The 144,179-nt window shown below is 50.8% G+C and overlaps 2 protein-coding genes across 2 annotated transcripts; both read left to right on the top strand.

The window, feature by feature from the left end:
- Positions 1-39,011: 39,011 nt before the first annotated feature.
- On the top strand, positions 39,012-86,214 carry LOC119956178 (S-adenosylmethionine synthase-like). The gene is made up of 9 exons (XM_038783105.1): positions 39,012-39,436; positions 52,583-52,660; positions 59,152-59,274; positions 61,312-61,424; positions 70,586-70,729; positions 71,890-72,108; positions 74,076-74,258; positions 76,814-76,947; positions 86,049-86,214. Exons 1-9 carry the CDS (start codon positions 39,343-39,345, stop codon positions 86,149-86,151), a joined length of 1,191 nt encoding a protein of 396 aa, XP_038639033.1. The 5' UTR covers positions 39,012-39,342; the 3' UTR covers positions 86,152-86,214.
- Positions 86,215-106,881: 20,667 nt separating this feature from the next.
- On the top strand, positions 106,882-130,614 carry si:ch1073-126c3.2 (uncharacterized protein LOC555816 homolog). Its single transcript, XM_038783223.1, has 6 exons — positions 106,882-107,037; positions 112,240-112,316; positions 114,924-115,038; positions 123,333-123,445; positions 127,202-127,316; positions 130,348-130,614. The coding sequence occupies exons 1-6, from the start codon at positions 106,977-106,979 to the stop codon at positions 130,521-130,523; spliced, it is 657 nt and encodes a 218-aa protein (XP_038639151.1). The 5' UTR covers positions 106,882-106,976; the 3' UTR covers positions 130,524-130,614.
- The last annotated feature ends 13,565 nt before the right edge of the window (positions 130,615-144,179 follow it).

Here is a 144,179-nt window from a genome sequence, read left to right as displayed (position 1 = left end):
CTATCCACCACACTCATCACCGGCTGAAACCCTTACCTGATATTGTTTTGTGCCCATTTCACAGCCACTACTTATTCAGTCGCTGGTTCAGATGGAGTGTCTTCAGGAGTAGCGTGACCTGTATCCAATCCAGTGCCCAACAAATATGCGTTCCTACTCAAAGACACGTCCTTCTAGATTACCCATACCGTGTACACAGCAATTCATGTCCGTGCAATCAAATTCTTGACTTGAAGGAACGGTCATTGTTCTCGATACTCATTTGAAAGAAAGAACATAGAACACAGAACATAGAAAAATACAGCACAGAACAAGCCCTTCAGCCCACGATGTTGTGTCGAACTTTTGTCCTAGATTAAGAACAAATTAATCTACATTCCATCATTCTTCCGTAATCCATGTACCTATCCAATAGCCGCTTGAAGGTCCCTAATGTTTCCGACTCAACTACTTCCACAGGCAGTGCATTCCATACTCCCACTACTCTCTGGGTAAAGAACCTACCTCTGACATCCCCTCTATATCTTCCACCATTCACCTTAAATTTATGTCCCCTTGTCATGGTTTGTTCCACCCGGGGAAAAAGTCTCTGACTGTCTACTCTATCCATTCCCCTGATCATCTTATAAACTTCTATCAAGTCGCCCCTCATCCTTCTCCGTTCTAATGAGGAAAGGCCGAGCCCCCTCAACCTATCCTCGTAAGACCTACTCTCCATTCCAGGCAACATTCTGGTAAATCTCCTTTGCACCTTTTCCAAAGCTGCCACACTCTTAATAAAATGAAGTGACCAGAACTGCACACAGTACTCCAAATGTGGCCTTACCAAGGTTTTGTACAGCTGCATCGTCACCTCACGGCTCTTAAATTCAATCCCTCTGCTAATGACAAACTGGTTTTCTCCTTCCCTTTAAATCTAATGGACTTTGGATTCTGCACACCACAGGCCTTCTTCACAGCTCTATCCACTTGAGTGGCAACTTTCAAAGATCTATGAACATAGACCCCAAGATCTCTCTGCTCCTCCACATTGCCAAGAACCCTACCGTTAACCCTGTATTCCGCATTCATATTTGTCCTTGATGAAGCTGAAGAATTGAAGCTCTAGCAGTTAGATTGCAAGAACTTGGAGCAGAAGCGGCAATTCAGCCCCTCGAGCCCACTTCACCATTCATTACATGGCTGACCCCATCTCGGCCTCAACTCCACTTTCCTGCCCATTCTCCGAAACCCTTCAACCCGTTACTAATTCAAAATCTGCCTAACTCCTCCTGAGAATTCAGGGCTTTAGAATATCTGGTCGGGAACATAGAAAAACCCAGCATCCACCCGGTCTGAATAACTTGTTTCTGTGCTACGAGTCCATTGTAATTCAACGTGAAAGTGATAATCCTCAAGGGACAGAATGGCCTCATTCGGCACTGGAAAGGTTATGTGATTCTGTCATCAATTCCCCAACCTCCAAAGTCCCAATGCCTGTGAGATGTTCGTGATCGATGAACAATACATTGCTACATTACATTCAATATATTGGAAATATATGATCCAAATTTCCAACGTTTTCTGTTGAAGAATCTACAAACTAGTTTTCTCCTTCCCTTTAAATCTAATGGACTTTGGACATCAGGAATGGTACTTCCCAAACGTGTCGCAGATTCATAAGGTACCTGTCTTCAGCCCAAATCTTACTCGTCCTCCTGCAGATACCAGGCCCTTAGAGGGTGTTGCCGATCATGGACTTCTGCACAAGAACTCGGAATCAGAGCGATGCAGGGAATTGGAGGGTTGGAGCAGGTTACATACATAGGGGGAGCAAGGCCAATGGAGGGATATGAACACAAGGCTACACAATGGAGGCTAGAATACAAGACCAGGGATGTACTTCTGAGGCTGTATAAGGCTTTGGTCAGACCTCATTTGGAGTGTTGTGAGCAGTTCTGGGCCCCGTATCTAAGGAAAGATGTGCTGGCCTTCGAAAGGGTCCAGAGGAAGTTCACAAGAATGATCACTGAAATTAAGAACTTGTCGTATAAGGAACGGTTGAGGACTCTGGGTCTGTACTCGTTGGAGTTCAGAAGGATGAGAGGGATTGAAACTTACAGGATACTGCGAGGCCTGGATAGAGTGGACGTTGAGAGGATGTTTCAACTTGTAGGAAAAACTAGAACCAGAGGACACCATCTCAGACTAAAGGGACGATCCTTAAAAACAGAGATGAGGAGGAATTTCTTCAGCCAGAGGGTGGTGAATCTGTGGAACTCTTTGCCGCAGAAGGCTGTGGAGGCCAATTCACTGAGTGTCTTTAAGACAGAGTTGGATAGGTTCTTGGTTAATAAGGGGTTCAGGGGTTATGGGGAGAAGGCAGGTGAATGGGGATGAGAAAATATCAGCCATGATTGAATGGCGGAGCAGACTCGATGGGCCAAGTGGCTTAATTCTGCTCTTATATCTTACGGTCTTATGGTCTTAGGGTGAGAATTTTAAAATGGAGGAGACAGCTTAAGTCAACAAAGAAGATCTGTAATTGAACGTTAAACTCAGCCGCAGTTTGTGGACAAGGAGGGGTGTAATGTCTCAAATTGAGGATTTGTAATAAAAACCTCTACGTTCAAAATGCTAGCAAGCAAAAGTCAATTATTGGAGTGCACATGATGAATGGGAACACATTGTCATAGAATTTACAGTGCAGAAGAAGGCCATTCGGCCCATCGAGTCTGCAACAGCCCTTGGAAAGAGCTCCCTACCCCAGCCCACACCTCCACCCTATCCCGACACCTCCACCCTACCCTCGTAACCCCACCTGAGTTTTCTGGACACTAAGGGAAATTTAGCATGGCCAATCCACCCAACCTGCACGCCTGTGGACTGTGGGAGGAAACCGGAGCACCCAGAGGAAACCAACGCAGATACGGGGAGAACATGCAGACTCCGCACAGACAGTGACTCAAGCCAGGAATCGAACCTGGGACCCTGGAGCTGCGAAGCAACTGTGCTAACCAGTGTGCTACCATGCTGCCTGTGATGTACCAGAACATTGTGTACCAGAACATTATAAGTGCACTGTACCGTCTGGGAGCATTCAGAAGTCCTATTTCATAGAATTTACAGTGCAGAAGGAGGCCACTCGGCCCATCGCGTCCGTACCGGCTCCTGGAAAGAGCACCCAGTAACCCCACCCAACACTAAGGGCAATTTTGGACACTAAGGGCAATTTAGCGTGGCCAATCCACCTAACCTGCACATCTTTGGACTGTGGGAGGAAACCGGAGCACCCGGAGGAAACCCACGCACACACGGGGAGGATGTGCAGACTCCGCACAGACAGTGACCCAAGCCGGAATCGAACCTGGGACCCTGGATCTGTGAAGCAGTTGTGCTATCCACAATGCTACCGTGCTGTCGATGGGAAAACCGTGGAGTCGAACACTAGGCGGAAAAGATCAGCACAAGTTAAGAATCAAGATGCCATGTTTGGACGGATGACCTAACGAGGGTCAAACAGCTTTCTTCATGTGTGTCTACACTGTGATCCTTTTCCATGTCCTTAATGCTCCTTAAACCTCCAAGCCCTCAAAGTTTGGAAGTGTATCAATGTGTCACTAACAGATTGAAGGTGTATCGTGAGCTGTAAAAAGCAGAGTTCTGATTCCCTTCTAGTGAAAATCAACAAGTGTGAGTTATCTACTGAAGCCTTTACCCTTGAGCTTGGAAGTTGAATGTACGCCAACAGTCTGTTTACCCATCTGCAGTATTGGGTAACAAGTACATTTGCTGCACGTTGTGTACTGTGGAGGAAAAATAAGTTGATCAACTTGTTATGGTTCAGGCTTCGTAAGTAGTTTCCCTAAATAGCAGAATAGTAAGTAGACCTTTAAACGTCAGGGGTGCAAGCTCCATTGATCATGAGTAGTATTTACGTCTTTATGTTCCCCACACCATTCCAAATGAAGTAGCATTCTTCTAATTGCTCCTACCTATCAAAAGATAGAAAAACATCTCACGTGAGACCAACGTTCTACAGGCTAAGATCACGAATTAGGTTTATTTGGAATTAAGTGCTTACAAAAATAAGAGAATGAGACAAATAATGCAGCACAGTGCATAAACGATGGAGAAAGAGTCAACAATGGGCGGGGGTCGCTTGTCCCACCAGCAGTGCGCCCCTGCCTGTTTGGTTCCCGTTGGTGCGGGGTGGTTTCAATGGCAGGTTGATGGAAAAAGTGAAGTCGTATGGGATTCAGGGTGTACTAGCTAGATGGATAAAGAACTGGCTGGGCAACAGGAGACAGAGAGTAGTGGTGGAAGGGGGTGTCTCAAAATGGAGAAGGGTGACTAGTGGTGTTCCACAGGGATCCGTGCTCGGACCACTGTTGTTTGTGATCTACATAAATGACCTGGAGGAAGGTATAGGTGGTCTGATTAGCAAGTGTGCAGATGATACTAAGATTGGTGGAGTTGCAGATAGCGAGGAGGACTGTCAGAGAATACAGCAAAATATAGATAGATTGGAGAGTTGGGCAGAGAAATGGCAGATGGAGTTCAATCCAGGCAAATGCGAGGTGATGCATTTTGGAAGCTCAAATTCAAGAGCGGACTATATGGTCAATGGAAGTGTCTTGGGGAAAATTGATGTGCAGAGAGATCTGGGAGTTCAGGTCCATTGTACCCTGAAGGTGGCAACGCAGGTTGATAGAGTGGTCAAGAAGGCATACAGCATGCTTGCCTTCATCGGAAGGGGTATTGAGTACAAGAGTAGGCAGGTCATATTACAGTTGTATAGGACTTTGGTTCGGCCACATTTGGAATACTGCGTGCAGTTCTGGTCGCCACATTACCAGAAGGATGTGGATGCCTTGGAGAGGGTGCAGAGGAGGTTCACCAGGATGTTGCCTGGTATGGAAGGTGCTAGCTATGAAGAAAGGTTGAGTAGATTAGGATTGTTTTCGTTGGAAAGAGAGGTTGAGGGGAGACCTGATTGAGGTCCACAAAATTATGAGAGGTATGGACAGGGTGGATAGCAACAAGCTTTTCCCAAGAGTGGGGGTGTCAGTTACAAGGGGTCACGATTTTAAAGTGAGAGGGGGAAAGTTTAAGGGAGATGTGCGTGGAAAGCTTTTTACGCAGAGGATGGTGGGTGCCTGGAACGCTTTGCCAGCGGAGGTGGTAGAGGCGGGCACGATAGCATCATTTAAGATGCGTCTGGACAGGTATATGAATGGGCGAGAACAGAGGGAAGTAGACCTTGGAAAATAAGCAACAGATTTAGATAAAGGATCTGGATCGGCGCAGGCTGGGAGGGCCGAAGGGTCTGTTCCTGTGCTGTAATTTTCTTTGTTCTTTGTTTGAAATTCAATGCAAACGGAGCCCAGAAATCCTCCGTCCTCACGAGCAGCAGTAGCGGGGCGGACTCGCAACAGAGAATCCCGGCCACTTCTTAATTTACCTTTCCCCAAGCTTCAGGATAGAATTAGCTCGTCATGGTCAGACATTTCACACTGGGCAGCATAATCCTAACTTTCAGAGTGTGCATCTCTGCGTTGAGCCAGTTCCTCTTGCTACTCCTTCATTATTTTCCCTAACGTTAAGAGCAAAGAGGTATGGCCGCTTTGTACCTCAACACCATTTAACCTTGTTTTGGGCCCCGTAGCTAAGGAAGGATCTAAGGAAGGCCTTGGAAAGGGTCCAGAGGAGGTTCACGAGAATGATCCCTGGAATGAAGAGCTTTTCGTATGAGGAATGGTTGCGGACTCTGGGTCTGTACTGGTTGGAGTTTAGAAGGATGAGGGGGGATCTTAGAACATAGAACATAGAACAGTACAGCACAGAACAGGCCCTTCGGCCCTCGATGTTGTGCCGAGCCATGATCACCCTACTCAAACCCACGCTATACCCGTAACCCAACAACCCCCCCCCCCCCCCCCCCCAACCTTACTTTTAAGGACACTACGGGCAATTTAGCATGGCCAATCCACCTAACCCGCACATCTTTGGACTGTGGGAGGAAACCGGAGCGCACACGGGGAGGACGTGCAGACTCCGCACAGACAGTGACCCAGCCGGGAACCGAACCTGGGACCCTGGAGCTGTGAAGCATTTATGCTAACCACCATGCTACCGTGCTGCCCCTTATTGAAACTTACAGGATACTGTGAGGCCTGGATAGAGTGGATGTGGAGAGGATGTTTCCACTTGTAGCAAAAACTAAAACCAGAGGGCACCATCTCAGACTAAAGGGATGATCCTTTAAAACAGAGATGAGGAGGAATTTCTTCAACCAGAGGGCGGTGAATCTGTGGAACTCTTTACCGCAGAAGGCTGTGGAGGCCAAATCACTGAGTGTCTTCAAGACAGAGATAGATGGGTTCTTGATTAATCAGGGGATCAGGGATTATGGGGAGAAGGCAGGAGAATGGGGATGAGAAAAATATCAGCCATGATTGAATGGCGGAGCAGACTCGATGGGCCGAGTGGCCTAATTCTGCTCCTATGGCCTTAGCTCCATTTAAAACCCTGATCAATTAAAAGTCTATCCACCTCAGCCACAGAAACAGAAAATGCTGGATAAACACAGCAGGCTGTGCAGCATCTGTGGAGAGAGAAAGAGGGTTGATGCTCAGAGCTCTGAAGAAGAGGCTGGAAACGTTAACTCTGTCTCTCTCTCACCACCGATCCTGCCAGACCTGCTGGGTTTGTCCAGCATTTTCAGTTTCTGTTGCAGGTTGCCGGCATCTGCAATATTTTGCTTTTCTCCATCTCGGTTTTGTACTATCCCAGTTCTTTGGGGAGACCGTTTGAGGTTTCTTCTACCATCTTGGTAGAATCAACCTGAGTACATATTCTTGCAACTCACCACCGTCACCGTGCTTCCTCCTGATCAAACCTCAGCGCTTCTAGACTCTCCAATTGACTCCTGAGATATCCAATCCATGAGGGAATAAGAAATTTGTTTCTTGAATATGCTGAACAAAGCCTCCAAAATGTCCATCACTTGCATGTGGCACGTTTACCAATGTGGCTATACTTTCTGTCATGTGAGAGTACCTTTAAGAAATGGGTCTTTATAAATGGGTGTGTATATAAATATCTGTAGTGAGAGTACCTTTAAGAAATGGGTGTTTACTACTGCAGTGATGTCAGAGAGTGGGTGGAGCTGGGCTGTCTGTCAGCTTTTTACTTTCGCTTTAGGCGTTTTGCTGCAGGGTGGGTTTGGTTTCATTTTAGTTTTGGAATAGCTGCAATCACCAGCAGGATGTGTGTGAATCTCTGCAAGCTTATGAATGTCCATTTGCTGATTTCAACGTGGTAACTGTTCTCAGTAGTGAAGTTAAACCTGAGGTGCTCCTGTTAAAGATTTTGTTTTAAGCCTTGAAATGAAACGAAAATCGCTTATTGTAGGCTTCAAATGAAGTTAGTGTGAAAAGCCCCTAGTCACCACATTCCGGCGCCTGTTCGGGGAGGCTGTTACGGGAATTGAACCGTGCTGCTGGCCTGCCTTAGTCTGCTTTCAAAGCCAGCGATTTAGCCCTGTGCTAAACAGCCCCTTATATTATGGATGTTAAAAGGAAAGCTTAAAGGATTACTTAGTGTTGTATTCTTTGGGGGTTGTATTTGAATTAATGGTTGCTAAGATGTTCACTGTATGTTTTAAAAAGGGTAACTTGAGTTCATTTGCTGTACCGCACCTGTAGAGTGGGCCGTGTGCGCCCCATACCACAATCTATTAAAGGTAGTGGGTCATGGGGAACTCGATGATACAATTTGGTGTTCTCTAAACTCTGGCCCATAACATTTCTGACATCACTAAGACAAGGAGAATGTGTGGATAAGACATTGGTTTACAATGGAGTGTATATAATCCCCAGCTGCCAACCACCTTGATGTCAGAGCTATCAAAATGATAGGAAATCATCATCCTAGATGCTGAAGAGTATGAGGAGGAACTTCCTTCGCCCGAGGTTGGTCCCATGTGCATGATGCCAGCTCACAAAAGTCTGAGATTCCTTGATCTAGATGCCCACTCAGTGTGATTGTAGCATCATGACTCCTGAAGCTAGATTCAGTGAAATGGAATCACTTCGCGTCTACTGCACTGCAACAGGCCATTGGCCCAACAGTGCTTGCGCTTCACATGTCACGGTAGCACAGTGTTTAGCACTGCTGCCTCGCCGCACTCGGTATCTGGGTTCGAGTCCAGTCTTGGGTGACTGTCTGTGTGGAGTTTGCACGCTCTCCCCGTGTGTGCGTGGGTTTCCTCCGGGTGCTCCGGTTTCCTCCCACAGTCCAAAGATGTGCAGGTTAGGTGGATTGACCGTGCTAAATTGTCCCTTTATGTCCAGGGATGTGCAGGTTAGGTTATGGGGATAGGGTGGGGTGGCTGAGGAGGCAAAGCTAGTTAGACTGCTCTTTTGCGCTATGATGCCAACCCTCTCTGTTACCACTTCAAAACAGTCCAGCAAATTCGTTTCACACAATTTTCCCTTCAGTGATCTGAATGTAGGAGGGTTGATCAATAAGTCTGCGGATGGGCAGCACGGTGGCAGTGGTTAGCACAACCGCCTCACGGCGCTGAGGTCCCAGGTTCGATCCCGGCTCTGGGTCACTGTCCGTGTGGAGTTTGCACATTCTCCCCGTGTCTGCGTGGGTTTCGCCCCCACGACCAAAAAATGTGCAGGGTAGGTGGATTGGCCACGCTAAATTACCCCTTAATTGGAAAAAATAATTGGGTAATCTAAATTTTTTTTTAAAAGTAAGTCTGCGGATGATACGAAAATTGGTGGGGAGGGAAATAGTGAGGAGGATGGCCTTCGATTACAGGAGGATATAAATGAGCTGGTCAGATGGGCGGATTAGCAGCAAATGGAATGAAATCTGGGAAAGTGCAAGTGATGTACTTGGGCAGGACAAACAAGGCAAGGGAATATATGATAAACGGCAGGAACCCGGGAAGCACCGAGGATCAGAGGGATTTTGGTGTGCATGTACACCCGTCCCTTAAGATAGCAGAGCCAGTGGATAAAGTGGTTAAGAAGGCATATGATATACTTGCCTTGACTAGTTGAAGCCTAGAGTTTAAGAGCAGGTACAAAACGTTGATTAGGCCACAGCTAGAGTATTGTGTGCAGTTCTGGAATCCACATTATCGGAGGGATGTAATAGCACTGGAAAGGAGATTTACCAGGATGTTGCCTGGGCTGGAGATTGATGCACAATCAATGGACACGAAACGTAGCTGAAGTCCGAAACAAAAAGCTTTAATCAGCAAGAAGTGAGCCCGGCAGCAAACGTACAGAAAATGGCTTGGCTGCAGGGGCACACGGGTTCTTATACCCCGCCTCGTAGGCGGAGCTACCTTCCTCTTAGCCAATAGGAATACAGAGAGCACGATACTTGGGCCAATGGGCAGCAAGCCCAACATCTCTCCTGAACAGCCTGGTCCTAATTTTTAAGTCTACGCCCCTTAGTTTTAGAATCTCCAACCAGTTGGATTGGGTTGGATTTGTTTATTGACACATGTACCGAGGTACAGTGAACAGTATTTTTCTGCGAGCAGCTCAACAGATCATTAAGTACATGGAAAGAAAAGGAAATAAAAGAAAATACATAATAGGGCAACACAAACACAAGCAACAATGTAACTGCATAAACACCGGCATCAAATGAAGCGTACAGGGGTGTAGCGTTAATGAGGTCAGTCCATAAGAGGGTCCTTTAGGAGGCTGGTGACAGTGGGGAAGAAGCTGTTTTTGAGTCTGTCTGTGCGTGTTCTCAGACTTCTGTATCTCCTGCCCGATGGAACAAGTTGGAAGGGTGAGTAAGCCGGGCGGGAGGGGTCTTTGATTATGCTGCCCGCTTTCCCCAGGCAGCGGGAGGTGTAGATGGAGTCCATGGATGGGAGGCAGGTTCGTGTGATGGACTGGGCTGTGTTCACGACTCTCTGAAGTTCCTTGCGGTCCTGGGCCGAGCAGTTGCCATACCAGGCTGTGATGCAGCCCGATAGGATGCTTTCTATGGTGCATCTTTAAAAGTTGGTAAAGGTTGGAAATAGTTTATCTTTATATGCCCTGTCTTTCCCTGTTAATATCTTGAAAACTTCGATCAGATCGTCCCTTAACCTTCCAAATTCTAGAGAAAACAGGCCTAATTTGTACAATCTCTCCTCATAACTTAACCCCTGAAGTTCAGGTATCATTATTGTAAACCTATTATGTATCCCTTCTAAGGCCAAAGGTGTCCTAAAGTGTGGTGCTCAGAACTGCTAGAGACTCCAAATGGAGTCTAACCAGGGTTTTGCATAGCTGCAGCATAACTTTTGCATCCTTATGCTCCAGATATAAAGGCCAGATTCAATGATCCTTCTTGATTACTGTCTGCACTTGGTTTGTGGCATTTTAAAGATCTATGCACTTGAACCTGTAACATTCCAAAGATGTGCGGGTTAGGTGGATTGGCCATGCTAAATTGCCCGTAGTGTAAGGTTAATGGGGGGATTGCTAAATTGCCCGTAGTGTCCTAAAAAAAGTAAGGTTAAGGGGGAGTTGTTGGGTTACGGGTATAGGATGGATACGTGAGTTTGAGTAGGGTGATCATTGCTCGGCACAACATCGAGGGCCGAAGGGCCTGTTCTGTGCTGTACTGTTCTAAATTAAGCAGCACGGTAGCATAGTGGTTAGCACTGTGGCTTCACAGCGCCAGGGTCCCAGGTTCGATTTCTGACTGGGTCACTGTCTGTGCGGAGTCTGCACGTTCTCCCTGTGCCTGCGTGGGTTTCCTCCGGGTGCTCCGGTTTCCTCCCACAGTCCAAAGATGTGCAGGTTAGGTGGATTGGCCATGCTAAATTTCCCTTAGTGTCCAAAATATGTTGTGCGGGGGTTGCTGGGTTGCGGGGATAGGGTGGATACCTGGGCTTTAGTGGGGTGCTCTTTGTAAGAGCCGGTGCGGACTCAATGGGCCGAACGGCCTCTTTCTGCACTGTAAATTCTATGATTATCATAAGTGTCAGCACTGCAAGGGTTAATGAAATGTCTAACTCAACCACTAGAGGGAGCTAGATGTACAGGTATATAAGACATTGATGGGGGAGAGGTTGAGGAGAAGGCTAGAGAACAGACTGAAGGAAAGATAGTGTGAGTGAGAGCAGATCATAGTTAACGTTATAGTGTAGAGATTAGCAGTACATGAATGCAGATTATATGTTTATTACCAACTGAGTATTATCTAAGTATCAAATCCAAATTAGTAGTGTTAATAAATTGATAGCTTTGTTCAAATTAAAGCTATTTTGTGATTTTTGTGAACGCTACGCCAACCATCTCAAATTTAGCAACACAAAGGACAGAACAGGACCCCCCTACTATTTTTATTCGTTCATGGGATGTGGGTGTCGTTGGCTGGGCCAGCAGTTATAACCCATCCCTGGGGGTATTTTAAGAGTCAACAACATTGCTGTGGATCTGGAGTCATATGTCGGCCATAGAATTTACAGTGCAGAAGGAGGCCATTCGGCCCATCGCGTCTGCACCGGCCCTTGGAAACAGCCCCCCCCCCCCCCGCCCCCACCCGCAAAATAGAACATAGAACATAGAACACTACAGCGCGTACGGGCCCTTCGCCCCTCGATGTTGCGCCGACCTGTGAAACCATCTGACGCCTATCTGACCTACACTATTCCATTTTCATCCATATGTCTATCCAGTGACCACTTAAATGCCCTTAAAGTTGGCGAGTCTACTACTGTTGCAGGCAGGGCGTTCCACACCCCTACTACTCTCTGAGTAAAGAAACTGCCTCTGACATCTGTCCTATATCTATCACCCCTCAATTTAAAGCTATGTCCCCTCGTGTTGGTCATCACCATCCGAGGAAAAAGACTCTCACTGTCCACCCTATCTAACCCTCTGACTATCTTATTTGTCTCTATTAAGTCACCTCTCAGCCTTCTCCTCTCTAACGAAAACAACCTCAAGTCCCTGAGCCTTTCCTCGTAAGACCTTCCCTCCATACCAGGCAACATCCTAGTAAATCTCCTCTGAACCCTTTCCAAAGCTTCCACATCCTTCCTATAATGTGGTGACCAGAACTGCACGCAGTACTCCAGGTGCGGCCGCACCAGAGTTATGTACAGCTGCAGCATGACCTTGTGGCTCCGAAACTCAATCCCCCTGCTGATAAAGGCTAGCACACCATATGCCTTCTTAACAGCCCTATTAACCTGGGTGGCAACTTTCAGGGATTTATGTACCTGGATGCCGAGATCTCTCTGTTCATCTACACTACCAAGAATCTTGCCATTAGCCCAGTACTCTGCATTCCTGTTACTCCTTCCAAAGTGAACCACCTCACACTTTTCCGCATTAAACTCCATCTGCCACCTCTCAGCCCAGCTCTGCAGCTTATCTATGTCCCTCTGTAACCTATAACATCCTTCAGCACTATCCACAACTCCACCGACCTTCGTGTCATCTGCAAATTTACTAACCCATCCTTCTACACCCGCTTCCAGGTCATTTATAAAAATGACAAACAGCAGTGGCCTCAAAACAGATCCTTGCGGTACACCACTAGTAACTGAACTCCAGGATGAACATTTGCCATCAACCACCACCCTCTGTCTTCTTTCAGCTAGCCAATTACTGATCCAAACTGCTAAATCACCTTCAATCCCATACTTCCTTATTTTCTGCAATAGCCTACCGTGGGGAACCTTATCAAACACCTTACTGAAATCCATATACACCACATCAACCGCTTTACCCTGATCCACCTGTTTGGTCACCTTCTCAAAAAACTCAATAAGGTTTGTGCAGCATGACCTACCCTTCACAAAACCGTGTTGACTATCGCTAATCAACTTGTTCTTTTCAAGATGATTATAAACCCTATTTCTTATAACCTTTTCCAACATTTTACCCACAACCGAAGTAAGGCTCACAGGTCTATAATTACCAGGGTTGTCTCTACTCCCCTTCTTGAACAAGGGGACATTTGCTATCCTCCAGTCTACCGGCACTATTCCTGTCGACAAAGACGACATAAAGATCAAGGACAAAGGCTCTGCAATCTCCTCCCTGGCTTCCCTGAGAATCCTAGGATAAATCCCATCTGGCCCAGGGGACTTATCTATTTTGACATTTTCCAAAATTGCTAACACCTCCTCCTTTTGAACCTCAATTCCATCTAGCTTGGTCGACTGAACCTGAGTGTTCTCCTCGACAACATTGTCTTTCTCCAGTGTAAACACTGACAAAAAATATCCATTTAACGCTTCCCCTATCTCCTCTGATTCCACACACAACTTTCCACTACTATCCTTGATTGGCCCTAATCTTACTCTAGTCATTCTTTTGTTCCTGATATACCTATAGAAAGCCTTAGGGTTTTCCTTGATCCTATCCGCCAACGACTTTTCGTGTCCTCTCCTCGCTCTTTTTAACTCTCCCTTTAGGTCCTTCCTGGCTAACTTGTAACTCTCAAGTGCCCTAACTGAGCCTTCATGTCTCATCCTAACATAAGCCTTCTTCTTCCTCTTGGCAAGTGCTTCAACTTCCTTAGTAAACCACGGTTCCCTTGCTCGACAACTTCCTCCCTGCCTGACAGGTACATACTTATCAAGGACATGCAGTAGCTGTTCCTTGAAAAAGCTCCACATTTCAATTGTACCCATCCCCTGCAGTTTCCTTCCCCATCCTATACATCTTAAATCTTGCCGAATAGCATCATAATTGCCTTTCCCCCAGCTATAATTCTTGCCTTGCAGTATATACCTATCCCTGCCTGGAGAGAGGGGCAAAGACAAATTGCACAGTTTCCTGTCGGTGGATTGGGCAGCCGATGTTGCTGATGGCTGCTTTCCCATAAAGCCTTTCCAAGCCAAAGCAAACACGACACTCTGTTCCTCCGCATATTCATGCAAAGCAAGGTCAAGGGTATTGGCCCCAATACAAGACTGCCCGAAAGTCAGCTGTGAGTGAGGGCCTGCAGAGGGCAGGTGACTGACTTTGCCATGGCGCCCATTTATCCGTCAGTGTCTCCATTCGCGAACAGCGAACTCCCCCAGTTAGAAACATAGAAACCAGGAGCAGGAGTAGGACATTCCACCCTTCGAGCCCGCTCCACCAGTCACAGAATCACAGCGGTTAGCACTGCTGCCTGACCGCGCCAAGGCCCCGGGTTCGATTCCGGACTCGGGCGACTGTCTGTGTGGAGTTTGCACTTTCTCCCCGTGTCTGCGTGGGTTTCCTCCGGGTGCTCCGGTTTCCCCCCACGATAAATTGACCCTTAGTGTCCAAAGTGAGGTTGCGGGGTTAAGGGGATAGGGTGGGGGGAGTGGGTCTAGGTAGGGTGCTCCTTCAGAGGGTTGGTGCAGACCCGATGGGCAGAATGGCCTCCTGCACTGTCAGGATTCTATGAATTTGTTCCGGTGCAGAAGGAGGGCAGCACGGTAGCATTGTGGATAGCACAATCGCTTCACAGCTCCAGGGTCCCAGGTTCGATTCCGGCTTGGGTCACTGTCTGTGCGGAGTCTGCATATCCTCCCCGTGTGTGCGTGGGTTTCCTCCGGGTGCTCCGGTTTCCTCCCACAGTCCAAAGATGTGCAGGTTACGTGGATTGGCCATGATAAATTGCCCTTCGTATTGGGTGGGGTTACTGGGTTATGGGGATAGGGTGGAGGTGTTGACCTTGGGTAGGGTGCTCTTTCCAGGAGCCGGTGCAGACTCGATGGGCCGAATGGCCTCCTTCTGCATTGTAAATTCTATGATCTATGAGGCATTCGGCCCATCGTGTCGTGACCGGTTCTCCAGGTGAGCGCCATGACTTAGTTCCTTGCCCTTCCCCCGAACCCCTGAACATTGTTTCTATTCAGATATTAATCTAAAGCCCTCTTCAATGCCTCGATTGAACCTAAGACCATAAGACATAGGAGCAGAATTAGGCCACTCAGCCCATCGAGCCTGCTCCGCCACTCAATCACGGCTGATATTTTTCTCATCCCCATTCTCCCCATAACCCCTGATCCCCGTATTGAACAGCACGGTGGCATAGTGGTTAGCATAAATGCTTCACAGCTCCAGGGTCCCAGGTTCGATTCCGGCTTGGGTCACTGTCTGTGCGGAGTCTGCACGTCCTCCCCGTGTGTGCGTGGGTTTCCTCCGGGTGCTCCGGTTTCCTCCCACAGTCCAAAGATGTGCGGGTTAGGTGGATTGGCCATGCTAAATTGCCCGTAGTGTCCTAAAAAGTAAGGTTAAGGGGGGGTTGTTGGGTTACGGGTATAGGGTGGATACGTGGGTTTGAGTAGGGTGATCATTGCTCGGCACAACATCGAGGGCCGAAGGGCCTGTTCTGTGCTGTACTGTTCTATGAACCTGCCTCCACCACACTTCCAGGCAGCACACTCAAGACCCCAACCACTCGCTGCGTGAAAAAAAACCCCTCATGGTTTTGAACATCTCTCTCAAATCTTCTCTTCGCTTTCTCCTCTCCAAAGAGAATACACCCGCCCTCTCCAATATATCCCCACAATTTCTCATCCCTGGAACCATTCTTCTGAACCTCCTCCGCCATGAAGGCCAGTTCATCCTCAATCTCAACGCCATACTGCTGCACTCCCCCCCACGGAAGGTAAAATGCAGGTGCAGCAGGCAGCACAGAAGGCAAAAGCTGGCCGTCATTGCGAGAGGATTTGAGTACAGGAGCAGTGAGTACAGGAGCAGGGTTTACATATAGAATTTACAGTGCAGAAGGAGGCCATTCGGCCCATCGAGTCTGCACCGGCTCCTGGAAAGAGCACCCTACCCAAGGTTAACATCTCCACCCTATCCCCATAACCCAGTAACCCCACCCAACACTAAGGGCAATTTTGGACACTAAGGGCAATTTATCACGGCCAGTCCACCTAACCCGCACATCTTTGGACTGTGGGAGGAAACCGGAGCACCCGGAGGAAACCCACGCACACACGGGGAGGATGTGCAGACTCCGCACAGACAGTGACCCAAGCCGGAATCGAACCTGGGACCCTGGAGCTGTGAAGCCATTGTGCTATCCACAATGCTACCGTGCTGCCCCTTGCCTTGCTGCAATTATACAACGCCTCCGTGAGGTCACACCTGCAATATTGTGTATAGTTTTGGTCTCCTTCTCTGAGGAAGGCTGTTCTTACTCAAGATGGAGTGCAGAGAAGGCTTATCAGACTGATTCCAGGGATGGCGGGACTGACGTATGAGGTGAGATTGAATCGGTTCGGATTGTATTCACTCGAGTTCAGAAGAATGAGGCAGGAATCTCAGAGAAATCTATAAAATTCTAACAGGACTGGACAGGGTAGATACAGGAAGGATGTTCCCTGATGGTGGGGGTGTCCAGAACCAGGGGTCACAGTCTGAGGATACGGGGTAGACCAGTTAGGACAGAGGTGAGGAGAAATGTCTTCACCCACAGAGTGGTCGGCCTGTGGAATTCGTTACCGCAGGAAGTAGTTGAGGTCACAACATTGCATATGTTCAAGAAGCAGTTAGATATAGCACTTTGGGTTAAGGGGTTCAAAGGATATTTACATAGAATTTACAGTGCAGAAGGAGGCCATTCGGCCCACCGAGTCTGCACCGGCTCCTGGAAAGAGCACCCTACCCAAGGTTAACACCTCCACCCTATCCCCATAACTCAGTAATCCTACCCAACACTAAGGGCAATTTTGGACACTAAGGGCAATTTATCATGTCCAATCCACATAACCTGCACATCTTTGGACTGTGGGAGGAAACCGGGGCACCCGGAGGAAACCCACGCAGACACGGGGAGGATGTGCAGACTCCGCACAGACAGTGACCCAAGCCGGAATCGAACCTGGGATTCTGGAACTGTGAAGCGATTGTGCTGTCCACAATGCTACAATGGGGGAAAGCAGGATGAGGGTATTGAACATGATGATCAGCCATGATCATAATGAATGGCGGAACAGGCTTGAAGGGCCAAATGGCCTTCTCCTGCTCCTATTTTCTATATTTCTATGCCCTGAGACACCTTTAGCGTCTAGAAATTTCCTCCATAAATATATTCAGTGTCCCCGCAACCTTCTGCAGTAGAGAATTCCACAGGTTCGCCATCACCTGAGTGAGGCAATTTCTCCTCATCTCAGTCCTAAATGACCTACCCCACATCCTGAGACTGTGACCCCCTTGTCCAAGACACCCCGCTGTGCTGGAAACATGACGGAAGACACAATGATTAGCAAATTAATGGTGGCGGAACAGGAGCGTCTCCAAAGAATTACTGAAAAGTTGTTCAGTAAAAATCTGATCAAGTTGGCCCAGAGTTTTGACATCTTTACATCCAGAGATACCCACTATTCAGCCACAGACCAATCACGCGGCTTAAAATGGCACAGAATTGTGGGTGTAGTTGAGTTGCCTGCAAAAACAAAATACATCCAGTTCTCCTCAACCTTGAACATCAAAACCTTCCATCTAAACGAATCTCTGACAGAAAACTAGTCACGCACTTAGAATATTGCGTACAATTCTGGTCACCACACTACCAGAAGGTTGTGGAGGTTTTGGAGAGGGTGCAGAAGAGATTTACCAGGATGTTGCCTGGTGTGGAGGGTATTAGCTATGAGGAGAGGTTGAATAAACTCGGTTTGTTCTCACTGGAATGACGGAGGTTGAGGGGCGACCTGATAGAAGTCTACAAAATTATGAGTGGCATAGACAGGGTTGATAGTCAGAGGCTTTTTCCCAGGGTGGAAGAGGAAATTAATGGGGTCTTAAGGTGCGAGGGCCAAAGTTTAGAGGAGATGTGCGAGGGAAGTTTTTAACACAGAGGGTAGTGGGTGCCTGGAACTCGCTGCCGGAGGAGGTGGTAGAAGCAGGGATGATAGTGACAATTAAGGGGCATCTTGACAAATACATGAATAGGATGGGAATAGAGGGATGCGGACCCAGGAAGTGTAGAAATGAAATGAAAAATGAAATGAAAATCGCTTATTGTCACAAGTAGGCTTCAATGAAGTTCCTGTGAAAAGCTCCTAGTCGCCACATTCTGGCACCTGTTCGGAAGGCTGGTATGGGAAGGTTTTGGGTTAGATGCTCAGCATGGTCGGCGCAGGCTTGGAGGGCCTAAGGGCCTGTTCCTGTGCGGTACTGTTCTTTGTTCTTTTGTTTTGAATCAAATTCTCCTCCCTCTACCCTGCGCTGTGCCCTGTTTGTTTGAAGCCACTTCCACGTCGAAGAAGAAGCCACGTTAAAAATTAAACATCTCTCATCCAACACTGTCTCATTGCTGTTCCTGTGGGATCTTGCAGTGCGCAAATTGGCTTCTGCAATTCCTGCATTACAACAATGACCACACTCTAACTAAAGCACTCGGTCGCTGTAAGCCGTTCGAGACATCCTGAGATTGTGAAAGGTGCTCGAGAAAAAGTAAGATAGTGAACGGATGTCTCGTCCGTAATTAAGAGGGAGGATAGTCATTAACATTGGTGACGGAAAAATGATGGAATCCCTCCAAAAGAAGAGGATAGAAGAGCATCCAGAAATGAAAACTATAGGCCCGAATTCTCCGATCCGAGTTGGAATTTGGCAGTCAGGTGAAGCTCCATTCGCTGCAACAGAATCCCGCTGGCGTGAACAGATGGAGAAATCCGGCCATAATAATGAATAGTCGGCATGGGTTTTGAATGGAAAAGCCTGGCTTGACCAAGCCTATTTAATTTTATGGGACAGTAAATAAGAGGGTAGACAAGGGTAACCGAGTGGATGTAAATTATCTGGATTTACAAAAGGCTTTTGATAAGGTGCCCCATGACAGACTAATGGAAAAGGTCAATAATGAGGAGTCAGGGGGCAAGAGGCAGAATGGATTGTGAGCCAGCTGCAAGGCAGAAAGCAGGGAATGGGAATAAAGGGTAATTGTTCGGAGTGGATAAAGGTGGGAACTGATGTTCCGCAAGGATCGGTGCTGGGACCACTGTTGTTCACAATTCACACTATTGATATTGGAATCAAAAACATGGGGCTGGATTCTCTGATTTTGAGCGGAGGATCTGTGGCGTTTTACGTAGAAAAAAAATTGATGAAGCCCCCTCTCCGATCCTGCAACCCGTGAGGAGCTAGCAGCTCAGCTCCAACGATACAAATGGCCAGATAATGGCCTTGCATGCGGACACGACGACCTGCAGTGGTCGCGCCATAAAACGTCCCTCCAGATAGTGCCCCCCCTGGCCACCACCTGGCCACACCCCCCCCCCCCCCCCCCTCACCAGTCCCCTCAGCCCTCCCGGAAGCCCCCTCCCCACTCCCCCCCGCCCCACCGGCCAGCAGCAGGGCTACCGCCCAACTGTGGCAACGCTGGACGCAGTCCGCAGCCATCACGCCGGGTTCCCGACCGCTGAGACCGCACGTCAACCGCGTGAGCGGGCACGTGGCCCGTCGGGGGCGGAGCACCGGGGGGAGGGCCTTCAGGTGACGCGCTAAAGCCGTCCCAACGCCGCGCGACGCGATGATGCCATTTCGGAGGGGGGGGGGGCGGAGCATACAAAACCTGCGTCAAACAAGCGGCGCCCCCGAATTCAGCGTCAAACGGGATTCCCCGCCCAATCGCCGATTGCGGAATCGGGGAACGGAGAATCTCGCCCACTATTTCTAAATTTGCAGGTGGACTGACATCAATAAATCTGCAGAACAGGCAAATAATTGGCAAATGAAGTTCAGCGGAGATCAACGTGAGATGGTAAAGTTTGGCAGGAAGATCAGGGAGGCCATTTATCACACGGAAGCCTCAAGTCCAGGTGAGGTAGAGGAACTACGGCGTCTTGGAGTTCGAATGCACCAACCACTAAAGGTTGAGCCGCAGGACATTAAAAAAGCAAACCGAGCTCTATTTCTAGAGGGACAGAATTGTAAAGCAGGGAAATAATGCTAAAGCTGTATCAAAATTTAACTCGACCACCCTTGGGTTTGAATTTTACAGCGAGTCCCCACCGCGGATCATTAAAGTTGGGGGCGTACTTGCTTCCTCTTGGTGGGCTCGCCCCCACGACCATTAAATGCTCGCCCTTCATTCGCCCCAGAGATCCGCCAGCCAATCTGCGGGCTGGCAACCTCCATGCCTCAGCAGCGCCCCCAGGAGAGGTGGCCGCTGTTGGGATTGCGGTGATGCCGAATGGGAGGGGCAGAGCGATGGAGTCAGGATGCAAGGTGGGCTTGGGACTTTGCCAGGATCTGACTGGCAGGTTCCACCAAGGAGGATTAAGATGTGCCATAAAGGATATCCCCACCACACTATCCCATCCTGGTAGCCAGGCTTCACCTGCCAGGCGTGGGACCAGACGTAAACAGCAGTGGTGTCCAGGCGTGGACTGCTCGTGCTGTGAGTAACATCTCAGTGACAGCACAAGGTGACACTTAAGTGGCCTCACCCACCCCTGGGATGAGTAGGTGCCAGGAACAACAGGCATCGTGCTCAATTATTGATGGTTCTAATTCACCGCTCCTGCCCCAACATCAGCTCTAACTCTTGATTAATAAGGGATCAGGGGTTATGGGGAGAAGGCAGGAGAATGGGGATGAGAAAAATATCAGCCATGATTGAATGGCGGAGCAGACTCGATGGGCTGAGCGGCCTAATTCTGCTCCTATGTCTTTTGGTCTTATGATTCTACCTGTACTTATTGGAGTTTAGAAGAATGAGAGGTGACTTTATTGAGACATACAGGATGCTCAGGGGGCTTAACAGGGTAGATGCTGAGAGACTGGGCCGGATTCTCTCATCCTGAGGTCAAGTGTTGGCGTCGTCGTAAACGCCGTCGCATTTTACGCCGGCGTCAACAGGCCCCCAGGAGCAGCGATTCTGACCCCTACAGGAGGCCAGTACTGGCAGCTGGAGCGGCCCACGCCTCAAATGGGCGCCGCGGGCCTGCGCATGCGCGCAGTGGGACCGGCGCGATTGCGCGCATGCGCGGTGGCTTCCTTCTCCACGCCGGCCCCCCGACGCAACATGGCGTAGGGCTACAGGGGCCGGCGCGGAGCAGAACAGGCCCCCAGCCCGAGAGGCCGGCCCGCTGATCGGTAGGCCCCGATCGTGGGCCAGGCCACAGCGGAATCTCCCCCCGGGGTGGGACCCCCGCCCCCGAAAGGACACACGCCGAGGGTCCCAGCGGGTAAGACCACACATAGACGGCGCCGGCGAGTCTCAGATTTTTCTTGTGGCCACTCGGCCCATCCCAGGCATAGAATCGGCGGGGGGGGGGGGCGGGTAGAGTGGCCGCCGACTGGCGCCGTGCCGACGCCAATCCCGCAGATTCTCTGTTCACCGGAGAATCGGCGGACCGGCGTTGCGCGATTCGCGCCCGGTCCGCCGTGGGCTGAGAGAATCCCGCCCACTGTCTCCTCTTGTGGGAGAGTCCAGGACCAGAGGGCATCATCTCAGAGTAAGGACCCATTGAAGACAGAGAGGAGGAGGAATTTCTTCTCTCAGAGGGGAGTGAATCTGTGGAATTCTTTCCCGCAGAGAGCTGTAGAGGCCGGGTCGTTAAGCTCAAGGCTGAGGTCGACAGATGTGGCAGCGTGGCCTGTTCAGAAACACTCGTGGACCACGTGACGGGCCCTGAACCAATGGGAATAGAGCTTGTTAGCCGATCAGCTGTTTATCTGGCTGGTGCGGTTTAGTCAGAGTTAGTCTGGGAATCATCCAAACAAAACATGAATGGAGTTCTCAGCTAAATAAACCACTGTTATGATTAAACATTGCCTCATCAATTGCCTTATAAATTAATATTGGCGACGAGAATAAATCAAGGCTGTTGAAGGGAAAATCAAGGAAAAGGGGGAGGGGGGTGGAATAGTCTCTTAGAGTCCTGAAAATGTAAAAGATAATCAGCAGTTGATGCCACTACTCATTGAGCAAGTCCCTGGCAACAGAGATGGGAGATGGGTGTCAGAATTTTGGGATTCCGGAACTGAGGGATAATCCTTCCTCTGGTAGGAGCGAGTGTGCACTCCCTCACTCCCAGTGGGAAACAACCTATGCAGCCCTCGAGGGAAAACAGAGACTCCCTCCCCCCCCCCCCCCCCACCCCCCACCATCGAATGACGCGCGTCCGAAAAGCACGCAGCTGGGGGGGAGGGGATGGGAGAATCACGCCCGATTTGATCCCTTTGCAGGTAAACTGCTGTGCCCTTTATTCATTACACGGTGCGGTGGAGAGTTTCAGAGGCAGTGAGCAGCTGTCCCTTGACTGTGTGCGTGACCCCTGTTCCTTAACCGAGTGTTCAAGGTCACCAGAACCATGTGGGGACAATTACAGATAAGAAAAATCTACACAACACATCTGCGCAGAACATACTGGCACCATGACAAAAAAAAAGGAACGAGTTGGAGATATGAAGTTCCGTGGCATCTGAAATGTCCCAAAACATTGTGTGCTCAAATATCTCTGAGGTGCAACTGTGGAGGTAAACATGGCAGCCATTTAGTACACAGTGAAATTTCACTCAGACCCATTCAGACGGGCCCCTAAACCAGAATTAATTCTCTTCAACCCCATGCATCTCCCTCTCCAATTTAAGGTGTTAGTGAGGCCACACCTGGAGTATTGTGTTCAGTTTTGGGCTCCTTACTTGAGAAAGGACGTACCGGCGCTGGAGGGTGTGCAGAGGAGATTCACTAGGTTAATCCCAGAGCTGAAGGGGTTGGATTACGAGGAGAGGTTGAGTAGACTGGGACTGTACTCGTTGGAATTTAGAAGGATGAGGGGGGATCTTATAGAAACATTTAAAATTATGAAGGGAATAGATAGGATAGATGCGGGCAGGTTGTTTCCACTGGCGGGTGACATCAGAACTAGGGGACATAGCCTCAAAATAAGGGGAAGTAGATTTAGGACTGAGTTTAGGAGGAACTTCTTCACCCAAAGGGTTGTGAATCTATGGAATTCCTTGCCCAGTAAAGCAGTTGAGGCTCCTTCATTAAATGTTTTTAAGGTAAAGATAGATAGTTTTTTGATGAATAAAGGGATTAAGGGTTATGGTGTTCGGGGCGGAAAGTGGAGCTGAGTCCACAAAAGATCAGCCATGATCTCATTGAATGGCGGAGCAGGCTCGAGGGGCCAGATGGCCTACTCCTGCTCCTAGTTCTTATGTTCTTATGTTCTAAAATCAGGCTCCTAGTTTTGGGTCATCCTTCCTGATATCTCTTGCTTTGTCCCGACATTGATTATTATTTGACAACCTCTTGCCTCTTCAGATAACTTTCAATCTGAAAGAAAGTTCCCGTCGCCTGGTCAACATTTTGCCTGTTGTGGCCAAGACGCTGGGAAATCTTCCTGTTCCTCCTTTAAGCCAGAATCCCGATATCATTCCCATCAAAACAGAACATTGGGCGGGGTGGGGAGGGGGGGGGGTTTAATGTTTCCTCCAAAGGGCGGCACCTCAGACCGTGCAGCCCTCCCTCAGTGACTCCCAACACTTTCTCACTCCAAACGAACTCAGGCAGGCTAACAGGATTTGGCTGAAAGTTCGAATACCTCAGCCAATTAATCATGCCAAAGGCTGATTCCTAAAGATCAGAAGGAAACATAGACGACAGGAGCAGGAGTCGGCCACTCGGCCCTTTGAGACAGCTCCAGGGTATTGACAGTACCAAGGCGGTATCGAGAATGCTCTGATTGCTGGATTTCAACTTTTTACAATTTATATAAATGGCTTGGATGAAGGAACCAAAGATATTGGCCGGAATTCTCCGGTATCCGGCGGGCGGCATACAGGGTGTAGTGTTAATGAGGTCAGTCAATAAGAGGGTCGTTTAGGAGTCTGGTAACAGCGGGGAAGAAGCTGTTTTTGAGTCTGTTCGTCCGTGTTCTCAGACTTCTGTATCTCCTGCCCGATGGAAGAAGTTGGAAGAGTGAGTAAGCCGGGTGGGAGGGATCCTTGATTATGCTGCCCGCTTTCCCCAGGCAGCGGGAGGTGTAGATGGAGTCCATGGATGGGAGGCAGGCCCGTGTGATGGACTGGGCTGTGTTCACGACTCTCTGAAGTTCTCTCTGAAGTACGGCCCGTACCGGCGCCAAAGAGCGGCGTGAACCACTCCGGTGTCGAGCCGCCCGGAAGGCGCGGAATCCGCCGCACCCTCGGGGGCTAAGGCGGCGCTGGAGTGATTGGCGCCGCCCCAACCGCCGCCGAAGGGCCTCCGCCGGCCGGCGCTAGTTGCCACATGCGCAGGAGCGCCAGCTTATTCCCAGAACCGCTGGGCGTGTTTCCTACCCATGCACAGGAGGTTTCTTCTCCAGGGAGTTTTACAGAGGCCGAAGTGGTGGAAAAGAGTGCAGATCGGTGGGCCCCAATCGCGGGCCGGGCCACCATGGGCCCCCCCCCCCAGGGGCCAGATCCCCCCCCCCCCCCCGAGGACTCCGCGGGCCGCCCGCAGAGCCAGGCCGCCGGCGGGACCAGCTGAAAACGGGCGGCCCATCGCGGAATGGTGAATCGCCGGGGGTAGGGGAGGCCGCTGCCAACGTCCCCCGACCGGTGCGATTCCCGCCCCCGCCGTAAAACCAGCGCCGGAGAATTCGGCAGCTGGCGGCGGGGCGGGATTCACGGCGCGCCCCGGCAATTCTCCGGCCTGGCGGGGGTCGGAGAATCCCGCCCATTGTTGCTAGGTTTGCTGATGGCACAGAGGTGGACAGGAAAGTAAGTTGTGAAGAGGACATAGAACATAGAACAGTACAGCACAGAACAGGCCCTTCGGCCCTCAATGTTGTGCCGAGCCATGATCACCCTACTCAAACCCACGTATCCACCCTATAACCATAACCCAACAACCCCCCCTAACCTTACTTTTTTATTAGGACACTACGGGCAATTTAGCATGGCCAATCCACCTAACCCGCACATCTCTGGACTGTGGGAGGAAACCGGAGCACCCGGAGGAAACCCACGCACACAGGGGGAGGACGTGCAGACTCCACACAGACAGTGACCCAGCAGGGAATCGAACCTGGGACCCTGGAGCTGTGAAGTATGTATGCTAACCACCATGCTACCCTGCTGCCCCAAACATAAGGGATACAGATAAGTTAAGTGAGTGGAAAAAACTCTAGCGAATGGAGTAGCGTGGGAAAGTGGGAAATTGTCCGTCTTGGAAGTGTGGTAGCTCATCCCCTTTCAGGGGGGTGGGGCTGGTGAACCATGTGTCCGGCTCGGGGCCAATCCCATGGGAGTGTACGAACCCCAGCCAATAGCGAGGAAACGCGGGCCTGGGCCGTGTGGACCCCAGAGCTGGAGAGCGAAGACCAATCTTTAATTGCTTTGTGTCTGTATATATACCAGCCCCTCCCTTTCGCTGATACACCCCTTTGTTACTTCTGGAAGCCTCCAGTGTTGTCTCAAACCACGACAGGCAGGAAGAATTAAAAATAAGCTTATTATCTAAATGGTGGGAGATTGCTGAGCTCTCAGATGCGGAGGGATCTGGGTGCCTGAGGGAATGACTCACAAAAGTCTACTGTGTAGGTACAGCGAGTAATTAGGAAAGCCAATGAAATGCTATCGTTTATTGTCAGATGTACTGAGTACAAAAGTAGCGAGGTTAAGCTTTGGGCATTGGTAAGACCACATCTCGAGTATTGTGCACAATATTGGTCTCCTTATTTAAGGAAAGATGTGGCGACACAGTGTTTGGTTCGGTTGGCTGGAGAGCTGATTTGTGTTCCCAACAGGGCGGGTTCGATTCCCGTCCCAGCTGAGATTTTTCATGAAGGCCCCACTTTCTCAACCTCGACCCTCGCCTGAGGTGTGGTGACCCTCCGGTTAAATCTCCCCCTCAAAGGGGAAAGAAGCCTATGGTCATCTGGGACGATGGGCACTTTGCTTTTCTTGATTTCACAATCAAATTCCTCTTCATTACCACCCCATCAACTGCCTTAAATATATATTCCCTCCATCACCAACACACAGCGGAAGCCGTGTGTACCATCTACAAGATCTCTCCAAGGTTCCTCAAGCAGCTCCTTCCAAACCCCGGCCACTACCATCTAAAGGGACAAGGGGAGCAGAGACCTGGGAACCCCACCCAAGTTCCCCTACAAGCCACACTCTATAATAATAATAATCTTTATTAGTGTCACAAGTAGGCTTACATTAACACTGCAATGACGTTACTGTGAAAATCCCCTAGTCGCCTGAGGGAGAATTCAGAATGTCCAATTGACCCAACAAGCACGTCTTTCGGGCTTGCGGGTGGAAACCGGAGCACCCGGAGGAAACCCGCGCAGACACGGAGAGAACGTGCAGACTCCACACAGACAGTGACCCAAGCTGGGAATCGAACCTGGCGCTGTGAAGCAACAGTGCTATCCATTCTGCCACCATGCCACCATCCTGACTTGGCAATTATCACCTTTCCTTCACTATCACAGGGTCAAAATCCTGGCTCTCCCTCCCTAACAACACTGTGGGTGCACCGGGCAGCACAGTAGCACAGTGGTCAGCACTGCTGCCTCACAGCGCCAGGGGCCCGGGTTCAATTGCGGCCTCGGGTCACTGTCTGTGAGGAGCCTGCACGTTCTCCCCGTGTTTGTGTGGGTTTCCTCCGGGTGCTCCGGTTTCCTCCCACAGTCCAAAGATGTGCAAGTTAGGTGGATTGGCCGCGATAAATTGTCCCTCAGTGTCCAAAAAGGTTAGGTGGGGTATGGGGATAGGGCGGGGGCATGGACCTTGGTAGGGTGCTCCTTCGGAGGGTCAGTGCAGACTCGATGGGCCAAAATGGGATTCCACGATACACCACATGGACGGTATCGATTCAAGAACGGAGCTCAGCACCATCCTCTCAAGAACAATTAGGGATGGGCAATGAATGCTAACCTAGCCAGCAACGCCCACATCCTGGGAAAGAACGAGACAAAATAAGACGGCTGTTCCATATTGATTCACTTGTGATACTGAAGCCGGCATCTGACATTTATAGCTCACTCTGGGGACTTGGACAATGTGGGACTGGCTGTATTTATCATCTCGTTCTAATGGCACCGAAAAAGATGATGGTGAACACTCTTCCTGGCACACTGTCATCCCTGTGATGATGTGACTAGTGCAATGGAATTAGGGAGGGAATTGCACAATAAGGACCTCTTAATAGATCCATTCATTGCTATGTATTGTGACAGGTCTGTTCACACGGATGCCCCGGGAAGCAAATATTTCCCTGACTTTGAAGGCAGGTAAGAACCCGGAGGAGTGCGTCCCCTATTGACCAATCACGCTTTTGAATGTTGATTTGAAATTGTTGTCAACGGTGTCGACAGGTCGGTTAGAGGGAATTCTCCTGTTGATCAGTGGGGAGGACCAGACTGTGTTCATAAGGAGACTGTTTTCTAGTAATGTCAGGAAGTTACTGAATGTGAAAGTATTCCAGAAGCAGGCGTTGGATGGATTCATGGTCCCCTTGGTGCCAAGAAAGCTTTTGACGGCGTGGAGTGGAATTACTTAATCTATGCGTTGCGGAGATGTGGCCTGGGTGAGGGCTATGTTAAGTGGAGTCAGGTGTCGTCCCATGAGCCTCATGAACGAAATTAAGAACTAGGAGCAGGATTGGCCATCTGACCCTTCGAGCCTGCTCCGCCATTCAATGAGATCATGGCTGATCTTTTGTGGACTCAGCTCCACTTTCCGGCCCGAACACCCATAACCCTTAATCCCTTTATTCTTCAAAAAACTATCTACCTTTATCTTAATAACATTTAATGAAGGAGCCTCAACTGCTTCACTGGGCAAGGAATTCCATAGATTCACAACCCTTTGGGTGAAGAAGTTTCTCCTAAGCTCAGTCCTAAATCTACTTCCCCTTATTTTGAGGCGATAGAACATAGAACATTACAGCGCAGTACGGGCCCTTCGGCCCTCGATGTTGCGCCGACCCGTGAAACCATCTGAAGCCTATCTAACCTACACTATTCCATTTTCATCCATATGTCTATCCAATGACCACTTAAATGCCCTTAAATTTGGCGAGTCTACTACTGTTGCAGGCAGGGCGTTCCACACCCCTACTACTCTCTGAGTAAAGAAACTGCCTCTGACATCTGTCCTATATCTACCACCCCTCAATTTAAAGCTATGTCCCCTCGTGTTGGTCATCACTATCCGAGGAAAAAGACTCTCACTGTCCACCCTATCTAACCCTCTGACAATCTTATATGTCTCTATTAAGCCACCTCTCAGCCTTCTCTCTAACGAAAACAACCTCAAGTCCCTGAGCCTTTCCTCGTAAGACCTTCCCTCCATACCAGGCAACATCCTAGTAAATCTCCTCTGAACCCTTTCCAAAGCTTCCACATCCTTCCTATAATGTGGTGACCAGAACTGCACGCAATACTCCAGGTGCGGCCGCACCAGAGTTTTGTACAGCTGCAGCATGACCTTGTGGCTCCGAAACTCAATCCCCCTGCTGATAAAGGCTAGCACACCATATGCCTTCTTAACAGCCCTATTAACCTGGGTGGCAACTTTCAGGGATTTATGTACCTGGATGCCGAGATCTCTCTGTTCATCTACACTACCAAGAATCTTGCCATTAGCCCAGTACTCTGCATTCCTGTTACTCCTTCCAAAGTGAACCACCTCACACTTTCCCGCATTAAACTCCATCTGCCACCTCTCAGCCCAGCTCTGCAGCTTATCTATGCCCCCTAGTTCTGCTTTCACCCGCCAGTGGAAACAATGCATCTATCCTATCTATTCCCTTCATAATTTTATATGTTTCTATAAGATCCCCCCCCCCCCCCCCCCCCCCCCCCCGCATCCTTCTAAATTCCAACGAGTACAGTCCCAGTCTACTCAACCTCTCCTCGTAATCCAACCCCTTCAGCTCTGGGATTAACCTAGTGAATCTCCTCTGCACACCCTCCAGCGCTAGTACGTCCTTTCTCAGGTAAGGAGACCAAAACTGAACACAATACCCCACCTTATACAATTGCAGCATTACCTCCCTAACCTTAAACTCCAATTCTCTAGCAATAAAGGACAAAATTCCATTTGCCTTCTTAATCACCTGTTGCACCTGTAAACCAACCTTTTGTGACTCATGCACCAGCACACCAAGTGGCATCTGCAAACTTGGACACATTGCCCTTGGTCCCCAACTCCAAATCATCTATGTAAATTGTGAACAATTGTGGGCCCAACACGGATCCCTGAGGGACACCACTAGCTATTGATTGCCAACCAGAGAAACACCCATTAATCCCCACTCTTTGCTTTCTATTAATTAACCAATCCTCTATCCATGCTACTACTTTACCCTTAATGCCATGCATCTTTATCTTATTCAGCAACCTTTTGTGTGGCATCTTGTCCAAAGCTTTCTGGAAATCCAGATATACCACATCCATTGGTTATCTACCGCACTGGTAATGTCCTCAAAAAATTCCACTAAATTAGTTAGGCACGACCTGCCCTTTATGAACCCATGCTGCGTCTGCCCAATGGGACAATTTCTATCCAGATGCCTCGCTATTTCTTCCTTGATGATAGATTCCAGCATCTTCCCTATTACCGAAGTTAAGCTAACTGGCCTATAATTACCCGCTTTCTGCCTACCTCCTTTTTTAAACAGTGGTGTCACGTCTGCTAATTTCCAATCCGCTGGGACCACCCCAGAGTCTAGTGAATTTTAATAAATTAATTCTGGTGCATTTGCAATTTCCCTAGCCATCTCTTTTAGCACTCTGGGATGCATTCCATCAGGGCCAGGAGACTTGTCTACCTTTAGCCCCATTAGCTTGTCCATCACTACCTCCTTAGTGATAACAATCATCTCAAGGTCCTCACCTGTCATAGCCTCATTTCTATCAGTCACTGGCATGTTATTTGTGTCTTCCACTGTGAAGACCAACCCAAAAAACCTGTTCAGTTCCTCAGCCATTTCCTCATCTCCCATTATTAAAACTCCCTTCTCATCCTCTAAAGGGCCAATATTTACCTTAACCACTCTTTTTTGTTTTATATATTTGTAGAAACTTTTACTGTCTGTGTAAGTTTACTCTCATAATCTATCTTACTCTTCTTTATAGCTTTTTTAGTAGCTTTCTGTTGCCCCCTAAAGATTTCCCAGTCCTCTAGTCTCCCACTAATCTTTGCCACTTTGTATGCTTTTTCCTTCAATTTGATACTCTCCCTTATTTCCTTAAATATCCACGATCGATTTTCCCTCTTTCTACTGTCATTCCTTTTTGTTGGTATAAACCTTTGCTGAGCACTGTGAAAATAGCTCTAAAGGTACTCTACTGTTCCTCAACTGTTTCACCATAAAGTCTTTGCTCCCAGTCTACCTTAGCTAGTTCTTCTCTCATCCCATTGTAATCTCCTTTGTTTAAGCACAAAACACGAGTGTTTGATTTTACCTTGTCACCCTCCATCTGTATTTTAAATTCCACCATATTGTGGTCGCTCCTTCCGAGAGGATCCCTAACTATGAGATCATTAATCAATACTGACTCATTACACAGGACTAGATCTAGGACCGCTTGTTCCCTTGTAGGTTCCATTACATACTGTTCTAGGAAACTATCGCGGACACATTCTATAAACTCCTCCTCACGGTTGCCTTGACCGACCTGGTTAAACCAATCGACATGTAGATTAAAATCCCCCATGATAACTGCTGTACCATTTCTACATGCATCAGTTATTTCTTTGTTTATTGCCTGCCCCACAATATCGTTACTATTTGGTGGCCGATAGACTATTCCTGTCAGTGACTATTTCGCCTTACCTATTCCTGATTGCCACCCAAATGGATTCAACCTTATCCTCCATAGCACCGATGTCATCCCTTACTATTACCCGGATGTCATCCTTAAATAACAGAGCTACACCACCTCCCTTATCATCCACTCCGTCCTTCCGAATAGTTTGATACCCTCGGATATTTAACTCCCAGTCATGACCATCCTTTAACCATGTTTCAGTAATGGCCCCTAAATCATAGTCATTCACGATGATTTTCTCCATCAACTCATTTACCTTATTCCGAATACTACGAGCATTCAGGTAAAATACACTTATGTTGGCTTCTATACCTCTGTTTTGAATCTTAACACTTCGATCAGTACCCTCTCCGAAGTTATTTTTCTCTTAACTTTTCTCCTAATTTTCCTTGTCGTTGAACCCATATCTTCATGTAACAACCCGCCGCGTCGCTTTCCATTTATGTTTTTACTTCCTGTTTTGTTCCTTTTAGTATTACTGGGCCTATTCAGTGAGCTCCCCTCAGTCACTGTACCTTGTACTGTCGCCCTTTTAGATTTTTGACTGTGGCTTCTCTGCCTTACACTTTCCCCCTTACTGCGTTTTGTTTCTGTCCCTGTTTTACTACCTCCCAACTTCCTGCATCGGTTCCCATCCCCCTGCCACATTAGTTTAAACCCTCCCCAACAGCTCTAGCAAATAGACATCAGTCCCAGTCCTGCCCAGGTGTAACCCTTCCAGTTTGTATAGGTCCCACCTCCCCCAGAACCGGTCCCAATGACCCAGGAATCTGAAACCCTCCCCGACACCATCCCTTCAGCCACGTATTCATCCTATATATCCTGTCATTTCTACTCTGACTAGCACGTGGCACCGGTATTAATCCTGAGATCACTACCTTCGAGGTCCGATTTCTTAACTTCCTTCCCAGCTCCCTGTATTCTGCTTTTAGGACCTCATCCCTTTTTTTACCTATGTCGTTTGTACCGATGTGCACCACAACCACTGACTGTTCACCCTCCACCTCCAGAATGTCTTGTACCCGCTCCGAGACATCCTTGACCCTAGCACCAGGAAGGCAACATACCATCCTGGAGTCTCGTTTTCAGCCACAGAAACGGCTGTCTATTCCCTTACAATTGAATCCCCTCTAACTATTGCACTATCACACTTATCACCCCTCCCCTCTGCAGCAGAACCAACCATGGTGCCACGAGTTTGACTGTTGCTGTTTTTCCCTGAGAGGCCATTCTCCTCAACAGTATCCAAAGCGGAATATCTGTTCTGCAGGGGGATGGCAACAGGAGATTCCTGCACTGCCTGCCTCGCTCTCTTGCTCTGCCTGGTGGTCACCCATTCCCTTCCTGCCTGCGGAGTCTGAGCCTGCGGTGTGTCCAATTCTTTATATGTGCTATCCACAATACTCTCCGCCTCGCGGATGCTCTACAGTGTCTCCAGCCGCCGCTCCAGCTCGGGCTTCCAGGAGCTGTAACTGGAGACACTTCCTGCACACAGGCTGAATGGTTATAGATCTGAGAATTCTGATCTTCAGAGGGAGACGGGGCAGGACTGTCCCCTGTCCCCCTCGCTGCACTGGATGTAGAGCTTCTGTCGGAGGCTATGAGGCCACATGAAAATGAAAACGAAAAATCGCTTATTGTCACAAGTAGGCTTCAAATGAAGTCACTGTGAAAGCCCCTAGTCGCCACATTCCGGCGCCTGTTCGGGGAGGCTGCTACGGGAATTGAACAGTGCTGCTGGCCTGCCTTGGTCTGCTGTCAAAGCCAGCGATTTAGCCCTGTGCTAAACAGCCCCTTGAGCCCAACATCCCGTGATATCTGGCTGTGCTGTGGGGGGAAGCAGGATAAGATCACGCTTTTTGCTCAAGATGTGCTGCTATTTGTGTTGAACCCAGAGGTTACAATTGCCGCTACCATTGACGGGGTAGATAGATTTAGCGCCTTTTCCAGTTATAAGGTTAATTTTACAAAGTCGGAAGCTCTGTTGGTGGGAGAGCTGAGGTGTAAGCCAGCGCCACCCCCCCCCCCCCCCCTTTGCTAATTTTCTTTTTAGGTGGCCTCCATGAGGATTCACTCATCTGGGTGTTGCAATTACCCCCTTGATGCGACCATCAATTCACACGAGATGGAGAGTTGAAGTGAACAGTGGCTTTAATCAACTAGAACAGTGCCAGCCTGCGACTGCTCTGCACTGAGAGCCGCCTACAGGGCGTCCCTCCCCTCAAGGGGGCGGAGCAATCGGTGTAATACAGTACAATGGTCCATAGGTGGAGCCCACATGGGCAACAGTGTGGTACAATGTAGTACAGTGGTGAATGGTTACCATAATATGTTTACCACATTCACCCCCTGTTAAAAAATTGAAGTCTGGCGTGGGTGAAGGGCTCACAGGTTGAGTCTGTCCAGCGCCCTAATCGTGCGCTGTGATCACCTGAGCTCTGGTTTTGCAGCGGGTACGGGTGTCGAACTCGTCGGTGCGGGCACATGTGTGGACTCCGGGAGCATGTCTTCTGGAGCTTCATCCCTGTAGGTCGCCGATGGAGGGAGGGGGTATAGGAGGGGGTGTGGAGGCCATGCAGGGGTGGGGGCGCTGTTCGGTGTAGATTGGGGGAGGAAGGTGATGGTAGGGGATGGTTGCGAATAGCGGGGGAGGGTCGACCTTCAGGGTCGCGAGGCTACAAACAGTGAGGGGGGGGTAGGGGCCCGCCGACGTTTAGGGTCAGGCTCCTGAGGTTGCACTGGAAGTCCAGTCCCAACCGAAGAGGAGCGTAGAGATCGGGGAGTACATATAGTTTAAAGTTAGCGTATTTGGTACCCTGTATCACGAGGTTCATGACAGTGTACCCCCAGATCTGCACTGATTCCGATCCGGAAGCGGGGGAGATTGTTTGAAGTACGGGGGAGATTTGGAGCAAACAGCGCCTTACCGTGTCTGGGTGAACTAAGCTCTCCGTGCTCCCGGAGTCAAACAGGAAGGGCGTTTCATGCCCATTGACCCGGACAGTCATCATGGAGTTCCTGAGGTGCTTTGGGCGTGACTGGTCTAGGATAACCGCGCGGTAGTGAGTTGCAGGGAGCTGGCGTGGTCAGAGGTGCTGGGGTGGTCCCAAGATGGCTGCCCCCACGTGTCGGGTGGCGATGAAGATGAGGCCAACATGGTGTGTAGAGTGGAAGATGGCTGCCCCCACGGACAACACGAGGTGGGTGACGCGTCCGAAGGGGACGGAGCCGGCAGGCAAGCAGCCACGCTGCGGGATCTGCGGGCCTGTGAGTCTGAGAGTTGGGCCTGTGGTTTGGAGGACCTGGGCCTGGCCAGGCAAGCTTTGGCAAAGAGTCCTTTCTTTCCGCAGTCGCTACAGTTTGTGTTCCGAGCCAGGCAATGCTGCCTCGGGTGCTGGCTCTGGCAGCAAAAGTAGCAGGGCAGCTCCCCGGGATGGGCGGGCAGCCATGCGGCACAGGCCTGGGGAACTCTCTGGTCGGGAGTCCACGAGGGGGTCGCGTGATCGGAGGGGAAAGCGTGGGGCTCTGGAATGCTACTTCTAAGGAGGTGGCTGGTTTAACCGTCTCTTCTAGGTCGAAGGCGCCGTTCTCGAGCAGGCGCTGTCTGACATTGTTGGACTGGACTCCCACCATGTAGGTGTCCTGGATGGCGAGTTCCAGGTGTTTTGAGGTGACGGCCTTGTAGTTGCTGCTTCGCGCGAGGACTTTGAGGGCGCGTAGGTACTCCTCCAGCGATTCCCTGGGGCATTGGCGGCGAGTAGTGAGTAGATGCCGCATGGACACTTCGTTCAGCGGCCTCACGTATTGCCGCTTCTGCACCGCGAGCGCGTCTGCGTATGTGGTCGCTTCCTCGACTTGCACGGAGATTCAATGGCTCACCCGGGCGTGGAGGAGGCTCAGCTTCTGATCGTCGGTGACAGAGGGCGAGGAGGAGGCGGCGAGGTAGGCCTCGAAACATCAGAGCCAGTGTGACAAAATCCCTTTGGCTTCCGCGGCCTGTGGCTCAAGTTCCATTCGGTCAGGTTTGAGGGCTGCTTCCATCGCGATGTTGTAGTTGATTAAATTGATGCGACCATCAATTCACACGAGACAGAGAGCTGAAGTGAACAGTGGCTTTAATCAACTAGAACAGTGCCTGCCTGCAACTGCTCTGCACTGAGAGCCGCCTACAGGGCAGCTGCTCTATATGCCTCCCCTGAGGGGGCGGAGCCTGGGCGGAGCCCACAAGGGCACCAACATGATACAATCGGTGTAGTACAGTACAATGGTCCATAGGTGGAGCCCACATGGGCAGCAACACAGTACAATGTAGTACAGTGGTGAATGGTTACCATAATCCGTTCACCACACCCCTTTTCCAAACAACTCTATGGGCCAATTGCCCTCAGTTAATTGCATCTATTCAATGGAACTTGACTTGTTGGTCCTCCCTATCAGTATCATGGCGTGGTAGGATAGCTTTGATTAAGATAAATGTGTTGCCCAGATTGCTGTACCTCTGGCAGATGTTGCCAAACCTGCTGTTTGCTTGAGTTTTGAAGGGAATTAATGGAATGATCAGCGCATTTATCTGGAATAAAAATAGGTCTTGTCTAAAGTTCACCAAGCTAGAGCTCCCCAAAATGAGGTTTGGGGGTAACGAATATTAGACTGTACCAATTAGCCCTTTGATCTTAGTTTTCTAAGGGACTGGTTTAGGAAGGTGCCCTGCTTCATTTAGCTCCAGATTGAAGCAATCCAGTCCAATCAGCTTTCTTTTTGCAGGTCTTGGTATTTCATGGGGACATTAGACCGGGTTCTTCTCCGTGCACAAATCCTCCTGTTATTAATACTCTGAGAGTGTGGAGGATGACCCACCAACTGGAAGGGAGGTCTACACTGACTTTCGCTCTTTCTCCCATTCAGGGTAGCCTGGACTTCCTACCAGGTCTCACGGACCATGGATTCGATACTCGGAGAGATAGCGGCATTTGTAGGGTAGGAGATATGGTGGCACAGCAGCACAGTGGGTAGCACTGTTGCTTCACAGCGCCAGGTTCGATTCCCAGCTTGGGTCACTGTCTGTGTAAAGTCCGCACGTTCTCCCTGTGTCTGCGTGGGTTTCCTCCGGGTGCTCCAGTTTCCTCCCACAAGTCCTGAAAGATATGCTGTTAGATAATTTGGACATTCTGAATTCTCCCACGGTGTACCCGAACAGGCGCCGGAGTGTGGCGACTTGGAGCTTTTCACAGTAACTTCATTGCAGCGTTAATGTAAGCCTACTTGTGACAATAAAGATTATTATTATGGTCAGCGGTGCCTCCTTTCCATACTTTGAGCAGCTATGCCGATAATGTGTCATCCCACAACACTCCATATTTAAGTGTCTGCTACTTAAAGACTTGATCGTTAACAAAACAACTTTGCGACTTAACTCTTCTATTTCCCTGGTGGAAAAAGACCCTGATTTCTGAGGAGCCTAGACAGTTAATTAGCAGGGTTTATGATTCCTTGTGTTCTAGATCCTGTGTTCGCACATTGGGTACCTTGCAGTCCTGAGAAGATCCTTGGTAAGTAATACTGATGAGGGGACACTGGGTAGAATATGGGATTATGCCAATAACATTTTGGTATGCAATAGACTGAAGGAGATTCAATTTAAGACACTGCTCCGTTTGCATATCACACGGAGTGTGAGACACAGACTCGATCCTGCTATATCCCTGATGTGCCCAAAGGGGCTGGTTTAGCTCAATGGGCTAAATCGCTGGCTTTTAAAGCAGACCAAGCAGGCCAGCAGCACGGTTCGATTCCCGTACCAGCCTCCCTGGACATGTGGCGACTAGGGGCTTTTCACAGTAACTTCATTGAAGCCTACTTGTGACAATAAGCGATTTTCATTTTTTTTTCTCATTTTTCAAGTGTCGAGGTTGATTGTATACATTGCGTATGATTATGATTCAATCTTATTGGTCCGGTGTGGTTAAGGAGAATGAGAGGATATTTGACAGCTTAGAAATTGATCCTTTGTTCCTAATTCTGGGTCTTCCAGATAGGATATTGGTGCTGATGAAAAAAGGCTGTGTAGCAGCCTAACTTATGCAGCTCGTAAAGATATCCTCTGCTGCTGGATCAATGTCAAGTGTCCCTCAATTCAAAACTGGCAGAAAATAGTCATGGAATGTATCCCTATGGAATTCCAGACGTCTGTGATCCATTCTAAGTCTGAGACATTCCATGAAGTGTAGGGCGGGGGGGGGGGCCCTATCTCAAATTCATACGCCCCGCCTGGTCTGACCCGCTCCTGCAAGGTTTCCCACGAGTCTTATTACGAGTCGCGATCTTGTGATACGTGAAGGTGCTCATCTCGATGTGTTATCTTACCTTGTTCATCTGGCCATATCCTCTTTCTCCCCCCCCCCCCACTTCCCGATTGGTCCGATGTTAAAATTGGAGGCACCGGTTGTCAAGGATTGTTGTTATTCTGTCGCGCCTGTTCTCGCATTTCCAGAAGTAAGTGTTCTGGACTTGACCAGCTGTGCTTTGAAAAAGATGTTCTGTTACTTGTTAAAAAGTGATAAAACTCAAATAAAAATCTATATTAAAAAAACTGAAGTAAGAGTATGCTCCCTTTTTGAACCACTAATCCACTGTGTAAATACTTAGGATTTTTAATTTATTTTCCTTGAAACCACGGGAAATTAAAACTGATGTTCACGAAATTAACCCTGTTTTTTTTAAACGTATTTTCTCTTTTGATTAATAATAATAATCTTTGTTAGTGTCTCAAGTAGGCTTACATTATCACTGCAATGAAGTTACTGTGAAAAGCCCCCAGTCGCCACATTCCGGTGCCTATTCGGGTACACAGAGGGAGAATTCACAATGTCCAATTCACCTAACAAGCACAGGCTGGATTCTCCATTATTGGGACTATGTCTCCACGCTGGCGTCAAAACGGTGTTTTACACCGAAAAACTTTGATCAAAGGGACACGAATTCCAAGCCCTGCAGGGGGTCAGCAGGCACCCGGAGTAGATCTCGCAATTTTTTGCTGCAGATGCGGGCCCCCGCACCGCATGGTCAGAGGCCGTCCATGCGCACAGCGGCAGCCTCCAGCGGCCGTGCGGTGCTTCATGGCGGACTCGGAGAGCGGAGATAGATCCACAAAAGAGACCCGCCCAATTGGCCACGCGCCTGACCTTTAACCCCTGCACAAGCACTCCCTGGCCATCTATAAGGCCTCCCTGGCCATCTATAAGGCCCCCCCCCCCCCCCCCCCCCGGACTGAGGCCGCAGTCGCCACCCGAGTGTCCCGGCCGGCTGGAGCACATTAGTTCCACGCCGTCAGGGCTTCGGCCGGCCGGGGGCGGGGAATGGGTGAGCGAGCCTCTGGCAATGGCCACAGGTAGGGCCCAGGTGGCGCAGAATCGATGAACCGGCCGCGATTTCGGCACGAGGGTGCAGAGAATCCCGTCCCACGTCTTTCGGGACTTGTGGGAGGAAACCGCAGCAGCCGGAGGAAACCCACCCAGGCACGGGGGAGAACGTGCAGACTCCGCACAGACAGTGACCCAGCGGGGAATCGAACCTGGGACCCTGGAGCTGTGAAGCAACAGTGCTAACCACCGTGCCACCGGATTTCCCCTTCAGTTTTGAAGCTAAAAGCTGGAATGCACCCTCACAATTTACGTTTCTTACATCGGGAAAAAGGAAAATTGACATTTCTCAATGCTGGAAGCCGAAACCGAGCTGAATGAGCGACAGGAATAGCTCAGAAGGAAGGGACAGGAAAGCTGAAGATCCTTTCGTTACATTGATGAGTTCATGTTCGGTGGTGGGGCGGGGGGTGGGGGGGGGGGGATAAAAGAGAGTTAAAGGGTGCGACAGGTGTATGGTTAAATTTACACCCGCATTTTGGAGGAGATCGTGGCTCCAACCCGGAAAAAAAAGAGACGCTGCCACAGAGAAAGTGTTACGTCGACATTCTTGTCCATTTGTGATCTGAAGGGAGCCATCATGTGGAAAGTGGCTTTGCAGTCCAAACACGCTTTGCACAATCACTATTTGTCCATTGCATCATCTTGCCAAGCCTGCTCGCAAAAAAAAAACACCTCTCTGGCTGGGCCCTCCCCTTGCACCCTCCCCTCTGTGTCCATCAATCAGATCCAGTTCTCCGACCGGACATTCCAAATGCCAAATAGTGAGGGGGGAGGTTCAGCCTGAAATATTGCAAACAATTAGCAATAATTAAGAACACGCACTGCTTGTTAAGTAGTGTTGGATCGGGTATAGCCGGGTAGATACTAGGGGACGCGTGCTGCCTGTTTCGACGACAGTAATTGGTTCTCCTGTCATGTTGTGGATCTCCCTCTGCCCCCCTCCATGATACCTCCCCGCTCAATTAGAATCTCACATGATTTAAGTAACATTCCCTTCGCCTTATATAGCAGCATAAGGAATCCATCCAGCTATAGCTCTGGATTCAGGAGGTCAGGGAATTCTCATACACCATCACAACACCCCCCCACCCCCCAACCCAACCGCCCACCTCCTGACTGAAGGAATAAGTACCAGGGGATCCTACTGAACTTGGAACACCTACTACACTAAATATGAATCGTCCGGCGAATGGTAACCTTGGCAACATCGACCACGGTGAAGATACCTTCATGTTCACATCCGAATCGGTGGGAGAGGGACATCCTGGTATGTAAAAAAAAGAAGGCTTGCATTTCTGTAGCACGACTTTAGGACGTCCCAAAGTGCTTTCCACGTTGTCAGGTAGGAAGCGTGGCGGCCAATTTGTGCACAGCAAGACTCCACTATGACTAAATCATCTGGTTTTTTTTTTGCGAAGCTGGTTGTTGGGTGGATAGTGACCCAGAGTTAACGTTTCGTGTCTGACAATATTCAAATCATTCTTAGTGGGGTAGAGTGTTTCTTTGACAGCGTTTGTCAGTTTAATGGACAGGGCATGAACGGTGCAGTCCAGTGACTGCACAGTGTCTTTACGGACGGCACGGTGGCACAGCGGGTTAGCACTGCTGCCTCACAGTGTCAGGGACCCAGGTTCAATCCCGGATTCAGGTGACTGTCTGTGTCTGCGTGGGTTTCCTCCGGTTTCCTCCCACATTCCAAAGATGAGCAGGTTAGGTGGATTGGCCATGGTAAATGTGCGGGGGTACGGCGATAGGACAGAGGTGTTGGCCAAGGTGGGGTGCTCTTTCGGAGGGTCGATGCAGACACGATGGGCCGAACGGCCTCCTTCTGCACTGCAGGGATTCTATGGAGAAATATCTGGCATAGGTGTGGAACCATCAGCATTCTGCTTGCAGTGGGCCGATAAAGAAAGCAAGTATCAATATTTAACTCTCAGAATGTGACCACAATAGATAGGGTGGACAGTGAGAACCTTTTTCCTCGGATGGTGATGACGAGGGGACATAGCTTTAAATTGAGGGGAGATAGATAGAGGACAGATGTCAGAGGTAGATTCTTTACTCAGAGAGTAGTAAGGGCGTGGAATGCCCTGCCTGCAACAGTAGTGGACTCGCCAACATTAAGGGCATTTAAATGGTCATTCGATAAACATATGGACGATAAGGGAATAGTGTAGATGGGCTTTAGAGGGGTTTCACAGGTCGGCGCAACATCGAGGGCCGAAGGGCCTGTACTGCGCTGTAATGTTCTATGTTCTAAAACAACTGGAGGTTTGTCAGCGTGGATTTGTAAGAAAATATGACAAACAATTTGTACAATGCAGGGAGCCAGAAACCACGGGTCAAATGATAGAAGTAGTTTGTCCACTCCGATGGTGCAGTTTCAACGCGGTCGAAGAGAACTCTTCCTCACAACGTATGGTTCTTACAGACACCTGAATGAGCAGGTGGGACTTCAGCCTATCAGCAGCCCTCCAGCAACTGCACACGTCTTGTCAACTCTGGGTGGTATCATCCCTGGAGGTTTTTGGGCAGCACGGTAGCACCATGGCTAGCACTGTGGCTTTGCAGCACCAGGGTCCCAGGTTCGATTCCCGGCTTGGGTCGCTGTCTGCATGAGTTTCCTCTGGGTGTTCCAGTTTCCTCCTGTCATATGAGAGTACCTTTAAGAAATGAGTGTTTAGAAATGGGTGTGTATATAAATATCTGTAGTGAGAGTACCTTTAAGAAATAGGTGTTTATTACTGCAGTGATGTCAGAGAGTGGGTGAAGCTGGGCTGTCTGTCAGCTTTTTACTTTCGTTTTAGGCTGTTTGCTGCAGGGTGTGTTTTAGTTTCGTTTTCAGAGCTGGATAGCTGCAGTCACCGCCAGAAGGTGTATTAGAGTCTCTCTCTGTAATCTAAAGACTGTAAATCGATCCTGGTGATTTAAAACTAATAAAAGTAGTGACTTTAACCTGATGTGCTTCTGGTAAAAGGTGTTTTAAGTCTTATGGATGTTAAAAGGAAAGCTTAAAGGTTTACTTAGTGTTGTAGTCTTTGAGAGTTGTATTTGAATTGATGGTTGCTAAAATGTTCACTGTATGTTTTAAAAAGATTAACTTGAGTTCATAGAATAAACATTGTTTTGCTTTAAACAATACTTTTCCATTTCTGCTGTACCACACCTGTAGAGTGGGCCGTGTGCTCCCCATACCACAATCTATTAAAAGTTGTGGGTCAGGTGAACTCCATGGTACACTTTGGGGTTCTCTAAATTCTGGCCCATAACAACCACCCACAGTCCAAAGACGTGGAGGTTAGGTGGATTGACCACAATAACTTGCCTTTCGTGTCCAAAAAAAAGATTCGGAGGGGTTATTGGGTTACGGGGATAGGGAGGAAGTGAAGGCTTAAGTGGGTCGGTGCAGACTCGATGGGCCGAACGGCCTCCTTCTGTACTGTATTTCTATGTTATGTTATGTTTAATCACCTGACATTCTGAGCATGTGTCATTCGAGCCCACAGCTGTCCTATTAGAAGTTCTAAAATTCAGGACGGCCATCCCAAACTCCATACCTCCAAACGGCTGTGACTTTGCAGCTGATGTCATTCAACTGGATGTAAAAGGAACTAAACTTGCTGATCGCCCAGGCAGGAGGCAGAACTGGGCAGGTGGGGGGAGGGGGGGGTGGGGGGAATCTCCCTGTCTCCAGGACAGTTTAGACTGCACTGTAGTCCCAGCTGAAATGAATGAAAATCGCTTATTGTCACGAGTAGGCTTCAATGAAGTTACTGTGAAAAGCCCCTAGTCGCCACATTCCAGCGCCTGTTCGGGGAGGCTGAGAGTGCATGCTGTGATTCTGGAGCAGGACTTGTACCCAAGGTCTTGTAACCAGAAGTATGCGATATAGAAGCACAGGAATTAGGAGCAGAAGGCACAGGTTAGCACTGTTGCTTCACAGCGCCAGTGACCCAGGTCCAATTCCTACATCGGGTGACTGTGTGGCGTCTGCACGTTGTCCCTGTGCCAGTGTGGGTTTCCTCCGGGTGCTTTGGGTTTCCTCCCAAGATCCAAAGACATGCAGTGTAGGTGGATTCACCATAATAAATTGTCCCTTAGAGTACAGATTTGGGTGGGTTTGCGGGGATTGGGCGGATGATCTTTCAAAGGGTCAGTGCTTGATGGACCGAATGGTCTCCTTCTGCATTGTAAGGATTCTATGATAAGAGACCGGAAGTGAAGCCATCTACATAGGGGACAGGAAGTGACAACATCTATATAGGGGACAGGAAGTGACAACATCTATATAGGGGACAGGAAGTGACAACATCTATATAGGGGACAGGAAGTGACAACATCTATATAGGGGACAGGAAGTGACAACATCTATATAGGGACAGTGATAGGCCATCAATTGTACGAGAGACGAGTTGCTTTACAAAAGTCAGGCTTTAATAAACTAGAACATAGCCCTGTGGTCGTCTACAATAAAATGGACGACCGCCGGGCGTTTGACTATTTATACCTCGGCAATGGAGGCGTGGTTAACTCAGCCTCTCGACCAATCGGTCGAGAGGCACATGACCGACCAGGGCCAATGGTAAGCCGGTGTTCTGCCCCAATGGTAGACAGGTATGCAAATCATATTACCACATTCACCCCTTGCGGAGAAGGAAGCCGGGGGGGGGGGGGGGGGGGGTTGGGGGGGGGGAGAGAACTGGTGATATGAGTTGCAGCCGAGAGGATAACATTTTTCTCTCCTTTCTTTTATCGAATTTGGGGGCTTCCCACTGGCCCAGACAAGAAGCGGTATGTACACAAAAGTCCATGGAGCTGTCGAAATTTAGAACGATTCGATCAGTCTTTTTGTGGCCCGTGACGTTCTGGCAGACCACCGCAGTGGAGGAGTTGACGTCAGATCGGCCGGTGGTGGTGGTTCCGCTGACGTCCTGGAGTCCGGGAGCGATGGTCCTTGAACAGTCTCCGTCACCCGAGCTGGCTGTGGAGACGCCATGGATGGGGAAGTGGGAACCTGAGTGTGGCGCTGGGGGGAAAAACAGGGGGGGTCTCTGGTGAAGGGGGGGAAGGCCGCACGCCGGTGGGTGCCAGGTCCCGGAGGGAGACCGTGTCCTGTCGACCGTCGGGGTACTCCACATACGCGTACTGCGGGTTAGCGTGGAGTAACTGGACTTGTTCCACTAACGGGTCGGACTTGTGCACCCGCACATGCTTCCGGAGCAAGATGGGTCCGGGGTTGACCAGCCACGTCGGGAGAGGGGATCCGGAGGATGACTTCCTGGGGAAAACAAGAAGACGTTCATGAGGTGTCTGATTAGTTGCGGTACAGAGGAGTGAGCGGATAGAATGTAGGGCATCGGGGATTACCTCTTGCCATCGGGAAATAGGGAGATCTCTGGACCGGAGGGCCAGTAGTATGGTCTTCCAGATGGTACCATTCTCCCGCTCGACCTGTCCGTTACCCCGGGGGTTATAGCTGGTCGTCCTGCTAGAGGCAATGCCCCTGTTGAGCAGGAATTGACGCAGCTCGTCGCTCATAAAGGAGGACCCCCAATCGCTGTGAATGTACGTGGGGTAGCCGAACAGGGAGAAGACGGAGAGGAGTGCCTTAATGACGGTCGATGTGGTCATGTCGGGGCAGGGAATGGCGAAGGGGAAGCGGGAGAATTCGTCAATTACCGCCAGGAAGTAAATGTTGCGGTTGTTAGAGGGAAGGGGCCCCTTGAAGTCAATGCTGAGACGTTCGAAGGGGCGGGATGCTTTGATCAGGTGTGCGCGCTCGGGGCGGTAGAAGTGCGGTTTGCACTCTGCGCAGATGTGGCAGTCATGGGTTACTGTCCTGACTTCCTCGATGGAGAAAGGCAGGTTGCGGGCCTTAATGAAATGGTAGAGGCGGGTCACCCCTGGATGGCAGAGGTCCACGTGGAGGGAGCGGAGGCGGTCTATCTGCGCGCTGGCACAGGTACCGCGGGACAGGGCATCAGGAGGCTCATTGAGCTTCCCAGGCCGATACAAGATATCATAGTTGTACGTGGACAACTCGATCTGCCACCGTAAGATCTTGTCATTCTTGATCTTGCCCCTTTGTGCATTATCAAACATGAAGGCTACTGACCGTTGGTCTGTGAGGAGGGTAAACCTTCTGCCGGCCAAATAGTGCCTCCAATGTCGCACCACTTCGACTATGGCCTGGGCTTCCTTTTCCACAGAGGGGTTGCGGAGTTCGGAAGCCTGGAGAGTTCTGGAGAAGAAGGCCACGGGTCTGCCCGCTTGGTTCAGGGTGGCCGCCAGAGCAACTTCTGATGCGTCGCTCTCGACCTGGAAGGGGAGGGACTCGTCGATGGCGCGCATCGTGGCCTTTGCGATGACCGCTTTGATGCGGCTAAAGGCCTGGCAGGCCTCTGACGACGGCGGGAAGGTCGTGGTTTGAATGAGGGGACGGGCCTTGGCAGCGTAGTTGGGAACCCATTGGGCGTAGTATGCGAAAAACCCCAGGCAGCGTTTGAGGGATTTGGGGGTATTGGGGAGAGGGAGTTCCATCAGGGGGCGCATGCGTTCGGGTCGGGGCCTATCACTCCGTTACGCACTACGTAGCCGAGGATGGCTAGACAGTCGGTGCTGAACACGCATTTATCCTTATTGTACGTGAGGTTAAGGAGTTTTGCGGTTTGGAGGAATTGCTGGAGGTTGGCGTCATGGTCCTGCTGGTCGTGGCCGCAGATGGTGACATTATCAAGATACGGGAAGGTAGCCCGTAATCCGTACTTGTCGACCATTCGGTTCATCTCCCGTTGGAAGACCGAGACCCCATTTGTGACACCAAATGGAACCCTAAGGAAGTGGTAGAGGTGCCCATCTGCCTCAAACGCGGTGTATCTGCGGTCACTCGCGCGGATGGGGAGCTGGTGATAAGCGGACTTAAGGTCCACCGTGGAGAAGACCTTGTATTTCGCGATTCCGTTTACCATGGTGGAAATACGGGGGAGAGGATACGCGTCCAGTTGCGTAAACCGGTTGATGGTCTGGCTATAGTCGATGACCATCCGGTTTTTCTCCCCAGTCCGGACCACCAGCACTTGGGCTCGCCAGGGACTGTTGTTGGCCTCGATGACAGGTTTGCAATCGGGGGTGAGATTAGCAAACAAGGAGGGGGGGTCCACTTTGAGGGACGCGAGGCTGCAGGCAGTGAGGGGGGTATAGGGCCGCCGAATTGAAAGGTCAAGCTCTGCAGGTTGCACTGGAAGTCCAGTCCTAGGTGTGCCGGTGCGCAAAGGTCAGGGAGGATAAAGAATTTATAATTTTTAAAAACCTTCCCTTGGACCGTGAGGTCCGCGATGCAGCACCCGGTGATGTGGACGGAGTGCGAACCTGAGGCTAACCCGATTTTGTGTTCTACCGGATGGACAGGGAGCGCGCAGCGTCTTACCGTGTCAGGGTGAACGAAGCTTTCCGTGCTCCCGGAGTCCAGCAGGCAGCCCGTTTAGTGGCCGTTGAAGTGGATCAGCGTTGTTGTTTTGGCGAGCGTGCATGGACGTGACTGGTCGAGCTGAATGGCCGCGAGCCGGTGAGAAAAACCGTATCCGTCGTCACCGTCCGAGTCGATGCTGGAAGAACCTTGCGTGCCAGTCCCGGAAGGCGGTGGCCAGGATCCGCACATCGAGTCAGGATCCCAAGATGGCAGCGCCCAGGACCTGCACGTGGAGTCGGCGTCCCAAGATGGCAGCGCCCGTGGGGCCCTCGTGGTCGCTGGGGGCAGGGCTAGCGGTGCCGGCGAGCCGAGTGGAGCGGATGCGAGCGGGGGCGGTGAGGCGCGCAGGCCAGGCGCGAGGGCCCGGGGTCGGTGGGAGAAGATTCGCGCGGCGGGTAGGAAGGGACCGGGAGGGCCCGGAGAGACGTGCAGGTCGGGTGCCGGGGCCCGGGGGAGTTCCGCGGTACAGGCCTGAGGGAAGTCGGGAGCAGCGGATGGTGGTTGGGAAGCGTGCCAGGAGGCCTGGCTGGGGAAATAGGCGCGGGCATTTTGATCGGCGACCTCCAGGGAGGAGGAGAGTGTCAGTGTCTCAGTTAAGCTGAGGTCGTCTCTCTCTAGCATCCGCTGGCGGATAGCGGGGGACTGCATCACAGCCACGTAAGCGTCTCTGATCAGTAGTTCCATGTGCTCCGTAGATGAGACTGCAACGCAGGAGCAATTCCTCCCCAGGGTAGCGAGGGCCTGGTAAAATTGGTTCAGTGACTCACCGGGGAGCTGCCGTCTGGTGGCCAGCAGATGTCGGGCGGATACCTTGTTGACAGGTTTAATGAATTGTCCCTTTAGCTTTAGTATAGCTTCATCATAATCTTTTTCTTCTTTGATTATTGCGTAGGCGTCGATACCCACGCTGGAGTGGAGGAGTGGGGGGGGGGGTGGTTGTAGATGCTAGGAACCCTTCGAGGCAAGTCAGCCAGAGTTGGAAAAGTTCTGCAGAGTTCGGAGTTTGCGAGCTGATGCGGAGGCATTCGGGCTTGAACCGGAACTCCATCTTCAAAGTTGTAGTTTATTAAATTGATGGGCCATCAATTGTACAAGAGACGAGTTGCTTTACAAAAGTCAGGCTTTAATAAACTAGAACATAGCCCTGTGGTCGTCTACAATAAAATGGACGACCGCCGGGCGTTTGACTATTTATACCTCGGCAATGGAGGCGTGGTTAACTCAGCCTCTCGACCAATCGGTCGAGAGGCACATGACCGACCAGGGCCAATGGTAAGCCGGTGTTCTGCCCCAATGGCAGACAGGTATGCAAATCATATTACCACAGACAGGATGTGACAACATCTCTATAGAGACAGGAAGTGAAAGCATTTATCTAGGGACAGGAAGCGGCAACAGCTATACACGGACAGGAAGTAACAACATCTATATAGGGACAGGAAGTAGCAACATCTATACATGGACAGGAAGTGACAACATCCATCTAAGTTACAGGAAGTGGCAATATCTATATAGGGACAGGAAGTAGCAACATCTTTTTAGGGACAGGAAGTGACAACATCTATATAGGGACAGGAAGTGGCAACATCTGTATGGGGACAGGAAGTGGCAACATCTGTATGGGGACAGGAAATAGCAACATCTATATAGGGACAGGAAGTGGCAACATCTACATAGGGACAGAAAGTGGCAACATCTGTGTTGGGACAGGAAATGACAACATCTATACAGTGGACAGGAAGTGGCAGCATATATGTAGGGACAGGAAGTGGCAACATCTATATAGGCACAGGAAGTGGCAACATTTATATAGGGTCAAGAAGTGGCAACATCTATACAGGGACAGGAAGTGGCAATATTTATATAGGGACAGGAAGTGGCAACATTTATATAGGGACAGGAAGTGGCAACATCTATACAGGGGACAGGAAGTGGCAATATTTATATAGGGACAGGAAGTAGCAACATTTATATAGGGACAGGAAGTGGCAACATCTATATAAGGACAGGAAGTGGCAACATCTATGGGACAAGAAGTGGCAACATCTGTACTGGGGACAGGAAGTGGCAACATCTATATAAGGACAGGAAGTGGCAACATCTATGGGACAAGAAGTGGCAACATCTGTACTGGGGACAGGAAGTGACAACATCTATATAAGGGAAAGGAAGTGGCAACATTTATATAGGGACAGGAAGTGGCAACATTTATATAGGGACAGGAAGTGGCAACATTTATATAGGGGCAGGAAGTGGCAACATTTATATAGGGGACAGGAATGACAGCATCAGAATGTCTGTGCAGACTTGATGGGCCGAGTGGCCTCCTTCCGCACTGTAGGGATTCTGTGGTCCTATGATACTCAGCCTCTCTTCAGAAGAGAAACCCTCCACCCCGGGGATCAACCCAGTAAACAGTCCCTGGACTGCCTAATCTTCCTGATGAGTATTCTCATACAGATAGCTTATGTCTGAGAATAATAGGGAACATGTCCTTTAGGGCGGCACAGTGGTCAGCACTGCTGTCTCACGGCTCCAGGGACCCGGGTTCGATTCCGGCATCAGGTGACAGTGAGGAGTCTGCACGTTCCTCCCGGGTCTGCGTGGATTTCCTCTGGGAGCTTTGGTTTCCTCCTACAATCCAAAGATATGCAGCGTAGGTGGATTGGCCACACTAAATTGTCCCTTAGGGTCCACATATTGGGTGGGGTTGCGGGGATAGGTCAGGAGATTTGCCTAGGTAGGGTGTTCTTTCAAAGGGTCAGTGCAGATGCGATGGGCTGAATGGTATCATTCTGCATTGTAAGGATTCTCTGATAATGGACAGGAAGTGGAGACATCTATGTAGGGACATGAAGAAGCAACATCTAAATCGGGACAGGAAAGGACAACTTCTACATAGGGACAGGAAGAAGCAACATCTGTACAGGGACAGGAAGTGGCAACATATATATATAGACAGGAAATGGCAATATCTATACAGGGACAGGAGGTTAACATCTCATTCCCGTAACAGCCTCCCCGAACAGGTGCCAGAATGTGGCGACTAGGGGCTTTTCACAGTAACTTCACTGAAGCCCTACTCGTGACAATAAGCGATTTTCATTTCATTTTTTCATATAGGGACAGGAAGTAGCAACATCTGTATAGGGACAGGAAGTAGCAACATCTATATACAGACAGGAAATTGCAATATCTATATAGAGACAGGAAGTAGCAATATTATTATAGGGACAGTAAGTAGCAATATTATTATAGGAACAGGAAGTGACAACATCCATATAGGGACAGGAAGTGACAATATCCATATAGGGACAGGAAGTGACAACATCCATATAGGGACAGGAAGTAGCAACATTTATATAAGGACGGGAAGTGGTAACATCTATATAGGGACAGGAAGTGGTAACATTAAAAAGGAACAGGAGGTAGCAACGTCTACGTAGGGACAGGAAGTGACAGTCATGGAATCATAGAATTTACAGAGCAGAAGGAGACCATTCAGCCCATCAAGACTGCCCGGCCCTTGGAAAGAGCGTGCTACCTAAGCCCACACCTCCACCCTATCCACGTAACCCACTAACCCCACCCAACCTTTTTTGTACACTAAGGGCCATTTTATCATGGCCAATCAACCTAACCTGCACATCTTGGACGGTGGGAGGAAACCGGAGCACCCGGAGGAAACCCACGTAGGCACGGGGGGATCATGCAGACTCCGCACAGACAGTCACCCAAGCCAGGAATTGAACCTGGGACTCTGACACTGTGAGGCAACTGTGCTAACCACTGTGCTACCCTATACAAACAACATCTGTATAGGAACTGGAAGTGACAACATCTATATAGGGACAGGAAGTAGCAACATCTGTATAGGAACAGGATGCAGCAACATCTATACAGGAACAGGAAGTGGCAAAACCTATTTGGAGACAGGAGTTAGCAATACCAAGTAACAACATCTATATAGGGACAGGAAGTGGCAACATCTATATAGGGGCAGGAAATTACAACATCTATATAGCGACAGGAAGTGGCAACATCTATATAGGGGCAGGAAATTACAACATCTATATAGCGACAGGAAGTGGCAATATCCATATAGAGACCGGAAGTGACAACATTTCTATAAGTCCAGGAAGTGGCAACATCTCGCTATGGTCTTGCTGAAGGCCTCACCCCCTCCCCCAATCAGGTCATACCCCACTTCCTCAGTTCCCCCCATTCAGGCCGATACCCACCATGCTGCCTATTCTGGCCGCCGCCCCCCCAAGCCCCTCATTCAGAGGGATGCCATTGACACAAAGAGAGTTATGTCATTGAGTTAAAGGGTGTTATGTAATTGAAACAAAGGGAGGTATGTCATTGAAACAAGGGGAGTTATTGCATTGAAACAAGGGGAGTTATGTCATTGAAACAAGGGGAGTTATGTCATTGAAACAAGGGGAGTTATGTCATTGAAACAAGGGGAGTTATGTCATTGGACAAGGAGAGTTATGTCATTGGACAAGGAGAGTTATCGCATTGAAACAAGGGGAGTTATGTCATTGAAACAAGGGGAGTTATGTCATTGAAACAAGGGGAGTTATGTCATTGAAACAAGGGGAGTTATGTCATTGAAACAAGGGGAGTTATGTCATTGAAACAAGGGGAATTATGTCATTGGACAAGGAGAGTTATGTCATTGAAACAAGGGGAGTTATGTCATTGAGACAAGGGGAATTATGTCATTGGACAAGGGGAGTTGTGTCATTGAAACGAACATAGAACATAGAACAGTACAGCACAGAACAGGCCCTTCGGCCCTCAATGTTGTGCCGAGCCATGATCACCCTACTCAAACCCACGTATCCACCCTATACCCGTAACCCAACAACCCCCCCTTAACCTTACTTTTATTAGGACACTACGGGCAATTTAGCATGGCCAATCCACCTAACCCGCACATCTTTGGACTGTGGGAGGAAACCGGAGCACCCGGAGGAAACCCACGCACACAGGGGGAGGACATGCAGACTCCACACAGACAGTGACCCAGCCAGGAATCGAACCTGGGACCCTGGAGCTGTGAAGCATTTATGCTAACCACCATGCTACCCTGCTGCCCCAAAGGGGGTTATGTCATTGAAACAAGGGGAGTTATGTCATTGAAACAAGGGGAGTTATGTCATTGGACAGGGGGAGTTATGTCATTGGACAGGGAGAGTTATGTCATTGGACAGGGAGAGTTATGTCATTGGACAGGGAGAGTTATGTCATTGGACAGGGAGAGTTATGTCATTGGACAAGGGGAGTTATGTCATTGAAACAAGGAGAGTTATGTCATCGAAACAAGTGGAATTATGTCATTCAGCAACACTTTTGTCCACATTGGAATCCTAACAGAACCACCAGTGTAGATATCTCAAGTCTTCAAAAGTAACTTTCCCAGCCTTACTGCGTTATCTCATCCAGTCAGGCAGCAGTTTTGGCCCTAAGGTCATTTTTGTGCACACATCTCGGCAAGGGGAAACCTTTCCAGTTGCTGCTCCATCCCTAACATTACCCACTCCACCCAGGTACAGAACAGGCTTGGGTTGAATTTGGTAGACATTTGAACAGTGTCTACTTGGGGAGGTAATTGGATCTGTGTGGCAGGCAATATATGCAGCTCGGGAAGGGGGAAGCTAAGAGCAATACGTCCATATGAGGGGACAAACCATATGGATCTGTCTTTGCCTCTTAGTGTTTCTATATCTAACATTGACAGCAAAATGTGCTCATTCATCCTGTAAAGTACCCCATTGCTTTCATCAAGCTTTTATCCACCCAGCTCCACTCAGTCCTATCAGACAATGGATGTCCTCCTCCCTTTACCCAATAGGAAAAAACAGTTCAGACCAGTGTTCTTCTTTCTAGTTTTTACTGGTGTTCTATTTTGAAGTATGCAAGACCAGTTCGGGCTTGTATTCTTATTTTCCTCTTACTGTTTTTTTCCTTCTGGGTAGGTCGGTTTGATCGTTCAGTGATCATGTGGCCACAGGAAACTGGCGTGTACCCTGGCTTCTGTCAGATAGGGTCATGCCTACCTCCCCCCGGCAAAATATGTTGATGTTGTACAGCTAGAGAGCGATGATGTTAGTGTTTGCTGGGTCGAATAATGTTTCTCCCATTTCTCTGAGGGATCTTTTAAAGTGATCCCTTTAACCTGCTGATGGAAAGTTCCTCAATACTCCCTGATTCACTTGAGTCTTTGTCATGTTAAACACCCCGTTGTCAGTACGTTTCCCCCCAATTACCTCCACTCCCTACAGCCATCAGCCCCTTCATTGATGCATGAACTGAGCGTCCGGCAACTGCCTACACTAGGTACACGGGGCCTGAGATGTTCAGATGTGCCGGTTCACCGGGCTACGGTTACGCCGGGTGTGATATTGTTCTGCAGACCCACCCCAGCCTACCTCTTTTCCTCTCATTTCTAAATCGGTCACTCTCACCGTGAGCCTCTACCCCCTGCCTCCGTGTCTGTCCGTGTTCCAGACCGTCAGGACATTCCGTTGTTGAAGCCACTTCGACAAATGGGCAGCACGGCAGCGCAGTGGTTAGCACTGCTGCTTCACAGCGCCAGGGACCCGGGTGCGATTCCCGGCCTTGAGTGATTCTCTGTGCGGAGTTTGCACGTTCTCCCCATGCCTGCGTGGGTTTCCTCCGAGTGCTCCTGTTTCCTCCCACAGTCCAAACGTGAACAGGTTAGGTGGACTGGCCATGAGAAATTGCACCTTGGTTTCCAAAAGATTAGGTGAGCTTTCTAAATTTCGGGAATGGTGTGAGGGCTTGTGTCTAGATAGGGTGCTCTTTCTGAGTCTTCGGTACAGTCTCAATGGGCCGAATGGCTTCCTTCCGCACTGTAAGAATTCGATGAAATTCAGGTTGCCACTGATGTCAATATCTTCTTCTTCGCCTTAGATAAAATCTGTGATCAGATCAGTGATGCTGTGTTGGATGCCCATCTCAAGCAGGACCCTGATGCCAAGGTTGCATGTGGTGAGTGAACTGTGTCATTATCAGGTGAGCGGAACCTCATGACGTCAGACACTTGGCTGTTTGACCCAGGAAGGTATTGGGATGAATTCCAAATTAGAGCGAGGGTATGAAACTACAATTCCGCAAAAAAAGAGGTTAAATATTCTATTCTCGACAGAAGACAAGGCTGGGGGAGCTGGGGCCCGGCGTGGTGGGGAGGGGGGTGACTGAATAGAAGTCCTTCAAATTCTGAAGGATGTTGATGGGGTTCAACATAGAAGAGATACTACCACTTGTTTGGCAGCCCAAAGCTCAGGGCGGTGAATATATGAGAGCCACATATAAATCCAGTCAGGAACTCAGGAGAAATGTCTTTTCCCAGAGAGCGAAGACTATGGGGAACTCACGAACACAAGAGGTGGCTGATGGAGGGGCTGATGGAGGGGCTGATGGGGGGTAGCTAATGGAGGGGCTGATGGGGAAGCTGATGGAGGGGTGGCTGATGGAGGGGCGGATGGACAGGCTGATGGGGGTGGCTGGTGAAGGGGCTGATGAAGGGGCTGATGGAGGGGCTGATGGAGGGGCTGATGGGGAAGCTGATGGGGGGTGGCTAAGGGAGGGGCTGATGGAGAAGCTGATGGGGGTGGCTGATGGACGGGCTGATGGAGGAGCTGATGGAGGGGCTGATGAAGGGGCTGATGGAGGGGCTGATGGGGAAGCTGATGGGGGGTGGCTAAGGGAGGGGCTGATGGGGAAGCTGATGGAGGGGTGGCTGATGAAGGGGCTGATGAAGGGGCTGATGGAGGAGCTGATGAAGGGGCTGATGGGGAAGCTAATGGGGGCGACTGATGGAGGGGCTGATGGAGGGGCTGATGAAGTAAATAGCGGCGATGTGTTGAAGTAGAAGCCCATGCGGAAGACAAGAGCAGATAGACATGTTGATAGATGGGATGAAGTATTGTCGGAAGAGGCTCGCTTGCAGCATAGACTCAGCATAGGCCTTTTGGGCTGAATGGACTTTCTCTGGCTACTTTGTGTATTTCTGGGAATGAGGATTTGGATGTTTCATGTCGGGAAGGCACATGGAACATTGGCCTTTATTACCGGGGAATGGAGTATAAAAATAAGGAAATCTTGTGACAGGTTCGGCGAGTGGGCAAACACTTGGCAGATGGGATGGAATGTAAATGTGAAGTTGTGCACTTTGGTAGGAAGAATAAAGGAGCTGAATAATATTTAAATGGAGAAAGACTGCAGAAAGCTGCAGTACTGAGAGAGTTGGGGGTCGATGTGCATAAATCACAAACCGTTAGCTTGCAAGTTCAGCCAGACAAGGCCCTTATTTCAATGAGAATGGAGTATAAAAATAGGGATGTCCTGCAAAAACAATACAAGGCACTAGTTAAATGACACCTGGAATATGAACTGTTTTAGTCCCGTTATCTAAGGAAAGATAGACTGGCACTGGAGGCCGTCCAGAGAAGGTTCACTAGGTCGATCCCGGGTATGGAGGGATTTTCTTAAGAGAAGAGGTTGAGTAGGTTGGGCCTGTGCTCATTGGAGTTTAGAAGAATGAGAGGCGACCTTATTGAGACAGACAGGATTCACAGGGGGTTTGACATGGTAAATACTGAGAGGTTGTATCCAATTGGGGGAGAGTCTAGGACCAGAGGGCATCATCTCAGAGTGAGGGAGTCGCCAATTTAAGACAGAGATAAGGAGGAATTTCTTCTCTCAGAGGGGAGTGAATCTGTGGAATTCTTTACCGCAGAGAGCTGTAGAGGCCGGGGCGTTAAGAATATTCAAGGATGAGACTGGAGGCTGTACCTCAACAGTACATGACAAAGGCATTGGGTGAGAGGCCAGGCATCTTTCTGGCCTCTTAGATACGCAATACTTTCCCGGGCACCCGGTTTCCCACACTCGCCATCTTTGCCTGACATTATTTAGCTTCTCTCATCTATGGGTCGGTTTAACTCAGTGGGCTAGACAGCTGGTTTATATTGCAGAACAAGGCCAGCAGCGCGGGTTCAATTCCCGTATTGGCCTCCCCGAACAGGCGCCGGAATGTGGCGACTAGGGGCTTTTCATGGTAAGGTCATACTTGTGACAATAAAAGATTATTATTATTAGATTCAAATCAGTTTCCTTCAGTCGAGATGATCTGTAACCGTTAGCGTCTTCTAAACTTTAACAAAGCCATCACGAAGCCTGCCCTGGATCTGAGAGAATGGCAGAGGTAGGATCCTGGGGTTAGGGAATGGGATTGGTCATTGTTAATAGAATGTAGGGGATTCGGGAATGCAATTACCATTGAGCAACGTGATTGGTGACGTAACAAATTCGAAAGTAGCGAAACAAAGATGCTGCGGAATTTCACCAATCAGAACAACTTGCATTTGTATCGCACCTTTATTGTGAAAAAGCACCCCATGGGGACCAGGGGGGATTTCCCTCCAATGTTTTCACCAGAGTGGGTGAAGAATGTACAGGTCGGATTTCCCACGGCATTGTCCGCACGCCCCTGCCAACGATGTAATGCGGTTCCCACCAGGAAAGGTTGGAACCCTATTCGTATACATTTGCATTATCATTAGCCCCCCCCTCCCCCTACTGTATCACTCCCCCCACGTGGAGATTTTCCCTCCACCCCACTCCCCCAGCTCGGCGTCAGGTCAGCAGGGTTTAAAACAGGTCTTGACAAACGGCGACCCCCATCGAATGGATTGTGCTGGGGGGGGGGGCCCGCACGGGTAAGGGGGCCGTCCCAGGGGTTGGCCTTCCATCAATGAGGGTCGGGGTGGGGGCTAGTTTACCTGCCGGGGGCAGGGGGGGGGGGGGGGGGGGGGCGGGGGGGGGGAGAAATGGACGTGTCCATGGGTGGTACCCGGAGAGGGGGGGTGGTCCCATGTCTGTGGAGGGGGGGGGGGGTTTCCTGGGGAACTGGTGTGTTCCCGAGGGTGGGATTCACACGGGGGAGGGGGGGATCCATCTCTGTGGGGGAGGGGGAGGATTTTCCCTGGGGGTGGAGGGGGGAGACTCGGGGAAGGTGGGGGATCTGTCTATGGTGGGGGATTCCTTGTCTATGGGGGTTGGTTCCCTGGAGGGGGTCCGATTCCATCGGGGAGCCCCCCTCATACTTGTGAGAATAAAAGATTATCATTATTATATTTCCTGGGGAGGGGTAAGTCCCGGGGAAGGTGGGAGATCCTGTCCCCATGGGGAGGGGGTTCCATGTCTGTGGTGGGTGGGGTAGAGGGATTACCTGGGGGGGGGCTGGGGTCCTGTGTCCATGCTGTGGGGTGCGGGGGGTGTGGTGGGCGTTGTTCCATTTTCAGATCGTTGTGCCAGGATCCAGGTTGCTGGTGGGTGGGTTCGTTCAGACTCCGCCCCGTCGCCACGTTGCCGTGCGGCCCACGGCTTCCTTATTTTTCTCTCGAAGCGTTCCAAACCCGCCAGGGCAGCTGGTGGGCTGTCCTCTGCTTTTCCCACCGGAGACAACACTTCGGAACAAAATTCCACCACAAAGGAAGGGGGTAGCCAGCCCAATGATCGGGTGCTGAAGCTAGATTATACAGAATGTCTCAAAAGGAAGAGTGGCGAGCGGGGTGGGAAAGCCGGGCCATTCCAGAACTTCGGGTCTTTGGCAACTGAAGGCACTGCCCCTTTGGTGAAGCGATTAAAATCCAGGATGCACGAGAGGCCAGAATTAAGGGAGCACTGAGATCTCGGAGGGTTGGAGGAGATTACGGAGAGAGGGAGATTTTGAGACACTGAGGGATACGGGCGATAGGGCAGGAAGGGAGCTGTCGTTGAAGATCAGTCGTCCTCTCATTGAATGGGCCTACTCTTCCGTTCTTATGTATGACGTCAAGTGGATGTGGTGAGGATGTTTCCACTGGTGGGAGAAACTGGAACCCGAGGGCACAGACTCAGCCTGAAGGGACGATCCTTTAAAACTGTGATTAGGAGGAATTTCTTCAGCCAGAGGGTGGTGAATCTGTGGAACTCTTTGCCGCAGAAGGCTGTGGAGGCCAAATCACTGAGTGTCTTTAAGACAGAGATGGATAGGTTCTTGATTAATAAGGGGATCAGAGGTTACGGGGAGAAGGCAGGAGAATGGAGATGAGAGTGGGCGGCCGGGTAGCACAGTGGTTAGCACCGTTGCTTCACAGCTCCAGGGTCCCAGGTTCAATTCCTGGCTTGGGCTTGGGTCACTGTCTGCGCAGAGTCTGCACTTTCTCCCCGGGTCTGCGTGGGTTTACTCTGGGTGCTCCAGCTTCCTCCCACTGTCCAAAGATGTCAGGTTTGGTGGATCGGCCATGCTAAATTGCCCTTAGTGTCCAAAACAAGGATTAGGTGAGGTTACTGGGTCAATGGGATAGGGTGGGGGAGGGGCTTAGGTAGGGTGCCCTTCACCAAAGCCGGTGCAGACTTGATGGGCCGAATGGCCTCCTTATGCACTGTAAATTCTATGACCAGAAACATATCAGCCGTAATTGAATAGTGGAGCACACTCGATGGGCCAAATGGCCCAATTCTATTCCTATTTCTTATGGTCATACAGCTAAATAAATACTTTGCAGTGTCATGTGCCTGTTTTCTGCAAGTTCAAGGCTTTCGACAATGCATTGGACAGACTCTGCTCAATCCCGGAGAATAACCCACAATTTCACATATACTTATGGTCATCTTTCTCCGACTGAGCAGAATACTGAGTGTTTACTGAGCTGATGGATCAAAACAGCAAGAGGTTTTGGAGCATATTGTAAGGAGTGTAGGAGCTTCATAGATTTCATAGATTTTACAGTGCAGAAAGATCACTCTATATATAACCCTATATAACTCCATATATAACCTTCATTCTGTCTATAACCCTATATAACTCCATATATAACCTTCACTCTATATATAACCCTTTTTTACTCCATATATAACTTTCATTGTATATAAGAACATAAGAACATAAGAACTAGGAGCAGGAGTAGGCCATCTGGCCCCTCGAGCCTGCTCCGCCATTCAATGAGATCATGGCTGATCTTTTGTGGACTCAGCTCCACTTTCCGGCCCGAACACTATAACCCTTAATCCCTTTATTCTTCAAAAAACTATCTATCTTTACCTTAAAAACATGTAATGAAGGAGCCTCAACTGCTTCACTGGGCAAGGAATTCCATAGATTCACAACCCTTTGGATGAAGAAGTTCCTCCTAAACTCAGTCCTAAATCTACTTCCCCTTATTTTGAGGCTATGTCCCCTAGTTCTGCTTTCACCCGCCAGTGGAAACAACCTGCCCGCATCTATCCTATCTATTCCCTAAAACCCTATATAACTCCATATATAACCTTCATTCTGTCTATAACCCTATATAACTCCATATATAACCTTCATTCTGTATATGGTAGCATGGTGGTTAGCATCAATGCTTCACAGCTCCAGGGTCCCAGGTTCGATTCCCGGCTGGGTCACTGTCTGTGTGGAGTCTGCACGTCCTCCCCCTGTGTGCGTGGGTTTCCTCCGGGTGCTCCGGTTTCCTCCCACAGTCCAAAGATGTGCGGGTTAGGTGGATTGGCCATGCTAAATTGCCCGTAGTGTAAGGTTAATTGTTGGGTTATGGGTATACGGGTTACGTGGGTTTAAGTAGGGTGATCATTGTTCGGCACAACATCGAGGGCCGAAGGGCCTGTTCTGTGCTGTACTGTTCTATGTTCTATGTTCCATAACCTTTTTTAACTCCATATATTACTTTCACTGTATATAACCCTTTATAACTCCTTATATAACCTTCACTCTGTATATATCTCCATGTATAACCTTCACTCTGTATATAACCATATATAACCTTCACTCTGTATATAACTCCGTATATATCCTTCACTGTATATAACATTATATAAATCCATATATAACCTTCACTGCATATAACCCTATATAACTGTGTATAACCTTCACTCTGTATATAACTCCATGTCTAACCTTCACTCAGTATATAACCTATCTAAATTCATATATAACCTTCACTCTGTATATAACCCGATATAACTCCGTATATAACCTTCACTCTGTATATAACCCGATATAACTCCGTATATAACCTTCACTCTGTATATAATCCTATGTAACTCCGTGTATAACCTTCACTTTATATATAATCCTATATAACTCCGCGTATAACCTTCACTCTATATATAATGCTATATAACTATATATAACCTTCACTCTGTATCTAACGCTATATAACTACATATAACGTTCACTCTGTATATAACTGTCTATATCTCTGTATGTAATCTTCACGCTGTATATAACCATATATCTCTCTGTGTATAATCTACAACCTGTATATAACCATATTCTACCTGACGTGACTGTAATTAATACTGACTCCAGTTAAAGTGTTTAAATCCCCAGAGCTGACACCTTTCCACATCACGCTCAGCAAATCAAAATGTCTCAGCGTCTGCGATGTCAGCCTCCGAGCTCATTGCCTTGTGCCTCTTTCATCCCACAGAGACTGTCTGCAAGACCGGGATGGTGCTGTTATGTGGGGAGATCACCTCCCGTGCGGTTGTTGATTACCAGAAGGTGGTGAGGGACACAATACAGTACATTGGATATGACAATTCCACTAAAGGTCAGTGAAACAACACCTCATGCCAACTTGACTTCGACTAGGAGACCAATCTGCCCAAGGAAGGAACCTTCATTGAAGAGTCTCAAATTCAATTCTCATGACTCAATATTTTTCCAAAATAATTCCACACTGAATTTCTTCAATGATTAAGCACAGTGCAAACTACCTCAAGGCATCTTCAGTTTACTGGGTCACTCTTACTGAGGCAGCACGGTAGCACGGCGGTTAGCACAGTTGCTTCACAGCTCCAGGGTCGCAGGTTTGATTCCCGTGTCTGCGTGGGTTTCCTCCGGGTGCTCCGGTTTCCACCCACAGTCCAAAGATGTGCAGGCTGGGTGGATTGGCCATGATAAATTGCCCTTAGTGTCCAAAAAGTTTGGGTGAGGTTACTGGGTTACGGTGATAGGGTGGAGGTGTGAGCTTGTATAGGGTGCCCTTTCCAAGGGCCGGTGCAGACTTGATGGGCTGAATGGCCTCCTCTGCACTGTAAATACTGTGATTCTATGATACAGATTCGGGCTGGGGGTGTTCCCCAGGTGTGATCTCAGATGAGGTCCAATAATTCACCTCACAGTTCCTAGTCTGTGTAGCTCAGTTCCACCGTGTTACTGTCAATGTCCATGGCCCAACTGTAGCACTCACCCACAGAACGTCAGCCCTTCCCAACGCTCATGGCACTCACTGATGCCAGCATACCCTCACTCCAATCACACCACTTCCCTCCCCAACAATTTATACCAGTCAGCAGCCTGCTCACACTCAATGATACCGGGGGGGGAGAGGTGACCCCAAAAAATCTTCCTGGTTCAATAATCCGTGGCAAATAATCTGACATTTGTGCCACGTAAACATTGGAATGGAAAAATGTGTCCATTATTCTGTCCATTCATGAAAGGAGGTATCGGCTTCAATTTCAATAGTTTAACATCTTGGGATTTCACAAGGACCCGTTCGAGTCTTGTTCGTTCATTTCTATTCCCAGTTTATGAACATTCCGAGATGGAACCGTTCTCAACAAAGCATCAGCGGGTTAACCATTGATGAGGTTTCCATTGCTGTAGTATTCTGGAATGCTAGGCACCATTCTGGTCACTAGACCAGCGAGTGGGAAAGCTACAATTTCATCCTTTAACTTCCAAAATTTTGGAGGGTGCGAGTTTCCAGCCACGTTGTGCCGGAGTAGATCCCGTTATTTCGGGAGAGTCCGAAAACGTGCATTGTGGCGATCATGGCGCTCCTGACCAGCGGATGCTGACACGAACTCAGGGGCCGTTTGAGCCCCCGGGCGGTCAGGGACAGCGGGCACTGGGCAGTGCCGGGGTGCCAGGGGCATTGTCAGGGTGCCAAGGGGTACTGCCAAGGGGCGGGGCCTGAGAAGGCCATAGCTGGGGGCGTGAAAGGTGGCACTAAGGGGGTGCAAAAATGGGGGGCTTGAGGGGGACAGCTTGAAGGGGAGGCACGAAGGGTGGGGGTTGAAAGCTGGGGGGGGGGTATGAATGGTGGGCTGGCAGAAGCGCATGGTTGGGGGAGGCTCAATTGGGGGAGGCTGAAAGGGTGATGGGGGTGGAGCTGGGTCACCCCCATGCCTGGGCGGTATGGTATGGAGGGGGAGGGGAGGTCACCCAGATATTTACTGATGTGAGGGGGAGGAGGGGGGGGTGGGCGGCTGCCCAACCAGGGTCAAGTTTTGGGGTGTTGCTCGTGTCTGCAGGGAGGTGAGGGTCGCAAAGTCTGTGGGTGGGTGTGGTGGGGGGGGGGGATTCAACTTGACACTGAGGTCTGGGCACCCCTTTGAAATGACGCTGCAATCTCGGAGGAACCGGTCTGGCCGCATCTTTAATTCCCCATTCCAGAAAAAGGGAGAATCTCCCCCAAGCTCCAAAAAGACTGGCTAAGTGTGGGTGAATTGCAATACACCCATGCACCGCTGGAACCACCCCGCAAAACTCATTTTCTGGGGAATTATGCCGAAGACTTCACTGTGGAACGTGTGTATGTGAAACTGGGCTCTGACTGATTCCATTTTGCTGTGTGCAGGTTTTGACTACAAGACCTGCAACGTTCTGGTTGCCTTGGAGCAGCAATCTCCAGACATCGCACAGGGAGTCCATCTAGACAGGCACGAGGACGACATTGGGGCTGGAGACCAGGTGCATTCATAGGCTTTGCCACTCAGTGGCTGCTAGACTGAGGTCACTGGCCATCTCAATCCAGTGGGCATTCTCAATCCAGTGGGCATTCCCAATCCAGTGGTCATTCCCAATCCAGTGGGCATTCCCAATCCAGCAGGCATTCCCAATCCAGCGGGCATTCTCAATCCAATGGGCATTCCCAATCCAGTGGGCATTCCCAATCCAGTGGGCATTCCCAATCCAATGGGCATTCCCAATTCAGCGGGCATTCCCAATACAACGGGCATTCCTAATCCAGTTGGCATTCCCAATCCAGCAGGCATCCCCAATCTAGCAGGCATTCCCAATCCAACAGGAATTCCCAATCCAGTGGGCATTCCCAATCCAGCGGGCATCCCCAATCCAGTGGGCATTCCCAATCCAATGAGAATTCCCAATCAGGTGGGCATTCCCAATCCAGCGGGCATTCCCAATCCAGCGGGAATTCCCAATCCAGTTGGCATTCCCAATCCAGCGAGAATTCCCAATCCAATGGGTATTCCCAATCCAGTGGGCATCCCCAACCTAGTTGGCATCCCCAATCCAGTTGGCATTCCAAATCCAGTTGGCATTCCAAATCGAGCGGGCATCCCCAATCCAGTGGGAAATCCCAATCCAGCTGGCATTCCCAATCCAGTTGGCATTCCCAATCCAATGGGCATTCCCAATCCAGCGGGAATTCCAAATCCAGTGGGCATCCCCAATCCAGCGGGAATTCCCAATCCAGTTGGCATTCCCAATCCAGCGGGAATTCCCAATCCAGTGGGCATTCCCAACCCAGTTGGCATCGCCAATCTAGTTCGCATTCCAAATCCAGCGGGCATTCCCAACCGAGCGGGAATTCCCAATCCAGTGGGCATTCCCAATCCAGTTGGCATTCCAAATCCAGCGGGCATTCCCAATCCAGCGGGAATTCCCAATCCAGTTGGCATTCCCAATCCAGTGGGCATTCCCAATCCAGCGGGAATTCCCAATCCAGTGGACGCCCTCAAACTAGGGCCCATCAATATTGGGTAATTCCTCATAAATCCAATGGAGAATCCTGAAGGAGCACCCAAGCCCAGGGAATACTGAGGGATTGGAGTGGTGGGAGGTAAATGGCTTGGATATATTTGAGGGAAAGTTAGATGAGGGTGAAAGGAATGAGAGGATGTGTTAGTAGGCTGGAGGTGAAGGCTGTTGTGGAGACTTCATGGGCTGAAAGCAAATTCTGTGTAATAGCTGGTGACCCCTGAACTAGGAATCTGGGCAAGGGCCGTGTGGACATAGGAACTGGATCTGGCCATTCAGCCCCTCAACCCTGTGTCACCAGTCAAGTATATCATGGCTGATAAGTGCCTGTACTCCACCTAAAGTAAGTCCTCACTTAACATTGAGTGATGTGACATCGTTTCACATCGTTTGGGGCAACACGGTAGCATAGTGGTTAGCACAATTGCTTCACAGCTCCAGAGTCCCAGGTTCGATTCCCAGCTTGGGTCACTGTCTGTGCGGAGTCTGCACGTTCTCCCCGTGTGTGCGTGGGTTTCCTCCGGGTGCTCCGGTTTCTTCCCACAGTCCAAAGATGTGCAGGTTAGGTGGATTGGCCATGTTAAATTGCTCCTTAGAGTCCAAAATTGCCCTTCGTGTTGGGTGGGGTTAATGGGTTGTGGGGATAGGATGGAGGTGTGTGCTTGAGTGGGGTGCTCTTTCCAAGAGCCGGTGCAGACTCGATGGGCCGAATGGCCTCCTTCTGCACTGTAAATTCTATGTAAATATCATCAGCATATCCATCGGTGATGCCGTTTCATTTCCCGTTGTTTGCCATGGACGTCCTCTTCTGTGCCCTGCCTACTCACTGCGCCTTTCCCCCGGCACTTCCCGCCGTCACTGTCAGTCGCTCTTCCTCCCGCTGCCGGCTTCACCTCTGCAGGAATGTTTGCCTTCATTGGACGGGATGCGGAGATGCCGGTGTTGGACTGGGGTGGGCACAGTAAGAAGTCTTACAACACCAGGTTAAAGTCCAACAGGTTTGTTTCTAATCACTAGCTTTCGGAGCACTGCTCCTTCCTCAGGTGAGTGAAGAGGTGGGTTCATTGGACGGGGCATCGAGTATAATAACTGGCAAATCATGCTACATGAACCTTGGTCAGGCTGCACTTGGAATATTGCGCACAATCCTGGTCTCCACACTACCCAGAAGGATGTGGAGGCTTTGGAGAGGGTGCAGGAGAGATTGACCAGGATGTTGCCTGGTCTGGAGGGTGTTATCTATGCAGATTGGCTGAATAGACTCGCACTGTTTTCATTAGAACGACGGAGGTTGAGGGGGTGACCTGATAGAGGTCTACAAGATTATGAGGGGCATGGATAGAGTGGATGGGCAGGAACTCTTTCCCAGAGTGAGGGGGTCAGTCACCAGGGGGCATAGGTTTAAGGTCCATGGGGCAAAGTTTAGAGGAGATGTGCGAGGCAGGGTTTTTACGCAGCGGGTGGTGAGTGCCTGGAACACGTTGCCAGGGGAGGTTGTGGAAGGAGATACATTAACGGCGTTCAAAAGGCATCTGGACAAACACATGGATAGGATGGGTATAGAGGGATACGGCACTAGGAAGTGCTGAGGGTTTTGGCCAAGGGTGATATCATGACCGGTACAGGCTTGGAGGGCCGAAGGGCCTGTTCCTGTGCTGTACTATTTTTGTTCTTTGCTGTGGTGTTGGTCACTGCATTGTTTTCCTTCCTTGCCTACCCGCTTCTGTTCTTACCTTAGTCCCCGGGGGAAGGAATTGGTGGATGTTGAGTCTGGAGAAGGGTGTGTAGATAGCCTGGGTCACATTGAGATCCTAAAAGACGAGGTGTTTGGAGTTTTGAAGAATATTGAGGTAGATAAGTCCCTAGGGCCTGATGGGATCAACCCCAGAATACTGAAGGAGGCTGGAGAGGAAATTGCTGAGGCCTTGACAGAAATCTTTGGATCCTCGCTGTCTTCAGGTGATGTCCCGGAGGACTAGAGAATAGCCAATGTTGTTCCTTTGTTTAAGAAGGATAGCAAGGATAATCCAGGGAACGACAGGCCAGTGAGCCTTACGTCAGTGGTAGGGAAATTACTGGAGAGAATTCTTCGAGACAGGATCTACTCCCATTTGGAAGCAAATGGACGTATTAGCGAGAGGCAGCACGGTTTTGTGAAGGGGAGGTCGTGTCTCACTAACTTGATAGAGTTTTTCGAGGAGATCAAAAAGATGATTGATGGATCATCAGGGCAGTGAATGTTGTCTATATGGACTTCAGTAAGGCCTTTGATAAGGTCCCTCATGGCAGACTGGTACAAAAGGTGAAGTCACACGGGATCAGGGGTGAGCTGGCAAGGTTGATACAGAACTGGCTAGGTCATAGAAGGCAGAGAGTAGCAATGGAAGGGTGCTTTTCTGATTGGAGGGCTTTGACTACTGGTGTTCCGCAGGGATCAGTGTTGGGACCTTTGCTGTTCGTAGTATATATAAATGATTTGGAGGAAAATGTAACTGGTCTGATTAGTAAGTTTGCAGACGACACAAAGGTAGGTGGAATTGTGGATAGCGATGAGGACTGTCAGAGGATACAGCAGGATTTAGATCATTTACAGACTTGGGCGGAGAGATGGCAGATGGAGTTTAATCCAGACAAATGTGAGGTAATGCATTTTGGAAGGTCTAATGCAGGTAGGGAATATACAGTGAATGATAGAACCCTCAAGAGTATTGACAGTCAGAGAGATCTAGGTGTACAGGTCCACAGATCACTGAAAGGGGCAACACAGGTGGAGAAGGTAGTCAAAAAGGCATGCGGCATGTTTGCCTTCATTGGCCGGGGCACTAAGTATAAATATTGGCAGGTCATGTTGTGGCTTAGTTAGGCCACACTTGGAATATAATGTTCAATTCTGGTCGCCACACTACCAGCAGGATGTGGAGGCTTTAGAGAGGGTGCAGAAGAGATTTACCAGGATGTTGCCTGGTATGGAGGGCATTAGCTATGAGGAGAAGTTGAATAAACTTGGTTTGTTCTCACTGGAACAACGGAGGTTGAGGGGCGACCTGATAGAGGTCGACAAAATTATGAGGGGCATAGACAGAGTGGATAGTCAGAGGCTTTTTCCCAGGGTAGAGGGGTCAATTACTAGGGGGCATAAGTTTAAGGTGCGAGGGGAAAGCTTTAGAGGAGATGTGCGAGGGATGTTTTTTACACAGAGGGTAGTGGGTGCCTGGAACTCGCTGCCGGAGGTGATGGTGGAAGCAGGGACGATAGTGACGTTTAAGGGGCATCTTGACAAATACATGAATAGGATGGGAATAGAGGGATACGGACCACGGGAGTGTAGAAGATTTTAGTTCAGACGGACAGCATGGTGGGCCCAGGCTTGGAGGGCCGAAGGGCCTGTTGCTGTGCTGTACTTTTCTTTGTTCTTTTTCCTCCAGCCACGGCTGCTGGCTTCGCCCCTGGCTCCACTCTGAACTGACACTGATGTCCTGGGCTCCATGACATGGCAGACGTTGGTCACTGTAGCAGCTGGTCAGGACTTCAGCTGCTACTTGTCCCTTCCAGCGTCTGCCACTAGATGGAGCCCGGCCAATGTAAAAGTACTGATATGTAAGTGGGTGTCCTGTGATCCTTTTAAACATTTCAAATTGTGCGATTCTGTATAATGCATTTCTCATAGAATTTACAGTGCAGAAGGAGGCCATTCGGCCCATCGAGTCTGCACTGGCTCTTGGAAAGAGCACCCTACCCAAGGTCAACACCTCCACCCCATCCCCATAACCCAGTAACCCCACCCAACACTAAGGATAATTTTGGACACTAAGGGCAATTTAGCATGGCCAATCCACCTAACCTGCACATCTTTGGACTGTGGGAGGAAACCAGAGCACCCGGAGGAAACCCACGCACACACAGACAGTGACCCAAGCCGGAATCGAACCTGGGTCCCTGGAGCTGTGAAACAGTTGCGCTTTCCACAATGCTATATCCATGCTGCCCATTGAAGTAGTTCTTTTGGTTGTTCCTTGCTCCTCTCCATTACTAATCCAAACCTTGATATCATGCTGGTCTCCCACAGACATTAGGTCCACTTAGTCTACGAGCAGCACGGTAGCACAGTGGCCAGCACTGTTGCTTCACAGCACCAGGATCCCGACCCCGAGTCCCATCTGGGTCACCTCCTGTGCCATGTCGACGTGGGTTTCCTCGGGGCGCTCCGGCCTCCCCCCACAAATCCCAAAAGACGTGCTGTTAGGTGAATTGGACATTCTGAATTCTTCCTTTGTGCATCCAAACAGGCGCTGGAGTGTGGCGACTAGGGGATTTTCACAGTAAATGCATTGCAGTGTGAATGGAAGCTTACTTGTGACAATAATAAAGTTTATCGTATTATTACATTCATCAGCACCAAATCCAACATTGCCTCCTTCCAAGTTGGACTAAGAACATACTGGTCAGGGAAGTGCTCCTGAACACAACAAAATATCTCCCACTCCTTTGCCTTTAGATCATCTCAATATTTGGGTCATTAAGGTTAATCAATATCAATATAGTTCTTGCAATTTGACTTCTCAGAAGATTTGCTTTTCGGCCTCTCCATAAGACAAATGAGCAAAATCAGGCCATTTGGCCCATCATGTCTGCTCCGCCATTCGATCATGTCTGATATGGTCCAGGGCAGCATGGTGGCGTAGTGGTTAGAATTGCTGCCTCACGGCGCCGAGGGCCCAGGTTCGATCCCGGCTTTGGATCACTGTCCGTGTGGAGTTTGCACATTCTCCCCATATTTGCGTGGGTTTCGCCCCCACAACCCAAAAATGTACAGGGTAGGTGAATTGGCCACACTGAAGGGCAGCACGGTAGCATGGTGGTTAGCATAAATGCTTCACAGCTCCAGGGTCCCAGGTTCGATTCCCGGCTGGGTCACTGTCTGTACATCCTCCCCGTGTGTGCGTGGGTTTCCTCCGGGTGCCCCGGTTTCCTCCCACAGTCCAAAGATGTGCGGGTTAGGTGGATTGGCCAGGCTAAATTGCCCTTAGTGTCCTAAAAAAATAAGGTTAATGGGGGTTGTTGGGTTACTGGTATGGGTATACGTGGGCTTGAGTAGGGTGATCATTGCTCGGCACAACATCGAGGGCCGAAGGGCCTGTTCTGTGCTGTACTGTTCTAATTCTAATTCTAAATTGCCCCTTAATTGGAAAAAAAATTAATTGGGTATTCTAAATTTATATTTTAAAAAATGGCTGATGTGGTCCTCATCCCCATTCTCCTGCCTTCTCCCCATAACCCTAAATTAATCAAGAAATCCCCATATTAATCAAGAACACCAGACTTGTGCTTGAAGTGCTGTTACCTACAGGGCTACAGAGCAAGAGCTGGAAGGTGGAATTAAACAGAATAGTTATTTCTGAAAATATAAGAACTGGGAGCAGGAGTAGGCAATTTAGCCTTTCAAACCTGATCCATCGTTCAATGGCTGATCTCATCATGGCCTCAACTCAACAGTCCTGCATAACCCTTCAACCCATCACTAACTAAAAATCGGTCGAATTACCCCTTAAATTTATTCACTGTCTCAGCATCTACCGCACCCTGGGGTAGTGAATTCCAGATTCACAACCCTTTGGGAGAAGCCTCTCCTCATCTCGGTTTGAAATATGCTACCCGTTACCCTGAGACTATGACCTCTCATTCTAGTATGCCCCACAAGAAGCATCCGCTCCACATCTACTTTATCCATACCCTTTCTCATCTTATATACCTCAATTGATCTCCCCTCATTCTTCTAAACTCAAGTTTAGGCCTAAAGTGCTCAATCTCTCCATCTCTGGAATCAATCTAGTGAACCTCCTCTGAACTGCCTCCAATGCCACTACATCTTCCCTCAAATAAGGGGACCAAAACTGTGCCCAATACTCCAGGTCAAGTCTGCCTTGAACAACACTTTCTTACCGTTATATTCTATTCCTTTAGCTATAAATGCTGACATTCTATTTACTTTCTTTATTACCGGCTTGCTAGTTTTCTGAGGCTCATGCATGAGGAGACTCAGACACCCCAAAGTCTTTCCCATTTAGATCATCTCCATTTTTCTGACCAAAATGGATGACCTTACTTATCCAAGTCAAAATCCATCTGCCACATTTTGCCCTACTCATCTAACCTATCTATATCGATTTGTAAGGTTATTTCCTCATTGCAACTTACTGTCCCACCTATTTTAGTGTCATCCACAAATTTGTCTATGGAACCTTTTATTCCTGTATCCAAGTCATTAATGTAGATTGTAAATAGTTGAGGCGTAAAGACTGAACACTGTGGCACCCCACTAGTTGCATCCTGACATCAAGAAAAAGACCCATTTATCCCAACTCTGTCTTGTCTGTTAGCCAGTCTTCTATCCAAAGTGAATAAATTACCCCTGACCCCATGTGATCTAAACTGTGTATTAACCATCTGTCTGGCACCTTATCAACTGCCTTACAGAAGCTCAGATATACTACATCTAGGAGGATTCCCATTATCCACTTGGCTTGTTACATCTTCCAAGAACTGTAGCGAATTTGCCAAACATGAATTACCCTCCATAAAACCATGCTCATTCGGATGGATTGCGTTTTGACTTTCCAAATGTCCTGATATTAATAATGGATTCTCACAATTTCCCAACAAGATGTTAAACTAACTGATCTGGGGCAGCACGGTGGCCTAGTGGTTAGCACAACTGCCTCACGGCGCTGAGGTCCCAGGTTCGATCCCGGCTCTGGGTCACTGTCCGTGTGGAGTTTGCACATTCTCCCCGTGTCTGCGTGGGTTTCGCCCCCACAACCCTCAAAATGTGCAGAGTAGGGGGATTGGCCACGCTAAATTGCCCCTTAATTGGAAAAAATAATTGGGTAATCTAAATTTATAAAAAAATACTAACTGATCTGTAATTCCCCATTCTGCCTTCCTCCCTTTTTGAATAAGGCCGTTACATTAGCATTTTTCCAATCCACTGGAACCTTTCCTGTGTCCAGGGAATTTTGGAATATTGTAACAAATGGATCCACTACCAATTCCTTCTAGAGACTTGTCTGCCTTCAATCACAATAGTTAGTTGAGTATTGTTTTCCTATTGATGTTGATTGTTCCAAATTCCACCGATTAACTGTGAATTACGTCTTTCACTATGTGGAGGCCAACAATAGAGACCATTCCCCGTATGTCTCAACTCCAACCAAACTGGCTATATTTCTCCATCAAGGACATCCTCTTTCCAACACTACAATTCTCCCTTAATGAGTATTGTTACCCCAACCTTTTATCCTTCCCCATCTTTTCTGAATACTTAATATTCAAGGATACAAAGTGCTTGTTCTTCAGTATTGTTATGCCAAATTTCCATTACTGCCACTACATCATATTCCCACACAACTACTTTTGCTTGTAGCCCATCAACCTCATTCATCCCACTTTGTTCAGTTACATACATGCATTATAAAATTCTCTTTGTACTGAATATAGTCCTTCTTGGTCTGTTCATTTCTAATATATGACTTCCTTCTCCAGGAAGCTCGCTTTCTCCTTTGTGTAATTTCTTTCTCTGCATTCCAGCACCCAATGGAGTCATTTTTTAAAATAATAAAAGTAATCAATTCTTTCGTATTTGGTGATATATTTTTAGTTTGCTAGTTACTTCAGCTAGGAATGCACAGCGCTGCACGTTTATGATACAGTATTTCAATTTGTAAATTATTTTACTCTGGTTGAGAAATGTCCCAAGGAACCTAACTCCAGCTTTAACAGGAATTCCTATGGGAACATGCGATTCGCTTACAGTTGTTTCGCTTAAAGTTGTGATTTTCGGGAATGTAGCCACAACTTTAGGTTAGGGTTCCCTGAGAACTGTACAATGAATCGCGGCAGAAGGAAGCCATTCAGCCCATCAAATCTGTATGTTGATATCCCATGGTAGTCTTAGCAAATGGCCCATTGATCTTAATCTTGGAAGTCAGGGTGGGGGAGGGGCGGGGGGGGGGGGGGGGGGGGGGGGGGGGGGGGGGGGGGGAGGGAGGCATTTTGGTCCTGACCCAGTCTGGATGAGGAAAGGAAAACCAACCTTTTAATTCGCTCAGCAAGCGCTTATGTCCTGTTTTCAGGGTCTGATGTTCGGATACGCTACAGATGAAACAGAGGAATGCATGCCACTGACAATTATCCTGGCGCACCGGCTCAACTCCAAGATGGCTCAGCTCCGTCGTGACCGGACGCTCCCCTGGCTCAGACCTGACTCCAAGACCCAGGTGGGTGACATTTCTAAGCTGCCCGTCAGCGCGGGGGGTTCCCCAGCGCTGATATCTCACAGGTTGCCAGAGAGGCTCGGCGTCATTTCAAGGCAGCCAGATAGGGGGCGGGGATTCTCCGTTGGCCGACGGCGTAATCTCGAAACGCGATTGGCTGGAGAATCGTTTCCGACGCCAAAATCGCAGCTCGGGACCGATTCCCGTACCAGCCTCCCCGGACAGGCGCCGGAATGTGGCGACTAGGGGCTTTTCACAGTAACTTAATTGAAGCCTACTCGTGACAATAAGCGATTTTCATTTCATTTTCATTTTCATTTGACGTCAAATTGCAATTCTCCGTCACCTCAACAGCGCGTCAATGCGTTCCAGAACGCGCAGACAGTGAACACCGTTTGCATATCAATAAGGGGCCCGGCCCGGTATTCCCCATTCTTCTCCTCCGATGAGCCGAGTTCCCGACGTGCTTTTAAAAATCGTGAAACCGGCGTCGTGGCCGCTGAGGGAGAGAGAGGGGGATACGGAAAGTGTCCAACATCGCCAGAGTTTGCTGACAGTTGTGCCGCTGGCCGGGGGGGGGGGGGTTTCTGCCAGGGCTGGGGGGAGTAGTGGGGGGTGGCCAGGTGGTGGGCTGTGGGGTCGGGGTGGACGGGCAGGGAACACCGTTGCCGCAGCCGGCAAGGCAGCCGTGCAGCTGCGCACGCCGCTGACAGCCCACTGCGAACTTAGTGCCACGAGTTGGACAGGTGACTCCCCCCATCGTGCCCTCTGGCCCCAGCCGGACCATCAGCTGTACGGGCGCGCTCCAGCATAACCAGTGTCATCTTGTTGGCTGGGATTAGTGTGTGTGGGGAGTGTAATGTGTATGTGCGGCTGCAGCTTGTCAGCCTCCTGAGTGTCAATCACGGACCCGGCCAATCCCGCACCGTTTCCCATTGGAATCGATTGTGTTCCCCGGTGCTAGCCCCTCCGCAGTCACTGAATCGGTCCAGGTGCGGCACCAGCCTTGCGGCCGTGAGAGTCCACGCATTCTGCGTTGGCTTCAACACTTCGTCTCAGAAACGGAGAATCCCGCCAGGGATCCTTTCTGGGATGCATCCGTACCGGCTCCCCATCACCGCGACGGGCCCTGGGCTGACCCTGCTCTTGCATTCCCTCTGCAGGTGACGGTCCAGTACAGCCAGGAGAACGGAATGGTCGTCCCGACCCGTGTGCACACCATCGTCATCTCTGTGCAGCACGAGGAGGACGTCACGGTGGAAGAGATGCGCACGTCCCTGAAGGAGCTGGTCGTCGATACGGTGGTGCCAAAGAAGTATCTGGATGACAACACTGTGTATCACCTCCAGCCCAGTGGGCGGTTCGTGATTGGAGGACCCCAGGTTAGTCGTAGGAACATTATCCGGGGCGATCTAAAAAAAAACGGTGTTCAAGATCGATGACAGAGTAGACAGGAAATAACCTGCTGGTCGGAGGGTCTGTCATCAGACGATGCAGGTTTAAGATAATTGACAAAAAAAGTAATGAAGAGAATTATTTTGACCTCCAAAGCACTGCCTGAAAGGCAATCAGGTCCAGTGGTAAAATTCAAAAGCTAATTCGCTGAATACTGGAAGAGAAAACATGTCCAAGGTAATGAAGAAGAGTTGGGGCACCCAACCAATTGGATTGTCCTTTCAAAGGTTTTGCTGTCCGGTACGCAGGTGGAATCCAATCTGTCAAACCTTCAGACGGAGACTTTAATCATTCAAATTGTGAGGACAGACACTGTACAACGGTGACCACCACAAGGGCTGTGTGGGGAATGTGGGTGATCCCCCCAGTCCTGTGCTGCCAGCAGTAGACCATGTTAACAGGGGCCGGTGGGTTGGGGCCTTCGACCTGAGGTGTTGCAGCCCCGTCTCCAACCCAGTGTAACCCCTCACTGGCAGCACAGACTCAACCCCAAAGTGGAGATGAAGCACATCACAATGCAAGTCACTGAAAATCTGCCATTCGGCCCACTTGGTCTCGCTGGTGTTCATGTTCCTTGCTATCCCCTCCCACCCTATTTTGTCTCCCACAATCGGCGTATCTTTCTATTTCTTTCTCCCTCAAGTGATTATCAAGATTCCGCTCCAACGTTTCTATGTTATTCACCTGAACGACTCCGTGTACTAGTCTAGGCTCAGTGGGTAGTCCTGCCTCTGGGCCAGAAGCTCTGGAATCGGGTCCCACCACAGGGCCAATTTTATCATCCGTCTCAGTCATTATCAACCCCATTTACATTCCCTTTGTCTTTTTGTCCAAGGTATGTTTGTCAATCATTGGCCCTTAATCCAGCCCCACTTCAGGGCAGCAGGGTAGCATGGTGGTTAGCATAAATGCTTCACAGCTCCAGGGTCCCAGGTTCGATTCCCGGCTGGGTCACTGTCTGTGCGGAGTCTGCACGTCCTCCCCCTGTGTGCGTGGGTTTCCTCCGGGTGCTCCGGTTTCCTCCCACAGTCCAAAGATGTGCGGGTTAGGTGGATTGGCCATGATAAATTGCCCGTAGTGTCCTAATAAAAGTAAGGTTAAGGGGGGCTTGTTGGGTTACGGGTATAGGGTGGATACGTGGGTTTGAGTAGGGTGATCATGGCTCGGCACAACATTGAGGGCCGAAGGGCCTGTTCTGTGCTGTACTGTTCTATGTTCTATGTTCCTCCACGCCCCCCCCCCCCCCCCACCCTCCAACAACAGTAGAAATCTGACCCTATTTCCAGTTCTATCCGGCTTTGATAAAGTCATCCGGACTCGAAACGTTAGCTCTGAGCTCTCGATGCTGTCAGACCTGCTGAGACGGTCTGGCATTTTCTGTTTTGCTGTTTTGGACGGCAAAGGAAGGTGCGTTCATAACGCAACCAAGCGGGTCCAGGGTCAACCTGCAAATCCTTCCAAACGCGCCAATGGCTGGCGGTAAGAGCGGGAGAGATTCCTGGTCAGCCATGCTTGATGTAGAGTGGCGCCCCTCAAGCTATACGTCCCCTGTAGCGACCTGTTCCAGGGATTACTAGCTATGGAAACAGACAAAATTCTGCCTTAGTGACCACCAGGAATGGGACGAGAAGTGGGTGGACTGGACTTCTTGCATTAGCGAGTGCCACATTCTCAGCCCTCTCTGGGTCAAGACGTTTCTCCTGAATTCCCGATTGGATCTTATATTTAGGGCTCCGGGCTTTGGGTCTCCCCTGACAATGGGAATGGGGTTTCTACGTCATCCCCTGCCGAACCCTTTCTGAATCTTAAAGACCTCCCGCCCTCCCCGAAGCTGGATTGACCCTCTTTCCGCAGTGGGAGCAATCACCTCGTGTCTTGTCTTTGGATTGTGCAGGGTGATGCCGGTGTGACCGGGCGGAAGATCATTGTGGACACGTACGGGGGCTGGGGAGCTCACGGTGGCGGCGCCTTCTCAGGCAAGGACTACACAAAGGTTGATCGGTCAGCAGCCTACGCGGCTCGCTGGGTTGCCAAATCGCTGGTGAAAGCCGGACTGTGCAAACGCGTCTTGGTGCAGGTGAGGACTCGGGAGACAGCAGTCTAGGAATGACGAGGTGTCCCTTTGGGCTGTTTGCTGCATCTGTATAACATGACTCTGCTCGCTTGACCAAGGGATCTGTTAGTTTTACTTTGACTTCATGACACCAATGCAGTAGTGCAACAATGCACCCAATACACCAATGCAGTAGTGCAACAATGCAACAATGCACCAAATACACCAATGCAGTAGTGCAACAATGCACCCAATGCACCAAATACACCAATGCAGTAGTGCCCCAATGCACCAAATGCAGTATAGCAACAAAGGTTCATTAAATTAACTCCTGGCGTGGAGGGATTGCCCTATGACGTGCAATTGAATAGACTGGCTACGGGATTCTTTGCCGACGGGATCCTCCGCTTCACCGGCAGCGCACTCGCGCCCACAGATTTCCCGACAGCGTGGGGCGGCCCCAATGGGAAACCCCATTGGCCGGCTGCGGGAACGGAGACTCCCACTGCCGGCGAGGGCGCGCCGGAAAACGGCGCTGGCGGGATGGACAGTCCCGCCCCTGGCGCTTTATTCCCTGAAGTTCGGAAGATTGCAAAGTTCAAACATACAAAAATTCTTTCAGGGATGGACAGGGTAGCTTCAGGAAGGACCTTTCCCCAGGGTGGGTGGCGAGTCCAGTACCACGGGGAAGCAGTCTCTGAATAAGGGCCAGGCCATTTAGGACTGAGATGAGGAGGAATTTCTTCCCCCAGAAGGTGAGAAATCTTTGGGATCCTCTGGCCCAGAGCGCCGGTGTAAACTCAGCCATTGAGTTTGCTCAGGATTGAGATCGGTAGATTTTTACATATTAAAAACACCAAGGGTTACGGGGACGATGCAGGAAAATGGTGTTGACGTGGAAGATCAGTCATGGCCTCATTGAATGGCAGAGCGGGCTCGAAGGGCCGAACGGCCTCCTCTTGCTCCTATCTCTTAAGTTCGTATGACCATGTTAAGTATCTTTGCATTAACATCAACTGCAGTCACTTCAAGACTTTGGTGGGTGGGTGGAGGTCGGGGGGGGGGGGGGGGGGGGGGGGGGGGGGGGGGTTTGGCTGATGAAGGGGATTTGGTGCTGAAATTGGGCTGTATTGAGAACGAAGAGGAAACAAAGGTGGTACTCGACATAATTCCCACTCAGTGCCCATTCCAGCTAAACACCTCGTTCACATGATGTGAAGTATAAAGTCCTTGTGTTCATTGGGAGTGGAGGGGCTGGCAAAGGAAAGACAGGAGTGAGTCTTCGCTTGAACTCTGGCGTGGGCAAAATGCCACCTGGGCTCCTTGGCACTGCCAGATTGGCAGTGTCCCTTGGGCACCCTGGAAGTGCCAGGTTGGCAACAAGGTGGCACTGCCAGGGTGCCAGGCTGGCCATCTCACAGGACCCAAGTAGCATCAGCAGTGCCAGGATACCATCATTACCGCCCAGGTGCTGACCACACAGGGGCCTTCAAGCACCTGGGAGACCCCTCCCGCCCCCTCCAAGTGTCGTTCTGCCTGGTCCCAGTTTGTGGAAACCAGAGCTAAATGGTGCCCAGCTGGCGTCTCCTCGGCCAGCCCAGTGGATCCCGCAGATTGATTCTATCTGGCGTCGGCAGATTTAAGTGAGCTTCTAGGGGCAGCACGGTAGCAGGGTGGTTAGCATAAATGCTTCACAGCTCCAGGGTCCCAGGTTTGATTCCCGGCTGGGTCACTGTCTGTGCGGAGTCTGCACGTCCTCCCCGTGTGTGCGTGGGTTTCCTCCGGGTGCTCCGGTTTCCTCCCACAGTCCAAAGATGTGCGGGTTAGTTGGATTGGCCATGCTAAATTGCCCGTAGTGTCCTAAAATGTAAGGTTAAGGGGGGGTTGTTGGGTTACGGGTATAGGGTGGATACGTGGGTTTGAGTAGGGTGATCATTGCTCGGCACAACATCGAGGGCCGAAGGGCCTGTTCTAGAACATAGAACAGTACAGCACAGAACAGGCCCTTCGGCCCTCAATGTTGTGCCGAGCCGAGTTCTGTGCTGTACTGTTCTATGTTCTATGTTCTAAGATACTTAACTATTCCAGTCTGGATCCCACTCATTGTAGGCAGTATCCAGATCACGGCGTCTCACAAGATCTTGTTAGATCTCGTGAGGCGTATCGACCACCGGGATCATGGGTTCTACCGCCCATGTCCAATCCCGATTCCGGCAGGACGCAGCCAGTAAATCGCACCGAATGTCTCTAATTATCTGCTCCTAGAAATCATAACAAAACCCCATTAGGTTCATGCTGTTACACATAAACATGGTTTGAAATAAGAATGATCTCATATTTACGATGCCTTAATTGCCCCTTCAGTAGCCACTGTGTCTGCCTGTCTAGTAAACTGGGATTCTTAAAAACCTTACATGCACACACTAACCCAGGCTTTTAACCATTGCAGCGCCAAATATATGTAATACAATGTCTTTCTGAAATTCCTGCATTCACCACCAGGGGTAAGCTGTGTTCTATAAGAGCTTTTCCAGTGATATGGACCTTCCCGCCAACAATTCTTGCTGCACAATTTGCAGGTCGCCTACGCCATTGGTGTGGCGGAGCCGCTCTCCATCTCGATTTTCTCATACGGAACATCGCAAATAGGCGACAGGGCGTTGATGGAAATCGTGAGAAAGAACTTTGACCTTCGACCGGGCATGATTGTCAGGTAAAGTGGCCTTGCTGCCTTTTGGCTTTGCGAGAGAAATGCTCGGATTGATGAACATTCACCCAAGCTGCGCATTCAGTGATCTGGATGGTGGATCATCGTTGTGAGGAAGTACAGACGTAATCGTGCAATAAAACCCGTGCGATCCCGGACTCCCCGGTGCCCAGTCTGCACGTGCAACCCCTTCAATAGGCTGTACTTGTACAATTGGCCCTGTAACTCAGAAAGGGATTCACTTAGAGAAATGCTCTTGGTTACAGTTTAAGGTGACCCTGTTACAAACAGCAGCACGGTGGCATGGTGGTTAGCATAAATGCTTCACAGCTCCAGGGTCCCAGGTCCGATTCCCGGCTGGGTCACTGTCTGTGCGGAGTCTGCACGTCCTCCCCGTGTGTGCGTGGGTTTCCTCCGGGTGCTCCGGTTTCCTCCCACAGTCCAAAGATGTGCGGGTTAGGTCGATTGGCCATGCTAAATTGCCCGTAGTGTCCTAAAAAGTAAGGTTAAGGGGGGGGGTGGGTTGTTGGGTTACGGGTATGGGGTGGATACGTGGGTTTGAGTAGGGTGATCATTGCTCGGCACAACATTGAGGGCCGAAGGGCCTGTTCTGTGCTGTACTGTTCTATAACGGCAGTGCTAGCATCCACATGGATTGGCAAAGCTAACATTGCCTACTCAAGTCAGTGGCGGAGTTCACACTCTATGAGGTACCCCGCCCACCTTCAATTCTGGGTCCCACAACCATGACGTTAAGGCCCCTCCCCCCATGATGCCAGGTCACCTCACCCCAATGATGTCACGCCCCTCCAGACCCCCCCCCCCCCCCTCGCCCCACAGAATTCAAAGACGCCAGCCAAGAGGGCGGCATGTGGCGTAGTGGTTAGCAGTGGGACTGCGGCGCCGAGGTCCCAAGTTCGAATCCCGGCCGTGGGTCACTGTCCGTGTGGAGTTTACACATTCTCCCCATGTCTGTGTGGGCTTCAACCCCCCCCCCCCCCCCCCCCCCCCCCCAAAAACCAGGGGCTGGTTTAGCACACTGGGCTAAATCACTGGCTTTTAAAGCAGACCAAGGCAGGCCAGCAGCACGGTTCGATTCCCGTGCCGGCCTCCCCGAACAGGTGCCAGAATATGGCGACTAGGGGCTTTTCACAGTAACTTCATTGAAGCCTACTCGTGACAATAAGCGATTTTCATTTTTCATTTCACAACCCAAAGGTGTGCAGGGTAGGTGGATTGGCCACGCTAAATTGCCTCTTAATTGGGAAAGAAAAATAATTGGCTACTCTAAATTTATTTTTTTTAAAGAAAAAAAAGGGAAAAAAATAAAGACGTCAGCCACAAAAATACACAAATTGATCGCTGCTTTACTGCTATAGCGCTTTTGAACTTGTGTAAACACGGCTGTGTGCACAATTGCTGAACTGAAATGCAAGCTGAACTCAAAAAGGCGGTTTTTCACAGTACTTAAAATTGTTCAACTGAAGGATCAGTAATATCTTGTAGCTCCATTGCCATTTGAAATTCCAGCTCTTGTTCAACTTCCTCAGGCGATGTGGTTTCTCCAGAACAGCTAGTCTAAGTCAGCGGATAATTTACCCATACTTTTGCAAAGAACAAAGAAAAGTACAGCACAGGAACAGGCCCTTCGGCCCTCCAAGCCTCTGCCGACCATGCTGCCCGTCTAAACTAAAATCTTCTACATTTCCGGGGTCCGTATCCCTCTATTCCCATCCTATTCATGTATTTGTCAAGATGCCCCTTAAATGTCGCTATCGTCCCTGCTTCTACCACCTCCTCCGGCAGCGAGTTCCAGGCACCCACTACCCTCTGTGTAAAAAAAACTTGCCTCGTACATCTCCTCTAAAACTTTCCCCTCGCACCTTAAACCTATACCCCCTAGTAATTGATCCTTCTACCCTGGGAAAAAGCCTCTGACTATCCACTCTGTCTATGCCCCTCATAATTTTGTAGACCTCTATCAGGTCGCCCCTCAACCTCCTTCGTTCCAGTGAGAACAAACCGAGTTTATTCAACCGCTCCTCATAGCTAATGCCCTCCATACCAGGCAACATCCTGGTAAATCTCTTCTGCAACCCTCTCCAAAGCCTCCACATCCTTCTGGTAGTGCAGCGACCAGAATTGAACACTGTTCTCCAAGTGTGCCCTAATGAGGATGAACGTGCAGTTGGTGCGCTGCTCAATACTTCGTAAAGTAAAATAACAAACTGTCTTTTTGTCTAACTTGGTCCTCCTGCCTCACCTTCAATTATCTGCATCTTTGGCGACTGTATTGATAGAGTCGCTTCATATTAATTCCTCATTCTTGATTTTCGTGAAGATGAATTTTCGTGAAGAGTAGGCTTTTTTTGTCCTCCTCAGCCCTGGGGGTTGAGTTGCCCCTCCTCGCCTAAGTGCTCCCCAATGGCTACCTCGAGTCCCGCCCGGCTAGCTGCCTCAGTCACGCCGTCCCTCGTGGCTTTATTCGCCACGAAAGAGTTAGTTAAGTAACCACGAGAGATCTTCACCTTGACTGCTGCCTGCCTCTCTCCCTCCTCGTCGGTTTTCCCGCTCTGAGGGGACTCAGCCAATCAGAGCCTGCTGCCGCTGTGCGATGACTGCTGATGGGCTCAACGTGAGGGCCGCACAGAGCAATGTCCTGGAGATTGATCTTCAATTCCTGGAGGCTCCGAGGCCAATCCTGAAGGGTTGCCGACCCAAACATTCAATTGGCTGCGTCTTGAAGCACAGGTTCTCATCCTTCCCTTTGCTGCAGCCCATCGCCATTTTCCAAAATGGCCGACCCTGTACAGACTCTGTTTCTGTTCATCCTGTCCCTTGTGGTATTCATGTGGCTACATGAATAGGACAAGCCATATAATGTTGTCAGCCTCAGGCTGCTATCTAAATTATTTTTCCATGAGTCCATTGCACAGTATCGAGTAAGGCAGGGAACCAATTCCGATTGAAAATGGAAGGTGCGTTCGTAATGCGGTCAAACAGGTTTAAAACATAAGAACATAAGAACTAGGAGCAGGAGTAGGCCATCTGGCCCCTCGAGCCTGCTCCGCCATTCAATGAGATCATGGCTGATCTTTTGTGGACTCAGCTCCACTTTCCGGCCCGAACACCATAACCCTTAATCCCTTTTTTCTTCAAAAAACTATCTATCTTTACCTTAAAAACATTTAATGAAGGAGCCTCAACTGCTTCACTGGGCAAGGAATTCCATAGATTCACAACCCTTTGGGTGAAGAAGTTCCTCCTAAACTCAGTCCTAAATCTACTTCCCCTTATTTTGAGGCTATGCCCCCTAGTTCTGCTTTCACCCGCCAGTGGAAACAACCTGCCCGCATCTATCCTATCTATTCCCTTCATAATTTTAAATGTTTCTATAAGATTCCCCCTCATCCTTCTAAATTCCAACGAGTACAGTCCCAGTCTACTCAACCTCTCCTCGTAATCCAACCCCTTCAGCTCTGGGATTAACCTAGTGAATCTCCTCTGCACACCCTCCAGCGCCAGTACGTCCTTTCTCAAGTAAGGAGCCCAAAACTGAACACAATACTCCAGGTGTGGCCTCAGGTGTGGCCAGGTGTGGTTTGTTGAGTGTCCTCCAAACACGGCTGGCGGTAAGAGCGGGAGAGGCTCCTGGTCAGCTACGGTTAATGGCGGTGGCACCCCTCACGCTATAAGCCCCTGGCAACAGACTCGTGACCTGGTCCAGGAATTACTTGCCGTGGAAACAGACGCAAGTCTGCCTTGGCACACCATGTGGGAAGAGAAAGAAGGGGCGGGATTCTCCGTCAACCAACGCCGGAATCGGTAAAGGCGATTGGGGCGGGGAATCGGTTGTGAGGCTAAAATCGTTGCTGCCGCCAGGCGTCCACAACATGCCACATTCCGTCGACTCGACAGCGGCGTCAATGCTTTCCACTCTGCACGGGCAGTAAACACCGTTTGCAAATTACTAGCGAGTCTGAGCCGGTATTGGCCGGGGCCTCTGCGATGCTCCGCCTCCACCTGGGGGAACATCCCGGCGGCGAGTTTCACAAATCGGGCACTCAAATCGGATGAGGAAGAGAGAGAGAGGAGGTAGGGTATGCGCGGCCGTGGGGTGCTTCCTGCCACCGGCGGGGAGGGGAGAGGGGGGTCGCCTGCCAGGCCTGAGGGGGTAGGCAGCGGGGGAGGGGTGACCAGGGGATGGGTCGTGGGGTGAGGGCGACCCCCCATGGGACCGGGGCGTCCAGGCACGGACCGCCATTGCCGCGGCTGCCATATTGCTGCGCACCTCGCTGACCGCCCACCGTGGTTGCGCAGAGTGACACCGGCCACATGGATCCCCTCACCCCACCACCACCGCACTCCGCCCCACAGAGGGATGGGGTGGGACTCTGTAGCGGTGGGCGTCCTTAGCCCAATCCCCCCACATTGTCCGCCCCCAGCCCCCCCCCCCCCACTCCCAGCGTCGCCTCGGCAACCAGCCAAGCCCACCCCTCTCACAGAGCACCAAGGCAGGTTGAAACGTTATGAACATGGATTTATTGTGCAATGGTGAAGGTACACGTCCAGGTTTGCGCCCCAGCCCCTATCGCTATCCTGTGTGCTGCGGCCATGCCAACCTATGGGCCCAGCCGCAGCTCGGGTTTCCCAGGTGATGCCGCCCTGTTCTGCCCGCTGCCCATCAGATGTACCAGGGACTGGCGAGGGGGAGTCCGAGGTGCTGTGGTGTTCCGCCACCTCTCCAGTCACTGGCACGGGCCCCAACACCACCTCCTCCCTCCGGGTGCGCGATAGCCCCCCCCCCCGGGCTACCCCCTTGGGACAGGTGTGCAAGTGGAGCTAACCCCTGAGGCTTCCCGCCTCCTGGCGTTGCCAGTCCCGCCATCTCGACCAGTCTCAATGCTCGGGGCCATGGAGCACAGGGAGTGGACCATGGGTCTGTGCCACATCAGCCACCGTCCGGGCCACACCCTCAGACATGACCCATTGTGACCGGGCCACGCTCTGGAGTGCCGCTGCAAAGCCCAGGTGGCCCTGGTACATGGCTGCCTGTGACAGGGAAGCCCTGTCCTGGGCCTCGGCCACTGCCCACCCAGAATGCCCCTGGCCTTGGACACCTTGACTCACGGCCGATACCTTCGCCTCAAGGCCTCCAGCGCGTACGCCACCCGTGCGGTGTTGGCCTGGGTGGCACACACACATGCTCAGCACCACCTCCTGCTCCTTCAGGTGGTTGGGCTCCTCCAACTACACCTGTAGGTGCCGCAAGATCGCTGACAACCCTGCACGTAGCCCCTGGCTCTGTGACTGCATCTCCACAATCGATGGGACTGTCCGTCCCACAAGACCGAAAGCTGTCTGGACGGCAGCTCGTCCCTGCGCTCAGACCATCCTCTGACCGTCTACCCCCTCGGGGGGGGGGGGGGTCCGACCTCCACCCTGTGTGGGAGTGGTGGTGGGTGTGAGGAGGGGGTGTGGGGAGGAGGTGTGAGGGTGGTGGTAGGTGTGAGGAGGGAGTGTGGGGAGGGGGTGTGGGGGTGGTGGTAGGTGTGAGGAGGGGGTGTGGGGAGGGGGTGTGGTGGTGGGTGTGAGGAGGGGGTGTGGGGAGGGGGTGTGGGGAGGGGGTGTGGGGTGGTGGTGGGTGTGAGGAGGGGGTGTGGGGGTGGTGGTGGGTGTGAGGAGGGGGTGTGGGGGTGGTGGTGGGTGTGAGGAGGGGGTGTGGGGGTGGTGGTGGGTGTGAGGAGGAGGTGTGGGGGTGGTGTGTGGGTGGTGGTAGGTGTGAGGAGGGGGTGTGGGGAGGGGGTGTGGGGTGGTGGTGGGTGTGAGGAGGGGGTGTGGGGTGGTGGTGGGTGTGAGGAGGGGGTGTGGGGAGGGGGTGTGGGGTGGTGGTGGGTGTGAGGAGGGGATGTGGGGAGGGGGTGTGGGGGTGGTGGGGGGTGTGAGGAGGGGGTGTGGGGAGGGGATGTGGGGGTGGTGGTGGGTGTGAGGAGGGGGTGTGGGGAGGTGGTGTGGGGGTGGTGGGGGGTGTGAGGAAGGGGTTTGGGGAGGGGGTGTGGGGAGGGGGTGTGGTGGGGGGTGTGAGGAGGGGGTGTGAGGAGAGGGTGTGGGGAGGGGATGTGGGGGTGGTGGGGGGTGTGAGGAGGGGGTGTGGGGAGGTGGTGTGGGGGTGGTGGGGGGTGTGAGGAGGGGGTGTGGGGTGGGGGTGTGGGGATGGTGGTGGGTGTGAGGAGGAGGTGTGGGGGGGGCGTGATGTTGGTAGTAGTGGAGGGGTGGGTGTGAAGTGGGGGTTGGGTGGTGGTACAGAGTGGTGTGGGGAGGGGTTTTCGAGGTGCTAGAGGAATGTGGGGATGGTGATGGCGGAGGGGGTGTGTGGGGGTGGGGGGAAAGTTTGGGTGGTGGTGGTTGAGGGGGGCTTTGGGGAGGGTGATGACACACGTACCATGGGGGAACTGCAACTCGGCCAGGTCTCACTCGATCGCCCGATGCCGACCTCCGCTCCGGCGACTGCCTTCTCTCCAGGCCCGCCATCCAGGCTCAGTGCCCGCTGCTCGGCCGTGGTGAGGGGGCCGCAGGTGCCCGGCAGTCCTCCTCCAGTCTCCCCCCCCCCCCCCCCCCACCCACCCCGGCGGTTGTGGGCCACCTTCTCCCAGAAGGAGGATGGAGAGAGAAAATGCACAGTCAGACAGTCGGACGCACGCAGCACAGGGGGTGGGTAGCTGCTGGCCTTCGTGCCCAGGGTACCCGGCCTTGGCGGCCGGTATGGGTGCTGGCATGTGATGCAGGGAGGAGGTTCAGTTGCCATCTGGGTGGTGGGGTTGCGGTACAGAGCAAATAGAACAATGAGCTGGATAGCCAAACAGCAGAGTGCAAGTCAGAGTTTGGCATGTTTAAGGAACATTTATTGTGAGGGGAATTAGAACATAGAACAGTACAACACAGAACAGGCCCTTCGGCCCTCGATGTTGTGCCGAGCCATGATCACCCTACTCAAACCCACGTATCCACCCTATACCCGTAACCCAACAACCCCCCCCTTAACCTTACTTTTTAGGACACTACGGGCAATTTAGCATGGCCAATCCACCTAACCCGCACATCTTTGGACTGTGGGAGGAAACCGGAGCACCCGGAGGAAACCCACGCACACACGGGGAGGACGTGCAGACTCCGCACAGACAGTGACCCAGCCGGGAATCGAACCTGGGACCCTGGAGCTGTGAAGCATTTATGCTAACCACCATGCTACCGTGCTGCCCCATTTTGTCCGATTCATTCCAAAAGTGGGGAAGTTATGCTTCAGTTGTACAGGGCCCTGGTAAGACCACATCTCGGGTATTATGTATAGTATTGGCCTCCCTATTTAATTAAATGAGTTATAAACAATTCAAAGAAGGTTAATTCCTGGAATGGGTGGGTCATATTATCAACAGAGGCTGCACAGGCTGGGCCTGTATCCACTGGCGTTTCGAAGAATAAGACAACTTGATTGAAACCTTTAAGATCCTGAGGGGTATTGACAGGGTGGACGTGGAGAGGATGTTTCCCCTTGTGGGAGAATCTCGAACGAGGGGGTCACTGTTTAAAAATAGTCACCCGTTTAAGACGGAGCTGAGGAGACTCGAGGGGCCGAATGGCCTCCTCCTGTTCCTAATCCAGATGTCCGGATGCCAGTCCATTCCTGGCGTCAATTTCTACTGAAGGGGTTATTCTAGCTTTTTGTCCTATTCCGAGGGGGTCGGTGGGTGAGGTGGACGAGGGGATTGAATTGTGAGTGATTCCAAAGTTTAGGTGTTGAAAAGTAAACAAAGATTGGGCTTGTCAACCTTTCAAAGGAGCTGCCGAGGAGCAAAATTATCGAGCAGGTTCCTGAGGAGTCATCTAATATTTAGTGACATAGATGATGGAACAGGAACTTTTGGAAAATTCCAACAATCAACGCCATGGGCCGGATCCTCCGTTTCGCCGGCAACGCACAAACGCCTGCGGATTTCCCATCAGTGTGGGGGTGCCCACAATGGGAAACCCCATCGGCTGGTTCATAGAACATACAGTGCAGAAGGAGGCCATTTGGCCCATCGAGTCTGCACCAACCCACTTCCACCCTATCTCCGTAACCCAATAACCCCTCCTAACCCTTTTGGACACTAAGGGACAATTTAGCATGGCCAATCCACCCAACCTGCACGCCTTTAGACTGTGGGAGGAAACCGGAGCACCCGGAGGAAACCCACGCACACACTGGGAGAACGTGCAGACTCCGCACGGACAGTGACCCAGCGGGGAATCGAACCTGACACCCTGGCGCTGTGAAGCCACAGTGCTAGCCACGTGTGCAACCCGGGTGCTGCCCGGGATAAAGAACACCGCTGACGGCGGGGGTGGTCCGCACCAGAAATTGGGTGTGTTTGGACAGAGGATCCAGCCGCATGTAAGCTGAGAAGGAAAGCACAGGGTCTAACTCGCTAAAGACAGGAATTATTCTGTAAAAGTAAAGTTGCCGCGGTCCCAGATGACCCTTTGAGGGGGGGAGAGCTGACTGGCGGTGATTTAACCTGAGGATCACCACATCTCAGGCAAGGGTCGAGGTTGAGAAGGTGGGCCTTCCTGAATAACCTCAGCCGGTGCGGGAATTGAACCCACGGCTGTGGATCTTGCTCCACGTCACGAAACAGCCATCCAGCCAACTGAGCTAAACCGGCCTATAGGTATTATCCTGAAATTACTCTGAAATGAAATGAAAACGAAATTAAATGAAAAATGAAAATCGCTTATTGTTACTGTGAAAAGCCCCTAGTCGCCACATTCCGGCGCCTGTCCGGGGAGGCTGGTACGGGAATCGAACCGTGCTGCTGGCCTGCTTGGTCGGCTTTAAAAGCCAGCGATTTAGCCCAGTGAGCTAAACCAGCCCCTCTGTATGCCACGGCCGGAAAGCCTTGAAACTTTGAGGAGTGGTTGAATGCCCTGCTTGGGAGAGTTCATTCTGCTTGGATGATAGCTCGGCCTGCCGTCCGCACCTCTCGCCCGATTTGTTTTAATGTGTTGTCATTTGTGCTTGTTTTGGGATTCTGTGTCGGACAAAAAAAAAAACCTCTTTCTTTTTCCAGGGACCTGAACTTGAAGAAACCAATCTACCAGAAAACAGCCTGCTACGGCCATTTTGGCAGGAACGAGTTCCCTTGGGAAGTGGTGAAGAAGCTGAGCTACTAATACATCCTGGCTCGGTCCCAGACCTGCTGCTGTTTACACCAGTGAACTATGGGGGGGGTTGGGGAGGGGGCGGGCGGGGGGGAGGGGGTTGGGGGGGTGGAGGGCACCACGCCCTCAGAATTCCACGACAAATGATCTGCTGCCGGATTCTGATCTACAGGACGGACCAAAACACTGAATGCAATTCACAATAAAGTTAGAAGTTTGAAGCGACCTTGCCCTTGACCTTCTGCAGTAGCTTTGCTGATGGTTTCCATCTTGATTCTTGGCCGTGGATTTGCAATGCGCTCACTTAGGAACATGTAAGAGCGCAATGAAATTTGCCACTTATATTTGCAGGATGCCAATGCTCAAATAACCTTGCGATCAAAACCCGCCTTCCACATCCCCCCCCCCCCCCCCCCCCCCCCTCTCCCACCTACCCCCTTCCCCATAGGAAGAAAACAAATTGGCCAACCTAAAATTTTAAAACAGCGCCTCTGGGGGCGGCACTGTGACGCAGCGGTTAGCGTTGCTGCCTCACGCCGCCGAGGACCCGGGTTCGATCCCGGCCCCGGGTCACTGTCCGTGTAGAGTTTGCACATTCTCCCCTTTGCGTGGGTCTCACCCCGATGCACGATCGATTGCACGAAAGACTCAGATCGGTGCAACTGTGGCTTTATTACAGTCAGATGCGTGGCTCCCTGCTGCAGCTGGCGAAATGGCTGATCAGGAGGAGGACACGCATATTTATAGGGCTCCTTGTGGGCGGAGCCAGTCGGCAGGGGCTACCGGCGAACCTGTAGTGCAGGTCCTACCTTACATCCCCTAATACAGGTGCACACAGTGGTTCACCACAACCCCCCACAACCCAAAGATGTGCAGGGAAGGCAGATTGGCCACGCTAAATTTACCCTTAATGGGGAAAAAAAGAATTGGGTATTCTACTTTTTTTTTCTTCAAAGAACAGCGCCTTAACGTTCCTCTTTATTTGCGTGGTTCCCAACAATGCTTCTCACTTTACTACTTGGGCAGAGACGTGGACAAGTTCAAAACAAATTGGGCAGTGACTCCGTCAAAGCAGTAGACAGAGGAATGGTGTCGGAATGCGCCCACTTTCCGTTTCCCATGAGATACTCTGACCTGTTCGTCTACTCCTCGCTTTCCTCTTTAAACGTCTCACTCGTCACGGCGTCGAAGGGGGCTGCCACTGCTCCGGCTGGTTTGGGGAATTTTCAGCTCGCGGACTGTGGGGGGCACACAATCACCCCCTCCCACCCACCCCCCGCCGACCCGTTCCACTGTTAACTGGTTTGCTCCCCTCGCAATCCCAGCCTCGGATCAGTGACAACCCTCTCCGCCTCAGGGTCAGGAGGCGGCAGCTTTTAAGGCTCCTCTCTCCGAAGACTTGACTACATGCTCTCCGCTGATTCTTAAACACTGAAAGGGGGGGAGCCATATCCTTTGACCCTTGTAGTGAGGGGGGGGGCCATACCCTTTGACCCTTGTGGACAGGGCCATCTATCCCCTCAGTTGGGGGGGTGAGGAAGCAGTGATGAAGGGTAGCAGTGTCCTTCGATGTTCCAGCCAACATTTATCCATCGACTAACTTTGTTTGTTTGGGCGGCACTGCGGCACAGTGGTTAGCACTGCTGCCTCACGGCTCCAAGGACCCGGGTTCGATCCCGGCCCGGTATCACTGTCCGTGAGAAGTTTACATATTCTCCCCCTGTCGACCTGGGTCTCACCCCCACAACCCAAAGATAGGTTGGTGTATTGGCCAAGCTAAATTGCCCCTTAATTGGGAAAAAAAAGAATTGGATACTCTAAATTTATTTTTAACAGAGCGTTGCTACTTATCCCGTTGCGGGTTGTGAGAGATTGCAGTGTGCAACTCAACTGCAACTTCAGAAATTGTCCGTGAAACAGACCTGGAGCCCCTAGAGAGCATAGAAGGAGCCACAGAGAAAGCAAGCTCGTTCTTCCTTGTTATCTTAATCCACAAGAAATACAAAGTTAACTGCTTTAATTCTGTTCTTGCTGCTGCTTCCTTTCTCTCTGCTGCCCATCATATTTTGTTCTTTATTTAATGTTAATTTATATTCCCGCTGGCCCAATCCCTCTAATCGCTTTTGATTTTTCTTCCTTCTTCGGTTTCTCTATGGACGAACTTGCATTTTTACACAAATAAATTAATGTGGGACTTTGACTTACTTCTAATGTGATATTTCCAGTTAAAAGGCATCAAGACCTCCCACACTATACACGACGGCGACACCAAGGTTGACCTGTGGCTTCATTCAAAGGTCCAGTAATGCACAAAGAAATTGGATGCCATGGGTGATGGACTTGGCATACAGTTTTGTGGTGATGTGACATGTACCCATAGAACCTTCCCAAACACAAACCAGGCACTCGTATCTCCCCTGTTCCCAAACTGCATTCCCATCGCGCAAAGGTCTCCTTTACAAAAATCTAGATCTTCAAACATCTGCATCTATACGCATCCTATCACCTGCAAACAAAAGGAATATGTCCAGGCCTCGTGCATTAAAAAATATATATCCAGGAGTTTGGGGGCCTTGAGCTCCCCGTTATTTCGCCATGGCAATGCCTCAGGCAGTCAGAGTCAACTTGCCAACCAATCAGAACCCCTTTTCCCCTGTAGTATAAATTGTTGTGACAGTTTGAAATTTGGCATTCTTGCATTTGTCCTGACGACTGCGAGATGAAAAGGCTCGACAACATGCGTCTCTTTTCTCAGCAATTATTCAAATGTACTGCCAAACAAAATTTAAATGATGTTTAAGTGACAAGTTGTGATCCCATCTACACCTTCCGCCGGCGCCATGTTAACTGTTGCTCAATTTCCACTAAGCTACTGCACAGAAGTAAAGACCAGGTAATGGTCCCAGCAAAGCAGACTTATCATAGAATCCCTTCAGTGCAGAAAGAGGCATTTGGCCCATCGACCCACCGAAAGAGGTCCACTCCCCCACCCGATCCAACGTAACCTTTGGAAACTAAAGGGTAATTTAGCACGGCCAGTCCACCTAACCTGCACGTCTTTGGAAACCCATGTGGACACGGAGAGAACGTGCAAACTCCACACAGTCACCCAAGCCCGGGATCGAACCAGATCTCTGGCACTGAGAGCCAGCAGTGCTATTATCTCCATCTCCTGCGTGTGCTAAAGTTGTCTGGTGTCACTCAAGGGGATTGGCGTCTCACACATTGCAGGGGAAGCTCGGAGTACTTTTGGTGCTAGCCATTGCCACTTGAAGAAGCATACCAACTCCAGCAGCACATCATTGGACAGAGCTGCCAGCACGATGGCACAGAATATGGGCACCAAATGAGCCATTAAAGAATTCCAGGAATCAAACAAATTTCAGAATGCTTTATTCGAAACTTGGGCCAGTTCGATGGGATGGTGGGGGGGGGGGAACTACTTAACCTCAACCCCCTGACAGAAAGCTTGCCCGCTGAGAGGGTGGAATCAGACATTCCACCGCGTGAGGCGGTCACTGGAATTTCTAATATACTCCCACAGCAGGCAAGGCTTCCCTCAGGGAGCACAAAGCCCAAAAACTCCCTCTGTTGACTCCAGAGGAAGCTCTGGAATGACATTATGGAATGCCAGCATTTACCCCAAATTCCTCTTGACACATTTAACCAATTTACAATAAATGGGTCTTGGCTCTTGCTAAAAGAGACAACAGGGGAGTTTTGGGCAAGCCATTAAGCACACGAAAATGGCCACACCAGACCTATGCTGCATCACCTTTCAACACACCTGAGATGACAGGATTGTGGTAGGAGGAGAGATTGAGTCGACTGGGCCTGTATTCCCCAAATTTAGAAGAATTTAAGGGAATCTAATGGAATCAAATACATTTCTGACAGAGCTGGACAGAAGCTCTGGAACCAGGGATGTTGTTTCCATGGTTGAGCGACCTAGAACAAGGAGTCTCAATATAGGGGACAGGCCATTTAGGACTGAGAAGAGGAGACTGGTGAACCTTTGGAGTTCTCCACCACAGGAAACTGTGGAGGCCACGTCACTGAATATCTTTAAGAAGGAAATAAATAGATTTCCAGGTGCCAAAGGCTATGGGGAAGACCGCTGGAGTAAGGCGTTGAGATAGAGGATCAACCATGATCGTGTTGAACAGAGGAGAGGGTTCGAAGGGCTGAATGGCCTACTCCTGCTGCTATTTTCTATGATGTGGAGATGCCGCCGTTGGACTGGGGTGAGCACAGTAAGAAGTTTTCCAACACCAGGTTAAAGTCCAACAGGTTTGTTTCAAACACTAGCTTTCGGAGCGCTGCTCCTTCCTCAGGTGAATAGAACATAGAACAATACAGCGCAGTACAGGCCCTTCGGCCCTCGATGTTGCACCGACATGGAAAAAAACTAAAGGCCATCTAACCTACACTATGCCCTTATCATCCATATGCTTATCCAATAAACTTTTAAATCCCTCAATGTTGGCGAGTTCACTACTGTTGCAGGTAGGGCATTCCACGGCCTCACCACTCTTTGCGTAAAAAACCCACCTCTGACCTCTGTCCTATATCTATTACCCCTCAATTTAAGGCTATGTCCCCTTGTGCTAGCCACCTCCATCCGCGGGAGAAGGCTCTCGCTGTCCACCCTATCTATCCCTCTGATCATTTTGTATGCCTCTATTAAGTCACCTCTTAACCTTCTTCTCTCTAACGAAAACAACCTCAAGTCCATCAGTCTTTCCTCATAAGATTTTCCCTCCATACCAGGCAACATCCTGGTAAATCTCCTCTGCACCCGTTCCAAAGCTTCCACGTCCTTCCTATAATGAGGCGACCAGAACTGTACGCAATACTCCAAATGCGGCCATACCAGAGTTTTGTACAGCTGCAACATGACCTCATAGCTCCGGAACTCAATTCCTCTACCAATAAAGGCCATCACACCATAGGCCTTCTTCACAACCCTATCAACCTGGGTGGCAACTTTCAGGGATCTATGTACATGGACACCGAGATCCCTCTGCTCATCCACACTACCAAGAATTTTACCATTAGCCAAATATTCCGCATTCCTGTTATTCTTTCCAAAGTGAATCACCTCACACTTCTCCACATTAAACTCCATTTGCCACCTCTCAGCCCAGCTCTGCAGCTTATCTATGTCCCTCTGTAACCTGCAACATCCTTCCACACTGTCTACAACTCCACCGACTTTAATGTCGTCTGCAAATTTACTCACCCATCCTTCTGCGCCCTCCTCTAGGTCATTTATAAAAATGACAAACAGCAACGGCCCCAGAACAGATCCTTGTGGTACGCCACTCGTAACTGAACTCCATTCTGAACATTTCCCATCAACTACCACTCTCTGTCTTCTTTCAACTAGCCAATTTCTGATCCACATCTCTAAATCACCCTCAATCCCCAGCCTCCGTATTTTCTGCAATAGCCGACCGTGGGGAACCTTATCAAACGCTTTACTGAAATCCATATACACCACATCAACTGCTCTACCCTCGTCTACCTGTTCAGTCACCTTCTCAAAGAACTCGATAAGGTTTGTGAGGCATGACCTACCCTTCACAAAACCATGCTGACTGTTCCTAATCATATTATTCCTATCTAGATGATTATAAATCGTATCTTTTATAATCCTCTCCAAGACTTTACCCACCACAGACGTTAGGCTCACCGGCCTATAGTTACCGGGGTTATCTCTACTCCCCTTCTTGAACAAAGGGACCACATTTGCTATCCTCCAGTCCTCTGGCACTATTCCTGTAGCCAATGATGACCTAAAAACAAAGCCAAAGGCTCAGCAATCTCTTCCCTGGCTTCCCAGAGAATCCTAGGATAAATCCCTTCATGCCCCGGGGACTTATCTATTTTCACCTTGTTCAGAATTGCCAACACTTCTTCCCTACGCACCTCAATGCCATCTATTCTAATAGCCTGGGTCTCAGCATTCTCCTCCACAATATTATCTTTTTCCTGAGTGAATACTGACGAAAAGTATTCATTTAGTATCTCGCTTATCTCCTCAGCCTCCACACACAACTTCCCACCACTGTCCTTGACTGGCCCTACTCTTACCCTAGTCATTCTTTTATTCCTGACATACCTATAGAAAGCTTTTGGGTTTTCCTTGATCCTACCTGCCAAAGACTTCTCATGTCCCCTCCTTGGTTGTCTTAGCTCTCTCTTTAGATCCTTCCTCGCTTCCTTGTAACTATCAATCCAGAGATAGGGGTAACCGTCAGGACGCGTGACAACGCAGAATCGCTGAGCAGAAACTTATAGCCAAGTTCCGCACGCATGAGTGCGGCCTCAACCGGGACCTGGGATTTATGTCGCATTACATTCACCCCCCACCATCAGGCCTGGGCTTGCGAAATCCTACCAACTGTCCTGGCTTGAGACAATTCACACCTCTCTAACCTGGGATCACCCCCTATCTCTGGATCTGTAAAGATTCAATTACCTGCAAATGCTCACATTCTAAGCATTGTCTGGCATCTTTGAATTTGTCTACATATATGTTTCTGGAACATACCTCTTCATTCACCTGAGGAAGGAGCTGCGCTCCGAAAGCTAGTGTTTGAAACAAACCTGTTGGACTTTAACCTGGTGTTGTAAGACCTCTTACTATTTTCTATGTTTCCTGAGTCCTTTACTTTCTCCGAGTATAGGGAACACTTGTTATTTTGTCAAGTAAAATGAGCTCTGGTGGACGTGACCCTGGGTACGAGGCACAACCCTGCCTTCAAATTGGGATTTAACTGGCACCGATTTGACCATTTACCTCAGCGTCCATGGGTGAAGGAAGCAAAACCAATGGACCTCACCTTGGTGTTACCCAGAATGGTGGGTTGGGGATTGAGCTATCAACTCGGGGTAAATTACAGAAAGCTTTACACATGGAGAACAACTCTTCCAATCTCCAACTTGCCGTGCTTTATGGAAACAGAGGACTCAGGTTTTGTGCTCTCCTCTTGAACCTCGTCGCCAAAAGAGCCTGTAGGGCTAACACATGGGCCGGGATTCTCCGCTTAACGCGGAAATGACCCGACTCCGACGTCAGCGGCCGCCGGAAGTGGGGAATTCTCCAATTACCTCCACTTTCTCGGGGGCTAGGTCGGCGCCGGATGGGTTGGCGTCGCTCCAGCCGGCGCCAAAGGGCCGGCGCGCGTTGGCGCATGCGTGGACTGGCTGGCGTATTTCCACGCATGCACGGGGGTTCCCTTCTCCGTGCCAGCCCCCCGGCAATATGGCGGAGCCCTACAGGGACCCGGCGTGGAGGAAAGAAGGCCCTCCATGGAAACAGCCCGCCCGCCGATCGTTGCCCCCGATAGCGGGCCAGGCCATCGTGGCCCCCCCCCCCCCCCCAAGGTCAGATATCTCCCCCCCCCCCCCCCCCCCCCCCCGGGCAGGGGGGGGCGGAGAATCCCGGTCATGATGCTCTTAAGCCGTGACCACCAACGTGTCGCAAAGCGATGGGATCTGACTTTAGAAAAGTTGGAAAACCAAGAGGCCACTTTCATGCATCTCCTGGCACGTTGGGCGAGACTGGCACTGGTACAGCATGGTGCTTTGGACCCACCCCTTCTGAAATGTAAACATGAGACCCAGGAGAACCATAATGAAGGGGTGAAGGTGGAGCAATAAAGGAATGTTACTCACCCTTATTTAAAAAAAAATCATAATTGGTGCTCTCAACGAATGTATTTCTTATTGAACAAGTGGATGTTTTAATCTGGTAATTGCTACCATTTTCCAGAACAATGAATTGCTGATGGAACTGTGTATGGCTATGTGTCCACCCCCAGCCTTCACCAGCATTACCATTGCTTTGGTGCACTCATTTATGCAGGAATTGGTGTTTTACTGCGACAGGCCAATGCCACTTTTTCACATATCCCTCACTCTTTCGCACCAATGAAATACTCAAATCCTGGCATATTATCATTCCCACGTCCATTCTAATTCCCTTCCCTACCTACAGCCGCACTAAGGTGGACTGTCCTCTGCTGGCTTTCCCTGGAAAAGATCGGCAGTTTGTCACTGGAAGCTGATAGAATCATTAGAATTTAAAGTGCCGAAGGAGGCCATTCGGCCCATCGAGTCTGCACCGCACCCTGTTGAAGCCCACACCTCCACCCTATCCCCGTAACCCACTGAACCTTCTTGGACATTAAGGAGCAATTTTAGCATGGCCAACCCACCTCACCCGCACATCATTGGACTGTGGGAGGAAACCGGAGCACCCGGAGGAAACCCACGCAGACACGGGGAGAACGTGCAGACTCCGCACAGACAGTTGACCCAAGCCGGGAATCGAACCTGGGACCCTGGAGCTGTGAAGCAATAGCGCTAACCACTGTGCTACCATGCCAAATCGTCAGTCTTTATGGTGGAAGACACCAATAACATTCTAAAAATACTAAATCATCAAGGGGCAGAAAGGGGGAGGAAATAAATACAATAACTGTCACAAGGGAAAAAGTATTAGGGAAACTAATGAAGCTAAAGGTCGATCAGTCCCCTGGACCTGATGGGTTGTATCCCAGGATATAAATGAATAGCTACAGCGATAGTGGATACACTGGGCTGGATTCTCCGATTTTGAGGCTATGTTCCCACGCCGGCGTGGGAACGGTGGCGTTTCACGACAGAAAAAATGGTGCAAAACCTATGGGCGCAAAACTGTCACACAAGGTTCAAAGGTTGAGGTCGCAAGGTTATCGAGACAGATACAGAAAGGAGAGGCTGACACAAAAAGAGAAACTTACCGTTGGGCGCTGGCTGGGCCGGGCCGTGGGCCCGAGTACGTCCATTCGGTCATGCGGGGGGGGGGGGGGCAGTAGCTGGCTGTGCTCCCCAGGGAAGGAGCCCCTGGTGGCCGGATGTTGCCGCTGCGTGGCCTGTCGCTCTTTCTTGTGTTGCCCTTGATTCCTTGCAATTCTCCTCCCTCCTACCCTCCCCCTGACTTCATGTCCTCCCCCCCCCCCCTCACCCACCAGCCCCTGCTCTTCCCTCTGCCCTTTCTCTTCCTTGTTGGGTGATTTGTCCTGTCCCTTCCCCGCGCGCCCCCCCCCCCCCCCCCCCCCCCCCCCTTGTCGTACTGGGTGCTGGTCGTAAACAGGTCTCGGAACAAGTTGGCGAACAGCCTCTACGTTTTGTGGAAGTCTTCCCCCGATCTCCTACTTTGTTTTCTCCAGCCCGGGAGGTTCTGCCAGGTTGGCAGCCAGTCTGCAGTGGCGCTGGGTGGCGCTGCCCATCAGAGTTCAATTTACGAGGCCTTGTGGCTCTTCTTCAGAACTTGGAATGCTGGAGCGTGTGAGGCGTTCCGACGGAGGACTGGAGCCTACATCGAAAGATCAGGTCACGGCCTTAACCCAAACCGTTGTTTGGTCCCAGTTCCCATGGATGGAGATCAAACACAGTGCCTACCACGGCGGACAGGGCTCGGAGATTTCGGCCTTTGCTTCCGAACATGCGACGGGTATGTGGTTTGAGTTTGAGGATGCCCTGTGTGTGGGTCATCCCCCCCGCCCCCCCGATGCAAAGTCTGTCACCCCCCTCACGCTCTGAAGCACTCACAAGACCTCAAAGGCACAAGTGGACAATCACAGGCCCCAGGCTCATAGGTTCTGCGGCACCGCCCCCATCACCGCTCCCGAGCCGAAATGTCCTTATAAACATCCAAATTAGGAGCAGGAGCGGGCCACTCGGCCCCTCGAACCTCCACCGCCATTTAACAAGATCATGGCTGCGGTAGTATGACTAGGGGTATTACGGTACCTGAGAGTGTGAGCTGCCATTGGTGCAGAGGGCTTGCTGCCCATTGGCCCAAGTATCGTGTTCTCTGTATTCCTATTGGCCAAGAGGAAGGTAACTCCGCCGACGAGGCGGGGTATAAGAACCCGTGTTTCCCAGCAGCCAGGCCATTTCCTGTACGTCTGCTGCCGGGCTCACTTCTTGCTAATTAAAGCCTTTCGTTTCGGACTTCAGCTACGTTTCGTGTCCATTGATTGTGCATCAATTTAATCAGCAAGATTTTTAAAGGATGGAGCTCCGCATCAAGCCGGACTACCTTCGACTCAGCCCTCAGGCAGCGAATGCAACAGCTGCATTTAAGCACTGGCTGGCTTGCCCCACCTCATAGTCGGAGCTACCTTCCTCTTGGCCAATAAGAGTACAGAGAACACGATACTTGGGCCAATGGGCAGCGAGCCCTCTGCACCAATGGCAGCTCACACTCCCAGGTACCGTAATACCCCTAGTCATACTACCACAATGGCTGATCTAGTTGTAACCTGCCGACCCCCGATAACCTTTCACTGCCTTGTTGATCAAGAATCTATCGATCTCTACCTTAAAGATATTCAAAGATTCTGCTTCCACTGCCTTTTGAGGAAGAGAGTTGACCACCCTCTGAGAGAACACATTTCTCTTCATTTCTGTCTTAAATGAGCGACCCCCTTATCTTTGAACAGTGACTCCTAGGTTTAGATTCTCAGAGGAAACATCGTCTCCACATCCACCCTATCAAAACCCCTCAGGTCCTATGGGTGGCATTCTCTAGCCTTTCAGGCACGTGTTTCCGGGCGGCAGGAGGCAACGCGTCATTCCCTGGTGGCAGGATTCTCTGCTCCCGCCGCTGTCAATGGGAATCCCACGGGAGGGAGTGCGCTGCCGGCAGAACCGGAGAATCCCGCTGCCAGGGAACACCCAGAGAATCCCGGCCTATACGTTTCAATCAAGTCGCCTCTAACTCTTTGAAACCCCAGCGGATGCAAGGCTAGCCTGCCCAACCTTTCCTCATAAGTCAACCCACCACCCCCCCTTCATTTATTCCCCAAGTGTTGGTCACCCTGGCACCAGAACTCAGCAGGGGGGCACTGCTGGAACTACATGCCCCACGCTGAAGAGGCCAGAGAACCCGGACTCCAGTCAGCCTGGGAACGTTGACCAGGGATACACTGGAGACATGGGGCAAGGGTTTGTAGGGGGGGCAGTTTCTGGAGGCCAGGTGTAGAGACAGAGGGGAGGGTAAGACCTGGGTGGGGTTGGGATTACCCGCGATGCCCACACGGCAATCCCCAAAAGATGTACCCCCCCCCCTCTCCCTTCCTTCCCACTTTTTCACCCCAAATGGTGAGAAAGCAGATCCCCCCCCCCCCCCCACCCACCCCACTCTCGCCCGCCAGCCCAAGCCAACCCGCATTATGCCGTGGACGGTGTCACATTCGGGCCAAGTGGCTGGTTAACAAACCAAATAATAATTTTTCAAAATGGTGGGCGGGCAGCCGATTTTTTTCACCCATCCAACTGGAGCATTCTGGGAAACCGTCGTGTTGACATCGGGTTGACGGGGAGACGTTATCACATCGGGTTTCACACACGCGGGCGTCCCGATTTGCCAACGTAAAGCCGCGGCCCTCCATCCCATAATGCTCAGGCTTCTGATACCTCCCTGTTTAACAGCAGTGGACGATTCTCGGATCCGATTGAAGTTCTGCTTAGGGCGAGCAGTGTCAGGGTGGCGATTGCTATGGCTTGTATTTCAGCACATGCTGGCGCAATAAAAGGTGCTCCCAGGGGGACTCGTTGGGTGTCGCTGTTGCGCTCAGCGACAAACAAACCAGTTTCCAAGCTGCTTGGGACCACTTTGAGAGGCTTCTGGCAATTGGGACCTGAGGCTTCAGGAGAACCTGCCGTTTATTTCCCTCTGCCATTAAAATTTTGCTGTAAGCTCTGTGCAATAAAACCAGTTTTGATTTAATTGACTTGCGTCTTTAATTAGAACATAGAACGATACAGCGCAGTACAGGCCCTTCGGCCCTCGATGTTGCACCGACATGGAAAAAAAAAACTAAAGGCCATCTAACCTACACTATCCCCTTATCATCCATATGCTTATCCAATAAATTTTTTAATGCCCTCAATGTTGGCGAGTTCACTACTGTTGCAAGTAGGGCATTCCACGGCCTCACCACTCTTTGCGTAAAAAACCCACCTCTGACCTCTGTCCTATATCTATTACCCCTCAATTTAAGGCTATGTCCCCTCGTGCTAGCCACCTCCATCCGCGGGAGAAGGCTCTCGCTGTCCACCCTATCTAACCCTCTGATCATTTTGTATGCCTCTATTAAGTCACCTCTTAACCTTCTTCTCTCTAACGAAAACAACCTCAAGTCCATCAGCCTTTCCTCATAAGATTTTCCCTCCATACCAGGCAACATCCTGGTAAATCTCCTCTGCACCCGTTCCAAAGCTTCCACGTCCTTCCTATAATGAGGCGACCAGAACTGTACGCAATACTCCAAATGCGGCCGTACCAGAGTTTGGTACAGCTGCATCATGACCTCATGGCTCCGGAACTCAATCCCTCTACCAATAAAGGCCAACACACCATAGGCCTTCTTCACAACCCTATCAACCTGGGTGGCAACTTTCAGGGATCTATGTACATGGACACCGAGATCCCTCTGCTCATCCACACTACCAAGAATTTTACCATTAGCCAAATATTCCGCATTCCTGTTATTCTTTCCAAAGTGAATCACCTCACACTTCTCCACATTAAACTCCATTTGCCACCTCTCAGCCCAGCTCTGCAGCTTATCTATGTCCCTCTGTAACCTGCAACATCCTTCCGCACTGTCTACAACTCCACCGACTTTTGTGTCGTCTGCAAATTTACTCACCCATCCTTCTGCGCCCTCCTCTAGGTCATTTATAAAAATGACAAACAGCAACGGCCCCAGAACAGATCCTTGTGGTACGCCACTCGTAACTGAACTCCATTCTGAACATTTCCCATCAACTACCACTTTCTGTCTTCTTTCAACTAGCCAATTTCTGATCCACATCTCTAAATCACCCTCAATCCCCAGCCTCCGTATTTTCTGCAATAGCCGACCGTGGGGAACCTTATCAAACGCTTTACTGAAATCCATATACACCACATCAACTGCTCTACCCTCGTCTACCTGTTCAGTCACCTTCTCAAAGAACTCGATAAGGTTTGTGAGGCATGACCTACCCTTCACAAAACCATGCTGACTATCCCTAATCATATTATTCCTATCTAGATGATTATAAATCGTATCTTTTATAATCCTCTCCAAGACTTTACCCACCACAGACGTTAGGCTCACCGGCCTATAGTTACCGGGGTTATCTCTACTCCCCTTCTTGAACAAAAGGACCACATTTGCTATCCTCCAGTCCTCTGGCACTATTCCTGTAGCCAATGATGACCTAAAAATCAAAGCCAAAGGCTCAGCAATCTCTTCCCTGGCTTCCCAGAGAATCCTAGGATAAATCCCATCCGGCCCCGGGGACTTATCTATTTTCACCTTGTCCAGAATTGCCAACACTTCTTCCCTACGCACCTCAATGCCATCTATTCTAATAGCCTGGGTCTCAGCATTCTCCTCCACAATATTATCTTTTTCTTGAGTGAATACTGACGAAAAGTATTCATTTAGTAATTCTCTCCCTTTGTCTGGGATCCTCTCTTGCTGAATGGGCAGCAGTCACTTTAAATGGTTTTTGGAAACATTTTGAACAATTGGCTATACTGCAGACTCACGTTCTGTGGGAAAGGAGAGTTCTGAGTTGATTCAGGCTAATTGCCAAGTGTGGAGATGGTTCATGCCCTACATCGCTCCTTGCTAGTTGTAATGTTCTTGTCAGATGGCCTGATTTATTACAATAACACTTGTAGCAAAAAGCCATAAACGACTTATTACCATTAACTGTGGGTAAACTATAAGACAACAGATGAAAAAACAGTAAAAATCATGCCAAGCAACCTCTCCCTTCAACTTCCTCCAGCCAGTCTGAGATCAGCTGACTTGGGCGGCTGTGGTAGGTTATATTAGGGGTATCGCGGTACCTAGGTGGGATGTACCTTATACTGTAGTATGAGTGGTAGAAACTGCCTGCTGGTTCCGCCCAGCAGGCGGAGCATGAGAGTCTGTGTTTCACCAACAGCAGTCATTCCAGAGCTGCCGGGGTAACTACTTGTTCATTAAAGCCTTCAATTCGACTACAACCTCGCTTCAGTAGTAATTGATCGTGCATCAATTTAATGAACAAAATTGAACAATGGCTGCTCTCCGCATCAAGCCAGAGTGTCTACAAATCAACCCCCATGCAGCAAATGCAGCAGCAACTTTTAAACATTGGCTGGCATGTTTGAACGGGTACATCAGGACGGCCCCGACTATCCCCACGGAGGAACAGAAAATGCAAGTCCTCCACTCAAGGGTGAGCCCAGAAATCTACAGGCTTATCGAAGACGCGGACAGTAAACATTTGTCCACCGTACAGTTTGTAGCGGTGGGCCAGCAAGTCATCCAGTCGATCGAGACATAACAAACGCTATCGGACAACTGCGAGTTACTGGGGGACTGCTTCAAATAGCGGGTCAAAGTTTTTGGGCAGTCCGCATCAGAGCAACACGACTTGTAAAAACATGCCTCCACTCTCCTCTATGGCTGTGTCTAATTAACTGAAAGCACTGGCGGGAAAGGGGCACATATTCCTGACCCTGCAGGGGGCTCACAGTGAACCAGCATAAAAGCAGCAGTTTTTGCTGCAGATACGGGCCCCCGCACTTCCGGGTCGGAGGCCCTGCATGCACATGGCGGACTCAGACCGCAGACCTGGGCCATTAAAATAGACCCCCCCCCCCCGATCGGCCGCACGCTCGACCCTGACCACCCGCCCAAACATTGCCTGACCCTTCCTTCCGATCGCCCCCCCCCCCCGACCAGGGCTGCCGGGGACTGAGTCCGCAGCCGCCCCACTCGTTTCCCAACCGGCAGGACCATGTCGGCCAGTCGGGGGTGGGGGGGGGGGGGGTGGGGGGGGGCGGAGAATGCTGGGGCCGGCCTCCAGCAATGGCCTCAGGAAAGCGGAGCGGCGTGCTCGGAGAATCGGAGGAACCGGGGCCCGAAGAATCGGGGAACCGCCGGCGGTCCCGATTTCATGCTCCAAAATGGAGTCTCCGCCCTGGCGCCGGCCGCGATTCCGTCGTCGGGGGGGTGGAGAATCCAGCCCCTGTCCTCTGGTAATCGGGTCTCCTCCCGGTAAAAACTGTTTGACTCTATCTCTCACCATTGCCCGACAGAAAGTGGCCATTTGAACCATCATGCGTGCCCGAGGATGGGTTTTAATTAAGTTCCATCCATTCCTCCAAATAGGTTCAACAAATATGGAGGCAAAGACGGGGGTGGCACGGTGGTTAGCACTGCTGCCTCACGCCGCCAGGGACCCGGGTTCGAATCCAGGCCTTGGGTGCCCATCTATGCACAGTCTGCACTTTCTCCCCGTGTGTGCGTGGGTTTCCTCCGGGTGCTCCGGTTTCCTCCCACAGTCCACAAATGTGCAGGTTAGGTGGATTGGCCATGCTAAATTGCCCCTTAATGTCCAAAGCTTAGAGTTATGGGGATAGGGCGGGGGAGTGGGCCTGGGTAGGGTGCTCCTTCAGAAGCCTGGTGCAGGCTCGATGGGCCGAATGGCCTCCTTCTCCACAGTAGGGATTCTATGAAAACAGACTGATAAATTTATCAAACATACAGTACACGCCGCTGTGTTTAAGCAAGCACACTTGATTGATGGGGACTGAATTCTGAGCTTTCTGTGTTACATGTTCTAAAAGAACCAACATACAGTTGCCAATTAATTCCTCTTTTCAATCGAGGTATTGATGGAGGCGATTACTTGAATAGAAACAATGTACAGGGGTTAGGCCGATGAGGCAGGGCAATGGCACTAGGTCTTGCTGCCCGTTTGGCGAGCCGGTGCACACACATTGAGCCGAACGGCCTCCTTCTGTGCCTGTAACAATTCTGCGATCAAACAAGTGATTGCACCATGCTACAGCCATGCTAACGTTGTGAGGGTCATTCGCAGCTCAAAGGTTCACCATCTCAGAACAGAATCGTAGTCCTGCCTGATCAAGCTGATGGGGAACAAGCTAACATTGCCACATTGTGGAGGTCAACAGCAGCATGGGATTTCGTCAGCCGGATTAACCCTTTCCCTGCCACCTCTTTACTGGAGCAATCCAGAACTGACTCCACCCCCCCCCCCGTAATCCTATATCGGGTAAGAGATGCGATAGTCTTTGCCTCAGAGTCTGTTTCTCGGATTAGTCAAAGGCCCATCATCCCTCTGCGTATAGAAATTCCTCCTAATCTCTCTCTCCGTTCTCCTGGTGACAGTGTTAATTTGATGTCCTTTCACGAACTCGTCAACCCACCTTTCTTTGATCGCCCCAATAAAGCGCTCGGCGAGTTTACGTTGGCCATCCCTGTTCGAGTGAAAACAGTCCCAGTCTTTCTTCATATTGAGTGCTCCACCATATCTGGGCATCAGCTTGGAATTGGGCAACAGATAAGTTTATACAGATAAAAGAGAAGTTTATACGGTGCCTTTTACTGCATCAGGATGTGCCAAACGATTTTACAGCCAATGACGTGCTTTCGGAGTGTATCGCTTTGTGACACGGCAAACACGGGGCTGGTTTAGCACACTGGGCTAAATAGCTGGCTTTTAAAGCAGACCAAGGCAGGCCAGCAGTACGGTTCAATTCCCGTACCAGCCTCCCCGAACAGGTGCCAGAATGTGGCGACTAGGGGCTTTTCCCAGTAACTTCATTGAAGCCTACTTGTGACAATGAGAGATTTTCATTTTCATGGCCGCCTATTTCATAGAATCATAGAACCCCCACAGTGCAGAAGGAGGCCATTCAGCCCATTGAGTCGGCACCGGCCCTTTGAAAGGCCACCTACACAGATCCAATACCCGCACTATGCCAGTAACCTCACCAAACCTTTGGTCACTGAGGGCAATTGATCACGGCCAATCCACCTAACCTGCACATCTTTGGACTGTGGGAGGAAATCGGAGCAGCCGGAGGGAACCGAAGCAGACGCACGGGGAACATACGATCTCCACATGGTCACCCGAGGTCGAAGGTGAACCCGGGTCCCTGGCACTGTGAGCAGCAGTGCTAACCACTGAGCCATCGTGCCGCTCAGCAAGATCCAACAAACAGCAATGGAATAGCCGCCTGAATTTTTAATGTTGGTTGAAGAATAGTTATTCATAGAATCATAGAATTTACAGTGCAGAAGGAGGCCATTCAGCCCATCAAGTCTGCACCTGCCATTGGAAAGAGCACTCTACCTAAGGCCCCCATAACCCCACCTAACTTTTTTTTTTGGGCACGAAGGACAATTTATCCTGGTCAATCCACCTAACCCGCACATCTTTGGACTGTGGGAGGAAACCGGAGCACCCGGAGGAAACCCATGCACACACGGGGAGAACGTGCAGACTCTGCACAGACGGTGACCCAAGCCGGAATCGAATCTGGGACCCTGGAGCTGTGAAGCAACTGTGCTAACCACTGTGCTACTTGGGCAAGACATCGTGTGGACAGTGTACTGCTGAGATTCACAAGCTGCAGTTCTCCCTCCAGGTACTTAAATGTCTACTTAACCTCTAGTCATAGAATGTACAGTGCAGAAGGAGGCCATTCGGCCCATCGAATCTGCACCGGCCCTTGGAAAGAGGACTCCACACCTCCACCCTACCCCCACATCTCCACCCTACCCCCACACATCCACCCTATCCCTCTAGCCCCACCTAACCATTTTTGGACACTAAGGGGCAATTTATCACGGCAAATCCACCTAAACTGCACATTTTTGCACAGTGGGAGGAAACCGGAGCACCCGGACGAAACCCACGCACACACGGGGAGAACGTGCAGACTCCGCACAGCCAGTGACCCAAGCCGGGAATCGAACCTGGGACTCTGGAGCTGTGAAGCAACTGTGCTAACCACTGTGCTACCATGCTGGGTAGCCAAGACATCGGGTGGAACTGCCATGATCGTCTTAGAAATGGCGGCAAGTCTTCTGCCCACGTGAGAGGGCACGCCAGGGCCCCGGCAACGTTCAATGCGAAAGACGGCAACCCTGACAGTGCAGCACCACTTTCACACTGCACCGAAACATTAGCCTGCATCAGCTATTCAAGTGGGTGGAGCGGGACTTGAACCTATGAACTCAGCCACAATGCAGCAGACATGAGGGGCTGACTCAACGCCATTTTATCCAATGTACTGGTGATCATAGATGTCATAGAATTTACAGTGAAGAAGGAGGCCATTCGGCCCATCGAGTCTGCACCAGCCCCTTCAAAGAGCAACCCACTCAAGCCCACGTATCTACCCCATCCCCGCAACCCAGTCATCCCCATTTAACCTTTTTGGGCACTAAGGGCAATTTTAGCACGGCCAATCCACCTAACCTGCACATCTTTGGACTGTGGGAGGAAACCGGGGCATCCGGAGGAAACCCACGCACACACGGGGAGAACGTGCAGACTCCGCACAGACAGTGACCCAAGCCGGAATCGAACCTGGGACCCTGGAGCTGTGAAGCAATTGCGCTGACCACTATGCTACCGTGCTGCCGATCACGGCAATTGCAAGCTGTGCACTGCTGTCTCTGGTTTTGGTGTCTTTTCTTTTGCAATAAGCAACACAGAAAAAGATCACTTTTCAGTTAATCCCATCCTATTCTGTGTTTAGCATTTTGAACCCCTGGGGACGTGCTGCCAGTGGGAAAAGTGAATCCATAACAGGTGGAGTTATGGAGAGAAGGCAGGAGAACGGGGATGAGAAACATTTCAGCCATGATTGAATGGAGGAGCAGACTCGATGGGCCAAATGGCCTAATTCTGCTCCCGTGTCTTATGGCCTTATATGTAGTACCTGATGCACCATCAATTGGACACGAGGCGAAGATGTGATACAAAAACAAAAGGCTTTAATGCACAAGATGTGCGCCCGGCAGCAGACGTACAGAAGAATGGCCGACTGCCGGGGAACACAGGTTCTTATATCCCACCTTGTAGGTGGAGCTACCTGCCTCTCAGCCAATCGGCTGAGAGGCACATGACTTACCCGGGCCAATGGGCAGCGAGTCCTCTGCACCAATGGCAGCTCACATCTGAGGTACCGTAATACCCCTAGTCATACTACCACAGTACCCTAAAGATATTGGGCGCGATTCTCCGCCCCCCACGACGGGTCGGAGAATAGCGGGAGGGCCTTCCCGACATTTTTCCCGCCCTCCCGCTATTCTCCCCCCCCCCCCCCGCCCGACCCGATACGAATCGCTGCTGCCGTTTTTTTTACGGCCGGCAGCGATTCACAGCTGATAGATGGTCCGAAGTCCCAGCCCTTTACGCTGTTTTTACGAACGGCAAACACACCTGGTCTGGCCGTTCGTAAAAACGGCGGGAACAACTCGCTTTTTATAACCATGGCACCGATTGGCACGGCAGTACCACGGCCGTGCCAAGGGTGCCATGGGCCCGCGATCGGTGGGCACCGATCGCGGGCAGCGGGCCCGATTCCCGCGCACTATTTCTCCTTCCGCCGCCCCGCAGTATCCATTCGCGGGGCGGCTGAGGGGCATCCCGGCCCGCGCATACGCGGGTTTTGCGCAAATACGCAATGACGTCATCCGCGCATGCGCGGGTTGGAGTCTTCCAATCCGCGCATGCGCGGCTGACGTCATATGACGCGTCAGCCGGCGCTAACTCCGGCAAGCGGGCTTAATGAAATTCGTTAAGCCCGCGATGCCGGAGCTTACGGCGTCGGGCTGCTAGCCCCGACCGGGGACCAGAATCGGTTCCCGGTCGGGTAGGGGCGCGCTGGCGTCAAACCCGCCCGGATTTGACGCCAGCCTTACGATTTCTCCTGTTTTGGGAGAATCGCGCCCATTGAAGTTGGGGTAATGGTAATGTCATTGATGGTAATGACATTGAATGACATTGAGTGACCCAGCGGGGAATCGAACCTGGGACCTTGGCGCTGTGAAGCCACAGTGCTATCCACTTGTGCTACCGTGCTCGCGTTTCCTCCCAAAGATGTGGCAGGTTCGATGAATTGGCCACGCTAAATTGCCCCTTTGTATCCAAATGATAGGTCGGGTTACCGGGTTACAGAGATAGGGCGGAGGCCTGGGCTTGGATAGGGTGGAGGCCTGGGCTTGGATAGGGTGGAGGCCTGGGCTTGGATTGGGTGGAGGCCTGGGCTTGGATAGGGCGGAGGCCTGGGCTTGGATTGGGTGGAGGCCTGGGCTTGGATAGAGTGGAGGCCTGGGCTTGGATAGGGTGGAGGCCTGGGCTTGGATAGGGCGGAGGCCTGGGCTTGGATAGGGTGGAGGCCTGGGCTAAGGTAGGATGCTCTTTCCAGGGGCCGGTGCAGACCCAATGGGCCAAATGGCCTTCTGCTGCACTGTAAATAAATTCCATGAATTGGCTGCGAAGCAGATTGCTGCCATCCTGAGATTGTGACGGGCGCTATACAAATGTAAGCCTTTTGTTCCCTGAAACGTTCCCTTTTAGAATCCGAGATTGTCGCAATTAAAAATCTGCGTCGGAGCTTACGAGGCCTTCTCGTTCGCCCTTCCCTGGTGCTCTCCTCCGCTGCATGTCCTCCCCCTTCATAACTTCCCGGTTGAGAACCAAAAAACAATTGCAGCCACCCACACATTTCAGAATGGGTTACGTGTGGGACTGTGGGATCAGCCAGGCATCATGGCATCAGGCCATCCGGTTGATTGGGAGCTTTCTTCATTCGTTTAATGATTAACGGCCTCTTCAGCAAACACAATCTCTGCTGGCCCTCTCCCCCACCCCCACCTCCCCACCCACACTTTCAAAAGAACAATATATACCCAAGCTCCAGGGGCAGGTCTATCTGACCAAAGTGAGTGCTGAAGCAGACGGACATGGATCGCAAGCTGCAAACGGTGTTCGCTCTGATCGCCCTAATCTCCACTCTGATCCCAGGTAAGTGAATCTTAGCCCAGGCCTTGCGGACGGCACTGTGGAAACAGGAGACCCAGGAGACAGGGTCGAATGGGGCAAAATAAAAAAGATGACCCAGTACAGGGATATGCGATCTGACATGTACAGAAGTCCAAAGCTTTTTACGGATGAAAGCATTGATCCCTAAGTTAAGGGAGTTTCATAGCTGTTTGGAATGTAAAGGTTCTTGGGGAGAACGGGATTGCCCGAGATAGGAGGATTGAGTGAATGTCCAGAGGGAACAGTTAGTTTGGAGCAGTATTCCCGTTTCACAGATTTTGCTGTGTTACATTTTAAGGTTTACATGACCAGTTTAGACAAATCTTCCTACTTCCCAGTTTTTGCTGGCACTCCGCTGGGGCGGCACAGTGGTTAGCACTTCCTCCTCACAGCGCCAGGGACCCGGGTTCGATTCCGGCCTCGGGTGACTGTCTCTGTGGAGCCTGCACGTTCTCCCCGTGTCGCCGTGGGTTTCCCCCGAGTGCTTCCCAGGTAAGGTTATAGACGGTAGTGGTCATGGGTTTGGAAGGTGCTGTTTGAGGAACCTTAGTGAGTTACTGCAGTGCATCTTGTAGATGGTACACACGGCTGCCACTGTGCGTCGGTGGTGGAGGGTTTGAATGTTAGTGCAGGGAAAAGCAATCAAGCGGGGCTGCTTTGTCCTGGATGGTGTCGTGCTTCGAGTGTTGTCGGAGCTGCACTCATCCAGGCAAGTGGAGAGTTTTCCACCTCCCGAGTAAGGTTAAGGCGGGGGGGGGGGGGGTTGTTGGGTTACGGGTACAGGGTGGATCCGTGGGTTTGAGTAGGGTGATCATTGCTCGGCACAACATCGAGGGCCGAAGGGCCTGTTCTGTGCTGTCCTGTTCTATGTTCTATGCTCCGGTTTCCTCCCACAGTCCAAAGATGGGCAGGTTTAGGGGGATTGGGCATGCTAAATTAACCCTTGGTGTCCAACCATGTCAATGCTAGGTGGGTTATGGGGTTACGGGGATAGGGCGGGGGTTGTGGGCCTTGGGGTGCTCTTTCAAAGGGGCGGTGCAGACTCGATGGGCCGAATGTCGTCCTTCCGCACTGTAGGGCTTCTAGGGTTCCAAAGATATGCAGGATAGGTGGATTGGCCATGCTAAACTGCCCCTTAATGTTCAAAGAGGTGCAGGATAGGTGGGATTACGCGTCTAGAGTGGGGAAGTTAGGATTTTGGGTAGGGTGCTCTCTCACAGGGTCGGTGGATACTCGGAAGGCCGAATGGCCTCCTCCTGTACAGTAGGGATGCTACGATTCGACATAACAATGTAACAATTTTAACGTATACAAGACAAGTTCGGGCCTATTTCCCGGTTTTTACTCCCTCTCCTTTCTGGATGGAGAGTGAGTCGGAGGTTGCATCCCTGTAGATTCCCGAGGAGCTGCTTCCCACTCACCATTCCCGACATAACAACGGTGACTACACTCATCCAGGTAAGTCCACTCAACAGGAGCTGGGTTTGGTTTTGAATCAGAAACCAGCCTCTAGGAGTGGCTGGGGTGCACTGATTAACACTGAGATTTTTAATTGTCTTCAGCTGCTTCATCAATGACCTCCCTTCTATCATAAGGTCAGAAGTAGGGATGACTGCACAATGTTCAGCATAATCCGTGACTCCTCAGATACTGAAGCCGTCCGTGTCCAAATGCAGCAAAACCTGGAGAATATCCGGGTCTGGGCTGACAAGCGGCAAATTCATATTCATGTCACACAAGTGCCAGGTAATGACCATCTCCTTCAAGAGAGGATCTAACAACCGCCCCTTGACATTCAATGGCATCACCATCAGAAACTGAACTGGATTAGCCACATTAATACCGTGGCTTCCAGAGCAGGTCAAAGGTTAGGAATCCTTCAGCAAGTAACTCACCTCCTGACCCCCCCACAAAGCCTGTCCACCATCTGCAAGGCACAAGTCAGGAGTGTGATGGAATAATCTCCACTTGCCTGGGTGAGTGCAGCTCCAACAACACTCGAAGCTCGACACCATCCAGGACAAAGCAGCCCCGCTTGATTGCTTTTCCCTGCACAAACATTCAAACCCTCCACCACCGACGCACAGTGGCAGCCGTGTGTACCATCTACAAGATGCACTGCAGTAACTCACTAAGGTTCCTTAGACAGCACCTTCCAAACCCATGACCACTACCATCTAGAAGGACAAGGGCAGCAGATACCTGGGAACCCCACCACCTGGAGGATCCCCTCCAAGTCACTCACCACCCCAACTTGAAAATATATCGGCCGCTCCTTCACTGTCGCTGGGGCAAAGTCCTGGAACTCCCTCCCTAACAGCACTGTGGGTGTACCTACACCTGAAGGACTGCAGCCGTTCGAGAAGGCAACTCACCACCACCTTATGAAGGGCAATTAGGGATGGGCAAAAAATGCTGGCCTAGCCAGCAACCCACATTCTGTAAAGGGTTTTTTAAAAATACCTTTAATTGGCTTGGAAATGGGTTCTCAATCTGGGGTGACCAACTCTGCAGGATCATAGAATCATGGAGCCTCCACAGTGCAGAAGGAGGCCATTCAGCCCATCGGGTCTGCACCAACCCTCCAAAAGAGCAACCTACTCTCCCCCCACGTCCTACCCTTGTAACCCCACTAAATCTTTGGACACTAAAGGCCTATTTAACACGGCCAATCAACCAAAACAGCACATCTTTGGACTGTGGGAGGAAACCCACGCAGACAGGGGGAGAAGGTATAAACCCTACACAGACAGTCACCCAAGGCCGGAATTGAACCCAGGTCCCTGGCGCTGTGAGGCAGCAGTGCTAATGACTGAGCCACAGAGCCGCCCGCTTGGCCTGGAGTCTCCAGGGATTGAAGAGCAAACTCCAGGACCCCGCTGGGTGCGACCTGGGAGGAAAATCATCGGGACATTAAAAAAGATAGGGTGGGTATTCTCTGTCAGCGGGATCCTCCGCTTTGCCGGCAGCGAACCCACTCCCGCGGATTTCCCAACGGCCTGGCGGCGGCCACAATGGGAAACCCCCATTGGACAGAAACCCCCATTGGACAGAAACCCCCATTGGACAGAAACCTCCATTGGACAGAAACCCCCATTGGACAGAAACCCCCATTGGACAGAAACCCCCATTGGATGGAAACCCCCATTGGATGGAAACCCCCATTGGACAGAAACCCCCATTGGATGGAAACCCCCATTGGATGGAAACCCCCATTGGAGGGAAACCCCCATTGGACAGAAACCCCCATTGGATGGAAACCCCCATTGGAGGGAAACCCCCATTGGACAGAAACCCCATTGGACGGAAACCCCCATTGGATGGAAACCCCCATTGGAGGGAAACCCCCATTGGACAGAAACCCCCATTGTACAGAAACCCCCATTGGAGGGAAACCCCCATTGGACAGAAACCCCCATTGGACAGAAACCCCCATTGGAGGGAAACCCCCATTGGACGGAAACCCCCTTTGGACAGAAACCCCCATTGGACAGAAACCCCCATTGGACAGAAACCCCCATTGGAGGGAAACCCCCATTGGAGGGAAACCCCCATTGGACGGAAACCCCCATTGGAGGGAAACCCCCATTGGAGGGAAACCCCCATTGGACAGAAACCCCCATTGGAGGGAAACCCCCATTGGATGGAAACCCCCATTGGACAGAAACCCCCATTGGAGGGAAACCCCCATTGGACAGAAACCCCCATTGGAGGGAAACCCCCATTGGACAGAAACCCCCATTGGACGGAAACCCCCATTGGACAGAAACCCCCATTGGATGGAAACCCCCATTGGACAGAAACCCCCATTGGAGGGAAACCCCCATTGGAGGGAAACCCCCATTGGATGGAAACCCCCATTGGACATAAACCCCCATTGGACAGAAACCCCCATTGGATGGAAACCCCCATTGGATGGAAACCCCCATTGGACAGAAACCCCCATTGGAGGGAAACCCCCATTGGAGGGAAACCCCCATTGGATGGAAACCCCCATTGGACAGAAACCCCCATTGGACAGAAACCCCCATTGGACAGAAACCCCCATTGGATGGGCTCCAGAATGGCTGCTCACAAATCACGAAAAAAAAGGTTTCGTTGCCATTTTTGGTGTAACAAATTTCCACCAGCGTGTCCACGGCCAGCATTTCATTATAATAACAGGAGAGAGACCTTTTCTGGGCCTTTTCAAAGGAGTAGGGAGTCCACTCCAACTCCAGGTGCAGCCGCCTTCAGCACAGGATTTCAGCTTAGCCTCCAGGGTTTCAGACCGTGGGGGGCCCTAGGCCCGTCTCCCCCACCAGTGAAGACTCCGGGTCTGATATGGAGGCCGAAGAGCCTCCGGATGTCAGTACTGAGGAAGAACCTGCATCAATGACCCTCAGGGGCACTTTGAGGAAGTGGGGGGGGGGGGGTGGGGGAGGGGGGCGAGGGGGGCTGGGGTTTCACGCCAGTCTGCTCCACCTGCCAAGAACTCATAGCCGAGCGTTAAAAGGCAGAAGAGGCCTCATTGACGCGTGAGCGACAGGGATGAAACAGACTTGCGGGTGCCCAATCGGAGTGTTGCAAACACTGTTGACAAGACGGGATGAGGGAGAAACAAAGCAAATCCGGCTGGTCATCCAAGCATCAGGAGTCTCGGGAAATTATGGAGGCAATAAATCTGGGGCAAAAATTAATTGGCACTTGGAGAAGTCTGGCCTGATAAAGAAAGGAAAGTCAGGATGGTTTGGTCAAAGGCAATTTACGTTGGACTAACTTCACGAGTTGAAGAAATGAAGAGGGCTGATGAGGGATTTTGACACTGAAGGGACGCCGGTAAATTGTTCCAAGTCAGAATGGGGCGTGACTAATGTTCCCATGTGCCTGCTGTTACTGAGGGTAATCCAGCTGATGTTTTGTGTGTGACATTTTTTTTAAAAAATATTTTTTATTGAGTTTTCATATTTTATAACCAACAAATTACAAATTATTAGAGAAAAAAAAACACGCTAAAATTAACATGTATATTTACAGGTAAGCATCTTCATAATAACAACTGTGGCCGTCCCCTTTAGCTGGCATACATATTTTACATTCCCCAATATGGCCGAGGCACATGTTTATAGGAAATTATTTACAGTTTGGTTTTGGGCCTTAACTAGCCATCATTTTAATGAAATTGTCTCTTTACTTCATGCACAGACTTAACAGAAGGGGCCGAGGCCTGTCAGGATTTATTTGACAATGACAACTATCTGAACTTTACCAGCAGATTAAAGGTAATACTTTCATTATCACATTATAATAATAATCTTTATTAGTGTCACAAGTAGGTGGGCATAAATAATGCAGTGAAGTTACTGTGAAAATCCTCTAGGTGCCACACGCAAGTAAAGGTTTGTTTTAAAAAGCTATCGGACAACTGCGAGTTAGATCATAGAATCATAGATCATAGAATTTACAATGCAGAAGGATTTGGCCCATTGAGTCTGCATCGGCTCTTGGAAAGAGCACCGTACATAAGCCCACACCTCTACCCTATCCCCGAAACCCAGTAACCCCATCTTTTTGGACACTAAGGGAAATTTATCATGGCCAATCCACCTAACCCGCACACCTTAGGAGTGTGGGAGGAAACCGGAGCACCCGGAGGAAACCCACGCAAACACGGGGGGGAACGTGCAGACTCCGCACAGACAGTGACCCAAGCCGGGAATCGAACCTGGGACCCTGGAGCTGTGAAGCGATTGTGCTATCCACAATGCCATCATGCTGCCCCTTTTGCATCAGGTCAGAGCCGAGAATGTGCTTTGCTGCAAGATGCAGGGTTATGAATATAGCTGGGTGACAACAGACTAAATCTGCAAGTCTAAACTCTCGTGAGGTTAGTTTCAAATCCTGTCTGTGAACGGCCAGTGAAATAATGGGTCATTTAGTGCGCCAAGATGGATCTATTACTCTGGATGTTTTAAGGGTGGTGCAAGAGCCCCGAGTGCCCCATTAAAATTGGGCAGGGCTCCTTCCTACCTCAACATCTACCAGTGTTGGTCCCACTTGGCTCTACACACCCACATCAGAGAGGCCTGACACCATCATAGTGCCCTGATCTAAATCTGAGCCTGAGAGTTCAGGGAGCTGGGGGCAATATGCCTCTGTGACTGGGGCCACATGGGTGGGCATTTGCCCCTGTTCCCAAGGACCTCCCAGTGGTGGAGGCCAATGGTTTTGACTGGATTGCTGATCTTGGGGAGGTGGGTGGTGAAGTTTTCAGCAGTTTTTAGCATCATGGTCTACTCAACCGCAATTGTAACACTGGCCCTGATGGATAATTTGATTGGACGCCTCCGAGTGCTGTTATTTCACCATCCCGGCATCGACCTTCGTTTTTCCTACCAGGGCCTCCATTCTGAGTTTTAATGGATTTATTAGACCACTGTCTTCCACCCTCCTGCCCCTCCCTATCCCAGGCGAGAATCATACTCCTAATTGCCCACTGTTTGGCATGGCTGGTGTCCGTTGGGACGAAGAACTCACAGGTTCTCGGTACGCTCGGTGGCACGCAGAATCAATTGACCCGCCGACTTCACCTAGTGTCTCCTAATCCCGCTCGCTTGAGGCCTGGCCCGAAGGCATAATTAAAATGGACCCACAACCTACTAGCGAACTCCATTGGGTGTTCCCCTTCTCACTGCCTGTACTTACTCAGCAAACCAACGCGGGTCCCTTTGGCGTATCCCATAGCTGACAGGGTGGAGGTTCTGGTTTCCTCGAAGGTCACTTCCTCGTTAGCTTTACCCTCAGGCTGTGCGATGAGGGTTGTTGTCCCCAAGGCCATGAATACGAACCTCTGCTTTCCCCCCTCATCACGGCCATGTCGGGCCTCAAGCCTATGTCGATGACTGAAGAACTTCCCAGAGTCCTGTCCTGGTTCTATTGGCTATTGCCGAAAATTGTGCCAATGTGTATTGAGTGCGGTGAGAAATGCTCCCCTTTTCGGCAGTCGAGCCTCAGGTCGTCATTATTGGGTTAATTTAGACTCCTCCTCACTTCCTGTGGCAAATCGTCCATCTCCTGCCTTGAGACTTAACTGTAGGTTGGTTTCTTCGAGTGTCGGCAGCAGGGCGGCACAGTGGTTAGCACTGCTGCCTACGGCGCTGAAGGCCCGGGTTCGAATCCCAGCCCTGGGTCACTGTCTGTGTGGAGTTTCCATGTTCTCCCCGTGTCTGCGTGGGTCTCACCCCCACAACCCAAAGATGTGCAGGTTAGGTGAATTGGCCATGCTAAATTGCCCCTTAATTGGAAAAAATAATTGGATAATCTAAATTTTAAAAAAAAGAAAAAAAAAAAGATTTAAGGGCAGCACGGTAGCATTGTGGATAGCACAATGGCTTCACAGCTCCAGGGTCCCAGGTTCGATTCCGGCTTGGGTCACTGTCTGTGTGGAGTCTGCGCATCCTCCCTGTGTGTGCGTGGGTTTCCTCCGGGTGCTCCGGTTTCCTCCCACAGTCCAAAGATGTGCAGGTTAGGTGGATTGGCCATGATAAATTGCCCTTAGTGACCAAAATTGCCCTTAGTGTTGGGTGGGGTTACTGGGGTATTGGGATAGGGTGGCGGTGTTGAACTTGGGTAGGGTTCTCTTTCCAAGAGCCGGTGCAGACTTGATGGGCCGAATGGTCTCCTTCTGCACTGTAGGGATTCTATTGATGGATTCCATAGACAACTATTCCGATGCTTAACCAGACTGGGAGAGATTGAGACAGAGAGACGGAGATGTGGAGAGAGAGCGCGTAAGAGGGAAAGAGAGAGAGAGATAGGGCTCTCTAAGATACACCCTAATGCGTGAGGAGTACAGTGACCATTTCTGCGGTTTTTCATTTTGTCTTCAGGAAATAGCCAATTGTTCTGATGTTTATGTGAGGAGCTTGAAAGCTGAGAAACAAGGTGAACTCCTTCAATTGTTGACCAGTGCGGCTGAGCGGCTGAAATCTACCCGTATGGAAGGTATGAATCAATCTCTGGTCTCCGTGTCTGATCCCAGGTAACCAGGCCCTCCGCACTCGCCGCTATTTGTACTGCCATCTTGGTCCTATTGGATTTAGGCCCCCTGGAGGTCAGAAAGGAGTACCCCTTCGCTGTGCCGGACTGATAAATTCCAAGCACGGTAAGGGCAGCTCGGTAGCATGGTGGTTAGCATAAATGCTTCACAGCTCCAGGGTCCCAGGTTCGATTCCCGGCTGGGTCACTGTCTGTGCACGTCCTCCCCGTGTGTGCGTGGGTTTCCTCCGGGTGCTCCGGTTTCCTCCCACAGTCCAAAGATGTGCGGGTTAGGTGGATTGGCCAGGCTAAATTGCCCGTAGTGTCCTAAAAAGTAAGGTTAAGGGGGGGTTGTTGGGTTACGGGTATAGGGTGGATACGTGGGTTTGAGTAGGGTGATCATGGCTCGGCACAACATCGAGGGCCGAAGGGCCTGTTCTGTGCTGTACTGTTCTATGTTCTGTGTAAGTCAGAATGTCGGATACCTTTTCAAATCAGCAACTCTACTGGGATCAGGGACTGAGCTTTGCACGTGTTTGAAAGGCAAAGTGGTGTTTGCCTACTGGTCTGAAACCTAACACAGCCTTGCTGGAAAGGGGGGACAATGACTTGGTGGGATCTATTCCCCATCTGCCCAGTAGCCCAGACGAGTGTTTCACTCCGGCATCGGAGGCCGCTCCTCGCCCCCTATTCTCCCACCCCCAGGGGGCTAGGAGCGGCGGCGCATCAATCTCGCGCGCCGGGCCTTGATGCTTGCGCAAAGCGGCGCCTAAATGACGTCACCCGTGCCGTTTTCCTCTCCGCTGCTCAGCAAGACATGGAGGATTGACCTTGCGGGGCGGCGGAGCAAAAAGAGTGCGTCTTTCAGAGATGCCGGCCCGACGATCGGTGGGCACCGATCGCGGGCCAGACCCCTCCTGAGCACACCCCCTGGAGCTCGATTCTCCCTCCGCCCCCCACAGGCCCCACACGCAGCGATCAAGCGCTGTTCACACCGGCAGCGACCAGGTGTGGTTGGCGCCGGTGTGAACTGGTCGTATTAGGCAGGCCGCTCGGCCCTTCCGGAGCCCTCGACTGGAGCGCCGATTCTCCGAGCAGCCTGTCGCAAAACGCAACACGCCGTTTTGGGGGGGGTGGGAGAATCGCGTGCGGGTGCCAGGGAGGCGTGGCGTGAATCGCCCGGCACTCCCACGATTCTCCCACCCGGCGTGGGGGTCGGAGAATCATGCCCCTTAAATACTGTGAGCAGCTTTAACAAAGAGTCATCGGACTCGAAACGTTAGCTCTTTTCTCCCCCGACAGATGCTGCCAGACTTGCTGAGATTTTCCAGCATTTTCTCTTTCGTTTCAGATTCCAGCATCCGCAATAATTTGCTTTTATACTGTGAGCAGTGTTAGTCCCGTTATCTAAGGGAAGATATACTGGCATTGGAGGCTGTCCAGAGAAGGTTCACTGGGTCGATCCCGGGTATGGAGGGAGTTTCTAATGAGGAGAGGTTGAGTAGGTTGGGTCTATATTCATTGGAGTTTAGAAGAATGAGAGGCGACCTTATTGAGACATATCGGATTCTCAGGGGGTTTGACAGGGTCGATGCTGAGAGGTTGTTTCCCCTTGTGAGAGAGTCTAGGACCAGAGGGCATCATCTCAGAGTGAGGGACTCGCCCATTTAAGACAGAGATGAGTGGGAACATCTTCTCTCAGAGTGAATCTGTGGAATTCTTTACCGCAGAGAATTGTAGAGGCCGGGTCGTTAAGTATGTTCAAGGCCGAGAGAGAAAGAGGGCGCGATTCTCCGCAAATGCGGAGAGTTGTGAAGGCTGCCGTGAAACTGGCCGTGTTTCACGGCAGCCTCCGCGCCCCCTCCGGGACCCGATTCTGCTCCCCGGTTGGGGCTAGCAGCGGGGCCCCGTGAACCTCGGCATCGCAGGCTTAGCGAACTTCGCTAAGCCCGCGCGCCAAGGGTAACGGCGGCTGACGCAAACGATGATGTCAGCCGCGCATGCGCGGATTGGACGGCTCCAATCCACGCATGCGCGGATGACGTCATCACGCATATGCGTGAAACCCGCGCATGCGCGGATGACGTCATCACGCATATGCGTGAAACCCGCGCATGCGCGGGCCGTTATGCCCCACAGCCGCCCCGCGGACTGATCCAGCGGGGCGGCGGAGGAACAAAGAGTGCGCGGGGTTCGGACCCGCTGCCCGCGATCGGTGGGCACCAATCGCGGGCCCATGCCACCCTTGGCACGGCCGTGGTGCGGCCGTGCCAATCGGTGGCACGGTTCTCCAGAACGGCACTTTGCGGCCGTTTTCACGAACTGTGAGAGCAGGTGTGTTGGAGTTCGTGAAAACGGCCGCAAAGGCCTGGGAAATCGGCCCATCGGATAGGGGAGAATCGCTGCTCGCCGTAAAAAACGGCGAGCAGCAATTCGTGTCGTGGGGCGGCCGTGGGGGGGGGGGAGAATAGCGGGAGGTCGGGAAAAATGTCGGGAAAGCCCTCCCGCTATTCTCCGACCCGTCATGGGGGGCGGAGAATCGCGCCCAGAGTTTTAATCAGTGAGGGAATCGAGGGTTATGGGGATTAGGTGGGAAAGTGGAGTTAAGGATTATCACAGCAGATCAGTCTTGATCCCATTGAATGGCGGAGCTGACTTCTGCTGCCCTGTCTTACTTTGAGCTGGAACGGTGGTTGATCGCTATTGAAATGGTCATTGGTTGAACATCGATCGGGAACTGATTCCGTGGCTCCCTGGCTAACAATGCAGTCAGCTGACATTCCATTTGGGATCATCGGCCATCGGGGAAAACCCGGCAGCTGGGAATTGTGCCAGCTTCCTGAATTTAATATTTAGCTCAAGCCTCCACCCCAAGTCCATTGCGGTAAAGCCTTCAATGAAGCAACAGAACATTTTAAAATGTCGTTTATATCAAAATATTCACTGATATTTTTAAGAGTGCTTACCTGGTGAAGTTTTATGAATAAGGCTGAAAATCAAGATATCACAAAAAAATTAATCACAGTATCTCATCACGTGAGTAAGTCGATTTAAATTGAATAATTGAAAATATTTTTTTTGAATTAAACACACAGAAGCATTTATTGGAATCATTGATGCTTCCTGGTCAGTTTCTTTGTAAATTAAGGAAGAAAATTAAAACGCTTTGCACCTTTGAAAAAGGTAGGAAGGCGCGGTGACGCAGTGGTTAGCCCTGCTGCCTCACGGTGCCGAGGACCTGGGTTCAATTCCGGCCTCAGATCACTGTCTGCGTGGAGTTTTCACTTTCTCCCCTGTGTCTGCGTGGGTTTCCTCCGGGTGCTCCGGTTTCCTCCCGCAGTCCAAAGATGTGCAGGTTAGCTGGATTGGCCGTGCTAAATTGCCCTTAATGTCCAATAAGTTCCGTGGGGGATACTAGGTTACGGGAACAGGGTGGAGGATTGGACCTAGATTGTTTCGATGGGCCGAATGGCATCCTTCTGCACTGTAAAGATTCTAGGATGTATATGGCAGGTGGATTGGTCACGCTAAATTGCCCCTTAATTGGAAAAATTGAAAAAACCTTTGATAAAAGATTCATTTTAAGAGCCTCCTTGGATAGACGACAGAAAGCAATTGGGGCAAAACATTGTGGGTGGGATTCTCCGATCCCCCGCCGGGTCGGAGAATCGCCGGGGGTGACGGCGTGGATCCTGCCCCCGCCGGGGTTTTGGCGGAGGCTGGAATCGCGGCGCGCCAGTCGGCAGCTGCTGGCAGCAGCCCCCCCGGCAAATCTCCGGCCCACGATGGGCCGAGTGGCCGCCCGTTTACGGCGGGTCCCGCCGGCGTAAAGCAGAACAGGTCCTTACGGGCGGGACCTGGCTACACAGGCGGCCTGCAGAGTCCTCGGGGGGGGGGAGGGGGAGATCTGGCCCCGGGGGGGGGGGGGGGGGGGGGGGGGGGGGGGGGCTGCCTCCACGATGGCTTGGCCCGCGATCGGGGCCCACCGATCCGCGGGCGGGCCTGTGCCGTGCGGGCACGCTTTCTCTCCGCACCGGCCGCTGTCAACCTCCGCCATGGCCGACGCGGAGAAGAACCCCCTTGCGAATGCGCTGGGATGACGCCAGCACACGCCGGCGCTCCCACGCATGCGCCAACTCACGCCGGCCGGCGGAAGCCCTTTGGCGCTGGTTGGCGTGGCGCCAAATACTCCGGCGGCGGCCTAGCCCCTGAAGATGCGGATGGTTCCACACCTTCGGGGCGGCCCGACACCGGAGTGGTTCACGCCACTCCTCGGCAACGGAGTATTCCGCCCCAGCAGTTCAGGCAGAATCCCGCCCTGTATGTTTTCAGGAAGCTGTTAGATACAGCACTTGGCTCGAAGGGTTGAATGGCCTCCTCCTGCTCCCATTTTCTATGTTTCTATGCAATCAGTGGCAGTCGCCATGGTGATTAGCGTGACTTGCGGGTGTGGCCATTTGTGGGCAGGGTCAGCTTCCATCATCATGTTCCTTGAACCAGTGCAAACATCACAGAAAATCGAATCTCAACACGCACAAAGTTCCTCAATCTCTTGCTTGTGCTTGGTTTAACACTGAAGCCTTGCAGGAATATCTTCATATATCAGAACAAATGGCAAATTCACGGTGAAAGGTGAGCAGCCTTGTAATATAGGCCCATGTCGACGCCAAATCACAGAATAGGATCACAGAACTCCAACAGTGCAGAAGGAGGCCATTCGGCCCATTGAGTCAGAAGAGCAACCTACCTAAGGTGTGGTGAATCATAATAGCATAATTCACACTGTTATCACACATGTTGTACCATACCTCTGTAAGCTCGGCACACGAGCAGTTGCGCGGCTCTGCCCCTAGGGGGAGTTGTACTCGGAATGTACGGAAGTTTTTACTGGGCTCCACCCTTGGCTCTGCCCATGACTCCTCCCCCCCCACTGGTTGTATAAAGCTTGGCAGTCGGAGCCTGCCTGCCAGTTCATCTAGAGTTCATCTCGTCACAGGCAGGCTCTGTTGTAAGACGATTAAAACCACTGTTCACTTCTAACCACGTGCCGCGTGAATTGATGGTCTCATCACTAGGAATGGAGTGAACTCAAAACCCAGAGATGAAAACTGTTTCAAAATGGACACCTGGCAGCCATTTTGTTGTGCGTTCGTTTCCAGCATTCCAACATGTCCTTCCCTCCTCCTGTGATCAGCTAAGTCCTCTTACAGGGGCAGCTAGATGTTCAACTCAGTAAGGGGGAGCAGAAGGTGTATCACTCTATCAGGATGCAGGGATAAGGTGAAGCCAACCTTGGCCAAACACTGCAGCCTGTAAGGGTACAGGGAAGTCCAGTGTTCCACATGTTGACGTCCTGAGGAGGCTTAGAATTGGGTTTGAGAAGCAGAAGGGGAGAGTCGTAAAGGCTGCCGTGAAACTGGCCGTGTTTCACGGCAGCCTCCGCGCCCCCTCCCGGGACCCGATTCCCCCCCCCCCCGGTCGGAGCTAGCAGCGCAGCCCCGTGAAGCACGGTATCGCGGGCTTAGCGACCGTCGCTAAGCCCGCGCGCCAAGCGTCACGGCGGCTGACGCGCACGATGATGTCAGCCGCGCATGCGCGGGTTGGACGGCTCCAACCCGCGCATGCGCGGATGACGTAATCACGCATATGCGTCAAACCCGCGCATGCGCGGGCCGTCATGCCCCTCAGCCGCCCCGCGGACTGATCCTGCGGGGCGGCGGAGGAACAAAGAGTGCGCGGGTATCGGACCCGCTGCCCGCGATCAGTGCCCACCGATCGCGGGCCCATGCCACCCTTGGCACGGCCGTGGTGCGGCCGTGCCAATCGGTGCCATGGTTGTCCGGGATGGCACTTTGCGGCCGTTTTCACGAACGGTGAGAGCAGGTGTGTTTGCGTTCATGAAAACGGCCGTAAAGGCCTGGGAACTCGGCCCTTCAGCCAGGGGAGATTCGTGTCGTGGGGCGGCCATGGGGGGGGGCGGAATAGCGGGAGGTCGGGAAAAATGTCAGGAAGGCCCTCCCGCTATTCTCCGACCCGTCGTGGGCAGCGGAGAATCGCTTCCAAGGTGTTTGGATTTCAACATAAGTTCAGATGAAGGAAAAGAGACACAAAGAGTTGGGCGGCACGGTGGCACAGTGGTTAGCACTGCTGCCTCAGAGCACCAGGGACCTTCAATTCCGGCCTTGGGTCACTGTCTGTGTGGAGTCTGCATGTTCTCCCTGTCATAATATACACCAATATATCATGGTGCAGACGCACACTGATGGACACACACAGGGACCAATCAACATGTACAAACACCGCAGCCAATCACCAGTTAGAATACACACACTATAAAGGCAGAGGGCACCACGGTTCCCGCTCATCTGGGTGCTGCCTCTCAGTGTAACAAGAACTCATCCAGCCCAGCACAGACTCACACCACGGGCTGAGAGAATCAACTGGTTCGGACAAGGCTCAGGTCTCTAGTTTAAGTTAGCATTATTTAGACCCACAGTCATCGTGTGTTAGTTAGTTAGAAGTTAGTTAATAAAATTGAGTTGAACCTTCATCTGTGTTGGAAGTGTCTGTTCATCTCTCAAGCCTACACTAAGCCAACACATCACTCCCCGTGTGTGCGTGGGTTTCCTACAGGTGTCTTCGGTTTTCTCCCACAGGCCAAAGATGTGCAGGTTAGGTGGATTGGCCACGATCAATTGACCCTTAGGATGTGTAGGTACGAGATTTAGAGGGGATTTCAGGAAAGCGTCTTCCCCCAGAGGGTGATGTGAATCTGGGACTCGCTGTCTGAAATGATGATAGAGGCGGGAGCATTTAGATATGCACTTGAAACACCAGAGCATACAAGGCTAAGGAGCAAGTGCTGGGAAATGGGATTAGAATAGATTTAGATTTAGAACAGTACAGCACAGAACAGGCCCTTCGGCCCTCGATGTTGTGCCGAGCAATGATCACCCTACTCAAACTCACATATCCACCCTATACCCGCAACCCAACAACTCCCCCTTAACCTTACTTTTTAGGACACTACGGGCAATTTAGCCTTGCCAATCCACCTAACCCGCACATTTTTGGGACTGTGGGAAGAAACCGGAGCACCGGAGGAAACCCATAGGTGCTTGGTGGCCGAATGGCTGTTTTCTGTGCTGCAAAACGATGTGTGACTATGACTAAAACAAAATGGAGGGAGGAGAGCAAACCAGAAGAGAACATGGAGTGAGAAGGAAAAGTTTGATGTACCGAGGAGAGGCTGCATCTTCCAGTGACGGTCAGAACACTGAAATCTTCAGACGACGGGGGCAGAAGCTTTGGCTGCCACAAATAGCAGAGGGAATTGAAGTCTTGGGAGGGTGGGGGCATGCTGGGATGGAAGGTGGGGGCAATGTAGTGTAACAGCCCTTCCAGCGGTGAACGTGATGGTTTAGCTCAGTTGGTGATGCGAAGCGTGGGTTGAATTCCCACACCGGCTGAGGTTAAGCGTGAAGGCCCGGCCTTCTCAACCTCGCCCCTCGCCTGAGGTGTGGTGACCCTCAGGTTAAATCACCACCAGTCAGCTCTCCCCCCCCCCCCCCCCCCCCCCCCCCCCCCCCCTCAGAGGGGAAAGCAGCCTATGGCTTGAGTGTCTGCAGCTGGCAATATTTGGGCATTATTGACTGAACCAATCCAGCAACACAGTAATATAAGCAGAGGAGCCCTTCCCACTGCTCGGGTCCAATAGGTAATCCCTAGGAGACTAGAATCGAAGGGTAAAGCCTCAGACTAAAGGTACGATCCTTTAAAACAGAGATGAGGAGGAATTTCTTCAGCCAGAGGGTGGTGAATCTGTGGAACTCTTTGCCGCAGAAGGCTGTGGAGGCCAAATCACTGAGTGTCTTTGAGACAGAGAGAGATAGGTTCTTGATTAATAAGGGGATCAGGGGTTGTGGGGAGAAGGCAGGAGAATGGGGGATGAGAAAATATCAGCCATGATTGAATGGCGGAGCAGACTCGATGGGCCGAGTGGCCTAATTCTGCTCCTATATCTTGTGGATTTAACAGATGATCTGGTCATTATCACAATGTTGTTCTTGCTTTGTAAAAAAGTGGCAGCCCGTGCTTCCAACATCAAAAAGGGTGGCTGCACCTTCAGAAGTACTTCCTAAAACGCTTTGGGGAGTGCTGATATCATGAAAGATGCGATGCAAATGCAAGTTGTGACTTTCTGTGTTTGTGACTGGATGCTTTTCATCTTAACACGTGCACTGTTTGTTTTTTTGTAAAAGCTTGCCGTGACGTACATCCCAAGAACTGCAGTTTCCCGCTGATCCCGAAGAATGGAGGCTTGATCTGTATGACCCATGAGAAGACGCGCTATTGCAAACCAATGTGTAACCAGGTGGGGACTCACAGTGCGGCACATAGCACAGTACTCTTCATCTGCACATCTCTTCACCCCCACCAGCTCGCTGCACCTGGTGACCCAGTGATAGTTTCACGGATGTCAGGTACCAGCGAGCCCGGTAGCAACTCACACAAAACGGCTACTTTTCATGTGTCACCCTCCAAAATGTATTTCATCATTTAACGGGATGTGCTGGCTAGGCCAGCATTTGTTGCCCATCTCTAATTGCCCCTTGTGAAGGTGGTGGTGAGCTGCCTTCTTGAACCGTTGCATTCCACGTGGCGTAGGTACACCCACAGTGCTGCTAGGGAGTTCCAGGATGTTGCCCCAGCGACAGTGAAGGAACGGCCGATATATTTCCCAAGTCACGATGGTGTGTGGCTAGGAGGGTAACTTCCAGGTGGTGGGGTTCCCAGGTATCTGCTGCTCTTGTCCTTCTAGATGGGAGAGGTCATGGGTTGGGAAGGTTCTGTGAAGGAGCCTTGGTGAGTTCCCACAGTGCGTCTTGTAGATGGTACACACGGCTGCCACTGTGCATCGGTGGTGGAGGGAGCAAATGTTTCTGAAAGGGGTGTCAATCGACTGGGCTGCTTTGTCCTGGATGGTGTCGAGCTTCTTGAGTGTTGTTGGAGCCGCACTCATCCAGGCAAGTGGAGAGTATTCCATCACACTCCTGACTTGTGCCTTGTAGATGGTGGACAGGCTTTGGGGGGTCAGGAGGTGAGTTACTCACCGCAGGAGTCTTAGCCTTTGATCTGCCCTGGTGGCCACAGTATTTATATGGCTGGGTCCAGTTCAGTTTCTGATCAATGGTAACCCCCAGGGTGTTGATTGTGGGGGATTCAGCGATGGTAATGCCATTGAATGTCAAGGTTAGATTCTCCCTTGTTTGAGATGACTGATCCCCGGCACTTGTGTAGCCCAAATGTAACTTGCCACTTGTCAACCCAAGCCTGGATATTTTCCAAGTCTTAATGCATTTGGACATGGACTCCTTCAGTACCTGAGCATTCACGAATGGTGCTGAACATTGTGCAATCGTCCACAAACATTCCCACATCTAACCTTTTGATGGGAGGAAGGTCATTGATGAAGCAGCTGAATTTGGTTGGTCCGCAGACACTAACCTCAGGAACTCCTGCAGTGATGTCCTGGAGCTAAGATGATTGACCGCCAACAACCAGCTTCCTTTGTGCCAAGTATGACTCCAGCCAACAGGGAATTTTAGAATCACCGCGGTGCTGAAGGAGGCCATTTGGCCTATTGAGTGGGCCCCTGTGAAAGAGAACCCTACCTAGGCCCACTAGGGCAGCACGGTAGCATTGTGGATAGCGCAATCGCTTCACAGCTCCAGGGTCCCAGGTTCGATTCCGGCTTGGGTCACTGTCTGTGTGGAGTCTGCACATCCTCCCCGTGTGTGCGTGGGTTTCCTCCAGGTGCTCTGGTTTCCTTTCACAGTCCAAAGATGTGCGGGTTAGGTGGATTGGCCATGCTAAATTGTCCTTAGTGTCCAAAATTGCCCTTAGTGTTGGGTGGGGTTACTGAGTTATGGGGATAGGGTGGAGGTGTTGACCTTGGTTAGGGTGCTCTTTCCAAGAGCCGGTGGAGACTCGATGGGCCGAATGGCCTCCTTCTGCACTGTAAATTCTATGTTCCCCTGCCCTATCCTCACAACCCCAAGTAGCCTTTGGACTAAGGGGCAATTTAGCCTGGCCAATCCACCTAACCTACACACCTTTTGATTGCTGGAGGAAACCAGAGCACCCGGGGGAAACCCACGCAAACACGGGGAGAACGTGCTTGCGTTGGGATAGGGTGGAGGCGTTGACCTTGGGTAGGGTGCTCTTTCCAAGAGCCGGTGCAGAGTCGATGGGCAAATAATTCAGTGCCTTCGACCATTTCTTGGTATCACGTGGCGTTAATCAATTTGGTCGAAGACTGACATTTCTGTTGCTGTGGCTGAGATGGAACATCCACTTTGCCCTTCTGGTTGAAGATTATTCCAATGCATCAATCTTGTCCACCACCATTCACGGCTTGGCATGGCCGGACAGCAGAGCTTAGATCTGATCCATTGGTTGTAGAATCACTTAGCTCTGTCTATTACTTGCTGCTTATGCTGTTTGGCACGCAAGTAGTCCTGTGTTTAGCTTCACCAGATTGACACCTCATATCTCGGTCTGTCTGGTGTTGCCCCTGGCATGCTCTCCCGCACTCTTCATTGAACCAGGTTTGCCCCCCTCCCCCACGCCCCACCCCCCTGGCTTGGTGGTAATGGTAGAGCGGGGGTTATGTCAGGCTATGAGGTGACAGATTGTGGTTCACTACAGTTCTCCTCCAGTTTTGATGGCCCACAGCGCTTCATGGATGCCCAGTCTTGGGTTGCTAGATCTGTTTGACGTCCAGCCCATTTATCCCGGTGGTGGTAGTGCCACACAACACAATGGAGGGTATCCCCAATGTGAAGATGGGACTTGGTCTCCACACGGACTGTACGATGATCACTCCGACCGATACTATCATGGACAGACGCATCTGCGGCAGGCAGGTTGGTGAGGATGAGATCAAGTAGATTTTCATATAATAGTGTGCACATAAATCAATATAGACACAAGCAAACATGGGCATTCACGTGTATAGACACGCACATCCAGTGGGTTTATTAAAATATACTCCTCTGTCCCTAGTAGCCCGGCGAAGGATCTTGCTACAATGGAAGGATGTGAGGCCCCCAAGCGTGGAGACCTGGATCAATGACATGGCGGGTTTCATTAAGCTAGAGAAGGTCAAATTCGCCCTGAGAGGGTCAGTACAAGAGTTCTTTAGGCGGTGGCAGCCTTTTCTCGACTTTCTGGCTCAACGATAGGGTACGGGGACAGCAGCAGCAGCAACCCGGGGGGGGAGGGGAGGGGGGGAAGGGGGAGGGAAAAGGGGGGGGGGGGGGGCGGACAATGACTATGTTTGTTTATTTAATTTTAATATATTTTTAAGTTCTTTTGTTGTTCATTGGGGTTGGGGGGGTGGGGGGATGTGATACATGCGTTGATACGGTCTGGGGGGTGTCACAGTTATTATGGGTTAATTTGTTGCATTTCATTGTTTGTCGTTATGTTTTATATTTTCTGTAAAAAATTCCAATAAAAATTATATTAAACAAATATATATACTCCTGTGTAATGTAATATAAACTGATCCCAGTTCCGCAGTATTAAATGACTCCAAAGCAGGGGTTAGAAAGCTTTGGAAATTCCGATGGTATTGTCAGAGAGGAGTTGCCTTGTTGATTCATCATTTTTCTGATTGGTATTGGGTCACGTAGATGCAGAGTTACAGGACCATGCAGCATGGGGGGGCAGCATGGTAGCATGGTGGTTAGCGTCAATGCTTCACAGCTCCAGGGTCCCAGGTTCAGTTCCCGGCTGGGTCACTGTCTGTGCGGAGTCTGCACATCCTCCCCGTGTGCGCGTGGGTTTCCTCCGGGTGCTTCGGTTTCCTCCCACAGTCCAAAGATGTGCGGGTTAGGTGGATTGGCCATGCTAAATTGCCCGTAGTGTCCTAAAAAGTAAGGTTAAGGGGGGGTTGTTGGGTTACGGGTATAGGGTGGATACGTGGGTTTGAGTAGGGTGATCATTGCTCGGCACAACATCGAGGGCCGAAGGGCCTGTTCTGTGCTGTACTGTTCTAAATGATATTTCTTCCCAGAGCGGAGGTGCAAGCCACGCTGACATTTGATCACTCTGCTTGCCACAGGGTTACGACTTTAAATTCTTGAGGAGGACCAAACTGTTCGAGAGCTGTGGGGATGGAACTGGGTATCGTTGGACCACACCGTACATCGGAGGTAATCGGCTGGCCGACTGCTTAGGTAGGTCCCGAGGGCCCAGCGTTGCTGCCTTTCCGCCGGGGGGGGGGGCAGCCGTGTCGGATCGGGCGCAGCTCAGGGAGATTCCCCGGGGTGACGATGCAGCCCAATTCTGATTTGCTAAATGGCCTCAGTGCCGTCAGCCCTCTCCTCCTTACCGCGCTGGACAACAAGAGCCGAGGAAGAGAACTGCCCAAAATTCCCCTCGCCCCAACAACTTCCCAAACACAACCAGACCAGGAATAATGTCCAGAGAGTGGGGGTGGGGGTGGGGGGGGGGGGGGGGGGGGGGAGATGCTGGAGGGTTAGCGGTCGGGGCGGGGAGAGTGGATTTCATGGAACCCGTAAGGATGGGTATTATAGCATGTGGCTTTATTAGACAGGAACCAAAACTTTGGTTTCCAACAGCAGCTTGAGAAGCAGACATCAAGCCAGCGGCCTGTTTGTGGTGTGTCAAGGGTAAGTCAGTGGTTTATTGGGGGGGGGGTGGATTGTGGAGTGGGGTCGGGCCATTGGAAAGGGATCTGAGGGAGGGGGGAGGGTGGGGTCGGGAGCACGAGGCCGTGGCAGAGAGACGAGCCTGGCGTCCTGAGTGCGGTAGGAGGAGGGGTGGGTGGTACAGACAGTCAAGGGAAGAAAATAAGGGCAGGGCGGGGAAATGAGGCCCCTGAAGGAAGGAGCCTTGAGGCCCGAGTGGGAGTGGCAGGAAACCGGTAGCCCAGAGGCCACGTGCGGCCCATCTGGATTCTGAGTGTGGCCCAGGAGACACTTTGTTGACCGTTGCCCACGAGCAGAGTCGCCACATTCTCTTATTCCCGCCGTGTCGTTTTTTTTTTTCCCTACCGGTATGGCTGAAGTGATTCGCAGGTAAAGCGAGGGAGAGTGAAGTGAGTTGCGTGCTGATTGCTCACAACATTGAGTGTGAGAGCCGTGCGCTCTTTCTGTGTCCAAAGGGTAAATATGTATTTTGTTTTTAACATTTGAAGTAGATGGCAGTTCTATTAATAGAAAAACGATTAAGCATTTCCTATAAATCCTTATGAAATGTTCAGCCTGTATTAAATGTATTTTATCTTATTCGTGGGGTCATGGTTAGTGAACAAACCCCATTCCAGTCTTGCGGTCCATTGAGGTGAAGGAGGGTTGCTCATGCGGCCTGGGTTTCCCATCGCTGATCAAGGAACGTCGATGATGGAGTATTGGAGGTCCTCGAGGGAGGGATTATTGAGGTTTCTTGGTGTCCAGGGATATGCGGGTTGGGTGGGGTTACAGGGATAGGGCAGGTGGAGTTGGCCTGGGTGGTGTGTTCTTTTGAAGGGTTGGGACAGACCCGATGGGCCGAACGGCCTCCTTCTGCACTGTTGGGATTCGGCGGATTGTGCTTCGAATTATATTTGGACTGAGGTCGAACAGTTTTAGTTAAAAATTAGCTACAGAGTAAAGCTCCAACGCTAATCCATACAAAATGCCTCGACCTCGAGAGTCTGGACCAATATGCGTCAGACTGACGATCTGATTCCGAACTGGGACAGTTTTTGAAACAAGAGCTTTGCCTGTTGGGAAGTGGATCAAAACTGAAGAAACTTATTTCCGAAACTATTGCGGCCAGGCACGGATCTGATTCCCTTTAGAACCAGTACAGGTCTGAGAGATGATCAGCCAGTATCTAACCCACTATAACCTTTGTCTTACATGGGGGGGTGATTCTCCGGGTACGATCGCCAGCGGGAATCATGATGAGCCGGAGGATCGGGGGGGGGGGGGGGGGGCTGCTGAGCAAACACAATTGCTCCAATGCCCCCACCCGTCCGAGATGAATGGGTGCAAGTGCTGTGAAATGGGGGGGGGGCAGGCGGCTTACACTCCGAGGGTTGGCGAGGGGGCGTGTAACCTTCCTTCAATTCCCTCCAGGGTCCTGAAGGGGGCCCTTTGGGAGAGGTGGGGGGGGGGGTCAGGTGGCTTGAGCTGTAGGGGCTCAGATTGGGGTCTTTCCTGGAATGGGGGTCATACGGCTGGTCTTCCCATCTTGCAGCCTCGAAACCCTTTAAACCACCTGTCGGCATGTCAAGGTGAAAGTTATCTGAGAATAAAGTCAAAGTCTTCCTGTCTGTTCTGAGGAGCTTCCTAGAAAGACCAGGTGCTCTGTATGAGAGCTTCTCCCCCACACCTACTCTTTCTAGGAAGCTCTTCGGAACAAATAGGCAGCCTCGTCAAAATAAACGGCTGTTCGAAAGGGTAGCCGCTCAAAAGAGGAAATACTTCAGAGTGAATGGATCCCTGTTTAGCTGTATAAATGAAGAACCAGAATCCTTCCTTTGAAACAGTGTGGACCTGTCAATCAAGAGGCTTCTAAAAGACAATGGTCCGTGAAATTGAATGTAAACAATGCATTTCAAAGCTTTTAGGCTTCTAGGCAGGCACGCAGGCTTGAAAAAGATAAAGGGCAAGAAATTGACTGTGAAAAACAATTCAAAAGTTTCTACCACATTACAGGGAAAACTTACACATTTATCTCCCAGATCTTTCATTTGATCATGCTGACACACAATTTAAATGGTTTAAAGGCTGTAGGTGGGAAGGCGAGTCAAACGTCCCCATCCCGCGAACGATTCCCTACCCTGAGCCCCTCCAGCTCAAGCCCCCTGACCTCCACCTCCCCTGAAGGATGTCCCTCAGCCCCCTAGAGGCAAGTGGGGGGGAGGGTACTCATATTTGTGCCCCCTCTCAGAGTGGAAGGTGCCAGGTTGGCACTGCCAAGGTGCAGAGCTTGAAAGTGGGGGGAGGGTGGGGGCTTTTCAGCATGGGGGGTGGGGGGATTCCTTTCCAGTGATTCGGGGGGGGGGGGGGGGGGTGGCTGCAACAGTACTCTGAGGTAAGGGTGCCCTGATGTGCCAGCAGGAAGAACTGGAGGGAGCACTTAGTCTTTAACTGGGAGAATCGCAGGGACCAGCTTTGGAGATCCAGCCAATTGAACTAGCAAAGCACAGAGAGCTGTATTAATGAATCACCCTATCCTCCCTGTGTTCTCTCCCAGAGAGTTCCCTACGAGTAAGTGGGATGAAGACCGCCTACTTCCCCCGGAGCTGCCTAGATGCAATCTACAATCACACAGAAGAAAAGGTCTTGATTTCCATCTTCAAGGAAGAACTCAAAAAGTTTAGTGTCGATAAAGTCAACAGCAAAACCAAGTGCTTATTGTGTGGAGACTGATCCTTGTAATCCACAGACTGCACGCTGAGGCAAAGACTTTGTACCTTCAATTATGGGGAATTCATTAAAATCAAAGATGATTGTGAAACTATTATTGAATTATGATACTGAGCTTCCTTACATAGAACATAGAACACTACAGCGCAGTACGGGCCCTTCGGCCCTCGATGTTGCGCCGACCTGTGAAACCATCTGAAGCCTATCTGACCTACACTATTCCATTTTCATCCATATGTCTATCCAGTGACCACTTAAATGCCCTTAAAGTTGGCGAGTCTACTACTGTTGCAGGCAGGGCGTTACACACCCCTACTACTCTCTGAGTAAAGAAACTGCCTCTGACATCTGTCCTATATCTATCACCCCTCAATTTAAAGCTATGTCCCCTCGTGTTGGTCATCACCATCTGAGGAAAAAGACTCTCACTGTCCACCCTATCTAACCCTCTGACTATCTTATATGTCTCTATTAAGTCACCTCTCAGCCTTCTCCTCTCTAACGAAAACAACCTCAAGTCCCTGAGCCTTTCCTCGTAAGACCTTCCCTCCATACCAGGCAACATCCTAGTAAATCTCCTCTGAACCCTTTCCAAAGCTTCCACATCCTTCCTATAATGTGGTGACCAGAACTGCACGCAGTACTCCAGGTGCGGCCGCATCAGAGTTATGTACAGCTGCAGCATGACCTTGTGGCTCCGAAACTCAATCCCCCTGCTGATAAAGGCTAGCACACCATATGCCTTCTTAACAGCCCTATTAACATGGGTGGCAACTTTCAGGGATTTATGTACCTGGATGCCGAGATCTCTCTGTTCATCTACACTACCAAGAATCTTGCCATTAGCCCAGTACTCTGCATTCCTGTTACTCCTTCCAAAGTGAACCACCTCACACTTTTCCGCATTAAACTCCATCTGCCACCTCTCAGCCCAGCTCTGCAGCTTATCTATGTCCCTCTGTATCCTTTAACATCCTTCAGCACTATCCACAACTCCACCGACCTTCGTGTCATCTGCAAATTTACTAACCCATCCTTCTACACCCGCTTCCAGGTCATTTATAAAAATGACAAACAGCAGTGGCCCCAAAACAGATCCTTGCGGTACACCACTAGTAACTGAACTCCAGGATGAACATTTGCCATCAACCACCACCCTCTGTCTTCTTTCAGCTAGCCAATTACTGATCCAAACCGCTAAATCACCTTCAATCCCATACTTCCTTATTTTCTGCAATAGCCTACTGTGGGGAACCTTATCAAACGCCTTACTGAAATCCATATACACCACATCAACCACTTTACCCTGATCCACCTGTTTGGTCACCTTCTCAAAAAACTCAATAATGTTTGTGAGGCATGACCTACCCTTCACAAAACCGTGTTGACTATCGCTAATCAACTTGTTCTTTTCAAGATGATTATAAACCCTATCTCTTATAACCTTTTCCAACATTTTACCCACAACCGAAGTAAGGCTCACAGGTCTATAATTACCAGGGTTGTCTCTACTCCCCTTCTTGAACAAGGGGACAACATTTGCTATCCTCCAGTCTTCCGGCACTATTCCTGTCGATAAAGACGACATAAAGATCAAGGACAAAGGCTCTGCAATCTCCTCCCTGGCTTCCCAGAGAATCCTAGGATAAATCCCATCTGGCCCTGGGGACTTATCTATTTTGACATTTTCCAAAATTGCTAACACCTCCTCCTTTTGAACTTCAATTCCATCTAGCCTGGTCGACTGAACCTGAGTGTTCTCCTCGACAACATTGTCTTTCTCCAGTGTAAACACTGACGAAAAATATCCATTTTAACGCTTCCCCTATCTCCTCTGATTCCACACACAACTTTCCACTACTATCCTTGATTGGCCCTAATCTTACTCTAGTCATTCTTTTGTTCCTGGTATACCTATAGAAAGCCTTAGGGTTTTCTTTGATCCTATCCGCCAACGACTTTTCGTGTCCTCTCCTCGCTCTTCTTAACTCTCCCTTTAGGTCCTTCCTGGCTAACTTGTAACTCTCAAGTGCCCTAACTGAGCCTTAATGCCTCATCCTAACATAAGCCTTCTTCTTCCTCTTGACAAGTGCTTCAACTTCCTTAGTAAACCACGGTTCCCTTGCTCGACAACTTCCTCCCTGCCTGACAGGTACATACTTATCAAGGACACGCAGTAGCTGTTCCTTGAAAAAGCTCCACATTTCGATTGTACCCATCCCCTGCAGTTTCCTTCCCCATCCTATACATCCTAAATCTTGCCGAATAGCATCATAATTGCCTTTCCCCCAGCTATAATTCTTGCCTTGCGGAATATACCTATCCCTGCCCATTGCTAAAATAAGCATAACCGAGTTGTGACCACTATCACCAAAGTGCTCACCTACATCTAAATCTAACACCTGGCCGGGTTCATTACCCAGTACCAAATCCAATGTGGCCTCGCCCCTTGTTGGCCTGTCTACATACTGTGTCAGAAAACCCTCCTGCACATACTGCACAAAAACTGACCCATCTATAGTATCGAATGATAGTATTTCCAGTCAATATTTGGAAAGTTAAAGTCCCCCATAACAACTACCCTGTTACTCTCGCTCCTGTCGAGAATCATCTTTGCAATCCTTTCCTCTACATCTCTGGAACTATTCGGAGGTCTATAGACAACTCCCAACAGGGTGACCTCTCCTCTCCTGTTCCTAACCTCGGCCCATATTACCTCAGTAGACAAGTCCTCAAACGTCCTTTCTACCGCCGTAATACTTTCCTTGATTAACAATGCCACACCCCCCCCCCCCCCCCCCCCTCTTTTACCATCTTCTCTGTTCTTACAGAAACATCTAAATCCTGGAACCTGCAACAACCATTCCTGTCCCTGCTCTACCCATGTCTCCGAAATTGCCACAGCATCGAGATCCCAGGTACCAACCCATGCTGCAAGCTCACCCACCTTATTCCGGATGCTCCTGGCGTTGAAGTAGACACACTTCAAACCAGCGTCTTGCTTGCCGGTGCCCTCTTTCGAACTTTTAACCCTATCCCTGACCTCACTACTCTCAACATCCTGTACACTGGGACTACAAATTAGGTTTCCATCCCCCTGCTGAATTAGTTTACATATTACAGCACCGAGCTTCCTCCAAGATTACGCATCAAGCTTCATTCTATATTACAGAACTAATCTTTCTTCTGTATTACAATACCGAGCTTCATCTCGTATTACAGCACTGTGCTTACTCCAATATTACAGGACCAAGCTTCATTCTATATTACCGAATCAAATAGAAGAGTGAGAGGGGATCTAATAGAATCTTACAAAATTCTAACAGGATTAGACAGGGCAGATTCAGAAAGAATGTTCCCGATGGTGGGAGAGCCCTGGACAAGGGGTCATAGTTAGAGGATGAGGGGCAAATCTTTTAGGACTGAGGTGAGAAGGACCTTCTTCACCCAGAGAGAGTGGTGAATCTGGGGAATTCACTCCCACAGAAAGTAGTCGAGGCCAAAGTACTGTGGGCGCGATTCTCCGCTCTCACGCCGGTTCGGAGAATAGCGGGCCGCGCATATTTTCACGGCGACGCCGGTCCGACGCCTTCCCGCTATTCTCCGAACCCCGCACAAACTACACGTCGGCATTCCCGGCAAAGGCCTCGAAAGACCCCCCCGACACGACTCTCTTGCTCTCTCGCCGCCCTCTGGGCGTCCTGCTCCACAGATTCGGTTGGGGAGGATGGGACTCCCCGCTGATCGGGCACCCTCTGTCGTGCGGCCCTGGGTGAGGTGGGGGCAGATGCCTGTGTCCGCCTGGTGGCAGACGGCCCTGGTCATTCGGCATCACGTCCGAGGGGAGAGAATGAAACGGGTTATTTAGAGATGCTCGGCCGGGCGCTGGACGGTCCCAGTGGGCAGGGTATGAAGGGACAGAGGATGGGGGAGGTGTCCAAGTGGGCAGGGTGTGTGAAGGGACAGAGGATGGGGGAGGTGTCCAAGTGGGCAGGGTGTGTGAAGGGACAGAGGATGGGGGAGGTGTCCAAGTGGGCAGGGTGTGTGAAGGGACAGAGGATGGGGGTGGTGTCCAAGTGGGCAGGGTGTGTGAAGGGACAGAGGATGGGGGAGATGTCCCAGTGGGCAGGGTGTGTGAAGGGACAGAGGATGGGGGAGGTGTCCCAGTGGGCAGGGTGTGTGAAGGGACAGAGGATGGGGGAGGTGTCCAAGTGGGCAGGGTGTGTGAAGGGACAGGGGATGGGGGAGGTGTCCAAGTGGGCAGGGTGTGTGAAGGGACAGAGGATGGGGGAGAGGGGGTGTTTGTCATGCAGGGTTGTCTCACTTGTTGCAGCTCCGCCAACCTCGCATTGCGTGATCTCCCGGGTGGCAGATCCCCCAACAAGGTCCAGTGCCCTCTGCTCAAACGTGGTGAGGGGGTGGAGGATGGGCGAACCCCCTCCAGTCTTGTTCCGCTCACGGGTGTTGTGAGCGGTCTTGTCCTGTTGGGGGAGGGGGCATAGGTAGATCATTACAATACGGCAGGTATCAGCAGTCCGTTCAGATACTGGCACAGTTTGGGGGGTCAAGTTGTAATAAGACCATTGCATCTCTCCACGGGGGCCAGAGCGCTGGGTCTGTGACTACTTTCTGAACCACCGTCAACTCACTCTGCCCCAATCCCCCTCCACTCCCCGTGGCCGGGGGGGGGGGGGGGAATGGGTGATGAAGTAAAGGGGGGAGGGATGGTTTGACCCGGGGGCACCCTCTTGGCACTTACCCTGGCAGCCCTGGTGAGGTTGTGCATCTTCTTCCGACTTTGCTCTGCAGAGCGAGGGGTCTGCCCCACAGCACTGACGGCAGCAGCCACCTCACGCCAGGCCTGGCGTACCGCGCTGGCAGGGTGGCGATGCCCTCTACGCGGGCAGATGATGCCCCTCCTCTGCTCGATTGATTCGAGCAGCGTCTCCACGTCAGCCTCCACGAATCGCGGGGCTGCTCTCCCCAGCTCCGACATCCTGGCCTAGTTTCTGTGCTCGCCCGCGCCTTTTTACGGCGTCACGTGGGCGTGTTCCGGCGTCATCGCGCACGTGATTGACTGCGGCCCCGTTCCTAACCCATTTCCCGGACGTGAATACGTCGGGAACTGGGCCGTGAAAACAGCCGACTTCGCGATTTTCCGCGGGTGCGGAGAATCGCGCCCTGTGTCATTTCAAGAAGGAATTAGATACAGCTCAAGGGTAAAGGGTTCAAGGGATCTTGTGGGGGGAGTTAGAATTAGAACTTTTTTTTTAGAACAGGGGCAGCACGGTAGCATGGTGGTTAGCATAAATGCTTCTCAGCTCCAGGGTCCCAGGTTCGATTCCCGGCTTGGGTCACTGTCTGTGTGGAGTCTGCACGTCCTCCCCGTGTGTGCGTGGGTTTCCTCCGGGTGCTCCGGTTTCCTCCCACTGTCCAAAGATGTGCGGGTTAGGTGGATTGGCCGTGCTAAATTGCCCTTAGTGTCCTAAAGGGTAAGGTAAAGGGGGGGGGGTTGTTGGGTTACGGGTATAGGGTGGATACGTGGGTTTGAGTGGGGGTGATCATGGCTCAGCACAACATCGAGGGCCGAAGGGCCTGTTCTGTGCTATGTTCTAACAGTACAGGCCCTTCGGCCCTCGATGTTGTGGCGAGCAATGATCACCCCCACTCAAACCCACGTATCCACCCTATACCAGTAACCCCCCCCCTCACTGGGTTTGCAACTGAATTATATAATTCATAACATATAAGAATACAATGGACAAATAAAATGGACACAATACGGGTCGTTCTGCTTTTGCTTCATTGCATCTAATTGGCTGCAGAGCGACATCTATGGGACACGAAAAGTGCTAGATAAATGCACATTGATCTGTACATTTAGCAATATAAGCAGCTGGTTTAGCTCACTGGGCTAAATCGCTGGCTTTTAAAGCAGACCAAGCAGGCCAGCAGCACAGTTCGATTCCCGTATCAGCCTCCCCGAACAGGTGCCGGAATGTGGCGACTAGGGGATTTTCGCAGTAACTTCATTGAAGCCTACTCGTGACAATAAGCGATTTTCATTTCATTTTTCATTTTGTTTGCTCACAAACTAATCACAGCGGCAGGAGTTGAAGATTTATCGGACCGGTTGGTCCCACTTTTGGTAGAGGCAGATGAGAGGTCGCTTTGGAATATCCGGCAGAGAGATTATTGACGTATTCTAAATTTGATGCGTCTTGCTAACAATTCTTGACATTTTGAGCTTCTCACCTCGAGTGCCGCCAGCTCCCGGTTTCGCTGCAGCACTGCCAGGCTGCCTCCGGGGGGCAGCACATGCACCCATGAGGGAGGACAGAAGTGGGCAAAACGTCAGACGAAGTAGTCCGGATTCCATGTGGATGAAAGCAACGTAACGGAGGACGAATCTCCTCCGCATTGAAAATGAAAAATTGAAAATCGCTTATTGTCACGAGTAGGCTTCAAATGAAGTTACTGTGAAAAGCCCCTAGTCGCCACATTCCGGCACCTGTTCGGGGAGGCTGTTACGGGAATCGAACCGTGCTGCTGGCTTGCTTTGGTCTGCTTTCAAAGCCAGCGATTAGCCCTGTGAGCTAAACAGCCCCTGTCCTCCCTGCTTTTAGTCTACATTGGTAGCAGCTCTTGGCTGTTCCAAGTGTCGAAGTGACTAAGTGTCCAGAGACGTGCAGGTTAGGTGGGTTGGGTTGCGAGGACACGGTGGGAGATTGCTCTTCCGGAGGGTCGGTGCAGAGCCGATGGGCCGAATGGCACTGTAGGGAATCTATTGACTCCACTCTGCATCAAATACATTGCATTGAACATAGAACATACAGTGCAGAAGGAGGCCCATTGAGTCTGCGCCGACCCCACTTAAGCCCTCACTTCCACCCTATCCCCGTAACTCCTCCTAACCTTTTTGGTCACTGAGGGCAATTTATCATGGCCAATCCACCTAATCTGCACATCAAGGGGTACGTTAGCATGGCCAATCCACCTAATCTGCACGTCTTTAGACTGTGGGAGGAAACCGGAGCACCCGGAGGAAACCCATGCACACACGGGGAGAACGTGCAGACTCCGCACAGTGACCCAGCGGGGAATCGAACCTGGGACCGTGGTGCTGTGAAAGCCACAGTACTATCCACTTGTGCTACTGTGCTGCCCGTGAGGTGAATGAGGTGCTTGCAGCTCTATCTGTTTCACTGGTAGCCACTCTCCAAACCGTCTACCTGTTTCATGGGCGGCACAGTGGTTAGCGCTGTTGCTCCACAGCTCCAGGGTCCCATGTTCGATTTCCGACTTGGGTGACTGTCTGGATGGAGTTTGCACGTTCTCCCCGTGTCTGCGTGGGTTTCCTCCGGGGTGTTCCGGTTCCCCCCCCCCTCCTCCATGGTCCAAAGATGTGCAGGTTAGGTGGATTGCCCGTGATCAATTGCCCCTTAGTGTCCAAAAAAAAAAGGTTAGGTGGGGGTTACGGCGTTACGGGGAAGGTGTGGGCCTTAAGCTGGGTGCTGTATCCAAGGGCCAGTGCAGACTCGATGGACCTCCTTCTGCACTGTAAGCTCTATGATTCTGTTTCGCCCTCTGTTACTGGTACCTAAGGCTGAATTCTGTATCAGGTCCCACTGTTGGAGAGCATTAAAAGCAGGGTTATAGTTAGATTGATCAGAACACCTTTATCATTGCAATAGCTATTAGACTCCCCTCACTTCATCGTTACCTTACTGATTGTAACAGTTACCCAGAGACACTGGTCTTCTGCTCAGGCATCTGCCGTGACAATCCAGCCATTTGAAGTCAATATATTGCGGAGTTATTGAGATGTTTGTTTCAGAATGAGATTGCTATCAATAGAACATAGAACATAGAACAGTACAGCACAGAACAGGCCCTTCGGCCCTCAATGTTGTGCCGAGCCATGATCACCCTACTCAAACCCACGTATCCACCCTATACCCGTAACCCAACAACCCCCCCCCCTTAACCTTACTTTTATTAGGACACTATGGGCAATTTAGCATGGCCAATCCACCTAACCCGCACATCTTTGGACTGTGGGAGGAAACCGGAGCACCCGGAGGAAACCCACGCACACAGGGGGAGGACGTGCAGACTCCACACAGACAGTGACCCAGCCGGGAATCGAACCTGGGACCCTGGAGCTGTGAAGCATTTATGCTAACCACCATGCTACCCTGCTGCCCTTAAGGAAAGCAAAATCGAGACGGAGAAATGGTGCTCGACCACCAGCCGGTCCATTTTAATTGGAGCCAACGATCCCCCTTCCTGCACGAAGTCAAAGGATCCACTCTCTGCGGAAGATGTTGCAACGTGCATTGGCTGCTGTGGCAAGACCCCTGGTATGTGCCCCTTTGAGGTCAGTACTGAAGTGTTGGCTAGTGTAGACTTGAGAGATGAACCGACACTTCCAACACTGGTGATGGTTCAACTCAATTTCATTCACTAACTTCTAACTAACTAACAAACACACGGTGACTGTGGGTCTAAATGATGCTAACTTAAACAAGAGACCTAAGCCTTGTCCGAACCAGTTGATTCTCTCAGCCCGTGGTGTGAGTCTGTGCTGGGCTGGATGAGTTCTTGTTACACTGAGAGGCAGCACCCAGAATGAGCGGGAACCGTGGTGCCCTCTGCCTTTATCGTGTGTGTATTCTAACTGGTGATTGGCTGCGGTGTTTGTACATGTTGATTGGTCCCTGTATGTGTCCATCAGTGTGTGTCTGCACCATGATATACTGGTGTATATTATGACATCCCCCCTTTAAAAAAAAAATGTTGGTAGAGGCATGTGATAATAAATAGTGTGGGTGTGTGGAGAATGTACCTAGCTACGTGTGAGGTGCGAAGACAAATGTACAAATCTATATACAGGAAACAAGACTGTGTACACAGGAAGGTGCCTGGTGCAGATGACTACCATGCACTGGAACAACCAACAAATCTATTTAAAAATCAATGGATAACGAATGCAACAAGGAAGGATATATAAAAAAAAATTTCAGAAAGTCCACATGTGTACAGAGTTCATAAGTTCAGCTCTGACGTGGGCGACGAACTCTGGTTGACCTCAAGGGTGGGGCAATGGCTGGCACATCAGAAGCCGGGAGGGCTGCAGCACAGTCAGGGGCAGGCAGAGTGACAGGAAGCGCCACACAGTCCATGGCGGGATCAGTAGCAGAGCTGGTCGGAGGATCCCGTGACGACTCTGGAACGAGGCGAAGAGCACGCCGTTTGCGATCCATCTGGTAAGCGGACCAGGAATGAGCGGGGGGGCCACCGGCCTTAGAACAACAGCAGGCGCAGACCAGCCACCATCCGGGAGGTGGATGCGAACCTTGTCGCGTGAATGGAAGTTTTCAGTTGGAGCCCAGATTCCCGGCAATGCGGAGAGGCGGCGGCGGGCGAACGGAGTCCATTCTGTAGGATGGCGCGAGACTGGTGGAAGGCAGATCACTGAAAGGTAGGTCTCAGAAGTGCGAGCATCCCTCAACTCCTGGTACCATGAAGTGTTGGCTAGTGTAGACTTGAGAGATGAACAGACTCTTCCAACACTGATGAAGGTTCAACTCAATTTTATTCACTAACTTCTAACTAACTAACTAACACACGATGACTGTGGGTCTAAATAATGCTAACTTAAACTAGAGACCTAAGCCTTGTCCGAACCAGTTGATTCTCTCAGCACGTGGTGTGAGTCTGTGCTGGGCTGGATGAGTTCTTGTTACACTGAGAGGCAGCACCCAGAATGAGCGGGAACCGTGGTACCCTCTGCCTTTATAGTGTGTGTATTCTAACTGGTGATTGGCTGCGGTGTTTGTACATGTTGATTGGTCCCTGTGTGTGTCCATCAGTGTGTGTCTGCACCATGATATACTGGTGTATATTATGACACATACAATGCATCAGGTTGGATAGGAAACTCCAGCAGTGGAACATGCCCATTGTGCAAACGTCCTGCAGTGTCAATGGTTTTACAGATACATAGATACATAGAAGCGAGGAGCAGGAGGAGGCTTTTTGGCCCTTCGAGCCTGCTCCGCCATTCATCACGATCATGGCTGATCATCCAACTCAATAGCCTCATCCTGCTTTCTCCCCGTAGCCTTTGATCCCATTCTCCCCAAGTGCTATATCTAGGTTGCAAATGATCAGAGAGTGAATCATTTTTGGAATGATCTGGATGGGGTTCCTCTATACAGGAGGATACAGGGCCAGCGGGTGCAAACGCCAAACACTGGAGCCCTTTAAGAAACCTTTCTAAAGTTAGACAGCACCTTCTTGTGTTGCTGTCACACTTACGCGGGAGAAGGTGGAATACCTGCTTCGAGTGGGCAGAGAATCAGTTGCTTGCTTCGTCCATCGATTGACAGCTGTTTGGATCATAATGCTGGCATTCCAGCGAGTGCTCGAGAGGCAGCTGCTACATCTCCCATGGCCTGCTACCCCAGGGTGCCACAAAAACAGATGAAACGGAACCTCAAACCAAAAGTAGAGAGGGTTCGGATTGAATAAAAGCAACAGCTTGAAGCCAGAGCCAAAACGCTTGTTTTGTGTGGTGACATGCCTGTCGACAATATTGTACACAGGTGGTGGTGCGACCTCCAACCAGCAGGTGGGGGTTCAGATCCAGCACGCGGTCTAAACAATCTTGTATATAGTTGGTGGTGCGACCTCCGGCCAGCAGGTGGGGGTACAGACCCACCATGTGGTCACAAGACAGGGGTCATGTGACGAAGCACTCAGATAGAAGTGAGAGCAGATCCGGTGACCATCATAAGGTGATCAGAGGACAGTTGTGCCTCAGGGTAGTTCCAGCAGAGTACAAAGATTCTCCACGATAACTTGCTCTGTCACAGATCGCTATCTTATTACGTGTGATTAAATAAAGATCCTGGTTTGGACGAGTCACAAGATACCTTGCTAGGCATCGAACACCGAACGCAACATTTTGTTAATGACTGAGAATATTACGAGTGTTTCAATACTTATAGTAAGAAGTCTTACAACACCAGGTTAAAGTCCAACAGGTTTGTTTCAAACACGAGCTTTCGGAGCACGGCTCCTTCTTCAGGTGACATCAATACTTATAGTAACTGGTTTAAATGTAAAAATGCAAATGCTTGGGGATGGGTTAGTTCAGTTGGCTGGATGGCTGGTTTGTGATGCCTAGTGATGCCAATTCCCGTACTGGCTGAGGGTATCCAGGAATGCCCCCCGCCCACCTTCCCAACCCTGCCTGACCCTGAGGGTATCCATGAATGCCCCCCGCCCACCTTCCCAACCCTGCCTGACCCTCCGGTTAAATCACCACCAGTCAGCTCTCCCCCTCAAAGGGGAAAGGAGCCTATGGTCATCTGGGACGGTGGCGATTTTAATTTCATCCTATTACATAAGAACATAAGAACTAGGAGCAGCAGTAGGCCATCTGGCCCCTCGAGCCTGCTCCGCCATTCAATTAGATCATGGCTGATCTTTTGTGGACTCAGCTCCACTTTCCGGCCCGAACACCATAACCCTTAATCCCTTTATTCTTCAAAAAACTATCTCTCTTAACCTTAAAAACATGTAATGAAGGAGCCTCAACTGCTTCACTGGGCAAGGAATTCCATAGATTCACAACCCTTTGGGTAAAGACGTTCCTCCTAAACTCAGTCCTAAATCTACTTCCCCTTATTTTGAGGCTATGCCCCCTAGTTCGGCTTTCACCCGCCAGTGGAAACAACCTGCCCGCATCTATCCTGTCTATTCCCTTCATAATTTTAAATGTTTCTATAAGATCCCCCCTCATCCTTCTAAATTCCACCTGGGTGGGCTGCTTCATCTCATATCAAAAGGTTTGTGAAGCCTGGCCTCTGTTCTATTCCTCTAAATATGAAGGCCCTGAATTCCGTCAACCTTTGGGATTATTTTCGGTACCTATTCATGAGATTTGAACGATCCTTGCCCCTGGACAGCTCTTTGGGGCCTTTCACCATTTCCTTCCTTTTGAGGTCCAGAGTGAATGACATTTGCCTCCATTCAAATCCATTTGCCACAGTTCCGGCCATGCGGCGTTATTCTGAGATGTTCTGAGATACATTTTGCCGCAACTTCAAGTATGATTAAAACTCGTTCCCCTTGCTTCGGTGAGCAACTAGACCGAGCAAAACCCTCAAACTCCGGACTCCTTCAGCAGCTCCATCGCCTTGGCTGCCTCAGTTGACCTTAGAAAGACCTGATCAGAAAGTCTCCTCGGAGACCCGTGTCTGTACTTTTTACGTGTCCAATTACGCTTGAATAACATCTGTTTAATCGCCCTTCAACACATCTGCTCAATCAGATTTCTTTTTCACTGATGAAAGTCCTCCGGTGTCAGTTAAGAAATTGCTTCTTATTCTATCCCTGTTCATTCTTAACATAAGCCGGTTCATATCAATTACCCGCCTGCTGCCACTCTGTCTGATTTACTGTGTACCTATCATATTTCTTAATCTCTTCTGATTAGTTGCTGAGATTATGGATGCGATTTAACGGCCTCATGACGCGGCCTAGTGACGCGGCGAGGTCGGATGAATCTCCCGCGGTTCGCGATGCTCAAAATGCTTCTCGAGATTCAACGGAGTCTCGCCAGACGTCACGATCTGGATCTCGCCGTCGCTGACGAATCCAAACATACACATACGGCTGATTTAAATATATCCGCGCCATATTCTACGGGGACCGGGAGCCTAACGGCCGCGCCAGGGAGTCTTCGCAAGGGCCGTCGTTTAGTACTGCGAACGTGGACCAGACGGAATAGCACCTGGGGGGGGGGGGGGGGTGGAATAGTGTCCCGCACACCATTGGAGAACCCTGGGGGGTTGGGGTCTGGGCAGGATAGTGCCCTGGCATTCCCACTCGCACCTGGGCACCTTGGCGATGCCAGCCTGGCACCTGGGCAGTGTCACCCCGGTGCTGCCAGGGACACTGCCAGGAGTCGGCCCCCAGGGGGGCGCTTTGCCCTTAAGAGGTGGGGTGATGGAGGGGGGGGGGGGGGGCTCGAGGACTCCATAAGAGATAGGTTATGTGCAGTGGGGGTGGTGGGGGGGGGGGGTTAGAGGCCCCGGTGGGGTGGCTGAGGGGGATCGAGGGATCGGGGCGGCATTAAAAAATGGCGCCCTGATCTGCGACTCGTCTTCCCGCAGTGGCGCGCTGAGCTAGTCAGGCCAGGAAACGATGTAAAGTTCGTCCTCGGCAGGCCTCACCGAGGCCAAAACAATGATGACAAAGTTCCGTTATATAGCGGGGTCCTTCTCGGCGCTGAGGGAGAGCCAAGATAGATTTGTAAAGTGGAGGACACGTCTCAGGCACCGAATTATATTTCTTGAGGAGGTAACTAAAGTAATGGAGAGGGGATGGCCAAGGATGCCATTTATCTGAACTTCCAGAAGACATTCAATAAAGTTCCACATGTGAGACTGTTACGTAAAGCTAACGCTCGTGGAACTGAAGGTAATTAATTGGCCAGGTTAAGATATGGGTTAGACGGTAAAAGGAGGAAAGGAGGTAAACTGGGTGGAGAGCCGTAGGGCTCTGGAATCGGACGGCACAGAAGGAGACCGTTCAATGCAAGATGCAAGAGTCTGTGGCAGCTCTATGAAAGATGGGATTCCTGGG

This window comes from Scyliorhinus canicula, chromosome 22, assembly GCF_902713615.1.
Source record: "Scyliorhinus canicula chromosome 22, sScyCan1.1, whole genome shotgun sequence".
Classification (NCBI taxonomy): Eukaryota; Metazoa; Chordata; class Chondrichthyes; order Carcharhiniformes; family Scyliorhinidae; genus Scyliorhinus; species Scyliorhinus canicula.
Note: the sequence above shows the minus strand (reverse complement) of the source record. Positions and strands in the feature narration are given on the sequence as shown.

Coding starts and splice junctions, on each gene's coding strand:
- LOC119956178 (XM_038783105.1), top strand. CDS start 39,343: ATGAATCGTCCGGCGAATGGTAACCTTGGCAACATCGACCACGGTGAA. Junction 39,437..52,582: donor GGTGGGAGAGGGACATCCTG/GTATGTAAAAAA, acceptor TCTTCGCCTTAG/ATAAAATCTGTGATCAGATC. Junction 59,275..61,311: donor ATATGACAATTCCACTAAAG/GTCAGTGAAACA, acceptor TGCTGTGTGCAG/GTTTTGACTACAAGACCTGC.
- si:ch1073-126c3.2 (XM_038783223.1), top strand. CDS start 106,977: ATGGATCGCAAGCTGCAAACGGTGTTCGCTCTGATCGCCCTAATCTCC. Junction 112,317..114,923: donor ACTTTACCAGCAGATTAAAG/GTAATACTTTCA, acceptor TTTTGTCTTCAG/GAAATAGCCAATTGTTCTGA. Junction 127,317..130,347: donor TCGGCTGGCCGACTGCTTAG/GTAGGTCCCGAG, acceptor GTTCTCTCCCAG/AGAGTTCCCTACGAGTAAGT.